General features: G+C 37.1%; 10 protein-coding genes and 1 pseudogene across 10 annotated transcripts; 5 read left to right on the forward strand and 6 right to left on the reverse strand.

Moving 5' to 3' along the window:
* Positions 1–38: 38 nt before the first annotated feature.
* On the reverse strand, positions 39–1,080 carry LOC144613066 (olfactory receptor 56A3-like). Its single transcript, XM_078433973.2, has one exon. It carries the CDS (start codon positions 996–998, stop codon positions 39–41), a length of 960 nt encoding a protein of 319 aa, XP_078290099.2. The 5' UTR covers positions 999–1,080.
* A 15,428-nt stretch (positions 1,081–16,508) lies between these two features.
* Positions 16,509–17,491, reverse strand: LOC132676728 (olfactory receptor 56A3-like). The gene is made up of 2 exons (XM_060628748.1): positions 16,923–17,491; positions 16,509–16,887 (listed from the first exon to the last, which is right to left on the reverse strand). Exons 1-2 carry the CDS (start codon positions 17,489–17,491, stop codon positions 16,509–16,511), a joined length of 948 nt encoding a protein of 315 aa, XP_060484731.1.
* A 12,909-nt stretch (positions 17,492–30,400) lies between these two features.
* On the reverse strand, positions 30,401–31,380 carry LOC144613065 (olfactory receptor 56A3-like). The gene has a single exon (XM_078433972.2). It carries the CDS (start codon positions 31,346–31,348, stop codon positions 30,401–30,403), a length of 948 nt encoding a protein of 315 aa, XP_078290098.2. The 5' UTR covers positions 31,349–31,380.
* Positions 31,381–42,228: 10,848 nt separating this feature from the next.
* Positions 42,229–61,296, reverse strand: LOC132674370 (olfactory receptor 56A3-like; annotated as a pseudogene).
* A 1,338-nt stretch (positions 61,297–62,634) lies between these two features.
* Positions 62,635–63,631, forward strand: LOC144613064 (olfactory receptor 56A3-like). Its single transcript, XM_078433971.1, has one exon. It carries the CDS (start codon positions 62,635–62,637, stop codon positions 63,580–63,582), a length of 948 nt encoding a protein of 315 aa, XP_078290097.1. The 3' UTR covers positions 63,583–63,631.
* Positions 63,632–88,569: 24,938 nt separating this feature from the next.
* On the reverse strand, positions 88,570–89,466 carry LOC144613063 (olfactory receptor 52E8-like). Its single transcript, XM_078433970.1, has one exon. It carries the CDS (start codon positions 89,464–89,466, stop codon positions 88,570–88,572), a length of 897 nt encoding a protein of 298 aa, XP_078290096.1.
* A 3,943-nt stretch (positions 89,467–93,409) lies between these two features.
* Positions 93,410–94,635, forward strand: LOC132675718 (olfactory receptor 52E4). Its single transcript, XM_060627988.2, has one exon. The coding sequence runs from the start codon at positions 93,419–93,421 to the stop codon at positions 94,370–94,372; it is 954 nt and encodes a 317-aa protein (XP_060483971.1). The 5' UTR covers positions 93,410–93,418; the 3' UTR covers positions 94,373–94,635.
* Positions 94,636–106,469: 11,834 nt separating this feature from the next.
* Positions 106,470–107,450, forward strand: LOC132676511 (olfactory receptor 52E8). The gene has a single exon (XM_060628578.3). It carries the CDS (start codon positions 106,470–106,472, stop codon positions 107,448–107,450), a length of 981 nt encoding a protein of 326 aa, XP_060484561.3.
* Positions 107,451–121,295: 13,845 nt separating this feature from the next.
* LOC132661365 (olfactory receptor 52E8) lies at positions 121,296–122,261 on the forward strand. The gene has a single exon (XM_060605830.2). The coding sequence runs from the start codon at positions 121,296–121,298 to the stop codon at positions 122,259–122,261; it is 966 nt and encodes a 321-aa protein (XP_060461813.2).
* An 8,749-nt stretch (positions 122,262–131,010) lies between these two features.
* On the forward strand, positions 131,011–131,913 carry LOC132662437 (olfactory receptor 52E8-like). The gene has a single exon (XM_060607907.3). It carries the CDS (start codon positions 131,011–131,013, stop codon positions 131,911–131,913), a length of 903 nt encoding a protein of 300 aa, XP_060463890.3.
* A 9,938-nt stretch (positions 131,914–141,851) lies between these two features.
* LOC132662436 (olfactory receptor 52E4-like) lies at positions 141,852–142,790 on the reverse strand. Its single transcript, XM_060607906.3, has one exon. The coding sequence runs from the start codon at positions 142,788–142,790 to the stop codon at positions 141,852–141,854; it is 939 nt and encodes a 312-aa protein (XP_060463889.3).
* Between the last annotated feature and the right edge of the window lie 1,389 nt (positions 142,791–144,179).

Here is a 144,179-nt window from a genome sequence, read left to right on the forward strand (position 1 = left end):
CTGATTGTGGTTTTGAGAAGAGCCAAGCAAGAGCATGATTACTTTCTGTTCTCTCTTGCCCTCTTCAGTAATTTCCTAATCCCCTCTTTAATCTCCTGAGTTCGTACCCCATAGACAATGGGGTTGAGAGCTGCAGGAATTACATGGTGTAACACATTAAGTAAGACAGGGATATCAGGGGAAATTTTTTTCTTGGCAATGTGGGTAAAAACAAAAACCAGCAGGATGGTGCTGAAGAAGAGGATGAGGATGAAGTGAGAGCCACAAGTGCTCAGTGCTTTGGCAGCTGCCCCTTTTGTCTTAAGTCTAAGAACGGCTCGTAGGATGAAGGTATAGGAGAAGATGATGAGGGTCAGGTCAGAGCCTAGAAGAGTCCAGGCCACAATTAACTGGAAAATTCTGTTAAGGGCAATATTATCACAGGAGAGCTTGGACACAGAGAGATTAGCACAGATACAATTATCAATTATATTTTTTCCGCAATAATGGAGCCGGGCAGAGAGGATGGGAATGAATATAGTAAGAAGTGCATTTCTGACCAAAGTAAAAATGGCAGCTTTGGCTACGAAATGGTCAGTGATGATGGATGGGTACCTCAGTGGGTGGCAGATGGCTACATAGCGGTCATAGGCCATGACCATGAATGTGCAGGACTCCATGCCAAGGAAGCAATTCATGATGTACATCTGGAGGAAGCAGGCATAGAAGCTGATGGACTTGAGGTCAAACCAGAAGATGGCCAGGACCTTGGGGATGACAGTGAGGCAGAGCACGATATCCAATAGTGACAGGAAACTGAGCAGGTAATACATGGGTTCATGCAGAGAGGCTTCCAGCCAGATGGTGATCAGGAGAACACTATTGGCTCCCATGGCCAGGAGAAAGAGGAGGCTGAGTGGCAGGGACAACCAGAGCTTCCAGCTGGGGGACCTGGCAAAACAATTCAGGAGGAAGTCTGAAACCTGAACGGAGATGGTGCCATTTTGATGTGCTGTCATATTTTGTCATATATTTCTATAGCTTTCTTTTAGTGACCTATAAAATTAGGATAAACATTAGCTACTGACTTAAGACACATGAATTTAGAACAATTTGCTTCATCTAGGTGAAACTTGTGATTCCTAGCAGGTCATACAGATCCATTTGATATCATCTGTACATCCTTTGTGGTATGTTATTCAGAAAATTCTAGTACTAAACAATAGATGACTGTGATAATATGGTTCATTTATACGTGTTTGATTTTTTCTTTAAAAATTTTTTTTTAATGTCTATTTATTTTGGAGACAGAAAGACAGAGCATGAGAAAAGGAGAGGCAGAGAGAGAGGGAGACACAGAATCCAAAGCAGGCTCCAGGCTCTGAGCCATCAGCACAGATCCCAATACAGGGCTCAAACCCAACCAACTGAGCCACCCAGGCACCCCTGATTTTCTTTTAAATAGAAAGTCATTTCTTTGCAGAAACATAAAGAAAGGGAAAATTGCTTAGGAACTCCTTTGTTTTAGCTGAGTGTCTAAATTTGTACTTGTAAGTTTCTTCCTTATTTTTTTTTTTGACCGCATAGACTATCATATGACATATAAATACACAATATGCCCTGATAAGTAGCAAAACCTGGGCCAAGTAAGGACTCAGATACATGACTGTCTCTCATGCACCCTCATGCACATGTAATCCTTGGGCAGGTTTCCAGAAATCTGGAATATTTCTTTCTCTTGCACTTACACTCTGACTCCTGCTTCCACTGCTCTGAGTATAATTTTCTTCTTAGTTTCTTTCCATGTTGTGTCTATTGTTTTCTATTATTATTATTATTATTATTATTATCATTAATTTTTATTGTAGGGACCACCGAACTCCAGTGACTCTCAGAGAACTTTAAACATCTCTCCTAAACATTGTTTAGGACATTATTGTGTGCATCCAGTGATGGATACCTCAGTGATCATCTGGGCACAATTCTCTGTTTTTGCAGCATAGCTTTAGATTCTTTAGATTGAGCTTAAACTGAAGAACCACTTTCTTACTCCCATTGACCCCAGTTGTGGTCTCTGTCTTCAACCTCTAATGTTATTCAGATTAAATTTAATTCCTCCCCCATGATTCAAACATTTGTGGGCAGATTGTTTGCCATAAAGCCACTACATTTTAGCGTGTACAGTTGAAAACTCCGAATCATCTAAGTAAGCGCCAGATGATACACTCTCCAGGCTTCCTACCCCCATCCCCATTCATCTCCTATGGACAAATTCCTGCCCCTCTGCATCTCTGGAAGCACCCAGAAAAATATGTAAAAAGGCAAGAAAACAGCAAAAGGGAAGGTTCCAGAGTACAGTTTTTCACACGTGCTTCCTGATCTGAGACAGCATGTGGTCTCTCCTATCCTGTTTTCGCACTACTTTTACAGTAGTGACTCAGGAATGGAACGGAGCACAGATCTGGACTAAAGAGAAATGTCTCTCCCCACCATGCCCAGTGTTCTGCCTACTCCTGGTATAGCTGCCCCTCAGGCACCCTCTATCCAGACTCACTTACAGAGGATGTGAGCAGGGGTCTGGCTCCACTGATATTGGAGTTCCGGCTAGTTCCTGAAATAGCTGGGTGTAGTTATAACTCCAGAGCATCAGGGACTTTGCCCTCAGGGAACTTCTCCATCCCCATTTCCCTGTGCTTAAAAGGCCCTCCTGGGAGACAAGCAGGCAGGTAGGAGAAGGAAATGTTTTTCTTTCTCTCTAAAAGGAAGGAGCTCTGGTAATCCAGCCCAACACTGACTGCGTCCTGTAGGCAGTTAGTCTCCTGGGGCTCGGGGTCTTATATCCATCCATCCATCCATCCATCCATCCATCCATCCTTCCATCCATCCACGTTCACACTCGTTTGCACAGGCACACTGTGTGTCCTCCATGGGTCTAATAATCTCACTCAGAAGTTCCAATGGGCTTCCTGCAGCCCATTGTCAGATAGGTGCCTCCCAAACCATGCTATTAAATGGACTGATGTAAATTTATAATGACTTTCATCATGGCGTTATAATGATAAGAATGCAAGAGTAACTTGGAAAAAATATTCCTGAGAAAATGCAATGTGTTTTTAAAAGAGAGAGTCCTATCATGATTTTTGCTGTAATGGAAGATTTTTCAAATGGGATGTGTATACAACTGTATACTAGGAAACAGGAGTCGTTTCTATTTCATTTTGAGCCTCATGTGAATTATTCCCATCCTCAAATTATGGGAGCAAGCATTATCAGTTTGTTTTTTTCTTTCTTACGTTTCAGTGTAAAAACTTGATTGTAGTTGACACACAATGTTGCGTTAGTTTCAGGTGTACAACATGGTGATTCGACAAGTGTATACAGTTAAGTTATACTGCACTCACCACAGGTATAGCTACCAGCCATCACCATATAACACAAGTACAGTAGCATTGACCGTGTTCCCTGGGCTGTGCTGTCAGCATCAGTTTCTTTAAAGGTCTTCTTTTACTCTATTTTTATTTCCCTGTCCCTGAATACCTCAACATCACTCCTATTTCTTTTCTCTTTAGAAAAGTGAAAGCTCCAGTGTGTTTAAAATATGTCTTTCTAATTAATCTTAGGAATACTTAAATATGCTTATATGTCCACCTATGGAAAGATGAATGGATTGAATTTTATAAATATAGTGGATCATAAATCTGATGTTATTCTTTGTTTTCACTCAACAGTAAATCATGAACAACTATCCCTGTTACTCTTGTAAGTCCACTTCATTCTTTTTGATTTCGGTTTAATTACAATTATGTACTTTTCTTTTTTTATGTAAATGATCTACACCCAAATGATCAATAATTAATTCTATTTTGTTTTTAGTTGTGAGCATTATTTATTTTTCTTTTAATTTTTTAAAAATTTACATCCAAATTAGCATATAGTGCAACAATGATTTCAGGAGTAGATTCCTTAGTGCCCATTACCCATTTAGCACATCCCGCCTCCCACACCTCCTCTAGTAACTCTGTTTGTTCTCCATTTTTATGAGTCTCTTATGCTTTGTCCCCCTCCCTGTTTTTATATTATTTTTGTTTCCCTTCCCTTATGTTCATCTGTTTTGTCTCTTAAAGTCCTCATATGAGTGAAGTCATATGATATTTGTCTTTCTCTGACTGACTAATTTCACTTAGCATAATACCCTCCAGTTCTGACCATGTAGTTGCAAATGGCAAGATTTCATTCTTTTTGATTGCCAAGGATTACTCCATTGTATATATATACCACATCTTCTTTATCCATTCATCCATCGGTGGACATTTGGGCTCTTTCCATACTTTGGCTATTGTTGATAGTGCTGCTATAAACATGGGGGTGCATGTGTCCCTTCGAAACAGCACACCTGTATCCCGTGGATAAATGCCTAGTAGTGCAATTGCTGGGTCGTAGGGTAGTTCTATTTTTAGTTTTTTGAGGAACCTCCATACTGTTTTCCAGAGTGGCTGCACCAACTTGCATTCCCACCAACAATGCAAAAGGGATCCTCTTTCTCTGCATCCTTGCCAACATCTGTTTTTGCCTGAGTTGTTAATGTTCGCCATTCTGACAGGTGTCAGGTGGTCTCTCATTGTGGTTTTGGTTTGCATTTCCCTGATGATGAGTGATGTGGAGCATTTTTTCATGTGTCCGTTGGCCATCTGGATGTCTTCCTTGGAGAGGTGTCTATTCATGTCTTTTGCCCATTTCTTCACAGGATGATTTGTTTTTTGGGTGTTGAGTTTGATAAGTTCTTTATAGATTTTGGATACTAACCCTTTATGTGATATGTCATTTGCAAATATCTTCTCCTATTCTGTCAGTTGCCTTTTAGTTTTGCTGATTGTTTCTTTCGCTGTGTAGAAGCCTTTTATTTTAATGAGGTCCCAGTAGTTCATTTTGGCTATGTTTCCCTTGCCTCCAGAGACGTGTTGAGTAAGAAGGTGCTGCGGCCAAGTCAAAACCCTCTTCAAGGGTTTTGATGGCTTCCTGTCTTACATTGAGGTCTTTCATCCATTGTGAGTTTATTTTTGTGTTTGGTGTAAGAAAGTGGTTCAGGTTCATTCTTCTGCATGTCGCTGTCCAGTTTTCTCAGTACCAGTTGCTGAAGAGACTGTCTTTATTCCATTGGATATTCTTTTCTGCTTTGTGAAAGATTAGTTGGCCATACGTTTGTGGGTCCATTTCTGGGTTCTCTATTCTGTTCCATTGATCTGAGTGTCTGTTCTTGTGCCAGTACCATACTCTCTGGATGATTACCTCTTTGTAGTAGTTTGAAGTCCTTGATTGTGATGCCTCCTGCTTTGGTTTTCTTTTTCAAGATTGCTTTGGCTATTCGGGGTCTTTTCTGGTTCCATACAAATTTTAGGATTATTTGTTCTGGCTCTGTGAAGAATGCTGGTGTTATTTTGATAGGGATTGCAGTGAATATGTAAATTGCTTTGGGTAGTATCGACATTTTCACAATATTTATTCTTCCTATCCAGGAGCATGAATCTTTTTCCATTTTTTGTGTCTTATCCAATCTCTTTCATAAGCTTTCTATAGTTTTCAGTGTATAGATTTTTCATGTCCTTGGTTAGATTTATTCCTAGGTATTTTATGGGTGTTGGTGCAATTGGAACTGGGATCAATTCCTTGATTTCTCTGTCGCTTCATTGTTGGTGTATAGGAATGCAACCGATTTCTCTGCATTGATTTTATATCCTGCAACTTTGCTGAATTCCTGAATCAGTTCTAGCAGTTTTTTTTTTTTTTTTTGGAATCGTTAGGGTTTTCCATATAGAGTATCATGTCATCTGCGGAGAGTGAAAGTTTGATTTCCTCATGGCCAATTTGGATGCCTTTTATTTCTTTGTGTCTTCTGATTGTTGAGGCTAAGACTTCCAATGCTATATTGAATAACATTGGCAAGAGTGGATATCTCTGTCTTGTTCCTGACCTTAGGGGGAAAGCTCTCAGTTTTTCCCCATTGAGGATGTTATTAGCATTGGGTCGGTCATATATGGCTTTTATGATCTTCACATATGATCCCTCTGTCCCTACTTTCTTGAGGGTTTTTATCAAGAAAGGATGCTGTATTTTGTCAAATGCTTTCTCTGCATCTATTGAGAAGATTATATGGTTCTTGTCCTTTCTTTTATTGATGTGATGAATCACGTTAATTGTTTTGCGGATATTGAACCAGTCCTGCATCCCAGGTATAAATCCTACTTGGTCATGGTAAATAATTTTTTAATGTTGTTGGAGCTGGTTGGTTAATATCTTGTTGAGGATTTTTGCCTCCATGTTCATCAAGGAAATTGGTCTATAGTTCTTATTAGTGGGGACTCTGGTTTTGGAATCAATTAATGCTGGTTTCATAGAATGGGTTTGGAAGTTTTCGTTCCATTTCTATTTTTTGGGAACAGCTTCAAGAGAATAGGTGTTAACTCTTCATTAAATGTTTCATAGAATTCCCATGGATAGCCATGTGGTCCTGGACTCTGGTTTTTTGGATTTGTGATTACTGCTTCGATTTCCTTACTGGTTATGGATCTGTTAAAATTTTCTATTTCTTTCTGTTTTAAGTTTGGTAGTGTATATGTTTCTAGGAATTTGTCCATTTCTTCCAGATTGCCATTTTATTGGCATATAATTTCTCATATTGGTGCTCATATAATTGCTGTTATTATTGTTTATATTTCTGGTGTATTGGTTGTCATCTTTCCTCTTTCATTCTTGATTTTATTTATTTGGGTCCTTTCCTTTTTCTTTTTGATCAAAGTGGCTAGTGGTTTATCAACTTTGTTAATTCATTCAAAGAACCAGCTTCTGGTTTCATTGATGTGTTCTACTATTTTGTTTTGTTTTGTTTTGGTTTGGTTTGGTTTCAATAGCATCAATTTCTGCTCTCTTTTTTATTATTTCCTGTCTTCTGCTGGTTTGGGGTTTTATTTGCTGTTCTTTTTCCAGCTCTTTAAGGTCAGGTTATGTTTTGTGTCTGAGATCTTTCTTCCTTCTTTAGGAAGGCCTGGATTGCTATATAGTTTCCTCTTATGACCGCCTGTGCTGTATCCCAGAGGTTTTGGGTTGTGGTGTTATTTCCATTGGCTTGCATACACTTTTAAATTTCCTCTTTAAATTCTTGGTAGCCCATTTGTTCTTTAGTAGGATGTTCTTCAGTCTCCAAGTATTTGTTACCTTTCCAAATTTTTTCTTGTGGTTGATTTCAAGTTTATAGCATTGTGGTCTGAAAATACGCACGGTATGATCTTGATCTTTTTGTACTTGCTGAGGCCTGATTTGTGTCCCAGTATATGGTGTATTTTGGAGAACGTTCCATGTGCACTGGAGAGTAATGTGTATTCCCCTGCTTTACGATGAAATGTTCTGAATATATCTGCTAAGTCCATCTGGTCCAGTGTGTCATTCACAGCCGTTATTTGCTTGTTGATTTTTTTGATTAGATGATGTGTCCATTGCTATGAGTGGGGTGTTGAAGTCTCTTACTATTGTGGTGTTACTATCGATGAGTTTCTTTATGTTTGTGATTAACTGATTAATATGTTTGGGTGCTCCACATTTGGCGCATAAATGTTTACAACTGTTAGGTCTTCTTGGTGGATAGCCCCTTGATTATGATATAATGCCCTTCTGCATCTCTTGATACAGTCTTTCTTTTAATGTCTAGATTGTCTGATATAAGTATGGCTACTCAGGCTTTCTTTTGTTGACGATTAGCATGATAGATGGTTCTCCCTCCCCTTACATTCAATCTGAAGATGTCTTTAGGTCTAAAGTGGGTCTCTTGTAAACAGCATATAGATGGATCTTATTTTCTTAACCATTCTGTTACCCTATGTCTTTTGATTGGAGCATTGAGTCCATTGACGTTTAGAGTGAATACGGAAAGTTACGAATTTATGGCCATTATGTTGCCTGTAGAGTTGGAGTTTCTGATGGTGTTCTCTGGTCCTTTCTAAGCTTTGATGCTTTTGGTATGCATATCTTGGTCTGTTGCAAGTTTCAAAATGGTGTGTCTTGGTGTTGACATGTTTTTGTTGACTTTTAGGGGAGTTCTCTGTGCCTCCTGGACTTGAATGCCTGTTTCTTTCTTCAGATTGGGGAAGTTCTCAGCTCTAATTTTTTTCAAATAAAACTTTGGTCTCTTTTTCATGCTCTTCTGTAACTCCTATCGCACAGGTACTGTTGTGCTTTAAGGAATCACTGAGTTTCCCAAGTCTATATTTGTGATCTAAAAGTTTTCTTTCCCTCTTCTTTTCAGCTTCAGTATTTTCCATAATTTTATCTTCTGTATCACCTATTTATTTCTCTGCTTCTTCAATCATCATTATGATTACATCCAGTCAGTTTTGCATCTCAGGTATAGAATTTTTTATTTTGGCCTGACTAGTTTTTAGGTCTTTTATCTCTGCAGCAGGGGCTTCTCTGGTGTCTTCTATGTATTTTTCAAGCCCAGCAAGGATTCTCACAACTGTTGTTCTAAATTCTTGTTCAGATTGCTTCTGAACTGTTTTACTTCTACCTGTTTTGAGCCAATCCCTATTTGTGATTTCTTCTTGATCTTTATTTTGGGGAGAATTCTTCCATCTTGTCATTTTGTCTAGGTTTCTCTTTTGCATGTCATGAAAGCTTGTTCATGTTTACGGCTCCTGAGAATAATGGTATATTAAGAGGCAGTCATAGAGTGTCCAGGGCCTAGCACTTCAGAAAGTATTTCTGGTGTTATCTGTGTATACTCTGCTATTGTGATTTGTTTGCTCTTTCCCCCGAATCAGAATCAGTCCTCTGCAGAGTTCCTCCTTGCTTACATTGGAGGGTTTTGGGAACTTTAACTAGGTGTGGCTTGATTTGTTTGTTAAAATAATCCTGATTTGAAAAAAAAAAAAAAGCCTGATCCAAAAAAATGGAAAAGGAACAAAACACCCGAACAAACAAAAATCTATAAGCCTGATTCCAAAGAAAAATAAAGAAAGAAAGAAAAAAATAAGACTAATCCAAAAATCTGATAAAAGGACACCAAAAACCCCCAAACAAATGAACGAAAAACTATAAGCCTGATTAAAGAGAAAGAGAGAGAGAGAGAGGAGAAAAGAATAAATTAAAAAAAAAAAAAAGCTTGCTCCTATTTCCTCCAGAGCTGAAGAACTGAAGCTGAGACTTTGGAGAACTCTATGATCAGTAGACTTCATGCATGCGGGGGTGCCTGTGTTGGTCCTGTGGGTGAGAGGCCCATTGCACTGGCTCATAGTCAGACCTGCCCTTGTAAAGATGTCCTGCAGGGCACATCGGGGCAGGGTTTGGTGTGACTTCAGCTTCCACTGGAGGTGCTGTGCTGCTCACTGAAGTCCAACCACACTGGTGGGGGTGGGGGGAGATGGTGTCACCCTGCTCTTTCTTCCCTGGGGTGGGGAGCTCATGCCTTCCACTGATCAGAGAGCCCTCACAGACAAGCAAACAATCTCCCCTCCTGTGTCTCAAACCTCCATTAGATCCTTGTCCTCAACCCATCTGTGCCTGGGCTGTTGACATGGCTGGCATGACAGCTCTCCTATGTTTTATCTCTGGTGCGTGTCCGGATTTTATAACTCCAAATCTTAAAGGACCTGGCAAGATACAGACCCACTGCCCTCTTCCCAAGGTGAACCTCACAGTGCTGCACCTGGTGCTGTTCTGTCCCAGAAAGGCAGTTGCACTGCTGCGCAGGTGCCTGAAGTTTATGGTGAAGCAGAGCATCTGCCTGTGCCTTTGTCACCTGCTGTTAAGACTGCTCATAGGCTCCAGCTGGGTCTTTTGTCCTTGTAGAGTCAATATACCCTCTTCCAAATGCAGTCCAGGAAGGGGGACGTGCGACCCAGAGGATCCCCATCCCATGGTGTCAGCTATCTGCTCGCAGGCCTCAGGCCTCCTCTTCTGAAGCACTGTGACCCACCTGAATTGACTCCAGGGAATGGTAAGGACCTCCAAAACCTAGGAATTTGATCTCTACTTTTCGCAAGAACTTTCTGGAGTTTTCCCAGTCCCCCAGACAGTGGTTTTGGGGGAGTGCTTTTCTTGCATTAACCTGATGAGATGCTGCCTCTCTCCCATCTCTCCTCATCTCGAAAAGAGCTCCCTACCCTCCATGGCACCATGGCTTTTCTCTCCCCCAATTCCTGTGTCCACACCTCATACCTGCCTGGTTCTCTCTCTCAAACTATGCAGACTGTTCTCCCAGTCCTCAAATTGACTTACTAGGTGTTCAAGATTTGAAGTTGATCTAGCTGTGTTCAAGGGATGAGCAAGCCCTGGGTCCCTCAACTACTCCAGCTTAACTCCTCCAATGTCTGGTACTTCTTCAACCACAGACATTTGCTATGTGGATGTGATTAGAACCCATTCATGGCTTCTTTTACTCTATATGGCAGAATAGCTGCAACAGAAACTACGTGGCGTTAAAAATCTGGGCTTTTGAAAGAAAATTTCTACTGTTCTCAGTGCTAGTGTTTAATATATGCATCTTTCTATTATCAGTCAGCCTTCAGATAATATTATTCTATTTCATATATAAGATATGAATTTATAAAGGTTTATTTCCATTTGACCCTTCCATATCATTCTTCTATTTTTACCACACATTTTATTTCTACATAGTTTATAAACTCTAATACATTGTCACTATGTTTTTCTCCCCTACTTCCTCTCTGTCTATGCTTTCAATGACCAAGTATATGAATACTAGACTGGTTAATATTATCTCATCTGTCATCAGGTCACTCTACTTTTTTTTTCAGCATTATTTCTCTATGTTTTTTAGTTTAAATAGTTTACATTTCTATACCTTTAAATTCTTTGTTTTTTTTCCCCCCTATACTGTCAAATCTGCTATCAAAGTCTGTGTACAGGCAGCACCAGTTTTAAGAATTGAAATATTAACTATATCATACATTTCAAGTACCCCCATATTCATATATACAAAATAGAGCTCACAAAATTCAAGCAAGATTTAAATTACACAAAAAGGAAAATATAAACAAGTACTTTTGTAACTACAAGACATTTGAAAACTTTCACTGACAAAGGACAATGTGTCCTGCATCCTGGAATTAGATAGCTACTTTATTCCTAGGTTTTAGTGTGTGCAGTCAGATCTAATATTCTATGACTTGTCTCAGCTTTCCCCCATGTGGCATCTAATCTAAGCATGCTGGGTTCATAGTATAATTATTTGAATAATATTTTGGAAGGTAGAGGTCTTAGCATTGAGTTATCATTTCTATTAGACTGTACTGTGCTACATTTTCTCTGGATCGTGCCTGGTTCTGATGAAGGGAATCCTGTTTTTCAGCCCCAATTTCCTCTGTATAGCTTTGGTTTTTTTTGTTTTCCAGTTTTTAAATTTTATTTATTTTTTTTGAAATTTATTGTCAAATTGGTTTCCATACAACACCCAGTGCTCATCCCAAAAGGTGCCCTCCTCAATACGCATCACCCTTCTTCCCCTCCCTCCCACCCGCCATCAACCCTCAGTTTGTTCTCAGTTTTTAAAAGTCTCTTATGCTTTGGCTCTCTCCCACTCTAACCTCTTTTTTTTTCCTTCACCTTCCCCATGGGTTTCTGTTAAGTTTCTCAGGATCCACATAAGAGTGAAAACATATGGTATCTGTCTTTCTCTGTATGGCTTATTTCACTTAGCATAACACTCTCCAGTTCCATCCACGTTGCTACAAAGGGCCACATTTCATTCTTTCTCATTGACACATAGTACTCCATTGTGTATATAAACCACAATTTCTTTGTCCATTCATCAGTTGATGGATATTTAGGCTCTTTCCATAATTTGGCTATTGTTGAGAGTGCTTGTATAGCTTCGGTTTATAGGATTGTGTTACTTCCTTGGCTCAAACTCAAGTTCCTAATGCAATATTCTGCCTAGTCCTTCAAATCCTATTCCGTATTTGGGTCCTGACTTTGCCAAGTGGCCACTGCCACTTAGACCTCTACCTTAGCTTCTCTTTGGCTATGTCTTTCCTACATATTGACATTTCCCTTTGCTTCTTGGACTTCTCCTTCCTCCAGGCACAGACCGTTTGCACTTATAAACATGGACCTTGACTGTCCTGCTCATTACTGCAACCCCAGCACCATAACAAAGATGTCTATATTAGGTATCAATGAATATTTTGCAGATAATATAATATTGACTGTTGGCCTGAAGGGCCATTACCTTTCTCTGTTGTGCTCTGCATTGTTCTTCTGGCACAATTTCTGGTGTCAGCTGTGTCTGCCCCCAAATATTTGTCTCACTTTCTCTGCACATTGAAGAAAGGGTCTAATTGTGGGTAATAAGTAAGTAAACTGAAAAGTCTCACAACAAAATCTGAGCTGTAACATTTTGTGGATATGGGTATTAGGTTTTAAGAGACTGTTTTTCCTACTCCTATGTTTTACTGAATAATTATACCATTTTCACTATTAAGCATTTCAAATAAAATATACTTTATTAAAATAATAGAGTTGAAAATAACTAATTTAAAATACTCATACATATGTACCTGTAAATAGTGTTATGAGTAGTTTAAGGAATGACAGAGTATGATTATTAACATCTAACTTTTGATAAACCTTTGACACTATCATCTGTTGCTTCCCCTAGCACTAATATTCCTGTCTTATCATCAGTAAAGTCTTTATTTACATTTTTTTCTTAGCTTCTGTAACTTCCAAGGTTTACATATGACTTTCTTTTTTTTCTTTCTTTCTTTCTCTTTCTTTCTTTCTTTCTTTCTTTCTTTCTTTCTTTCCTTCTTTCTTTCTGAGAAAGAGAGAGAGAGAGAGAGAAAGAGAGGGAATGGCAGAGGGAAAGGGAGAGAGAAAGTCGCAAGCAGGCTCTGCAGTGTCAGCACAGTGTTTGATGCAGGGCTTGATGCCAGGAACTGTGAGATCATGACCTGAGCCAAAATCAAGAGGAGGACGCTTAACCAACTGAACCACCCAGGTGGCCTTATATGGTTGTATTTCAAATCTGTTGCTCCAGGATTTGAGGACTGTGTATTGTAAAAAGTAATAGATGGGCTTTCTCTTACTTTACCCTTCTCACACTGGTCTTTAAGACATAAGCACTCATGTAATGCAAGATTTTAAGACAGGGAAATCATTATTCATCCTCTAAAACACTGGCTTCCTTTCCTCCATATGGAAAAACATAAAAAAAAATAAAGTCACAGCCAAGAAGAAACAATATCGTTTTAACTCTTTTCCGAGAAGGATACATTTTTCCTCAGTTCAACTGCTCTCCTACCCATTTTTCATTTGCCTTTTGAAGCTGGATGTCTAGTGCTGAACTGATCCATATATTACCTACTAGTCACATGTGGCTGTTGAGCACCTGAAACTCAGTTGTCCTGACTGAAATATGCCATAAATGTAAAATACATACTGGATTTCAAAGACCTGGAATACCTAAAAAGAATATAAAATATGTAATTATTAAATTCTTTTATATTTATTATGTGTTGAAGTTATAATGTTTTAGATATATTGGTTTCAACAAAATACGTAAGATCATTTTTACTTTTTACAGTTTGTTTATTTTCTTTTTATAGATTAATGTGGCTACTAAAATGTTTAAAATTAAGTATGTGGCCCACATTGTCCTGGAGAGCACTGTTTTAGTATCAATTATTTTAGTGGGATAAAGCCATCGTTAATCTGTTCAACTTATCAAATGGATCTGTCAGTACTTCTTTTTTTTTTTTTTTTTAATTTTTTTTCAACTTTTTTAATTTATTTTTGGGACAGAGAGAGACAGAGCATGAACGGGGGAGGGGCAGAGAGAGAGGGAGACACAGAATCGGAAACAGGCTCCAGTCTCCGAGCCATCAGCCCAGAGCCTGACGCGGGGCGGGGCTCGAACTCATGGACCGCGAGATCGTGACCGGACTGAAGTCGGACGCTTAACCGACTGCGCCACCCAGGCGCCCCTGTCAGTACTTCTTTGATGTGAGCCATAAATGTGTATAAGTTGCATATAAACACAACAATGCAAAACTTTCAAAAATATAGGTTTTAAATATAAAGATTTTTCTAGTCTACTTTGGAAGACATGGCTTATGCCAAATTTTCTCAGTCTTGGGTGGTATATGCTTTAAATCCCCTGATGTAGCCTTTTTCATGCATTCAATGTTCAAGTTTTCTAACAGCTAATTGGAGAGCTCTGGGTTTGTTATACAATGTGACCCTAGTAGAGATTAGTCCTGAAAGTTTTTAGTTCCTTGATGAGAAGATGTTAATATATGATAGTGTTTGAGCTAGTAGATTTTCATTAGCTCCTTAGAGATAGTAGGATAAATTTACTTTAGCACATTATATCTTCATATTCATAAGACCTTCCTGTTGCTATCCAGTTATTCACATTTTAAACCATGTCATTTTATTAACGTTTAAATGTGCAAGAGAATGGGATTTTGGGGAGTTCTTTTTCAAGTGACAAAGAAAGAGGTTATTTATGGTATGAACCTATCTGGATCTTGACTTTTTTTTTTTACTTTTGAGAAACATATTATTCCTAAATAGAATGTTGATTATGTACTTCTAAGTATTCTATGGTATTGTATTTATTTTTTTATTTGTTGAGAATGAGAGAGAGAGAGAGCGAGAGAGAGAGAGAGCATATGAGGAGAGGAGGGACAGAGAGAGAAAAGGAAAGGGAGAATCCCAAGCAGACTTCTCAATGCAGAGCCATATGGGAGGCTCAGTCCCTCAAACCGTGAGTTCATGACCTGAACTTAAATCAAGAGTCAGATGCTTAACCAACTGAGCCACCCAGGCTTCTCTTAACTATTATTTCTTAATTATGTGTGTACAGGTTTATTTTTCAAATAGTAGCTCATAGTGATATCCAGAAGCAGAGGAATGAAACACCAATTTATTATTCTTCACTGTGAGATGGAGAAGATGAAGAAACAGACAGAGTTGTGCTGAGTGAAAGCTTAAGTAGTCTAAGGATGAATCCAGGTGCTCAGTTAAGGCTGAAAGACCCAGGTTTGGGGAGAGTATTGATTTAGACTGTTAAGAGATTTTCCTTCCATGGTCTAAACAAGGAAACACACTGATAAGTTGTTATTGAGGCACAAAAGCTCATATTTAGAAAGGATATTCTGGGGTGCCTGGGTGGCTCAGTCGGTTAAGCATCCGACTTCAGCTCAGGTCATGATCTCACACTCCGTGAATTCAAGCCCTGCATCAGGCTCTGTGCTGACAGCTCGGTGCCTGGAGCCTGCTTCGGATTCTGTGTCTCCCTCTCTCTCTGCCCCTCCCCTGCTCATGCTCTGTCTCTCTCTGTCTCTAAAAAAAATTTAAAAAGCAAGGATATTCTAAAACAAATTGTTCACTATTCTCAGGGGTAGCCAATGAGTATATACCATGAAACACAACGAGAACACCTAATTTGTTCCCAAAGACCCCTTTTTTTTTTGGTAGTTGTGCAAGACTTACAATTCAAACCTTAAGTCTCTATCTAGTGCTTAGAAACTGTACAGTTAATATGAAAACAATGTTCAGATATTATATTTTTCATATTTAAATTATTATTACAGGACGATACATAAGAACACTTGCAAACTTTTTTTTCTTAGTTTTTATTTTATTTGAGAGAGAGAGCGTATGCAAGTGAGTGAGGGGCAGAGAGAGCGAGAGGGAAAGAGTGATAACCAGAGCTCACCTGAAGCGGGGCTCAAGCTCACCTGATGTGGAACTGGAACTCACGAACCATGAGATCACTACCTGAGACTGAATCAGATGCTGAACTGACTGAGCCACCCAAGCGCCCAATTCTTGCAATCTTTAACTCATCAGAGGAACTGTATTTTGATACCATAAATTTTGACATCCTGAATCCAAAAGATAAACGTCCAAAGCACAAACCCTTTGGGGGGGAAAATTTATGAGTATCTCAAATCTAATCAAATACATTGCTAATTGTTGCACAAGTGACAAATCCATCCAAAAACTCTGTCCTCTTACAAACCTCATTTTGAATCACCACCCAAATGGAGACCCAATTAGGATCAGCAGTAATGATCCATCATTCAGGACTGAAATTTCACGCCTATGTCTTTGTCTTTAATATGCTCCCTTCTGTGGAAATAAGAATAAGAATGAATTACATATTATACAACTGTAAGCCAAAATGTCCACAGTTGTATATTCAACTCCAGAGGCATGACATATTAACAGCTGTATACTCAGGAACATAAATTTCTCACTTCAGAACCTGTCCCCCCAGGATTCCCAGTATTTTGTCAAAATAGGATATTTTGGGGGAAAATCAAAAGGGGTCAATGATAGTTCTAAGGGAGAAGTGAGAAAAAAAAAGAAATTACAATGAAACTTAAGTTTTATTAAAGAAGACACGTTATCCAATTTACCCACTTTGAGATTGCAACTCGTGGATGTGAATTTCAACCCCCTCACCCATTATTGATTCAAAACTCAGGAATGCAGAGATCCTGTTGTCCTTATTAGCACCCTTTCTTTAATAATCTCTGGATTCCTTGCTTGATCTCCTGGGTTCGCACCCCATACACAATGGGGTTGAGGGCTGAGAAGATAACATGGTGGAGGATGTTGAGCAAGATTGGCACATCAGGGGAGACTTTCTTCTTCACCACAAGAGTGAGCACGAAGACCAGAAGGATGGTGCTGAAGAAGAGGATAAGGATGAAGTGGGAGCCACATGTGCTCAGGGCCTTGGCCACAGCACCCTCTGCCTTGAGTCTCAGCACAGCTCGCAGTACGAGGGTGTAGGAGAGAAAGATGAGGATGAGGTCAGATCCTAGCACAGTCCAGCTTATTGCAAACTGGTAAAGGCGATTGATGGTGACATCATCACAGGAGAGCCTGGAGACAGACATATTGGTGCAGATGCGGAGAGCCTGGAGACAGACATATTGGTGCAGATGCAGTTCTCAATGACCTTTCTCCCACAATAATGGAGTCGGGATGAGAGAATGGGGATAGGCATTGTAACAATACTACTCCTGGCCAAAATAAAGACAGCAGCCTTGACTACAAATTGGTCAGTGATGATGGATGGGTACCTCAGTGGGTGACAGATAGCCACATAACGGTCATAGGCCATGACCATGAATGTACAGGACTCCATGGCAAAGAAGCCATTCATGATGAACATCTGGAGGAAGCAGGCATAGAAACTGATGGACTTGAGGTCAAACCAGATGATAGCTAGGACCTTGGGAATGACAGTGAGACTGAGTATGATGTCCAGCAGGGAGAGGATGCTGAGTAGATAGTACATGGGCTCATGCAGAGAGGCTTCCACCCATATGGTGATCAGGAGAACACTATTGGCCACCATGGCCAGGAAGAGGAGGAGACTGAGTGGCAGGGACAACCAGAGCTGCCAGGTGTGGGACCTGACAAAACAATTCAGGAGGAAGTCTGAAACCTCAGAGGAGATGGTGCCATTTTGGTGTGATGTCATAGTTTGTCATATATTTCTACAGCTTTCTTGTAGTGGTCTGTAAAATTAGGATAAAAATTAGCTAGTGACACATGACACATGGATTTAGAACAATTTGCTTCACCTAGGTGATATGCTTGAGTCCTAGCAAGTCATCCAGAGTCATGTGAATTCATCTGTTTGTCCTTTGTGCCATGCTACTGGGATAATCCTAACAATTTAAGCAGTATAGAGGACTGAGGATATATGGTTTGTTTAGACATGTTTGATTTGTTCAAACATGTTATTTCTTTGCAGAAACTAAAGAGAAGGAGAGAATTGCCTAGAAAACTACTTTTGGACTGTTGTGTCCCAAATTGTTCTTATAAGTCTTCCTTTTGTGTTTTATTCTTTAATTATCGTATAGACTACCACATGATAACTGAAGTGTAATAATATATGCAGGCAAGTAGTACAGCCTGGCAAAATTGGGATTCAGATAAGTGTCCCTAGCTCTCCCTGCCACTCCTGTTCTGAGTTTTCAGCTGTAGTTTGCATTAATTACAGATTTAAACAATGATGCCCTGCAGATAAAGTACTTAATCTTCATAATCTGTAAACAGTCATTTAATGAGGTAGGTGAGGATCTTGCCAAATAGTCAGATTTTTCCTCCTCTATACACATTCACATTTGTAGGATTCTTAACTTTGGAAAGAAAGAAACTTAAAAGGAAAAGGAGAAATTTCACATAGCTATGTGAGACCCATACCTGCTATCAGAAAAGGTGAAAATCTGTTCTGGTTGCAATAGTGTGATGAAGTCTTAACTTTAAAGATTTGCATCCCATTTTAATTTTATTTTTCCATCTTCAGTATAATGATCAGGTACACATTTCTCTGTTTCCAAGCACAATTCAATGTTGCCATGTTCTCTTATCACTTAACATCCTCCCCTGGCATTCTGTTAGGTGCTAGGATCACAACATTGAAAAAGACACTGTCCTTACTCTCAGGAGGTAAAAGGAAACCATTCAGGGGGCAATGAGTAATAATAAGAACAAATGACAGGTCTTGACAAACTAGTAGGAGAGTGAAGGAGAGGCTGAGTAACTCTGATATGGGACAAGGTACAAGGGACATTGGCTGTTGAAACAATGTAAATATAGTGAGGTGCTTCTCTCCTTTACATTAAGGGTGAAGGATTCCAATATGGTTGTCCCCCTGAATGGTGAAAGAGATTTGAAAGATGGCTGTAGTCTGGTCAAAGGTAAGGATCAGGTCTTTGTGGGGTACTTCAAATCTCTCAGTCCATTGTAGCTAATCTGTCTACATGCACCAAGGACTCTGTTAAACCATTACTTTATGGGTTTAGAAACACTTTTTCATTAGAGGTTTTAAGTACTTCCCTGTTTATTACTCTTTAGGCTCACTATACAACATAAATTGCATATTAATTTGGGAACTTTTACCACTTCGTCTAACTGTACTGAAATATCCTAGGACTTCATCCCTTTCGAGTTATTTAGCATGTAATGAGATATGTTATAATATCACATTACCAAAAAGGGAATTTATATCTCACAACCTTAACCACCCACTACTGTATTACACTGATCTTCCTGCTTAATACAGTTGGGTTGGAGCATTTTCTAGGATTCCTCTGGATCTCATGAAAAATTGTATGATAACGTGTTTACCCCATCAATTCTATAAAAAAGAAAACAGCTTCATGCATGATACAATGAATGTTTTTGATAACTGAATCTGATGGAGGAGAAATAGTGTTGGAATGGGGACAGGGTGGCAATGAGGGAAGTTACAATAAAACTGTGAACTCAAAGATGAATGATATTTTCATACCTTTAGTAATTTTTTTCTTGGGGTGGTTCAAATAGGGGTTTTTTTTGTTCCAGTTAGGATTTTCTGTTCCCCAGTGGCAGTTCCAGTCTTGCTCACCTGGCTGCTGTTAGATTCTCTGCATCAGGAGACCCTGTTAGTGTCTGGGACTTACTCTCAGAGGGGGAATAAGGCATTCCCTTCCAGGGTTCCTCTATTCTCTTTGATCCTCTGCTTTCCTAAGCAAGGGTTTGTGCAGCTGGCACCTGCCAGGCATGGCTCTCACATGATAAGTAGAAGAGATTTAGATGGCTTTCCAATTCTTTTTCTCTTGCTAATAGAATAAGTTAGTAATGACTGGCAATTTGGAGATGAATTTTAAACATATTTCATGTGTGACTCATAACATTCTGAAGTACGTAGGTTAAGTTGACCATTTTAACAATTTATCTTTTGAAATGGGCAAATTGAAATTCATTGATATTGTGTATATTTTCACAGTTTAATTAGTAGGGTTTGGATGTGGAAGAAATGGAAGTTAGGTCTAAAGCCAGTGACTATATGAATACATCTGTTTCCTGTGTCACCAAAGTGATGTAGAAATACATATCTTATCTGGCATTTTGTTTTATATGTTTTTAGGTTTCTCTCTCTCATCTCCATGCACATGCCCATAAAATCCTCAGGCACTTTCCCAGAAATCTGGAATCTCTTTTTTCCTTGCACTTACTATTTTGATTCCTGGTTTCACTGCTCTGAGTGCAATTTTCTTCTTAGTTTTCTTTTATGTTGTGTCCGATAGTACTGTTTATTATTATTATTATTATTAGTAGTAGTAGTAGTAGTAGTAGTATTGTCAGGACCACATAACTCCAGAAACTCAGACAGAACTTGAACCATTTCTCCCAAATATTGTTTACGAAATTATTGAGTGCAACCAGTGACAGGTACCTCAGTTATCTTCTGGGCATAATTTTTTGTTTTTACAGCATAGCTTGTAGAAATTCTTTAGATTGAGCTTAATCTGAGGAACTACTTTATTACTCCCTCTGATCCCCAATTGTGGTCTCTGTCTTCAACCTCTAATGTTAGCTAGATTTAATTTAATTCCTCCACCATGATTCAAGCATTTGTAGGCAGATATTTTGCCCTAAAGTCCCTGTGTTTCAATATGTACAGTTGATAACTCCAAATCATCTAAACTAAGCTGCAGATAATGCCCTTTCCAGGCTCCCATTCCCATTCATCTCCTGTGGACAAAGTCCTGCGTATTTGCCTCTCTGGTACCACCCAGCAAAAGACCCAAAAAGGCAAGAGGCGGCAGAAGGGAAAGTCCCTTCGCACAGGTTCTCATTTGTGCTTCCTGATGTAAGACAGGGTTCAGTCTCTACTACCCTGTTTTCAGATTACTTCAGCAGTACTGACTCCAGAATGGAAAGGAGCACTGATCTGATGGAAGAGAAAGGTGTCTCCTCTTCCCATCCCCAGTGCTCTGGCTAATCTTGGTATAGCTGCTTCTCAGGCACCCTCTATACCCAGACTCACTTACAGAGGATGTGAAGCTGGGGTCCACTGATATCGGAGTTCTGGTTAGTTCCTGAAATATCTGGGTGTAGTTATAACTCCAGAGCCTAAGGGATTTTACCCTCTGGGAACTTCTCCAATCCTTTCTTCCTTGTTCTTAAAAGATCCTCTTAGGACAGACAAGCAGGCAGGTTGGAGAAAAAAATGATTTTCTTTCTCTATAAAAGCAAGGAGATTCTTTTTTCAAGTTACTGTAGCATTATTATCATTATGATGCCATCATACAAGTCATGATAAGTTAACATCAATCCATTTGATAGTATGGTTTGGGAGGTATCTATCTAACAATCATGTGGACGAAGCCAATAATAACTTCTGAGTGAGCTTATTGGACCCATGGAGGGCACAAGGGTTAGTATCCAAAATCTATAAAGAACTTATCAAGCCTAACACCCCTCAAAACAACAACCCAGTTAAGAAATGGAAGGAAGACATGAACAGACACTTTTCCAAAGAATACATCCAGACAGCTAACAGACACATAAAAACAGTCTCAATTTCACTCATCATCAGGGAAATACAAACCAAAGCCACAATGGGACACCATTTCACACCTATCAGAATGGCCAAAATTAACGACACAGGAAACAACAGGTGTTTGTAAGGTTGCAGAGAAAGGGGAACTCCCTTACCCTGTTAGTGGGAATGCAAACTGTTGCAGGTACTCTGCAGGACAGTATGTAGGGTCCACAAAAAACTAAGAAGAGCACTACCCTATGAGCCTACATTTGTACTGTTAGGTATTTCCCTAAAGGATACAAAAATGCTGATTCAAAGGGGTATATGCACTCCAATAATTATAGCAGCGTTGTCAACAGTAGCTAAACTATGGAGAGAGCTCAAATGTCCATTGACTGATGAATGGATAAACAAGATGTGGCGTATATATATATATATATATATATATATATATATATATATATGAATATTACCCAGCCATTAAAAAGAGTGAAATCTTGCCATTTGCAATGATGTGGATGGAGCTAGAATGTATCATGTTAAGAAAATAAGCCAACCAGATAAAGACAAATACCATATGACTTCACGCTTTTATGGAATTGAAGAAATAAAACAGTAGAGCACATGGAAAGTGGAGGAAAAAGAGAAGAGGGGAAACAAACCAAAAGAGATTCTTAGTGATAGAAAACAAACTAAGGGTTGCTGGTGGGTGGAAGAGGGGCTAGATAGGTGATGGGTATTAAAATGAGCACTTGTGATGAGCACAGGGTTTGGTATGTAAGTGATGAATCACTGAATTCTGCTCCTGAAACCAATATTGCATTGTATGTTAACTAAAATTTAAATTAATAAAAATAATATAAAAAATAATCCTGTGAAAATGCAATGTGTTTTTCAAAGTCAAAATCCTACAGTGACTTTTGCTGTATCGAAAGACTTTTCAAATAGGATGTATCTACAACTGTAATCTAGGAAACACAATTTATTTTTCATTTTCATTTTGAGACTCATGTGAATTATTCACATCCTCAAATTATGGGAGCAAACGTCATTAGTTTCTTTTTCTTTCTTATTTTTCATTTAAAAAAAATTGATTACAGCCGACACACAATGTTGCATTAATAGCTGTACAACATAGTGATTCAACGAGTGTATACAGTTATGCTGTTCTCACCACAGGTGCAGCTACCACCTACCACCTGTGTTCTACCACCGTAGAACACAATTACAGTACCCCTGACCAAGGGTGATGGTGTGCCATCAGCATCAGTCTTTTTAAAGGCTTTATTTTGCTTTATTTTTATTTCTCTGTCAACTGCATATCTCAACTTCACTCCTATTTCTCTTCTGTTTAGAAAAGTGAAAGCTCCAGTGTTCTTAAAATATGTCTTTCTAATTAATCTCATGTATGCTTATGCAACTACATGTTCATCTATTGGAGGATGATTTGGATATTGGATTTTATAAATGATATGGGATCATAAATCTGATCTTATTCTTTGTGTTCACTCAACACTAAATTTTAACAACTGTCCATGTTGTTCTGTGTAAGTCATTCTTTTTGATTGCTGTTCAATTCCCATGATATGTATTTTCCTTTTTTATGTAAGTAGCCAACAACACCAAAATGACTTACAATTAACTCTTAACAATACTGTTACTGTTAATATATTTGTATGCTTCTCTTAGAGTCCTTAGAATGTGTGTAGGAGTGGTTTGTGTTTCCACTTATAGCATACAAAAATATTTAATTTTACTAGGATTTACCAAATATCTCTCCAAAATATTTAAAAATCTCACTAGAAATTTCTGAAGTGTATTTTCACATTCCTTATACCATTTAATGTGACCTTTAAAAAATAACCTAGGTGAATATAAGTTACTACTTTATTATTTTTATATTTAAAAAATTTTAAGTTTATCTACCTATTTTGAGAGGAAGAGAGTGAGGGAAGGGCAGGGAGAGAGGGATAGAGAGAGAATCCTAAGCAGAAATCATGCTGCCAGTGCAGAGTCCAACACAGGGCTAGATCTCAGGATCCACAAGATCATGACCTAAGCCCAAATCAAGAGTTGGATGCTTAACCAACTGAGCCACCTAGGTACCCCTTAAAATTTTTAAAAATTTTACTTAGAGAGAGAGCTTCAGTCAGGGAGAGTGGCAGAGGGTGAGAGAGAGAATCTCAAGTAGGCTCCAAAATCAGTGCAGAGCCCGATGCAGGGTTCAGTCTAAGGGATCTTGGGGTCATAGCCTGAGGCAAAACCAAGAGTCAGATGCTTAACTGACTGAGCCACACAGATGCCCCAATTTTAGCCAGTCTGACAGCTGTGAGGTGGTGTCTCACTATGGTTTTGATTTGTGTTTCTCTGATGATTAGTGATGTTGAGCATCTTTTCATGTGTCTATTAGCCATCTGGATGTCTTTAGAAAAATGTCTCTTCATGTCTTCTGCTCATTTCTTCACTGGATTATTTATTTTTTGGGTGTTGAGTTTTTATAAAGTTTATTTATTTATTTTGAAAGAGAGAGAGAGAGAGAGAGAGAGAAAGCAGAGGAGGGGCATAGAAAGAGGGAGACAAAATCCCAAGCAGACTTCATGCCGACAGTGTGGATGTGGGGCTCAATGAACCATGAGATCATGACCTGAGCTGAAATCAAGAGTCAGACACTTAACCATTTGAGCCACCCTGGCGCCCCGAGTTTGAAACTTTATAGATTTTGGATATAAACCCTTTATCAGATATATCATTTACAAATAACTTCTCCCATCCATCTGTTGCCTTTTACTTTTGTTGATAGTTTCCTTTGCTATGCAGAAACTTTTTACTTTGATAAGTCCCCATAGTTTTATTTTTGCTTTAGTTTCCATTGCCTCAGAAGACCAATCTAGTAAGAAATTGCTCCAGTCGACATCAAAGAGGTTACTGCTTGTTTCCTCCTCCAGTATTTTTATGGTTTCCGGTCTCACATTTAGGTCTTTTATCCATTTTGAATTTATTTGTGTGCATGATGCAACAAAGTAGTCCAGTTTCATTCTTTTGCATATTGCCGTCCATTTTCCAGCACCATTTGTTGAAAAGACTGTCATTTTACCATTGGATATTCTTTCTTGCTTTGTTGACAATTAATTGCCCCTATAGTTGCGGGTCCATTTCTGGGTTTTCTGTTCTGTTCTAGTGATCTATGTGCCAGTTTTGTGCTTTGATCACCACAACTTTGTAATGTAATTTGAAATCTGGAATTGTGATGCCTTCAGGTTTGGTTTTCTTTTTAAGATTGCTTTAGCTATTCAGGGTACTTTGTGGTTCCATACACATTTTAGGATTATTTGCTGTAGCTCTATGAAAAATGCTGTTAGTGTTTTGATAGGAATTGCATTAAATTTGTATGTTGCTTTGGGTAATATAGACATTTCAAAAATATTTTTTCTTCCAATCCATGAGCATCGAATGCTCATTTCCACTTCCATTTCCTTGTGTCATTTTCAGTTTCTTTCATCAATATTTTATGATTTTCAGAGTACAGGTCTTTCACCTCTTTGCTTAGGTATATTCCTAGATATCTCATTATTTTTGGTGCAATTGTAAATGAGATTGATTCCTTAATTTCTCTTTCTGCTGCTTCTATATTAGTGTACAGAAATATAACACTGTACATTGAATTGTGTCCTACAATTTTACTCAATCTGATTTTCAGTTCTCGCAATATTTTGGTGGAGTCTTTTGGGTTTTCTATATAGAGAATTATGTCATCTGCAAATAGTGAAAGTTTTACTTCTTCTTGATGTGGAAATGTTGGGGTTCAAAGCCAGTGGCCAAGAAAGAATTCTTGAGATGTCTTTGGTGCAAAAAGGTGGTTTAATTAAAGCACAGGGATAGTACCCATGGGCAGAAAGAGCTGCACTGGGGTCGTGATGGGTGACTGATTGTATAACTTCAAATAGGGAGAGCACAGGTCTCTATTTTGGAAACAAGGTTTCCAGGACACTGAGGGGTCTAGGTATTGTTGGAAAAAGGTCATTTATTGCTGTTTAATAAACCCTCAGACAGAGACCCTTCAGATACGTATCAGTGGGCCTTTGCTTGGAGGATGTTTGCCAACATACATCTTGGGGTGTAGAGGTAAAGCAAGTTTCCAAAGGCATTTCTATATGTTTAAAGTAGACTCACAAGATCGTGGGGGTTGGGGTAATGTTAAGCTAAGATTGCCTTTTGCTCTTAGCAAAGTGTCAACACTAAGGCAGCTGAGTTTCTAGAGAAAGGTGACTCTGCATGTCTAAAGGACTTATCAGTGGCCTGTAAGTTGAAAGAAAAATTTAACTTTTTCTTTTGCCTTTGTTCTGACATCAGTCCTTTGTGATTTGGATGCCTTTTATTTCTTTTTGTTGTCAGATTTCTGAGACTAGGGCATCCAGTACTAAGTTAAATAACAGTGGTGAGTGGACACCTCTGTCTTGTTCCTGACCATAGGGCAAAAGCTCTCAGTTTTTCCCTGTCGAGGATGACGTTAGCTCTGGGTGTTTCACAGATAGCCTTCATTATGTTGAGGATATTTCCCTATAAATATAGTTTTCTGGGCATTTTTATCATGAACGGATGCTGTACTTTGTCAACATAAATGTAAAATACACACTGGATTTCAAAGACCTAGCATACATAAAACGAATGTAAAATATGTTAGTATTAAATTCTTTTGTATGTATTATGTGTTGAAATTATGTTTTAGATATTGGATTCAACAAAACACATAATTAAGTTCAATTTAACGTTTCTTTTTATAGTTTACGGTGGTGACTAAAACATTTAAAATTAAGGATGTGGTTCGCATTGGACAGCACTATTTTAGTATCAATTATTTTAGTGGGATAAAGCCGTCATTAATCTTTTGAACTTCTCAAATGGATCTGTCAATACTGCTTTGATGTGAGCCATAAATGTGTAAAAGTTGCATATAAACACAACAATGTAAAACTTTCAAAAATATAAGTTTTAAATGTAAAGATTTTACTGTCTAGTTTGGAAGACAACACATGTCAAATTTTCTCAGTCTTGGGTGGTATATGCTTTAAATCCCCTGATGTAGCCCTTTTCATGCATTCAATGTTCAAGTTTTCTAACAGCTAATTGGAGAGATCTTGGTTTGCTATGCAATATGACCCTGGTGGCGATTAGTCCTGAAAGTTTTTGGTCCCTTGATGAGCAGATGTTAATATATGATAGTATTTAAACTAGTAAACTTTTATTAGTTCCTAAGAGATAGTAGTTTAACTTCACATTAGCACATTATATCATATTTGTAAGACTTTTCTGTTTGTATCCAGTTACATGCACTTTATTATTATTTTTAATTTTAATTTTAAATTTATTTTCATCCAACTTAGTTAACATGTAGTGTAATAATGATTTCAGGAAAAGAATTTAGAGATTCATCACTTTACATATAACACCCAGTGCTCATCCCAGCAAGTGTCCTGCTTAATCCATCCCCCCATCCAAAACTCCACCAGCAACCCTCAATTTGTAATCTGTATTTAAGAGTTTCTTATAGTTTGTCTCCCTCTCTGTTTTTATATTATTTTTGCTTTCCTTCCCTTATGTTCATCTGTCTTACTTCTTAAATTCCACATATGAGTGAAATCATATGATATTTGTCTTTCTCTGACTGGCTTATTTTGCTTAGCATAACACACTTAAGGTCCATCCATGTTGTTTCAAATGGCAAGATATCATTCTTTTTGATCACTGAGTAATGTTTCATCATATATACACATATGTATACATACTACATCTTCTTTATCCATTCATCAGTCAATGGGACATTTGGGCTCTTTTCATACTTTGACTATTGTTGATTGTGTTACTATGAACATTGGGGTGCATGGGCCCCTTCAAAACAGCATAACTGAATCCTTTGGATAAATACCTAGTAGTGCAATTGCTAGGTCATAGGGTAGTTCTATTTTAATTTTTTTGAGGAATTTCCATATTGTTTTCCAGAGTGGCTGCACCAGGTTGCATTCCCACCAGCACTACAAAAGGGTTGCTCTTTCTCCATATCCTCAGCAACTTCTGATGTTGCCTGAATTGTTCATATTCTGACAGGTGTGAGGTGGTATCTTATTGTGGTGTTAATTTGTATTTCCCTGATGATGAGTGACGTTGAGCATTTTTTCATGTGTGTCTTAGCAATCTGGATGTCTTCTTTGGAGAAGTGTCTGTTCATGTCTTTTGCCCATTTATTCACTGGATTATTTGGTTTTTGGGTGTTGAGTTTGATAAATTACTTATAGATTTTGGATACAATCTCTTTATCTGTTTTGTCATTTGCAAATATATTCCCCCATTGTTTCAGTTGCCTTTTAGTTTTGCTGATTGTTTCCTTAGCTGTGCAGAAGGTTTTTATCTTGATGAAGTCCTAATAGTTCATTTTTGCTTTTGTTTCCCTTGCCTCTGGAGACATGTTGAGTAAGAAGTTGATGTGGCAGAGGTCAAAGAGGTTGTTACCTGTTTTCTCTTCTAGGATTTTGATGGCTTCCTGTGTTATATTTAGGTCTTTCATTCATTTTGAGTTCATTTTTGTGTATAGTGTAAAAATGTGGTCCAAGTTTATTCTTCTAAATGTCACTGTCCAGTTTTCCCAACACCATTTGCTGAAGAGACTGTATTTTTTCCATTGGATATTCTTTCCTGCTTTATCAAAGATTAGTTGGCTATACATTTGTGGGTTTGTTTCTGGGTTCTCTACTCTGTTCTATTGATTGATGTGTCTGTTCTTCTGCCAGTAACATACTGTCTTGATGATTACTGCTTTTTAATATGGCTTGAAGTCCAGAATTGCAATGTCCCAGCTTTGGTTTTCCTTTTCAGGATTGCTTTGGCTGTTTGGGGTCCTGTCTGGATCCATACAAATTTTAGGATTGTTTGTTCTAGCTCAGTGAAGAATGCTGGTGTTATTTTCATAGGAATTGCACTAAATATGTAGATTGCTTTGGGTCGTATCAACATTTTAACAATATTTTTTCTTCCAATACATAATCATGGAATGTTTTTCCACTTTTTAAGTCGTATTTAAAAAAAAAATTTAATGTTTATTTATTTTTTGAGACAGAGAGAGACAGAGCATGAACGGGGGAGGGCCAGAGAGAGAGGGAGACACAGAATCTGAAGCGGGCTCCAGGCTCTGAGCTGTCAGCACAGAGCCTGACGCAGGGTTGGAACTCACAGAGCGGGAGATCATGACCTGAGCCGAAGTCGGACGCTTAATCGACTGAGCCACCCAGGCACCCCCCCTTTTTTTTTTTTAATTTTTTTAATGTTTATTTATTTTTGAGACAGAGACAGAGCATGAATGGAGGAGGGCCAGAGAGAGAGGGAGACACAGAATCTGAAGCAGGCTACAGGCTCTGAGCTGTCAGCACAGAGCCCGTAAGTCGTATTTTAAACCAAATAATTTTTTAAGGTTGAAATGTGTGAGAGAATGAGATTGTGGAGAGCTCTTTTTCAAGTAACAAAGAAAAAGGTTATCTATGGCATGAACCTAATTGGATATTGACATTGTTTTGTCTTTGTTTTTTTTTTTTTTTACTTTTGATAGTTATATTTTTCCCAATAAAATGTTGATTATGTTCTTTAAACTATTGATTCTTAATTATGTCAGTACCTGTTTTTGGTGTTTGTTCTTTTTTCCAATAGTAGCTCATAATGGTATCTAGAAGAAGAGGAGTGAGATACCAATTCATTGTTCTTTATTGTGAGACAGAGAAGAACAAGAAATGGACAGTTTTGCAGAATGAAAACTTAAGTAGGCCCAGGATGAATCAATGAAGGCTAAGAGGCCTAGATTTTGGGGACAGTATTGGCATTAGACTGTTGAGAGATTTTCCTTCCATGATGAAACAAGGAAACACACTTATGAGTTGTTATTAAGGTGCAAAAGCTTATATTTAGAAAGAACCTTTTAAAATAAATTATTCACTATCCACAAGGGTAACAGATGAATAACATGAAACACAATGAGACCACCTAATTTGTTCCCAAGAACCCAACTTTTTGTGTAGTTGTGTAAGCCTTACCTTTCAGACCTTTAACTCTCTATCTAGTGCTTTCTTATGTTGTCAGGTAACTTACTACATATAGATATGCCTTATTCCATTCCTCATTCTCTCCCATTGAGAAAAATATGTTCTTGGAACTCATATTGTATTACCACTAACCATAGTTTTAGCTCCTGACAGCAACAATATTCTATTTTTGTGTATTCATATCTGAAGAATTACCAGGACACAAAGTATCTTTAGATACTATACAATTAACATGAAAATAATGTTCAGATATTATGTTTTTGATATTTAAATTATTATTACTGCATCATATATTATAATCCTTGCAATCTTTAACTCTTTAGCAGAGCTATCTGTGCATATCATAAAATATGATACTCTGGATCCAAAAGATAAATGTCCTCCCCTTTGGGGAGGAGAATTTAGGAATCTCTTAAATCTGATCAAACTCATTGCTAATTGTTTCACAGATGAGAAATTCAAGAAAAATCCCAGTTCTCTTGCAATGCACATTTCAAAAGACAACCCAATTACAGACCCAGTTACACATGAATAGCAATCTTCCATCATTCAGGACTGAAATTCAACTCCTATGTCTTTGTATCCAATATGCTTCCTTCTGTGGAAATAAGAATAAGAATGCATTACACATTACATAACTGTACCCCCAAATATCCACAGTTGTATATTCAAGAATGCAAAGGCATGAAATATTAACAGCTGTATATTCAGGAACTTAAATTTGTCACTTCAGAACCTACCCATGGAATCTCTGTATGTTGTTAGTATAGGATAATATGTGTGGAGAAAAAAAGTAAAGTGGTCAAGGATATTGTTAAAGTAAAAGTGAGACAAAAGGAAACTTACAATGAAACTTAAATTTTATTAAAGAAAACACAATATCCAATAACCAGTTTGAAATTGTAACTCATAGATAAAATTTCAGCTGACTTACCCATTATTTGATTCAAACTTAAACTATATTAGGAATGAAGAGATCCAGTTGTCCTTATTACCACCCTTTCTTTAATAATCTCTGGATTCCTTGCTTGATCTCCTGGGTCCGCACTCCATAAACTATGGGGTTGAGGGCTGCGGGGATGACATGGTGGAGGACGTTGAGCAAGACTGGAACATCAGAGGAGACCTTCTTCTTCACCACATGAGTGAGCACGAAGACCAGAAGGATGGTGCTGAAGAAGAGGATAAGGATGAAGTGGGAGCCACATGTGCTCAGGGCCTTGGCCACAGCACCCTCTGCCTTGAGTCTCAGCACAGCTCGCAGTATGAGGGTGTAGGAGAGGAAGATGAGGATGAGGTCAGATCCTAGCAGTGTCCAGCCTCCAGCAAACTGGTAGAGGCGATTGATGGTGACATCATTACAGGAGAGCCTGGAGACAGACATATTGGCACAGATGCAGTTTTCAATGACTTTTCTCCCACAATAATGGAGTCTGGATGAGAGAATGGGAATAGGCACTGTAGAAATAACATTCCTGGCCAAAATAAAAATGGCAGCCTTGGCTACAAATTGGTCAGTGATGATGGATGGGTACCTCAGTGGATGGCAGATGGCCACATAACGGTCATAGGCCATGACCATGAATGTGCAGGACTCCATGGCAAGGAAACAGTTCATAATGTACATCTGGAGGAAGCAGGAATAGAAGCTGATGGACTTGAGTTCAAACCAAAAGATGGCCAGGACCTTGGGAATGACAGTGAGGCAGAGCACAATGTCCAATAGGGAGAGGATGCTGAGTAGATAGTACATGGGCTCATGCAGAGAGGCTTCCAGCCATATAGTGATCAGGAGGACACCATTGGCCCCCATGGCCAGGAAGAAGAGAAGGCTTAGGGGGAGGGAAAAAGAAAGTTGCCAGGTGTGGGACCTGACAAAACAATTCAGGAGGAAATCTGAAACCTCAGAGGAGATGGTGTCATTTTGGTGTGCTGTCATATTTTTTCATATATTTCTACAGCTTTCTTGTAGTGGTCTGTAAAATTAGGATAAAAATTAGCTAGTGACACATGACACATGGATTTAGAACTATTTGCCTCACCTAGGTGACATGCTTGAGTCCTAGCAAGTCGTCCAGAGTCACGTGAATTCATCTGTTTGTCCTTTGTGCCATGCTACTGGGATAATCCTATCAATTTAAGCAGTATAGAGGACTGAGGATTTGTGCTTTGTTTAGATATGTTTGAATTATTCAAAATGTAAGTTTAAGGAAGTTTTATATCTTTGCAGCAACTAAAGAGAAGGAGAAATTACTTGGAAACTACTTTGTGAAAGGTGAGTCTCTAAATTTGTACTCTTAAATTTCTTCCCTTTTGTGTTTTATTCTTTAATTACCACCTAGACTACCACATGACAATTTAGCAATATGCACAAATGAGTAGCAGAGTCTGGCACAAAGTAAGGACTCAGGCGCATGGCCTTAGTTCTCTATGCCACCCCCCATTCTGAATTTTCAGCTATAGTTGGCTTTAATCACAGTTTGAAAAAATGATACCCTGGAATTAATGTTAGTTAATTTTCACCTTGTCTAAAATGTTATTTTAGTTCATTGGTTGTTGATCCCACCAAAGAATTGCCAATAGGTATTCATATATGTAGGATTCTTAGCTTCAGGGAACAAACAGTTTTAACAGTAGAATGTGCAATTCCACATAAGTGTGTGACAGTGGCCAAATAATTGCCGGTACATATTAATATATGTAGGATTCTTAACTTTGGTGAAGAAACAACCTTAAAAGTAGAATGTGCACATAGAAATGTGAGAATGATATGTGTCTTTAAACAAGATGAAAGTTGATTGTTCTGATTGCAATAATGTGAGGGTGATGAAGTCTACCTCAAGTCCTTTCGTTTCCTTTCTATATCCCTTTTGGTCTTCACTGTAACAATCCAGGTCCTCTTGTCTAGTGGTTATGCTGTGCCTTGGTGGAGTACTCACAAGGATTGACAGATGCTGCACATACAGGTGTTCATGAAGATAAACACCCATAGAAAAAAAAAACATCCAGTCTTGAGTTGGTTAACAAAGGACCTTCTCCGGTCTTGGCCACTGTGTTCATTGAACTTTGCTTTTTCTTAAATTTTTCTCATTGGATACATTCACTTGTAAGTTTGAGACATAACTAATTGCACCTGAACAGCCCAGACCTTGCCACAATGACCTACAGGATGCACAACCTCATGCCACCAAATTTGAAATACTCCCTCCAAACACCACTTTCGTCATTTAGGTTTGTCTTTGATCTTGCCCACCCTCTGATCTAAGTCTTTGCAAAACTCTTTGATTGCACCCTCTGATCTAACTCTTTGCAAAATTTTTACACTTATTCTTATAGGTCAGAGCCCCCAAATTCACCATGTTCAAGAATCTTTAAATTTTCAATCATTCAGAGTATTCTTGGCAGGAATTGGGAATCAATTACATGGAAGGAAGGAATATCTTGAAATGACCATTAGAGGGTATAGCCAAATGGAAAAAAATGTCAATTCAGGCATGAGTATCCATGGAGAGGTACAGAAGAAGAAGCATATTCTCTTTGTCTCCTGAAGAACTTTAGGATAATTATAGCCCTAGGATGAAATTTCTGAGGACAACATAGGAATGTTTTTTATCTGTTCTTTCCACTCACTGACTCTTCCTTTCTTCTCTTTTCTCTGGATGTTCCTCTGAGTTCAATCCATAATTTATCCAAAAAGCATTGAACTACCTACTCAGCCTTAGAAGTAAAGTATCTGAGACCATGCTGTTCTACTCTCCTCTTAAAATCTTGGATTGCAATCAGAGCTAGCCAGTGGAGCACTAGGGCTGAGGACCTAGAGCTAATGACTACAGGTTGTGGGTAGGGACAGGATGAAGAAGCCAGTGAGGTTGAAGAACAATGATAAAATCAGAGACCCTGCAGAGTTAACTTTTATCAGACTGCAGGATAGCACTATGGAAGCCCTGTTTAAAAAGGGGGAAGGGTTGTTAGGGACCACCTAACTCCAAAACTCAGAATTGTGAGACCTCTCTCCCAAGTATCATTTCAGACATCATTGATCTAAACCAACCAGTGTGACAGATACCTCTATGATCTGTGCATAACTTTCTGTTTGTGGCAGCAATAGCTTTTAGAAATTCTTTATATTGAGCTGACATAGGAGGAACAACCTTCTGACTCTCACTGACCCTCCAACTGTGATCTCTGTCCTAAACCTAAAATATAAAGTTTATTTGTTTATTTTGAGAGAGAAAGCACACAAGTCAGGGAGGGGCAGAGGGACAGGGAGAGAGAAAATCCCAAGCAGGCTCTGTACTGTCAGTGCAGTGCCTGGGTGCAGGGCTTGAACTCATGACCTGAGCTTGAACTCATGAACTGAACCATGAGATCATAGACTCAGACACTTAACTGACTGAGCCACCCAGGTGCCCCGAGATTAAATTTCATTCCTATGCCATGATTCAAACATTTGTGGGCAGAAGATTCTTTGCCCTAAACTAAATTTTCGTATTCACATATGAAACCCCCATGTTTGCAAATCTGAGTCCCAGATGATATAGTTACCTGACTCCCTCTGTTCATTAATCTACTAGAGACAAATTCCTGCCCCTCTGCATCTCTGGCAGCACCAAGCAAAAGATCCAAAAAGGCAAGAGAAGAGCAAAAGGGAAGGTCTCAGAGCATAGGTTCTCACAGGTGCCTCCTGACCTGAGACAGGATGCAGTCTCTACTACCCCATTTTCAGACTACTTCAGCAGTAGTGATTCAGGAATGGAATGCAGCACAGATCTGCATTGAAGAGAGAGATCCCCCCACCTTCACCCCATGTTCTCCTTAATCATGCTATAGCTACCTTTCAGGCATCCTCTACACAAACTTACATAGGATGGAGTAGTGGTCTGGCTCCACTGATACTGCTGTTCCAGTTAGTTCCTGAAGTATCTGGGTGGAGTTATAACTCCAGAACCTTGGGGACTTTGCCCTCTGGGAACTTTCCATCCCTAATTCCTTGTACCTAAAATGTTCTCCTGGGACAGACAAGCAGGCAGGTAGAAGAAAATGATTTTTTTCCTCTCTAAAAGCAAGGAGCTCTTGTAATTCAGCCGAACATTGACTGTGTGTTCTGTAGGCAGTTAGTCTCCTGGGTGTAGGGGTTTTACATCCATACATCCATTTTCACAGTTATTTGCAGATGCACACCTAGTGCCCTCCATGGGTCCAATAAGTTCGCTCAGAAGTTCTCATGGGCTTCCTGCACGTAATTGTTAGATAAGTACCCCCTCACCATGTTATTGAATGGATTGATGTTAACTTATCATGACTTTTATCACTGCATTATAATGGCAAAAATCCATGAGAAACTTAAAAAGAATATTCCTGAGAAAATGCATTATGTTTTTCAGAGAAAAAAATCCCATAGAAATTTTTGCTGTAGTGAAAGATTTTTCAGCTGGGATGTATATAGAGCTGTATATTAGGAAACATGATCTGTTCCTTCATTTCTTACTTTCATTTTGAACCTCATGTGAATTACTCATACCCCTCCAATATGGAGCAAACATGAACACTTTCTTTACTATTTATTTATTTATTTATTTATTTTCATGAATCTTTTTTATTTGAGTGTAGTTGACACAAAATGTTTCATAGGTTTCAGGCGTGTAACCTAGCGTTTCAACAAGTCTATCCATTATGCTATGGTCACCACAAGTGTAGCTACCATCTGTCACCATACAGAGCTATTAGAATGCCATTCATTATATACCTTATCCTGTGCTTCAGTCTCTTTAAAGGTCTTCTTTTACTCTGTTTTTACTTCTCTCTCTTCTGTATATCTCAACATTGCTCATATTTCTCTTTCCTTCAGGAGAATGAAAACTCTAGTGTCCTTAAAATATGTCCTTCTAATTAATCTTAAGTACACTCATTAGTTATCTGTTTGTTTATGGGAGAATACTTTGGAAATTGGCTTTCTAAAAATGTCATTGTGTTATAAATCTGATGTTATTCTTTGTTTACACCCAAAAGTAATTTCTAAAAATCTGTCCATGTTGCTTTAAGTCCACTTGATCTTTTTTGGTGGCTGTTCTATTCCCATTATATGCATTTTCCCTCTATGTAAGTAGTCAACACCCAAGTGACCTGTAATTGTTACTAAAAATATTGTTGCTGTCAATATCCTGTACACTTCTCTTTATAGACCTAAAGTAGATATATGTGGAGGATTTTTGATTCGGTCATAGCATATAAATTATTTAATTTCACTAGGAATTACCAAATTTCTCTCCAAAATATTTACAAAATCTTACTAGAAATTCCTAAAGTTCCTTTATTTTTCATAATCCTTATAGCATTTGATGCTATCTTGTTAAAAAAAAACCTATAAAGATGTAACATACTATTTTATTGTTTTTAATTTGGTTTTCTCCTGATAAGTAAGCATCGTTCATATAGTGTTTGGCCATTTGTGGTTTTCAGGCTGTAAATTATGTGGTCATATCCTTTGCCTGATTTTTCTATTAATATTTGTTTTTATTGCATATTTACAAAATCTCTGTGCATATTTTAAATATTAGAACCCTTTATTGGCTAGATATTACTAGTATCTCCTCTAGTTTGCTATAAAGCTCTCAATTTTATTATTGTCTGCTGCCCAGTATTCAATGGACATCTTTCAATTTCACCAAGTCAAACTCTATTTTTTCTATAAATAGATTTTCTCTGTGGATCCTATTTAGCGAACATTCCAGAAGATCGCAAAGATGCTTTTGTTTACTTTAATTGTTTTTAAAACATGCATTATGTTTCATACCAATGTATTTAAATCTGTTTGTGGTTTATAATGCCAAGAGTAAGGAGTGGTATTAAGTTAGTACAAACTGCTATATTCACAACTGTGCAGCTATCAAATACTGTGTTGCTATTGTAAATATCTTCTACTTTGAGTCCCCTAGCCCCTCAACACTACCCTGGGCACTCTCATGGTGTCTCCTGGACTTCCCCATGATCCACAAAGTGTGCGTTATTGACAGCAGAATAGGGTCCATCAGTGGCAGCGACAGGGCACGGTCTGAATAGCTTCTGTTTTGTTGATGGAGGTGCTGTACCAGTTACTAAGCATTTTTCCCCCCAGTTTAAACAAAATTATCTAAGCCGTTTTAATTATGCTTTAGTGTTTTAACCTATCCACCTATCTTGTTGACCTATGTGTTCTATGTAAACTGTCCTGGGTGTGTTTTTTGTATTGTTTTGTTTAGTTTACTTTTTAAAATGTAAATTCTAATTAGTAAACATGCAGTATAATATTACTTTCAGATGTACAATATAGTAATTCAACAGTTCCATACATCACCCATGCTCATCAGAACAAGTGCACTCTTTAATCCCCACAAACTATTTAACTCATGCCCCTAACCCCCTCCTCTCTGGTAACCATCAATTTGTTTTCTATAGTTGGGAGTCTGTTTCTTGGTTGCCTCTCTCTCTTTTATTTTTCCCTTTCCTATTTTTTTTTGTTTCTTAAATTCCACATGTGAGTGAAATATGGTATTTGTCTTTCTCTGACTGACTTGTTTCACTTATCATGATACTCTGCTCCATCATGTGATTGCAAATAGCAAGATTTCATTATTTTGTATGGCTAAGTAATATTCCATTGTGTATACATAGCACATTTTCTTTATCCATTTATTAGTAATTGGACATTTGGGATCTTTCCATAATTTGGCTATTGTAGATAATGCTGCTACAAATATTGGGGTAGAATATCCCTTTTAATTAGTATTTTTTGTATTCTTTGATACATACCTAGTAGTGTAATTGCTAACTTGTAGGGTAGTTCTATTTTTAACTTTTTGAAGAACTTCCATGCTCTTTTCCAGAGTGGCTGCACCAGTTTGCATTCCCACCAACAGTGCAAGAGGATTCTCCTTTCTCCACATCCTCATCAGCTCCTGTTGTTTTTTGTGCTGTTGATTTTAGCCATTCTGACTGCTGTGAAGTAATATCTCATTGTAGTTTTGATTTGTATTTCCCTGATGATGAGTGATATTGAGGACCTTTTCATGTGTCTGCTAGCCATCTGGGGTCTTCTTTGGAAAAATATCTATTCATGTATTCTGCCCATTTTTAAATTCATTTTTTATTTTGGAGGGTGTTGAGTTTTATAGGTTCTTCATATATTTTGATACTAACCCTTTATCATATATGTCATTTGTGAATATTTGTTCCCATTCCATAGGCTGCCTATTAGTTTTATTGATTATTTCCTTCACCATCCAGAAGCTTTTTATTTTGATGTAGCCCCAATAGTTTGTTTCTGCTTTAGTTTCCCTTCTCTCAGGAGACACATTTAGTAAGAAGTTGGTATGGCTAATGTCAAAGAGGATACTGCCTGTATTCTCCTCTAGGGCTTTTAAGGTTTCATGTCTCACATTTAAGTCTTTCATCCATTTTGAATTCATTTTTGTGTGAGGTATAAGAAAGTGGTCCAGGGACTCAATTGGTTAAGCATCCAACTTTGGCTCAGGTCATGATCTCACAGTTCATGAGTTCAAGCCCAGCACTGGGCTCTGTGCTGACAGCTTGGAGCCTGGAGTCTGCCTCAGATTCTGTGTCTTCCTCTCTCTCTCTCTCTGCCTCTCCCCACCTCTTGCTCAAAAGTAAACATTAAAAAAATAAAAATAAATAAAAGAAAGTGGTCCAGTTTCATCCTTTTGCATGTTGCTGTCCAGTTTTCCCAGCACCATTGGTTACAGAGACTGTCTTTTTCCCTTTAGAAATTCTTTCCTGCTTTGTTTGCATTTAATTGACTATATATTTGTGGGTTCTTTTCTGGGTTTTCTATTCTCTTCTAGTGACCTATCCATTTTTTTAATGTTTGTTATTTTTGAGAGAGAGAGAGAGAGAGAGAGAGAGCAAGCAGGGGAGGGGCAGAGGGAGAGGGAGGCACAGAATCTGAAGCAGGCTACAGGCTCTGAGCTGTCAGCACAGTGCTCCATGCGGGGCTCGAACTCACAGACTGTGAGATCATGACCTAAGCTGAAGTTAGACACTTAACTGAATGAGCCACCCAGGTGCCTTCTCTATGAGTCCGTTTTTGTGTCAGTACCATACTGTTTTGATCACTACTGCATTGTAACATAAACTGAAGTTAGAAATTGTGATTCCTCCAGCTTTGATTTTCTTTTTCAAGTCTGCTTTGGCTATTTGGGGTCTTTTGTAGTTTCATAGAAATTTTAGGATTGTTTATTCTAGCTCTATAAACAATGATATTTGCATGTTGATAAGGATTGTGTTAACTGTATAGGTTGTTTGAGAAGCATAGACATTTTAACAATATTTATTCTTCCAATCCATGAGCAAGGAATGTTTTTCCATTTCTTTGTGTCCTCTTATTTCTTTCATGAGTATTTTATAGTTTTCAGAATATAGTTCTTTCATCTCTTTGCGGAGGCTTATTCCTATCTTATTGTTTTTGGTGCAGTTGTAAATGGGATTGTTTTCTTAATTTCTCTTTCTTTTGCTTTATTATATTTCTGTATGTTGATTTTGCATTCTGTGACTTTAACGATTTCATTTATCAGTTCTAGCCATTTTTTTTTTTTTTTGGTGGAGTCTTTCAGGTTTTCTATGTGTAGTGCCGTGTCATCTGCAAATACTTTTATTTCTTCCTTGCTGATTTGGATGCCTTTTACTTATTTTTGTTGTCTGATTGCTCTAGCTATGACTTCCAGTACTTTGTTAAATAACGGTGGTGAGAGTGGATATACCTGTCTTATTCCTGACCATAGAGGAAAAGCTCTCAGGTTTTCCTCACTGAGGATGATATTAGTTGTGGATTTTTTATAGATGGCCTTTATTATGTTTCAGTATTTTCTCTCTAAAACTACTGTTGTGAGGTTTTTGTTTGTTTGTTTTACCATCAGTTAATGTTGTACTTTGTCAAATGGTTTTTCTGCTTCTGTTTAAATGATCATATGGGTCTTCTTTTTTTTCATTAATGTGCTCTATCACATTGATTGATTTGCCAATATTAAACCACCACACCAGGAATAAATCACTCTTGATAGTGGGGAATGATTTTTTAAAGATATTGTTAGATTTGATTTCCTAGTATTTTGTTGAGAAATTTTGCATACATGTTCATCAGGGATATTGGCCTATAGGTTTCTTTTTTAATGGAGGCTTTATCTGGTTTTGGTATCGGGGTAATGTTGGCTCATAGAATAAATTTGTGTGTGTTTTTTTTTTCCTTTCCATATTTTGGAATAGTTTCAGAAAAATAAATATTAACTCTTCTTTTTTATTTTATATATAGAGAAAGCCTAAGGGAGAGGGGCAGAGAGAGAGAGAGAGAGAGAGAGAGAGAGAGAGAGAGAGAGTGAATCATAAGCAGGCTATACATTCAGTGCAGAGCTCAATGTGGGGCTTGATCCCACCACCCTGGGATCATGACCTAAACTGAAAGCAAGAGTCGACACTCAACTGACTGAGCCCCCCAGGTGCCCCATATTAACTCTTCTTTAAATGTTTTATAAAATTCACCTGTGAAGCCATCTGGCCCCAGACTTTTGTTTGTTGGGATTGTTTTGATTATCGATTTAATTTCTTTGTTGGTTATCAGTCTGTTCAAGTTTTTTATTTTTTCTGTTAATTTTTGGAAGTTTATATGTTTGTAGGAATTTATCTATTTGTACCAGGTTGTCCGATTTCTTGGCATATAGTTTTTAATAATATTCTCTCATAATTTTTTGTATTTCTACGGTGTTGACTGTTATTTCTCCTCTCTCATTTGTGATTTTGTTTATTTGGATCTTTTCTCTTTTTGATATGTCCAGCTAGAGGCTTATCTATTTTATTAATTTTTTTCAATGAACCATCTCCTGGTTTTATTGATCTGTTCTAATTTTTTTTAGTTTTCTTCCAACTCTTGAGGAAGCCTGTATTGCTATCTATTTCCCTCTTAGGACCACTTTTGCTACATCCCAAAGGTATTGGACTGTTGTGTTTTTATTTTCATTTGTTTCAATGTATTTTTTATTTCTTCTTTGATTTTCTGGTTGACCCATTAATTGTTTAGTAGGATTTTGTGTTGCTTAACTTCTATGTATTTGTGGTCTTTCCAAATTTTTTCTTGTGGTTGACTTCTACTTTCATAGTGTTGTGTCCTAAAAGGTGCATGGTATGATTTCAGTCTTTTTTGTATTTGTTGGGGCCTGTTTTGTGATCTAATATGTTATCTGTTCTGGAAAATGTTCCATGTAGACTTTAAAAGGATGTGTATACTGCTGTTTTAGGATGGAATGTTCTGAATATACCTATTAGGTCCATCAGGTCCAGTGTGTCAATCAAAGCCATTGTTTCTTTGTTGATTTTCTACTTAGATGATATATCCATTGCTGGAGGTGGAGAGTTAAAGTACCCTATTTTTGTATTATTATCAACTAGTTCCTGTATATTATAATTAATTGTTTTATATATTTGGGTGTTCTCATTTTGGGTACATAAATATTTACAATTGTTTTGTCTCATTTTTGGATAACCAGCACACATTCAATCATTTATTCAACATGTATTCAGTCATTAATTTCATAAACATTCATTGGTCTATGCCATACACTGAGCACTGTTTGCACACTCAAAATACAACAGTGAACATAAAAGACAAAACTTCTTGCCCTTCTACTGCCTAAATTTTAGTGAATGTAGGCTGACTAAACAAATAAATGAGTAAATGTAAGTTCATTAAATAGTGATAAATTCTGTGCAAAACAGGAAAACAGAGAAGGTGTAAGGACATTGTTTGTGTTTGGGGGGAATATTGTTGGATACTATTTTAAATACTGTGGTCAGGGAGACCCAGTGGACCTGGGGGAGGAAGCTATGTGGACAGAGGAACAATAAGCAAAAAGTTCCAGAGACAGGACTATAGTTCATGTTTTTTCAACGTTTTTTTTTTTTTTGGGACAGAGAGAGACAGAGCATGAACGGGGGAGGGGCAGAGAGAGAGGGAGACACAGAATCGGAAACAGGCTCCAGGCTCCGAGCCATCAGCCCAGAGCCTGACGCGGGGCTCGAACTCACAGACCGCGAGATCGTGACCTGGCTGAAGTCGGACGCTTAACCGACTGCGCCACCCAGGCGCCCCAATGTTTTTAAGCAGCTCTTAGGGAGGCAGTTCTGACTGGGGGTCTGAAGGAGGAGGTCAGGTAGGTAAAGGAGTCCCACCTACAGGAACAAAATTTATCTCTCTTCTGGGCTTATTTATGTGTTTTAATCTAACTCTTAATTCTAACTTTTGAAATTTTCATTGGACCTTTTTGAGTAACGGGACCAAGATTTATGTGTGTTAGAATCCCATTTTCTAGTTCTGTGCTAGACATAAAATAGATTTCAATAAATATGCTTAAATGCCTGAGGGAAAGGTTAAAACCTAATGGTTATTTTCAGCATTTTTTAGCAGTTGCTTTTAGATTTTACTTGCTTTTCCAAAGTCAATGCACTATCTTTAAGTACTGATACTTCCCATCAACCACACATCCATTACACTGACTCTAAAAGGGATTTAATCAGGAGCAGACAGTGAGGTGTGATGCTTGATTCATCAAAATTCATAGCTTCTGGGCTGGGTGCCATGATGAGAGATTATATATACATCTGTATCCTTAGTCACTTCCGGAAAATGATGGAATGTAAGAAATGTGATGTACCTGTGGGTAAGAGAAAAACCATACAATTCATATCATCAGGCATGTCCAGAGAGAGGATTAGACCTGTAATTTTATCTCCAAGTCCCTGTATTCCAATAGCGATTTTGAGTATTTTGGTTAAGAAAAGTCAAGCTAGAACGCAATTACTTGCTGCTCTCACCCTCCTCAGCAATTTCCTAATCCCCTCTTTAATCTCCTGCATTCGTACCCCATAGATAATGGGGTTGAGAGCTGCAGGAATTACATGGTATAACACATTAAGTAAGACAGGGATATCAGGGGAAATTTTTTTCTTGGCTATGTGGGTGAAAACAAAAACCAGCAGGATGGTACTGAAGAAGAGGATGAGGATGAAGTGAGAGCCACAAGTGCTCAGAACTTTGGCAGCTGCCCCTTTTGCCTTGAGTCTAAGAATGGCTCATAGGATGAAAGTATAGGAGAAAATGATGAGGATGAGGTCAGAGCCCAGAAGAGTCCAAGCCACAACTAAATGGTAAATTCTGTTAAAGACAATGTTATCACAGGAGAGCTTGGACACAGAGAGATTGGCACACATACAGTTCTCAGTTATATTTTTTCCACAGTAATGATGCTGGGCAGAGAGGATGGGAATAGGTGCAGTAAGAAATGTGTTCCAGGCCAAGATGAAGAGAACAGCCTTTCCTACAAACTGGTCAGTGATGATGGATGGGTAGTAGAGAGGCTTACAGATGGACACATAGCAGTCATAGGCCATGGCCAGGGAGGTGCATGATTCCATGGGCAGGAAGGAATTCATGATGAACATCTGGAGGAAGCAGGTAGAGAAGCTGATGGACCTGTGGTCAAACCAGAAGATGGCCAAGACCTTGGGGATGACAGTCAAGCAGAGCATGATGTCCAGCAGGGAAAGGAGGCCGAGCAGGTAGTACATGGGCTTATGCCAAGAGACCTCCATCCTGATCCGGATGGTGATCAGGAGGGTCACGTTGGCCCCATGGCCAGGAGGAAGAGGAGGCTGAGGGGCAGAGACAACCAATGCTTCCAGATGGGGGACCTGACAAAGCAATTCAGGATGAAGTCTGAGACTTCAATAGAGAAGGAGCTGCTATTCTAAGGCAGCATTGGCAGTGACTTTAGTGAGGCAGATGTCTTTGAGTAGCTGCAGAAGAGAGGAGTAAATCTATTATACTCTAATGGCTATGTACTTAGCTTGTAAAATCCATAAGGGTAAGTACATAGTCCACTTCATCCACCCCACAGCCCTTGTGCCTAGCACATTTTTTGACATATAAGAGGTGGCTGATAGACATTTGTTGAATATATAATATAATGTTTCCACATCTTTGTTATTTCATCTGTGTTTTATCTTTCTCTTATGTGAATGTATATTTTCAGTTTGTTTGCTTGGTTAATATTTAATGAATCAGAAATTATTTAAACATCAAATGTTATTTAAATTAAATACATAAAATCAAAGGCTGATGAAACATTTCAGTTTAAATTTTAAAATGAACAGAAATGCATTCCAAAGGTTAGATGGGATTCATTTTCAAGATTTTAAGGAAGTAAAAGATGATAGTACCCAGTGACATGATGAACTGGGGTACTTAGAGCAAATCTCCTGATGAAAAGGTATACAAATTATTTCTATGGTTATATCTATATCTAATCTCTATCTTTATCAATACCCATACCCACATCCATACCTACACTTATACCTATACTTACACCTATTATTTATATTTTAATATCTTGAATACACCCTTGAACAAGTAAAAAAGAAAGAATTATCAGGCTAAGGATTGAATAAAATCCAGACATCAAAATCAAATATTGATGTTGGCTTTCAACCCGAGAGCACTTGCAGCACTCTATAAACTTAAGCACCTGTCTTCATTACCTAGGGGAGCTTGAAATCTAAACTCCAGGGACAGAAGATAAATCTAGGCTCAAGCAGGTGGAGAATGTAGCAGAGGATCTCCCATTTAGATAGGGCTTTACAACACTACATCCTGAATAAAAAGGTGGGCACTAGTAATAATCCCACTCCTTCATCTTCGTCCCTCACTTATACCTGGAACTTCAAATAACCTCAAAGCTTGTTATATAGTAGAAATCTTCCCTGTAAATCCTGAACTACTGGCTGGTTCTCTTTTGACTTGGCATCCTGTGTTCACACCAACTGTTTGTCTCAGAAAGGAATTTAAAGTTATCCTGGATTGGTGGTGGTTTCAGAAAATAACAGAAACAAGCCCAAATCCTTTCTTGAGAAAGAAACTTCATCTCAGGCCTCAAAGAATTTCAGCACAAAAACTTCTGAAGAAATTGAGTTGCTTGTGGTAAAAAGACAATTACTTAAAAAGAAAATGATGGGGCACCTGGGTAGCTCAGTTAGTTGAGCGTCTGAATTCGGCTCAGGTCATGGTCTCATGGTTCATGAGTTCAAGCCCCGCGTCAGGCTCTGTGTTGATAGCTCTGAGCCTGGAACCTGCTTTGGATTCTCTCTCTCTCTCTCTCTCTCTCTCTCTCTCCCTGGGCCCCTCCCCTGCTTATGCTTTCTCTCTCTCTCAAAAATAAAGAAACATCAAAAAAATTTTTTAATTTAAAAAATGAATATAAGCCCACAAAAATGATAGCCAAATCCAATCTACAAAAACTGAAGATATTACTTGTGTGGTAAAAGATATTGAACAAAATTATTTTGTTCATTACCTAGCCCAACTGGGTTTTAGGTAATGAAAGAAAAGCTTTAGGGGAGCCTGGGTGGCTCAGTCGGTTAAGCATCCAACTTCGGTTCATGTCATGATCTCACGGCTTGTGAGTTTGAGCCCCGAGTTGGGCTCTGTGCTAACAGCTCAGAGCCTGAAGCCTGCTTCGGATTCTGTGTCTCCCTCTCTCTCTCTCTCTACCCCTCCCCTGCTCATACTCTGTCTCTGTCTCAAAAATAAACAAACATTAAAAAAAAGAAAACAAAGAAAAGCTTTAAAATATACACAACAAAATAAACACACAGAAAAGGAGAATCAGTCCTCTCTCCAAAAATGAAAAAAATAAAATAATTAACATTGCAAGAGACAGATTTAAGAATAGATTAGCCACACTTGGAAAGATAGTTAGTGACCTACAAGATAGAACTTGAGAAATGTTTAGAATGAAGCTCCAATGCACAGAAAATGTTTGCACAGAAAATGCAAACATGTAAAGAGCAAAATACGGGATTCTGACTGCTCAGAGTCCCTCTATCTTTTCTGTTTTCCTGGGATTAATAAGATGATGTCCAGAATTAATATTTTGCTCAGGACACTGGAATCTCTAAAACGTAACAAAGCAGATTTGAAGAAGAACCAGATATACTTGAAAAACAGAATATCAACAATAAGAACTAAATTAAACAGTAGAGTAGGGCCAGCTAATGGTAGAGTCAGTAAAGTGTCAGAGGTGGTCAGAAGAATCTACTGAGAATGAAGATGGAAATAAAATAAAAACATATGGGAAAAAATGAAGAAAATGTAGGAGAAATAGATGGGGTGAGCATGTTTAATACATTTAATAAGAGCTCCCAGTTGAAGAAGAAAGAGAATGAGACAGAAACATCTGAACTTTTCAGGACAGACTACATCAGTAATCAGATTCAAGAATTCCAATAAGGGGCACCTGTGTGGCTCAGTCGGTTAAACATCGACTTTGGCTCAGGTCATGATCTCAGGTTCATGAGTTTGAGCCCTGCACCAAGCTGTCTGCTGTCATCGCAAAATATGCTTGGGATTCTCTCTGTTGCTCTCTCTCTGCCCCTCCCACACTTGTGCTTTCTCTCCCACACAAAATAAAAAGTAAACTTAAAAAAAAAGAATTTCAATAAATCCTGGGTGGGAGAAATCAAAAAAAGTGTACACCTGGATATATCTAAATATATACACTTAGTTGGGGCGCCTGGGTGGTTCAGTCGGTTAAGCATCCAACTTTGGCCCAGGTCATGATCTCATGGTCTGTGAGTTTGAGCCCTGCATCTGGCTCTGTGCAGACAGCTCAGAGCCTGGAGCCTGCTTCAGATTCTGTGTCTCCCTCTCTGCCCCTCCCCAGCTCATGCTCGCACTCTCTCTCTCTCTGTCAGAAATAAATGAACTTTAAAAAATAAAAATAAATATACACACTTAGATATCATGGTCTAACTTAGGTACCAAAGAGAAAGAAATGATCTTAAAGATCAATATGACTATTACAATGAGAACAATGGGTGTGTGTTTCAATATGCGTGTGTCAATAGGCCACAGGAGTAAAGTGTGGTAAATAATGAAGACACTAGTGAAGATGTCTTAATAATGCTTTAAATTGAAATTGATGGAGGTTTTGAAGATGTTAAACTGTTAAAGACTACTAAAATTACTATTGAATTATTTATATTAGCTGCTAAAATTGTATTTCTTTTTTCCAGCTTTTTATTGTGGTAGAATACACATGACACAAAATTTATTATCTTAACCATTTTAATATACAGTTCGTTGATATTAAGTGCATCCATTTTGCTGTGCAACCATCACCAGGGTCCGTCTCCAGAACTCTCTTCATCTTGCAAAGCTGAAACTCTGTGCCCATTAAACAATAACTTCCCATGACCTCCTCCCTTCTGCCCCTGGCAACCACCATTCTAGATGTTTTTTAAACTGCTAAGATGTTAAATAATTATCAGTTTTCAGTGATCACTATTTCATTGCATGCAGTTATCTGATGAGCATTTCAAAACCATCTTAAATAAACACAAAAGAGGGCTTCATACAAACCATGTCATCCGGAGTTTAGCAGTGGTTGCAGTAACACTAGCATCAGCTCTACAAAGAGTATACGTTTTCCTAAAAGACAGGAAGGACCTTGACTTTCTGTCCTTGATCAATGAAAGACTAGGTGAGGAACTTCTAAGGATCTGGTTGATTATTTGGAATCAAGACAGTGATCAGGAAGGTGACACTGGCCTCATAGCCAGGAGGAATAGGGCATGAAAGGTATCAGTGCTGCCAGCTGGGAACCTGACAAAACAGTTCTATAAGTACTTGGATATGTCAGCAGAGCAGATGTTGCTGGAGGATAATATGACATTTGATCCCATCTTTGAAGAGGACAACAAGTAGCCAAAAAAGAAGAAACTTGTTAATAAATCATTTAAGCTTGTGGAGAACCACGTAAGAAGCTTTGTGAAAAGCATCAAAGTAAATTAAAAAAGGATTGGAGGGGCGCCTGGGTGGCTCAGTCGGTTAAGCGTCCGACTTCGGCTCAGGTCACGATCTCACGACCCGTGAGTTCAGGCCCCGCGTGCGGCTCTGGGCTGATGATGGCTCAGAGCCTGGAGCCTGCTTCTGATTCTGTGTCTCCCTCTCTCTCTGACCCTCCCCCGTTCATACTCTGTCTCTCTCTGTCTCAAAAATAAATAAACGTTAAAAAAAAATTAAAAAAAAAAAGGATGGGAAATAACATAATAATCTGGTTAGTCAGATTGTCAATCACTGTATTTGACCTTGGGAGAAAATATCAAATATGATTCATCTCTGCCTTTGGGATAACTCATTGAATAAAGTAGGGCACAAAAATGTCAGACAGAAGAATAGCAGTATAGTGTGGCTCACCAAGATAAGATGTGTTCATGGTGTTATGGAAGTACAAGAGAGTGATCCTTTATTTATTTTTAAATTCCACTTCAATTAACATACAGTGTTACATTAGTTTCAGGTGTACAATATCGTGATTAAACAATTCTATATATTACTCAGTGATCATCATGATAAGTGTACTTTTAATCCCCTTTACCTATTTCACGCATTCCCCCACCCACCCATTTCATCTCTGGTAACCACCAGTTTGTTCTTCATATTGTTCTGAGGGTTTTGTTTATTTATTTTTGTCTCTCTTCATTATTGTTTCTTAAATTCTACATATAAGTGAAAATATATGGGATTTGTCTGTCTCTGACTGACTTACTTCACTTAGCAATATGAACTCTACATCCATCCATCTTGCTGTAAATGGCAAGATCTCGTTCTTTTTACGACTGAATAATATTCCATTCTATGTGTACAACACATCTTAATCCATTCTTCTAGCAATGAACACTTGAGCTACTTACATGATTTGGCTATTGTAAATAATGCTGCAATAAACAGAATGGTACACATATCTTTTCAGATTAGTGTTTTCATACTCTTTGGGCAACTACCCAGCAATAGAATTACTTTGTCATATGGTAATTCTATTTTTAATTTTTTGAGAAACTTCTATACTGTTTCCCACAGTGCCTGCACGAGTTTGCATTCCCACTAACATTACAAGTGATTTCTTTTTCTCCACATCCTCACCAACACTTATTGTTTCTTGCGTTTTGGATTTTAGCCATTGTGACAACTGTGAGGTGATATCTCATTGTGGTTTTGATTTGCATTTTCCTGATGATAAGTGAGCTCAAAATATAGAGCATCTTTTCAATTGCCTCTTGGCCATTTTTATGTCTTTTTTGGAGAAATGTCTGTTCATGTCTTCTGCCATTTTTAATTGGATTATTTGAGGGCTTTTTTTGTTCTTGTTTTTGTTTTTTGGTGTTCAGTTGTATAGGTTCTTTAGATATTTGGATATTAACCCCTTCTTAGAAATATCATTTGCTACTATTTTCTCCAATTCGGTAGGTTGTTTTTTTAGTTTTGCTCATTATTTCCTTTGCTGTGAAGAAGTTTTTTATTTTGATGTAGTCCCAAGAGTTTACTTTTGTTTTTGTTTACTTTGCCTTAGAAACATATCTAGAAAAATACTATACTTGTGAATACTACGGTTTTAAGTCTCACATTTAGATCTTGTATTCATTTTGGGTTTCTTACGTATGGTGTAAGAAAGTGGTACAGTTTCCCTTTTTTGGATGTAGCTGTCCAGTTTTCCCAACACCATTTGTTGAAGAGACTGTATTTTCCCCTTTGCATATACTTTCCTCTTTTTAAATAGATAATTGACCATGTAATTGTGTGTGGGTTTATTTCTGGTCTCTCTTCTGTCACATTGTTCAATATGTCTATTTTTGTGCCAGGGCCAAACTGTTTTGATTACTACAGCTTTGTAGTATATCTGTGAATGTGAGATTCTGATACCTCCAGTATTGTTCTTTTCAAGATTGCTTTGTGTATTTGGGGTCTTTTGTAGTTCTACTGAGATTTTAGGATTCTTTGTTCTAGTTCTGAGAAATATGCTGTTGGTATTTTGATAAGGATAGCATTAAATCTATAGATTGCTTTGGATAGAATGGACATTTTAACAATATTTGCTCTCTAATTCCATGAGCATGGAATACCATTCCATTTTTTTCCTCATCTTCAATTTCTTGCATCATGTTTTATCGTTTTCAGAGAATAGGTCTTTCACCTCCTTGGTTAAGTTTATTCCTACATGTCTTATTATTTTGGGTACAATTGTAAATGAGATTGTTTTCTTAATTTCTTTTTCTGCTACTTTATTATTCGAGTGTAGAAATGTGACAGATTTCCATATACTGATTATGTATCCTATGACTTTCCTGAATTCATTTATAACTTCTAGTACTATTTTAGTGGAGTCTTTCTGGTTATTAATATATAATATCATGTCATCTGCAGATAGTGAAAGTTTTACTTCTTCCTTCACAATTTGGATACCTTTAATTTCTTTTCCTTGTCTGAATGCTTGTAGCACTATGATGAATAAAATTGGCAAGAGGGGACATCCTTGTCTTGTTCCTGACCTTAGGGGAAAAGCTCTCCGTTTTTCTTCACAGAATATGATGTTCACTGTGGGTTTTTCATATAATGCCTTTATTATGATGAAGCATGCTCCTTCCAAACCTACTTGTGAGGGGGTTTACCATGAATGGATGTTGCAATTTGTTAAATGCTTTTTCTGTATTATTGAAATGATCATGTGGTTTTTATCCTTTCTTTTATTGATGTGATATATCATGTTGATTAATTTACAATTTTTGAACCAACCTTGCATCCTGGAAGTAAATCCTACTTGGCTATAGGGAATGATTTTTGTAATGTATTGTTGGATTTGATTTGCTAGTATTTTGTTCAGGATTCTTGCATCTATGTTCATTAGAGATACTGTCATTTAGTTCTCTTGTTTTGTAAGTGTCTTTGCCTGGTTTTGGTATCAGGATAATGCTGGCTTCATAGAATATACTTGGATGCTTTCCTTCTGCTTCTATTTTTCAGAAAAATGTGAGAATAAGAAGTATTAACTCTTTAAATGTTTAGTATAATTCACCTGTGAATCCATCTGGTCCTGTACTTTTATTTTTTGGTAGTCTTTTGACTACTGACTCAATTTCATTCCTGGTGATTGGTCTATTTAGATTCTATATTTCTTCTTTTTCTTATTTTCTATTTCTACTTGATTCAGTTTTGAAAGAGTGCATCTTTCTAGAAATTTATCCATTTCTTCTAGGTTGTCCAATTGTTGACATGTATTTTTTGTTGTAATATATATATTTTTGTATTTCTGTGGTATCAGTTGTCACTTCTCTTTCATTCTGATTTTACTTATTTGGGTCCTTCCTCTTTTTTTCTTGGTGAGTCTGCCTAAAGGTTTATCAATTTTGTTTCTCTTATCAAACAATGAACTCTTGGTTTCAGTGATCTCACCTATTAGTTTTTTAGTCTCTATTTCATTTATTTCTTTTTTTTTAAGTTTTGATTTAAATTCTAGTTAGTTAACATATAGCGATTGAGGAAATGAGATGGGCTCAATTCTTGCAAACGGTGGGATTAAAACATGGAGTTTTTAAAGGCCAGTGGGCTTAGCTGGGATGGATCGCAGAAGGCATTGCCTTGCTCCTGGAGTGAAGAAAAGCAAATAACCCAGGGGCAGACAGCGTGCAAATAATGATTTGAAGAACGCCTGGAGTACACACAGAGGGAGAGTATTCAGAGTATTTGCTGTTCTCAGGGCATCCCAGATATGGCACATTCACAGAGTCTCCTCTCCAGGATAAAGGAGCTGGCTGGCACTATTTTCCTCCCCTAACTCCCAACATAAACACAGAGCCACCTACAGGAAGTAGCAAGGCACCAACACTGGCTCCCTAACTTGCTTACACAAACCACATTACTGGAGTAAAATACTTATATCATACAAATAAGTTTTTTTAAACCAAAGACTGTAACAAGAGTTGAAGAAAGGCACCATATCATAATAGAAGGGTCTATCCAATAGGAAGGCCTAACAATTGTAAATAATTATGCCCAACTTGGAACACCCAGATATGTAAAACAATTAACATATATAAAGGAACTCATTGATAATAACATAATAATAGTAGGGGGATTTAACATTGACATCAGTGGACAGATCATCTAAGCAGAAAACAACAAGGAAACAATGGCTTTGAATGACACACTAGACCAGATGGAATTAACACATATTCTGAACATTTCATCCTAAAGCAGCAGAATATTCATTCTTTTTGAGTGCACACAGGACATTCTCTAGAATAGATCACATACCAGTTCACATATCAGGCCTCAACAAATACAAAAAAATTGAGATAATAATATGCATATTAAAGCATGTGGTCTGAAAGACCACAGCACTATGAAACTTGATGTCAATGACAAAAAAAAGTTTGGAAAGACCACAGAAGTATGGAGGTTAACCATGATATTAAACAATGCGTGGACAACCAGGACCTTAAAGGAGAAATAAAAAATACATAGAAACAAATAATAATGAAAACATGATGATCCAAAATCTTTGAGATGCACCAAAAGCAGTCATAAGTGGGAGGTGGGCAGCAATATAGCACTACTCAAGAAGCAAGAAAAGTCTCAAATACACAACCTAACCTTAGAGCTAGAGCTAGAAAAAGAACAGCAAATTAAGTCTAAAGCCAACAAAAGAAGGGAAATAATAAAGATTAGACCAGCCATAATGATATAGAAACAAACAAATAAAAAACAGTAGAACAGATCAATTAAACCAGGAGGTGGTTCTCTGAAAGAATTAGTAAAATTGATAACCCCCTAGGCAGACTTATCAAAAAGAAAAGAGAAATTACCCAAATAAATAAAATCACAAATGAGAGAGGAGAGATCACAACCAACACGACAGAAATACAATAAATTATAAGAGAATATTATTAAAAATTATATGCCAGCAAATTGGATAATCTGGAAGAAATCAAACAATTCTTAGAAACATATAAACGACCAAAACTGAAACAGGAAGAAACTGAAAACTTGAACAGACTAATAACCAGTGGAGAAATTGAATGAGTAATCAAAAATCTCCCCCAAAACAAAAGTCCAGGGCCAGATGGCTTCCCAAGGGAATTCTGCCAACAATTAAAGAAGAGTTAATACCTATTCTTCTGAAACTGCTACAAACAAACAAACAAAAAGAAATGGAAAGAAAACTTCCAAATTCATTCTATGAGGCCAGCATTACCTTTATTCCAGAACCAAAGACCCCATTATAAGGGAAAATTACAGGCCAATATCCCTGCTGAACATGGATTCAAAAATTCTCAACAAGGTACTAACAATTTAAATACAACATTACATTAAAAGAATTACTAATCATGAGCAAGTGAGATTTATTCTTGGACCACAGGGGTGGTTCAGTATTCATCAATCAATCAGTCTGATACACCACATTAATAAAATAAAGGATAAGAACCATATGGTCCTGTCAATAGATGCAGAAAAAAAATTTTGACAGAGTGCAACATCAATTCTTGATAAAAACCTTCAATAAAGTAGGGATAGAAGGAACATATATCATCATAAAGGCCATGTATGAAAGACCCACAGCTAATACCATACTTAATGGGGAAAAACAGCTTTCCACCTATAGTCAGGAACAAGACAGGGATGTCCACTCTTACCATTGTCATCTAACATAGTACTGGAAGTCCTACTTACAACAATCAGACAACAAAAATAAATAAAAGGCATCCAAATAAGCAAGGAATAAGTCAAAATTTCACTCTTTGCAGATGACATGATGCTCTATGTAGAAAACCCTGAAGACTCCACCAAAACATTGCTAGAATTGATACATGAATTCAGCAAAGTCCCAGGATACAAAATCAACGTACAGAAATCTGTTGCGTTTCTATACACCAATAATGAAGCAACACAAAGAGAAATCAAACCCCATTTACAATTGCACCAAAAGCCATAAGATATCTAGGAATAAACCCAGCCAAAGGGGTAAAAGTTCTGTACTCTGAAAACTATAGAACATTTAAGAAAGAAATTGAATAAGAATGCAAGCTGGTGCAGCCCTTCTGGAAAACAGTATGGAGGTTCCTCAAAAAACTAAAAATAGAACTACACTACGACCCAGCAATTGCACTACTAGGCATTTATCCAGGAGATACAGGTGTGCTGTTTTGAAGGGACACATGCACCCCCATGTTTATAGCAGCACTATCAACAATAGCCAAAGTATGGAAAGAGCCAAAATGTCCATTGATGGATGAATGGATAAAGAAGTTGTGGTATACACACACACACACACACATACACACACACACACACACACACACAATGGTGTATTCCCCGGCAATCAAAAAGAATGAAATCTTGCCATGTGCAACTACGTGGGTGGAACTGGAGGGTATTATGCTAATTGAAATTAGTCAGAGAAAGACAAAAATCATATGACTTCACTCATATGAGGACTTTAAGAGACAAAACAGATGAACATAAGGGAAGGGAAACAAAAATAATATAAAAACAGGGAGGGGGACAAAACAGAAGAGACTCATAAATATGGAGAACAAACTGAGGGTTGCTGGAGGGATTGTGGGGGGGGATGGGCTAAATGGGTAAGAAGCACTAAGGAATCTACTCCTGATATCATTATTGCACAATATGCTAACTAATTTTGATGTAAATTAAAAAATAAAATAAAATAAAACAAGTTAAAATTTAAAAAAGAAAGAAAGAAATTAAAGAGGACACAAAGATATGGGAAAATATTCCCTGCTCATGGATTGGAAGAACAAATATTATTGAAAATGTCTACACTACCTGAAGCAAACTACACATTTGATGTAATCCTTATCAAAATGCCACCAGCAATTTTTCACAGACGTAGAACAAACAATCCTAAAATTTGTATGGAACCAGAAAAGACTCTGAATAGCCAAAGCAATTTTGAAAAAGAAAAGCAAGGCTGGAGGCATCATAATTCCAAACTTTAAGCTATATTTCAAAGCTGTAGGCATCAAGACAGTATGGTGCTGGCAGAAAAGGACACACAGATCAATGGAACAGAATAGAAAGCCCAGAAATGGACCCACAACTATATGGTCAACTAATCTTTGATAAAGCAGGGAGTAATATACATTGGAAAAAAGACAGTCTTTTAAAAAAATTCATTGGGAAAATTGCACAGAAACATACAAAAGAAAGAAACTGGCCCACTTTCTTGTACCATAAACAAAAATAAATTCAAAATGGATGCAATACCTACATGTGAGAAAGGAAACCATCAAAATCCTAGAGGAGAACACAGACAGCAAACTCTTTGACATCAGCCATAGCAACTTCTTGCTAGATACATCTCTGGAGGCAAGAGAAACAAAAACAAGAATGAACTCTCAGAATTTCACCAAGATAAAAGTGTTTCTGTGCATAGTGAAGGAAACAATCAACAAAACTACAAGGCAGCGTATGGAATGGGAGAAGATATTTGCAAAAGACATATCTGATAAAGGGTTAGTATCCAAAATCTATAAAGAAATTATAAAACTCATCGCCTTCAAAATAATCCACTTAAGAAATGAGAAGACATGAAAAGACATTTTTTTTCAAAGAAGACATACAGATGGCCAACAGACACATAAAAAGATGCTCACCATCACGCATCATCAGGGAAATACAAATCAAAACTACAATGAGATACCACCTAGCACTTGTCAGAATGACTAAAATTAACAATTCAGAAAACAACAAATATTGATCTGGATATGGAGAAAGGGGAATGCTCTTACACTCTTGGTGGGAATGCAAACTGGTGAAGCCATTCTAGAAAATGGTATGGGGATTCCTCGAAAAGTTAAAAATAGAACTACCCTATAAGACAGCAATTACACTACTAGTTATTTACCCAAAGGATTCAAAACACTGATTTGAAGAGACACCAGCACCCTGATGTTTATAACAGCAATATCAACAGTAGCCAAATTATATAAGGAGACCAAATATCCATTGACTGATAATGGATAAAGAAGAAGTAGTATATGTACACAATAGAATATTATTCAGCCATCAAAAAGAATGAAATCTTTCCTTCTGTAACAAGGATGGAGCTAGAAAGTAATGCTAAGCAAAATAAGTCAGTTGGAGAAAAATGCCATATGATTTCACTCATATGTGGGATGTAATAAATGAAACAGATGAACATAGGGGCAAAGAAAAAGAGAGAGAGATAAATCATAATACAGGATCTTAACTATAGAAAACAAACTGAACATTGCTAGAGGGGAAGTGGGTGGGAAGATGGATTAAATGGGTGATGGGTATTGAGGGCACTTGTGATGAGCACTGGGTGTTCTATGTAAGTGATGAATCCCTAAGTCTACTCCTAAAGCTGATATTAATTTATATGTTAACTAACTAGAATTTAAATAAAAACTTGAAACAGTAAACAAATAAATGAATAAATTATTATGAAAAATAACCACTCAGTTAAAAAAAACAATTAAAACAAATGAAACAAACAAAAGCACCTTTGTGATCTTGTGAAATGTTCCCTAAATAGGATCCCCACAGAAAATCTGTTCATAGTAAAACAGAGTTTGAGTTGTTCAAATTGAAGATTTTCCATTGAATAATGGAAAGTTTACACTAAAATTCACAGATACATAATAGAGTAGAGGAGATACTAGCAATATCTAGTGAAAAGGGGGCTCTAAGATTTAAATTATGCATGGAGATTTTGCAAAAATATGCAAGAAAAACAAAATTAATAGAAAAAGCAGGCAAATGATGTCAAAATATAATTCACAGCATGAAAATCACAAACGGTTAAACAGTATACGAACAATGCTGAGTTATCAGGAGAAAATCATATTAAAATAATGAGATACAATTTTATATCCACCAAGCATTAAAAAACTACCATCAATTGGTGTAAGGAATGTGAAGAATTAAACTATAGAAGAATTAAACTATAGAAATTTCTAGTGAGATTTTATAAGTATTTTGGAGACAAATTTGGTAATTCCTAGTGGAATTAAATGTTTTTACTTTATAACTAAAAAAACCCACTCCTACACATATACCTATTTTAGGACTATAAAAGAAGTATACAAAGATATTGACGTTAGCAGTAATTATAGGTCATTCGGGTGTTGACTACTTATATAAAAAATGCACATAATGGGAATTGAAATGAATAAGCAATGAAAAAGAATGACTTATGCAGAACAACATGGACAGTTGTTTAAGATTTAGTATTGAGTGAAAACAAAGAATAACATCAGATTTATTATCCAATATTATTTATAAAATTCAATATCCAAATAATCCTCATGAACATGTAGCTACATAAGCATATCTAAAATTAATTGAAAAGACACATTTTAAGAACACTGGAGCTTTGGGGCGCCTGGGTGACTCAGTTGGTTGACCAGCAGACTTCTGCCTAGGTCATGATCTCACGGTTCATGAGTTCGAGCTCCACATTGGGCTCTGTGCTGACAGCTAGGAGCCTGGAGCCTGTTTCAGATTCTGTGTCTACTTCTCTCTCTGTCCCTCCCTTGCTTGTGCTCTGTCTCTGTCTCTGTCTCAAAAATAAGTAAACATTAAAAAAAACAGTAAGAACACTGGGGCTTTCACTTTTCTAAAGAGAAGAGGAATAGGAGCAAAGTTGAGATATGCAGGAGACAGAGAAATAAAAATAGAGCAAAAGAAGGCCTTTAAAGAAACTGATGCTGATGCCACAACACAGGGAACAGAGTCAGTGGTATTGTAATTGTGTTATGTGGTGCAGATGGTAGCTACCAATGGTGAACATAGCATAACTGTATACATTTGTTGAATCACTATGTTGTACAACTGACTAATGCAACATTCTGTGTCAACTACAATCAACTTTTAAAAATAATGAAAAAGAAAGAAAGAAAAAAAAGGAACTGATGATGCTTGCTCCCATAATTTGAGGCATATGAATATTTCACATGAGGCTCAAAATGAAAAATAAAATAAACAAATCATTCTTTCTAGTATATAGCTGTATATACATCACATTTGAAAAGTCTTTCAGTACAGCAAAAAACATGATAGGATTTTCTTTAAGAAAAGCACGTTGCATTTTCTCAGGGATATATTTTTCAAGTTACTCTACCATCATTATCATGATGCCATCATAAAAGTCATGACAAATTAATACCAATCCATTCAATAGCATGGTTTGGGAGGTACCTATCTAACAACGGTCTGTTGGAAGCCCATGAGAACTTATGAGTGAGCTTATTGGACCCATGGAGGGCATCGAGTATGCATGTGCAAATGACTGTGAACATGGATGGATGAATGTAAGACCCCTATACCCAGGAGATTAACTGTCCACAGAACACACAGTCAATGTTGGGCTGGATTACCAGAGCTCCTTGCTTTTAGAGAGAAAGAAAATCATTTTCTTCTCCTTCCTGCCTGTCTGTCCCAAGACGGCTTTTTAGGCACAATAAAGTAGGGATGGAGTAGTTCCCAGAGGGAAAAGTCCCTGAGGCCCTGGAGTTATAACTACACCCAGATAGTTCAGGAACTAACCAGAACTCCAATATCAGTGGAGCCAGACCCTTGCTCACATCCTCTGTAAGTGAGTCTGGATAGAGGGCCCCTGAGAGGCAGCTATTCCAAGATTAATCAGAACATGGGGGACACCTTTCTTTTCAGTACAGATTTGTGCTCCATTCCATTCCTGAGTCAGTACTGCTGAAGCAGTCTGCAAACCAGGTTGTAGAGATTTCATCCTGTCTCAGGTCAGGAAGCAAATGTAAGAACCTGTGTTCTGGGACCTTCCTTTTTGCCCTTCTGTTGCCTTTTCTGATCTTTTACTGAGTGGTGCCAGATTCAGAGATGCAGGAGTTTGTCCATAGGAGATGAATAGGGGTGGGGTGGAAAGCCTGAAGAGTGATCATCTGCAGCTTAATTTAGATGATTTGGAGTTTTCAGCTGAACATACTGAAGGGGTGTTAAGGCAAAGAATCAGCACACAAATGCTTGAATCATGGAGGAGAAATTAAATTTAATCTAAGTAACATTAGAGGTTAAAGACAGAGACCACAATTTGGGGTCAGTGGGAGTAAGAAAGTAGTTCCTCAGATTAAGCTTCATCTAAAGAATTTCTAAAAGCTATGCTGTAAAAACAGAAAACTATGCCCAGAAGATCATTGAGGTATCTATTACTGGTTGCACTCAGTAACGTCCTAAACAATATTTTGGAGAAATGTCTCAACTTCTGAGTTTCTGGAGTTAGGTGGTCCTTATAATTAGTAATTAATACATAATAATAATAATAATAATGGACACAAAGTAAAAGGAAACAAGAAGAAAATTGTAATCTGAGCAGTGAAAGCAGGAGTCAGAGTTGTAAGTGCAAAAACAAGGGACATTCCAGATTTCTGGAAAATGGCCCAAGGATTTTATGTGCATGGGGGTGGAGGTAAGAGAAACCTAGAAACATAAAACAAAATGCCAGATACGATATGCGTTTCTGTATCACTGTGGTGACACAGGACACAGGTATATTCATATAGTCAGTGGTTTGGACCTAACTTTTATTTCTTCCACATCCAGACACTGCTAATTAAGCTGGAAATACAGATAATATCACTGAGTCTCAGTTGTCCATTTCAAAAGATAAATTGTTAAAATGGTGTACTTAACCTACCTACTTCAGAATGTTATGAGTCACATATGAAATACGTTTAAAATTCATCCCAAAATTGCCAAAGTCACTACTAATGTATTCTGCTAGAAAGAGAACAAGAATTGGAAGCCATCTAAATCTCTTCTACATATCATGTGGGAGCCATGCCTGGCAGGTGCCAGCTGCACAAACCCTTGCTTAGGGAAGCAGAGGATCAGGAGTAAAGAGAAGAGCCCTGGAAGGGAATGCCATTCCTTCCCGCTCTGAGAGCAAGCCCCAGACACTAACAGGGTCTCCTGATGGGGAGAGTTTAACAGCAGCCTGCAGCTGAGGAATAGAAAATCATATCTGGAAACAAAAATACTATTTGAACCGCTCCAGGAAAACGAGTGTTTCTAAAGTGATGGGGTTTTGGAGTCGTGGGGGTCTGGAGCTGATGGCCAAGAAAGAATTCTTGAGATGTGTTTGGTGCAAAAAGGTGATTTTGTTTTATGATTTTTTTTTTTACCTCAACACCTAGAGTTTCTTGTCTCGCAGCTTCAAAGAATGAAGAGGTAGACACAAAATGAGCAGCAGGCAAAACTTTATTAGAGTAATATAAGAAAGTAGGAATAGAATGAAAGCTCTCTTTATAGAGAGGAGGTATTTGAAAGTGAATGCCTGTGACTGTAGGCAAGGGTCTTTGTTTTATAAGGTTTTGGTCACCACCTCCCTCCCACCTTTGTTTCTTCTCAGGTCCAACCCTTATTGGCTGGGTAACTCTAAATGTCAACTCATTCCTTTTTGATTGGCTCATTTCTTTTACATGAGGGGTGGTCTATGGCCATACCGTTCCTTGTGCGTCATATGTTTTATGGTCTACTACTCACTTTTCATCAGGTCTTTTGTCAAATTCCTGAGGGGAACCTGAGAGGGAATAGCGGCATCTGTTGCACTCTTAAGAGGAACCTTACACCCAAGAGGGTTTACTGTGGTCAGACACTCCCAGCATTATTCCAAAATATGTGTTTTTCCCCATCCAGGGGCCTCAGGTCCTCATCTTTCCCTGTCTGCCAATTTTATTCTATATTTCCCTATCATAATTTTATTAAATCACAGGGACAGGACCCATGGGCAGAAAGAGCTGCACTGGGGTTGTGAAGAGTGACCAGTTATATACCATGGAGTTGAGGGAGGTAAAGGCAAAAGGGAGGCCTACAAAAGGACTTTCATATGTTAAAGATACCTGAGGCCTTGCTATTGTAAAGCTAAGGTTGTTTTCTCTCTAGTCAAGCATTAACATTAAGTCAGTAGGGAGTTAATGGAGAAATGCTACACTGTGTATTTGCTTCAAGTATTTGTCAATGGGCTGCAGGTTATAAAGGAATTTAACTATAACTACCATTTCCTTCTTGCTTTTGTTCCCCACATCATTGTGGAAGGGAGGGTGATATTGGGGCTCTGGGAAACTAAATCTATAGGTTTCTGGAGATTAGGTTGTTGACAAGATTGCCTTTTTCTTATAATTTACTATGACTTATGTGAACTGATGGAGACTCATATTCTGCATGACTGTGGTCTCTATCAGTTAACCATTTGTTTTCCCCTTTCCTTTGTTCTTGGGCAGCCAGGAGTGCCTGAGCAATGTCACACATATCTCACTGCCCCCGCCCCCCCCACCATGGGGTGGGGGAGGGTGGTGTTAACTTTTGCTTTGCCCTCAGCTTTCCTAATACTTCCTCATCATAGAGGTATGAAAACATTGTTCTGATCTGAGTTCATGATTTAATAAAACTCTCTTCCTTGCTACTCTAACCCCTATGCCAAACTATTGCTCCTCCATCAGATTCTGTTGTCAAAACTATTCATTGTATCACTGGTGAAGTTTGTGTTTTCTTTTTATAGAATTGATGGGGCAAACACATTATCATTATAATTATTCATGAGATGCAGAGGAATCCTAGAAATTACTCCAACCCAACCCACTGTATTAAGCAAGAAGATCAGCGTAATACAGTAATGAGTGAATACAATTGTGAGGTATAATTTTCCTTGTTGGTAATGTGATATTATAACATATCTCATTGGATGCTGAATAATTCAATGGGATGAAGCCCTAGGAATTCTAGAAATTCCAAATCAATATGCAATTTATCTTCTATAGTGAACCTCAAGAGTAATAAGTAGGGAAGTATTTAAACTCCCAATGAAAAAGTGTTTCTAAACCCATAAAGTAATGGTTTAACAGAGGCCTTGGTGCATGTAGATAGATTTAGCTACAATGGACTGCATGATTTGAAGTACCCCACAAAGACCCGATCCTCACCTTTGACCAGCCTTCAGTCATCTTTCAAATCTCGTTCACAATTCAGGGGGACAAGCACCTTAGAACCCTTCACCTATAATGTAAAGGAGAGAACCACCTCACTTCATTTAAATTAATTTTCGCCAGCCTATGTCCCATGTCAGAGGTACTCAGTCTCCTCTACATTCTCCTAATTATTTGTGCAAGACCTGTCATTTGTTCTTATTTTTACCCATTGTTTCCTGAATGATCTTAGTTTGCTTCCTTGAGAAAGGGACAGTTTCTTTTTCAACATTGTGACCCTAGCACCTAACAGAATGCCAGGGGAGGACGTCAAATGTTAGAGAACATGGCAACATCGAACTGGGCTTGGAAACAGAGGAATGTGTACCTGGATCATTATACTAATAATGGAAAAATAAAATAGAAACGGGATGCAAAAACTTTAAAGATAAGACTTCATCACCCTCACACTATTGCAACCAGAACAATCAAATTTTCACCTTGTCTGATGGCAGATATCGGTCTCACAAAGCTATGTGGAATTGCTCCTTCTCCTCTTAAGATTGTTTCTTCCCAAAGTTAAGAATCGTACAAATATGAGGATATATAGAAAGGAGAAAAGCAATTTTTTGGCAGGATCCACACCTCCCTCATTAAATGACCGTTTAGAGATAATGAAGATTAACTTTATTTACAAGGCATCATCTTTTTTTAAGTTTTTATTTATTTATTTTGAGAGAGAAAGCATATAATCAGAAGAGAGGCAGAGAGAGGGAAGGAGACAATCCCAAGAAAGCTCCATGCTGTCAACACAGAACTGTGAGATCATGGCCTGAGCAGAAATTAATAGCTGGACGCTTAACTAACTGAGCCACCCAGGCACCCCAGGGCATCATCTTTTAAATCTGTAATTAAAACAACCTATAGCTGAAAACTCAGAATGGGGGTGACATGAGACCCAGGGACATTTATCTGTGTCCCTATTTGTGCCAGGTTCTGTTTCCTTATCTGTGTAAATGGTTACAGGTGAATTGACAAATTGGGGAAAAAACTTTCAAAAAATAGTTTTCTAAGTAATTTTCTCCTCTTTGGTTTCTGCAAACATATTACAATTCTATTAAAAATAAACCTTGAACAAATCAAACAAACCGTATTACCTCAGTCTTCTATACTGTTTAGTGATAGGAGTGGCTCTGGAGCATGGCACAAAGGATAAACAGATGAATTTACATGGCTCTGGATGACCAGCTAGGACTCACGAGTTTCACCTAACTAAAGCAAATTGTTCTAAATTTATGTGCCTTAAGTCAGTATCTAATTTTTATCCTAATTTTACAGATCACTGAAAGAAAGCTGCAGAAATATATATGACGAAATATGACAATATACCAAAATGGCACCATCTCCTCTGAGGTTTCAGACTTCCTCCTGAATTGTTTTGTCAGGTCCCCCAGCTGGAAGTTCTGGTTGTCCCTGCCCCTCAGCCTTCTCTTCCTTCTGGCCATGGGGGCCAATAGTGTTCTCCTGATCACCATCTGGCTAGAGGTCTCTCTGCATGAGCCCATGTACTACCTGCTCAGTATCCTTTCCCTGCTGGACATTGTTGTCTGCCTCACTGTCATCCCCAAGGTCCTGGCCATCTTCTGGTTTGACCTCAAGTCCATCAGTTTCTATGCCTGCTTCCTCCAGATGTACATCATGAATTGGTTCTTTGCTATGGAATCCTGCACATTCATGGTCATGGCCTATGACCGCTATGTGGCCATCTGCCACCCACTGAGGTACCCATCCATCATCACTGACCAATTTGTAGCCAAGGCTGCCATTTTTATTTTGGCCAGGAATAGTATTATTACAATGCCTATCCCCATTCTATCATCCCAACTCCATTATTGTGGGACAAATGTCATTGACAACTGCATCTGTGCCAATATGTTTGTCTCCAGGCTCTCTTGTAATGATGTCACCATTAGTCGTATCTATCAGTTTGTTGTAGGCTGGACACTGCTAGGATCTGACCTCATCCTCATCTTCCTCTCCTATACCCTCATATTGCGAGCTGTGCTGAGACTCAAGGCAGAAGGTGCTGTGGCCAAGGCCCTGAGCACATGTGGCTCCCACTTCATCCTTATCTTCTTCTTCAGCACCATCCTTCTGGTCTTTGTGCTCACTCATGTGGTGAAGAAGAAGGTCTCGCCTGATGTTCCAGTCTTGCTCAACGTCCTCCACCATATCATCTTCTCAGCCCTCAACCCCGTTGTGTATGGAGTGCGAACCCAGGAGATCAAGCAAGGCATCCAGAGATTACTGAAGAAAGTGTGCTAATAAGGACAAGATCTCTGCATTCCTAATATAGGATGAGTTTTGAATCAATAATGGGTGAGTGGGCTGGAATTCATAGCTATTGGATATTGTGTCTTCTTTAATAAAACTTAAGTTTCATTGTATGTTTCCCTTTCTCTCACTTTTACTTTAACAATATCCTTGATCCCTTTGCCTTTCCACCATGCACATTATCCTATTTTGACAAAATACTGGGATTTCTTGGACAGGTAGCTTAGTGAGAATTTTATTCTTGAATATACAGCTATTAATGTGCCATGTCTTTGTGTTCTTGACTATACAACTCTGGATATTTTGAGGTAGTTGTGTAATATGCAATGTATTTTTATTCTTATTTTTATCGAAGGGAGCATTTTGGAGACAAAGACATAGGGGTGAAATTTCAGTCCTGAATGATGGAAAGTTGCTTGTGGTCTATAATTTGGTCTGAAATTGGGCGGTCTTTTGAAATGTGCATTGCCAAATTGGTGCAGCCACTCTGGAAAGCAGTGTGGAGGTTCCTCAGAAAATTAAAAATAGACCTACCCTATGACCCAGCAATAGCACTGCTAGGAAGTTACCCAAGGGATACAGGAGTACTGATGCATAGGGGCACTTGTACCCCAATGTTTATAGCAGCACTCTCAACAATAGCCAAATTATGGAAAGAGCCTAAATGTCCATCAACTGATGAATGGATAAAGAAATTGTGGTTTATATACACAATGGAGTACTACATGGCAATGAGAAAGAACGAAATATGGCCCTTTGTAGCAACGTGGGTGGAACTGGAGAGTGTGATGCTAAGTGAAATAAGCCATACAGAGAAAGACAGATACCATATGTTTTCACTCTCAGGTGGATCCTGAGAAACTTAACAGAAACCCATGGAGGAGGGGAAGGGAAAAATAAAAAGAGGTTAGAGTGAGAGAGAGTCAAAGCATAAGAGACTGTTAAAAACTGAGAACAAACTGAGGGTTGATGGGGGGTGGGAGGGAGGGGAGGGTGGGTGATGGGTATTGAGGAGGGCACCTTTTGGAATGAGCACTGGGTGTTGTATGGAAACCAATTTGACAATAAATTTCATATATTGAAAAAAAAAAAAGAAATGTGCATTGCAAGAGGATTGGGATTTTGCATGGGTTTCTCATTGTGCAGTGATTAGCAATGAATCTGATTAGATTTAAGGGGCTTCTAAATTCTCCCCCCCGTTGTGTTTGTGCTTTGGACATTTATCTTTTGGATCTAGGGTATCATACTTTATGGTGTGCAAACATAGCTCTGTTAATGACTGAAGAATTTTAAGGATTATAATACATGATCCCATAATAATAATTTAAAATGTTTAAAACATATTATCTGAACATTGTATCATATTAATTGGAGAGTTTCTAGGCACACTTTGTGTTCTGGGAATTTTGTTAGATATTAAAACACAAAAATAGAATATTGTTTTTTAATATCTCTCATGAATTCCCAATGGGACTGAGCCCCAGTTGTGCACAGCAATAACTTACTCATCAGTGCATCCTGTATTTCCCCTGAACCAAAAAAGAACAACTCCCCTTATTATGATCAATTTAGTGAGTCAGAACCCAAACTGCATCCTGTGCTGTAATAGTACAGAGACTTGAAAAGGTATAGAGTGGTGGTCCACAAACACATATCCATTTAAATTCACTAGGATAGTCCCTGCATAAACCAGAGTTCACAGCGGATAAGGGTGGACAAAAGTAAATTTTACCAAGTTATAGTTTCAGTACAATTGTGTCAAATATGGCATCTGCACTAAAGCTGACAAAGTCTCTAGCAGTTTACTATGCAGATATTATTCTGGCTGATGTGTTCTTCTCAGTTAATTCCCATGCAGAAAATATGCCAAGAGCAGTTTCTATTGAACTGGTGTAGGCAGCAGTATACAGTCAAGGACTTTCTCTAGGCTACATTAACCGTTTTGCTTTTTGTCACAATATAGACCACAAGAACCTAGAACATTGTTTTAAATGATTTTTTAAAAAATATTTTTAAATGAATTTATTTTGTTTTTATTTGTATTCATTTATTTTTAAATTCCAGTTTAATTAACATGCAGAGTTATATTAGTCAGGTGTACAATATAGTGATTCAACAATTCTATACATTACTCAGTGATCATTACACTATGTGTACTTTTAATTCCTTTCACTTATTTCACCCATTTCACACTCACCTCCCCTCTGGTAACCACCAGTCTGTCTTCAATATTTAAGAGTCTAATTTTGTCCGTTCCTTTTTTCTTTATTTGTTTTGTTTCTTAAACTCCACATTTGAGTAAAATCATTTGGTATTTGGCTTTCTCTGACTGACTTACTTCACTTAGCGTTATACTTTGTAGATCCATCCATGTTTTTGTAAAAGGCAAGATCTCATTCTTCTTTATGATTGAAAATATTCCATCCTATATGTATACCACATCTTCCTTGGTCATTCTTCTATCAATGGACACGGGGTGGTTCCATAATTTGGTTATGGTAAATAATGCTGCATAAACATACTGGCGATCATATATTTTCAGATTAGTGTTTTCATATTCTTTGGGTAAATACCCAGTGGTGGAATTACTTGGTCATATGGTAATTCTATTTTCAATTTTTTGAGAAAACTCCATACTTTTTTCACAGTGCCTGCACAGTTTGCATTCCTACCAACAATACAAGATAATTCATTTTTCTCCATATCCTCACCAAAACTTCTTTCTTGTGTTCTGGATTTTAGCCATTGTGACAGGTGTTAGTTGATATCTCATTGTGGTTTTGTTTTGCATTTTCCTGATGATCAGTGATGTTGTCCAACTTTTCAATTGCTTCTTGGCCATTTTTATATCTTTTTTGGTGAAATGTCTGTTAAAGCCTTCTTCTCATCTTTTAATTGGATTAATTTTTTTTGTGGTGTTGAATTGTATAATTTCTTTATATATTTTGGATATTAGCCCCTTCTCAGGTGTTTCATTTCCAAATATCTTCCCCCGTTCAGTAGGTTGTCTGTTAGTTATGTTCATTATTTCCTTTGCTATGCAAAAGCTTTTTATTTTGATGTAGTCTCCAGAGTTTATTTTTGCTTTTGTTTCTTGTGCTTTAGAAGACATATATAGAAAAATTTTACTGCTGCTGATGTCGACAAATTATTGCTTGTGCTCTCTTCTAGGATTTTTATGATTTCAGGTCTCACATTTAGGTTTTTAATCTATTTTGAGTTTATTTATGTCTGTGGTGTAAGAAAGTGATCCAGTCTCACTCTTTTGGATGTAGTTGTCCAGTTTTCCCAACACTGTTTGTTGAAGTGACTGTCTTTTTCCCCTTACATATACTTGCCTCCTTTATCATAGATTAATTGACCGTGTAGTTGTGGTTTTATTTTTGGGATCTTTATTTTCTTTTATGGATCTATGTCTATTTTTGTGCCAGTGCCATGCTGTTTTGTTTATTACAGTTTTGTAGTATATCTGTATACCTAGGATTCTGATACTTCCAGTTTTGTTCTCATTTTTAAGATTGCTTTGTGTATTCGGGGTCTTTTGTGGTTCCATACAAATTTTAGGTTTATTTGTTCTAGTTCTGAAAAAAAATGTTATTGGTATTTTGACAGGAATTGCTTTAAATCTGTAGATTACTTTGGGTGGAATGAACATTTTAATAATATTTGTTTTCCCAATCCATGAGCATGGAATATGTTTCCATTTGTTTGTGTCATCTTTAGCTTCTTTCATAAATGTTTTATCATTTTCAAAGTACAGGTCTTTTACCTCCTTGTTTATTATTAGCTATATTATTATTTTGGGTGCAATTATAAATTAGATTGTTTTCTTAATTTCTCTTTCTGCTACTTCATTATTAGTATATAGAAATGCAATGATTTCCATACATAAATTGATTTTTATCCTTTGACTTTACTGAATTCATTTATCAGTTTTAGTAGTTTTTTGGTAGAGTCCTTTGGGTTTTCTTTTTATTTTTTTAATTTAAATTCAAGTTAGTTAACATACAGTGTAGTCTTGGCTTCAGGAGTAGAACCTAGTGATTCATCTCTTACAAATGACACCCAGTGCTCATCCCAAAAAGTGCCCTCCTTAATTCCCTTCACTTATTTAGACCATCCCCTACACACCACCCCTCCAGCAACCCTCAGTTTGTTCCCAGTATTTAAGAATCTCTAGGGGCGCCTGGGTGGCTCAGTTGGTTGAGCGTCCAACTCTTGATTTTGGGTCAAGTATGATCTCCCGATTTGTGGGATTAAGCCCCGAGTCAGGTTCTGTGCTGACAGCACAGAGCCTGCTTGAGATTCTCTCTCTCACTCTCTGCTCCTCTCCAGCTTGCTCTCTGTCTCTCAAAATAAATAAACTTAAAACAAACAAAAAAAGAGTCTCTTATGGTTTACTTTCCTCTCTATTTTTATCTTATTTTCCTTCCCTTCCTCTCTGTTATATGTTTTGTTTCTCAAAGTCCACATATGAGTGAATCATATATCTGTCTTTCTCTGACTGACTTATGTAGCTCAGCATAATACCCTCTAGTTCCATCCATTGCCATTGTTGCAAATGGCAAGATATCGTTCTTTTTCATCACTGAGTAGTATTCCAGTGTGTGTGTGTGTGTGTGTGTGTGTGTGTGTGTGTGTGTAGTTACATCTTCCTTATCCATTCACCATTCAATGGACACTTGGGCTATAGTTGATATTGCTGCTATAAACATTGGGGTGCATGTGCCCCTTCGAATCAGTATTTTTGTATCTTTTGGATAAATACCTAGTAGTGCAATTGCTGGGTCTTAGGATAGTACTATTTTAATTTTTAATGAGCCTCTATGCTGATTTCCAGAGTGGCTACCCTAGTTTGCATTCCCACCAACAGTGCAAAAGGGTTCTCTTTTCTTCACACTCCCACTAAACTTGTTGTTTCTTGTTTTGTTCATTTCAGCCATTCTGACAGGTGTGAGGTAACTTATTGTGGTTTTGATTTGTAGTTCCTTGATGATGAGTGATGTTGAGTATTTTTTCATGGGTCTGTTAGCCATCTGGATATCTTCTTTGGAAAAATGTCTGTTCATGTCTTCTGCCCATTTTGTCATTGGATTATTTCTTTCTTGGGTGTTGAGTTTGGTAAATTCTTTACAGATTTTGGATACTAACTCTTTATCAGATATGCCATTTGCAAATGTCTTCTCCCATTCCGTCAATTGTCATTTACTTTTGTTGATTGTTTCCTTCACTGTGCAGAAGCTTTTTATCTTGATGAGGTCCCAATAGTTCATTTTGGTTTTGTTTCCCTTGCCTCTGGAGACATGTCAATAAGAAGTTGCTACAGCCGAAGTCAAAGAGGTTGCTGCCTGTTTTCTCCTGTGGGGTTTTGGTGGTTTCTTGTCTCACCTTTAGGTGAATTAATTTTTGTGTATGATGTAAGAAAATAGTCCAGTTTCATTGTTCTGCATGTCAGTGTCCAGTTTTCCCAGCACCATTTGTTGAAGATACTGTCTCTTTTCCATTGGATACTCTTTCCTGCTTTGTCAAAGATTAGCTTGCCCTATATTTGTGGGTCCATTTCTGGGTCTCTACTCTATTCCATTAATCTCTGTGTCTGTTTTTTTCTTTTTTTCGAATACCATACTGTCTTGATTGCTACAGCTGTGTTATACAGCTTAAAGTACAGAATTGTGATGCCTCCAGCTTTGGTTTTCTTTTTCAACATTACTTTGGCTATTTGAAGTCTTTTGTGGTTCCATACAAATTTTAGGATTGTTTGTTGTAGTTCTGTTAGGAATGCTGGTGTTATTTTGATATTATCATGCCATATGCAAACAGTGAATGTTTTACTTCTTCCTTCCCAATTTGGATGCCTTTTATTTTTTTTTCTGGTCTGACTGCTGTGGCTAGGACTTGCATAATCATGTTGAGCAAAAAGTGGCAAGAGTGAACACCCTTGTCTTGTTCCTGATCTTAGGAGAAAAGTTCTTAATTTTTCACCATTTTTTTATGATGTTAACTGTGGATTTTTCATTTATGGACTTTATCATCTAGAAGTATGTTCCCTCTACACCTACTGTGTTGGGTTTTTTTCACGAATGGATGTCATACTTTGTCAAATGCTTTTTCTACATCTGTTGAAATAATCATATCTTCTTCATCCTTTCTCTTATTGATGTGATTCATCACATTGATTGCCTTACAAATACCGTACCACTCTTGCATCCCAGTAATAAATGTCAGTTGATTATGGTGAATTATTTTTTAAATTTATTGTTGGATTCTGTTTACTAGTAGTTTGTTGAGGATATTTGTGTCTATGTTCACAGATATTGGCCTGTAGTTGTTGTTGTTGTTGTTGTTGTTCTTCTTCTTCTTCTTTTTGTAGTGTCTTTTTCTGGTTTTGGTATCAGAGTAATGCTGGCCTCGTAGAATACACTTGGAAGCTTTTCTTCCTTTTCTTTTTTTTTTGGAAAAATTTGAGGAGAATAGGCAGTAACTCTTTAAATGTTTGGGAGAATTCACCTCTGAAGGCATTTGATCCTGGACTTTTGTTTGTTGGGAATTTTTTATTACTGATTTAATTTCATTGCTGAGAATCGTTCTATTCAAATTTTTTGTTTCTTCCTAATTCAGCTTCTGGATATTTTCTAGGAATTCATCTATTTCTTTCATGTTGTACAATTTGTTGTCATATAGTTGTTCATAATATTCTCTTATAATCCTTTATATTTCTGTGATGTTGGTTATATCTCCTCTTTCATTTCTGATTTTGTGTTCTCTCTCCCTCCTTCCATTCCTCCCTACTCCTATCTCTCTTGTGTCTGATGAATCTAACTAAAGTTTTATCAATTTTGTTGATCTTTTCATAGAACCAGCTCCTGGTTTCATTGATTTATTATATTGTTTTATTTTTGGTTTCTCTTTTGTTTGTTTCTCTTCTAATCTTTATTATTTCCTTCCCTCTACTGGTTGTGGATTTTGTTTGTTCTTTTTCAAGCAATTTTAAGTGTAAGGTTAGGTTGTTCATTTGACATTTTTCTTGCTTCCTAAGATAGGCCTGTATTGCTATAAACTTCCCTCTTAGAACAACTTTTGCTGCATCACAAAGGATTGCATCCTTTATGCAATTAGGATTACTTCCTTTATGGAAGTATGGATTACCTCCTTTATGTTTGTTAATATCTGCTTTTTGTATTTGATTGCCCCCATCTTGGGGCCATAAATATATGTAATTGTAATTGTTGTAATTGTTGGATTGTTCCCTTTATGATTATATAGTGTTCTTCTTTGTCTTTTGTTACAATCATTGTTTTAAAGTGTATTTTGTCTGGTATAAGTATTGCTCCCTGGCTTTCTTTCCACTTCCATTTGCATGATAAATGTTTTCCATCCCTTTACTTTCAATCTGCATGTGTCTTTAGGTCTAAAATGGATCTTGTACGCAGAATATAGATGGATCTTGCTTCTGTTCATTTATCCCTTCCATCGCTCTATAGAACCTGGAGCATTTTGATACTCCAATCTCACTGATCCACTATATGGACAGCATCATATTAATCAGTTTGGTTACACAGAAAATGTCAAGAAAACTAGATTATCTGATAAGACACATGCACATGACAGGGTAGAAGAGAAATGCCAAAAAGATTCAGGAGGTTGCCTTAGTCAGGATGTTTTTACATTTCCATTGGTTAGGAGCATGCTCAGACATCACCATCATCTATAGGAACAAACTATTGTATCTTTCACCTCTTATCACTAAGAAAGAAGCCTTTTTGGATATTGGAGACAACATGTAATACCATTGAGAATTCTGATATGATCCATGATCTGTTCAACAGGTGACATTGAAGGTTAACAATTTTTTTTTGAAGGCTCACAATTTTTACTGCGGCCTAGAGCAAGACAGAACTCTGCAGCACATTTAGGCTGAAGTTCAAGCAGCCCCACTTCTCAGACCATAGGATTTTGGAGATACAGTTGTGTTTGCGAGACACAATGGTATTAATGGTAGATAAAGAATCTATGTGGACTCTGACAAGTCATAATATAAGGGTCCCAGAATAAACCCATAAAGTTTGCAGCAAAGACTTCTTCAGAGAGCTAGTCACAATTCAAAACACATCTCCAACTGTCTGAGGCAAGAAATAATCAACTTGTACAGGCAGAGCAGCAATCCATTCTATTAAGAGAATAGTATTTTTGGAGTTGCCTAGAGCAACTACAGAGGGCACAAATTACGTTAGCTTTTGTCTCAGGGCTTATTTGGCTTATCTAATTTACATGAATGTCCTTCCCTCTCCTAACACCTGTGGCTTCAAGAAAGCTCCCTTTGATTAGATAAAAGGGGAGAAAGAAGCTTGGGTGTATGAATGAATGAGTTAGCTCATGATGTGCAAGGTAGAAATGGACTGTTACCTCATTGCAGCCTCAATCATGGGTTAACTGCAAAGATGGAGACAGTGCTCTGAGCAGTACGTCTGGTCATCGACTTGGTATAAAGAGAGGATTAGTCATATTTGAAAATCAGAGGCAAAAAGTATATGAATACCCTAATGGGATTTGGCACAAAGCATTCAGATCTTCACAGTTCACATTAATGCCACCTCAGAGCATGTGTCAGAGAAGAGGGGGCAATGACAACCAGGCAGCTAGAAGTCATGACTTCTAGAAACTTTGATTGTATGTGAGAGATATCTAGAATGACTGGTAAAGGAGGGAGATGAAGTACATGATTTATAGTTTCTGGACCAACTGCAGTAGCAGGAATATCTTAAATCCCTCTTTAGAAATTGTAACAGACATTATCTAGAAGAACCAGTGGCAGGACAGAGCTAACTTGCATAGGGAATGGGAATATCGACAAGCACAGGGGTAAACTAATGCAGATATGGTCGGTGCCCTGCACTTTCATTACACACCAACACTGTTCTGCAGACACCTGGGACTCTGCCTGGGAGTGCCCTCTGGCTGTGGAAGCATGCTAGATTCCTGGTTTGGGCAGGACCAAAAGTATTGGGGGATTAAAAATTTGAGAAACAGTTTTCAAATAATGATGGATAAAAGTTATGGCAATATCTTTCCAGTTCTTTGAATTATCACTTGTATCTGTCTGCTACCACAGTCTTGTCCTGATTTATCCTGGTGGACATAGCTTTAATAATGATACTAGAAGCAAGTTATGTTACATAAGATCCCTGCATGTATGCTGTAAAGATATTTGAGATATTAGTGAGGTCTCATTGGATCAATTGTTACCTCTATAGGTATTGAGGTATGTAGATCACTAGGGAGCACCTAAGAAACATCAGAGGTTAGACTTAAGATAATAATATTAAATTTAGGTGTTACTGAAATTTTTTGGAGGTAAGATGGCAGAGGAGTAGGGCAACCATAAGTTTGCCTCCTCCCTCAAATACAGCTAGATAATTATCAAATCATTCTGAACATCCAAGAAATTGATCAGAAGTCTTAGAGAACAAGGCTGTACATCTACAAATCAGAAAAATGACCCACAGAAGGTAGGCACTGTGTAGAATTTGTGAGAGAAAAGAGCTGGGAGTACTCCCCAGGCAAAGGAACCCTGACTGAGGTGGGAGTAGCACATGAGGAGGAGAGAGAGAGAAAGCACTGGAGAAAAAAAGTGAAAACACACTCAGGGGACTGCACAAGAAAACTACTCCCCAAAACCTTTGACAGGGAAAAAGGAGAGGGTTAGTGTACTGCCAGTTTTCTATAAACAGCGGAACACAGATTCTGAAGTTTTGGAGGCCTGCAAAATTATCAGGTTTGCACCTGGGAAACTGAGCAGTGGGAGAGTAGACCTGAGCCCTGCAGTAGGCAGCCTGAGGATCCCTAGGGTCAAACAGAGAGAAGCAGTTCCCCTGCTTGGAGTGCTTTCAGGATAAGTGATGCAGCCTCTCCATGGACACAGGACCCTGTGGGCACCATCGAGCTGTGCCACTCACCATTTTAGGAATAAAGATGCTGGTTGAAGGCAGCAATCCCTTGCCCCAGTCGTGTGTTGCAATTTACCATAAACTGACCGTCTGTGTGGTCATGTGGCTGTCTTCTGTGACAAGCTGTCGCTGGATACAATACAGAGAGACCCTCTCCTAGATGACGAGTGCAGTTCTGTGCTGTGCGGGCCTCTGAAGTGTGGCGTTTTGAAACACAGTCATACCTGAGATAAAACACAGAAGTACTGTGCCATTTGGTAGGCAGACAGCTCAGACACAGATGAGGTGAGGTGGGGATCTGACAGAAACCAGGGACATGGGCTCATCACTGAGCATCTGTGATAGCTTACTGAAGAGGGGCGGCATGCATCCCCTTAAGCCATTTTCTCCCTGCACCCTCCAGCTTGATCCACCTCAGTGAGCTAAACAGCACCACCAATGGAGAATGGAGCTGCTACACCAGGTCCCACACCCCTGCACCCTGCAGGCACATCTCCACTAGGGCAATTGCATCTAAGAATCAGAACATGCATCTCCCCCAGAAGACCAGCACAAACCCTTTGCCTACACCAAGTCTACTGATCATAGAGTGTTGTAGAGCCTCAGCTCTAGAAGAAAAAGGATCTTGTGTCATTTGGCATTTGTTTTTATTTTTGTCTTTGTTTTGTTTGATACAAAAAGCTGTCACTGGATACAATTTTAAAATTTTATTTTTTATTTTTAAAAATTTTTAAATTACTTTTTATTTTTATATATTTTTTAAATTTTAATTTTTTCTTCTTTTTCTTTTCTTTCTTTCTACCTTTTTTTCTATCAAGCTTCTTGTAACAAGCAAAATAAAACAGAGCTAAGATCTAGCTATGTATTTTATTTTATTTTTTAAATTTTTCTTCAATTAAAAATTTTTTATTTTGTTTTATTTTGCTTTTTTCCCTTTCTCTCCAAAATGACAAGAAGGAGGAATTCGCCCCAAAAGAAAGAACTGGAAGAAATGATGACCAGAGATTTAATCAATGTAGATATAAGTAAGATATATAAGTCTAAATTAGAATTTTAAACAATATTAATGATATTAGGTAGGCTTGAAAAAAGCATAGAATACACTAGAGAATCCCTTACTGCAGAGATAAAAGTATTAATATCTAGTCAGGCCAAAATTAAGCATGCTGTAACTGAGATGCAATCCCAAATGCAGGCCATAAAAATGAAGATGGATGAAGCAGAGAAGTGAATTAGTGATACAGAACATAAAATTATGGAAAATAATGTAGCTGGAAAAAAGAGGGAAAATAAAGGTCATGGAATGAGAAGGCAGACTTAGGGAACTCAGTGACTTATTAAAATGTACTAATAGTCACATCATAGGAGTCCCAGAAGATGAAAAGAGAGAAAGAGGGACAGAAGGTTTATTAAAACACATTATAGCTAAAAACTTTCCTAATCTGAGGAAGGACACAGACATCAAAATCCAGGAAGCACAGAGAACTCCCATTAAATTCAACGAAAGCCAACCATCACCAAGGCATATCATAGTCAAATTCATAAAATACACAGACAAGAAAAGAATCCTGAAAGCAGCAAGGGAAAAGAAGTCCTTAACCTACAAGGGAAGACAGATCATAGCAGCAGATCTATCCACAGAAACATGGCAGGCCAGAAAGGAGTGGCAGGGAACATTCCATGTGTTGAATCAGAAAAATATGTGGCCAAGAATAATAATAATAAAAAATAATAATAATAATCCTTATTTTATTATTTATTTATTTCTTAAGAATTCTTTATCCAGCAAGATTGTCATTAAAAATAGAAGGAGATAAAGAGTTTCCCAGACAAACAGAAACTAAAAGAGTTCATGACCACTAAACTAGCCCTGGAAGAATTTTAAGGGGGTATTGCTGAGTGGAGAACACAAATAAACAAACAAACAAACAAACAAACAAAAAATATCAAAGCAACAACAACTAGAAAGGACCAGAGACCATCACCAGAAACACCAACTCTACAGGCAACACAATGGCACTAAATTCATATCTTCCAATAATCACTGATTGTAAATGGACTAAATGCTCCAATAAAAAGACATAGGGTAACAGAATGGTTAAAAAAAAAGATCTGTCTATATGCTGCCTACAAGAGCCTCATTTTAAACGTAAAGACAACCACAGAGTAAAAGTAAGGGGATAGAGAACTGTCATGCTAATGGACATCAAAAGAAAGCTGGAGTAGCCATGCTTGTATCAGACAACATAGATTTTAAAACAAAGACTGTAACAAAAGTGAAGAAGGGCATTGTATCAGAATTAAGGGATCTATCTATCCATCAAGAAGATCTAACAAGTGTGAATATTTATGCCCCAAATTTGGTAGAAATCAATAATATAAATCAATTAATAAGAAACATAAAAAACTCATTGATAAAATATAATAATAGTAGAGGATTTAACACCCCACTTATAGCAAGGGACAAATCATCTAAGCAGAAAATCAACAACCAAATAATGGCTTTGAATGACACGCTGTACCAGATGGACTTAACTGATATATTCAGAACATTCCATCTTAAGGCAGCAGAATATGCATTCTTCTCAAGTACATATGGAACATTCTCCAGAAGAGATCACATACTGGGTCACAGATCAGCCTTGAACAATTATAAAATGATTGAGATCATACCATACATATTTTCCAATCATGATGCTATGAGAATTGGTCAATCACAAGAAAGAATTTGGAAAGCCCTCAAATATATGGAAGTTAAAAAACATCCTAATAAAGAATTAATGGGTTAACCAGAAAATTAAAGAAGAAATTAAAAAAATACATGGAAGCAAATGAAAATAAAAAAAACCAGCAAGTCCAAAACCTCTGGGATGCAGCAAAGGCAGTCCTAAGAGGGAAGTATATTGTAATTCATGCCTATATCAAGAAGCAAGAAAAACAAAACTGGAGGCATCATGATTCCATATTTCAAGCTGTATTACAAAGCTGTAGTTATCAAAATAACATGGTACTGGCACAAAAAACAGACACATAGATCAATAGAACAGAATAGAAAACCCAGAAAAGGACCTACAATTATATGGTCAACTCCTCTTCAACAAAGTAGGAAAGGATATCCAATGGAAAAAAGACAATCTCTTCAACAAATGGTGTTGGGAAAACTGGATGGTGACATGTAGAAGAATGAAACTCTACCCTTTTCTGACACCATACACAAAAATAAATTCAAAATGGATCAAAGACCTAAATGTGAGATAGGAAACCATCAGAATCCTACAGGATAAAACAGTCAGCAACCTCTTGGACCTCAGCTGGAGCAACTTCTTACTAGACACATCACTGAGGCCAAGGGAAACAAAAGCAAACATGAACTATTGGGACTTCATCAAGATAAAATGTTTCTGTACAGTTAAGGAAACAATCAACAAAACTAAAAGCAGCATCCGGAATGGGAGAAGATATTCTCAAACAACATATCTGATAAAAGGTTAGTATTAAAAATCTATATGGAATTTATCTAACTCAACACCCAAAAAACAAAAATCTAGTTAAGAAATGGGCAGAAGACATGAACAGACACTTTTTGAAAGAAGACATCCAGATGGCTAACAGGCACATGAAAAGATGCTCAACTTTGCTAATCATCAGAGAAATACATACCAAAACCACAATGAGATAACCACCTCACACCTGTCAGAATGACTAAAATGAACAACTCAGGCAACAAGAGATGTTGGCAAGGATGCAAAGAAATGGAAACCCTCTTGCATTGTTGGTGGGAATGCAAACTGGTGCAGCCACTCTGAAAAACATCATGGAAGTTCTTAAAAAAAATTAAAAATAAAATTACCCTATGTCCCAGCAATTGCACTACTAGGTATTTATCCAAAGGATACAAAAATGCTGATTCAAAGAGGCACTTGCACCCCAAATTTTATAGCAGAATTGTCAACAATAGCCAAATTAAGAAAGAGCCCAATGTCCATTGACTGATGAATGGATAAAGAAGAGGTGGTGTGTGTGTGTGTGTGTGTGTGTGTGTGTGTGTGTCTATATATATATATATATATATATATATATATATATATATAATATTCCATACATATATATACACACACAATGGAATATTACTTGGTGATCAAAAAGAGTGAAATCTTGCTACTTGAAACATTGTGGACAGAACTAGAATAGATTATGCTTAGTGAAATAAGTCAATTAGAGAACGATGATGCTAACCTGATCTAAATAAATGATAATGGAGATGGAGAGGTGAAGGAGTATATAGCAAATTGACAGAGAACAGTATTTGATGTGATTTGGGGGATGAAAGAAAGCAATAAGTCACGTTTCACTTCCAGAATTCTGTATTAGGCAAATGAGCAAATATTGCTGCTATTCAGTGAGATAGAGAACATAATGGGAGTGATTCTTTTTTGCTTTAGTTTATGAGAGTAGGTGTTGACATCAGTCCTGAAATAAATAGATATGAAGTTCGTATTGAATCAAGTAGCAATGCTCAATAGGCAGAATATCAGTTAAGTTCCCACTATTGTTGAAACTCAGTTTTAGGGCTTCAGTGAGTTTATAAAGTACCAAAAATCTATGCATGTGCCTGTAGAAACCATAGGATTCATGTAGTGATTAAGACTATCATGTTTTTTCCCCATGTTCATAATATTTAATCTCTGGAGAGTCATACTGGGGAGAATATGACAATAGTAAATGAATGTCTGTATCTTCAAAGCCCCCTCAGGTAACTAAAGAAGAAAGAGGTAGAGACAAGAGCCATTCTCAAAGATGACAAATCAAACGTCTTCAGGAAAAATAATCTCATAAATACGTTATATGGGGATTCATGTATTTTCTCTATTTGTGCACCTGCCTGTATATCTGTGTTAAAATATATTGTATAATATTGACTAAATCAAACAAAATAATACAGCAGGTTAAATATTGTCTGTGGGACTAAGGCATGGGCATATTTTAGTGTGGGCATTATTCTGTGTAGCATATCTGCTATATTCCTTTCCTTTCTAAGCTACTATTATAAGCTGAGATCTGAATAAGAATTCAACACTGGGGTTTTAAAAGAGCCTGTTTTATTGTGCCTACTCAGTAAAAGGAGAGTGTGGCAATGTCAACTATCCACATCATTCATGTCATCCAAATCCCCCCTTTGACCTCAATGTCTGAGTGTTCTTCCTTGGATGGATGTCATTACAGGACAATTATGGTTGTGTCTCCTCTTAGAGTATGTCTTAGCTGATATTCTTCACCCCCAGCAGTTCAATTATTTGTTTAATGAAAGTCAGAGAAGTCAGACTCAGTCCCAAAGTGTCATCTAAATAAGCAGAACACAAGATAACAGCAGCGTCAAACTTCTTATAGTACTTTTCCTACTTTCCCTCCACCATAGGTGCGAATTTGTTTCTCAGTAGATTTCCTTAGGTTGCTACATCAGAAGAAGGAGTTTACTTCTCATTGACATACATACTCCTAAAATCAGTTTATTTCAAAGGTGGTCTAATTGGGGTGCCTGGGTGGCTCAGTCTGTTAGGTGTTGACTATTGATTTTGGCTCAAGTCATGATCTCGTGGTTCATGAGTTTGAGCCCCACATCTGGCTCCATTGCGGAGCCTGCTTGGGATTCTCTCTCCCTCTGTCTCTGCTCCTCTCCCATTCATTCATTCATCCTCTCTCTCTTTCTTAAAATAAATAAATAAACTTAAAAAAACGTGATCTAATTTTTATGGGCTTAAATGCTTTGTTTTGTATGTTGAAATAAAATCTAATCACACCTGAGATTCATTTATTTATTTTTTTAACGTTTATTTATTTTTGAGACAGAGAGAGACAGAGCATGAACAGGGGAGGGTCAGAGAGAGGGAGACACAGAATCTGAAACAGGCTCCAGGCTCTGAGCTGTCAGCACAGAGCCCGACGCGGGGCTTGAACTCACGGACCGCGAGATCATGACCTGAGCCGAAGTCCGCCGCCCAACCGACTGAGCCACCCAGGCGCCCCTAATCACACCTGAGATTTAAAACATTTAGATGATTATTCATGATTACCCAAGGCAAATTGGTTTATTTCACTTCCTTTTCTCAGTGTTTATTTGCCATCTATAAACACTGGTAGTTGCTCTTATTTTATTACTTTTAGTATGAAATAAACCCAAAGTTAAATTTAAGAAATCTCTTCCAGAGGTGTTTTTCTTATCAAAGCATAAGATTTGAAAGGGGGAATAATGTTGTCATACGAGAGTTAAATAATACAATAAATGCTATGATCAGAACAGAGATATCTAAAGACAGCTAAATGGGGTGTAACAATATTCAGGAAAGCAAGGCTTGAGTGTTTCTTAATTGCGCCTAGCTACAAAAATAACAAAAGAATGTCCCACAGTTGGGCAATCATATAAATTTATGATTTATATGTAATCATATAAACACAGGAAAGAGAACAATAGATCATATATTAGCCCATACCTAGATATTGAGAGTATACTTACTGTGGTTAAATAAGCACTCCCTTTAGTGCAGGTGTGCTTATATGGATTCGTCTTGTTTAGTTGTTTTCTGAGATGAAATTGTTAAAAATCTTATTTTCATACAAATGATTAGGGAGCATCAGAATTGCCACTGATGAAAATATTCATCTAGCAAAAATGGTGACTGTACACAAAGAGCCAGATTTCAGTAAGCCTAGAATTTTGAAATGAGAGACAAGTTGGTCCTTTTCAATTGGCTTGAAGCATGCTAATGCTTCACAGACAATGATCTCAGCTATTATGACCAATATCCAGTGCTCAACACAGCATTGGGCACAGAATGGCAGAACTACTCCTTCTAAGCTTTGCAGTGTTGATGACTTTGTACAAATTAAGTTTATAAAAAGCTCTAAAGATTGAATAAATACCTAACCAATTTTGCCTTTTTGGGAAGGCTGTCAGTACACCCTGCTGTTTCTAAGCATGCCCCTCATGTTATAGCTTTGGACCATGCACTTGGTGATGAATGGAGTTTTTGCATGCATTTTCTTGTAAACTACATAGAAATTAGTCTTACTGATGTCACTCTGTCACTCATTTCTATTTGGATTACTCACTTTCTACCTAAGTGACGTTTAGCAAAGCCTCAGAAATGAAAATCTACAGTGCAGCAGGAAAGCTTTTAAATAGTAGCAATTGTTAATGAATGATACCAAAATTGAGGGTTAGGGGTGGTGGGGGATAAACATGTTTGGAAAGTGTAGAGTGAACAAAATTGAAAATATTGTTTTGGGTGTACCTGGGTGGCTCAGTTGGTTGAGCATCTGACTTCTGCTCAGGTCATGATCTCATGTCTCATGGGTTTGAGCCCCACATTGTGCTGTGCTGACAGCTTGGAACCTGGACCCTGGAGCCTGCCTCAAATTCTTTGCCTCCCTCTCTCTTTGCCCCTCCCCCACTTGCACTGTGTCTCCCTCTCTCTGTCTCCAAAATAAATAAACATTGAAAACATTTTTTTTCAAACATCAAATAAGCAATTAAATTATAATTCAATATTAAAATAATTTAAAAGAATTTACTGCATATCCTTAAGTTGTGATGATAAGAAATCCATGAAATTAGGGAGCTAAAATTTTAATTCTTAGGAGAACACAAAGTTATTATAGTAGAAAGACTGGATGCCTTGGGTACTCTACGTGCTTTTGAGACATAAATGTTTCAAGTATTTATTTACTTAATACTTATTTACTTTGTAGCTGTTGTTATTAGAGGTAGGAATAGCTATGGTATATATGCTGATGATAAACAGTTCTATTTTTGTAATGCTTATATTCTAAGTTAGCAAGGAAAACAATAAGCATGTAAAAATAATTAAATGACTCTAGATAATAATAATTATGGAAATAAAATTAAGTAGAATTAAAAATCAACAATAAGAATAGAAACACATCAATTTAAAAAGGAAAAAATCTAATAGGGAAAACGTTTAATATAAGACAACAAATGTTCAATAGCAAATAAAACATCATTAGTTACCAGGGAAATGAAAATTAATATCCAAAGTGATTCCATTTGACACTCCTGGAATGGCTAAAGTAAAAACGATTCACATTATCTTTGGTTGAAGAGGATGTGAAATAACAGAAACTCTCATTCATTGCTAATAAGTATGTGAAATGTACAACGACTTTAGAAAACACTTGGCCTGTTTCTTATGAAGTTAAAAATACATTTTCACTATTATTCAGCACCTTAATTCTTAGATATTTACCAAAGGAAATAAATATCCAGTAGGCTTGTCAAAAAGACAATTAAATATATATGCCTGAAGCTCCGAAAAAGGACATAGCTGATTATATACATTTGGGAGTAATTAGTGTGTTTGATACATGTCGTCTGCGTTGTATATATGGATGGAAGAATGAAGAGGAAAAACTATAAAAACAAGAATTAGCAATAGATATCCTAATTTATTGTTTTTCTGGAGGTGGTGTACCAATATTTTATGGTTCACCAAGTGATGATGAAAACATAGGATTATGGTTGGCAATTCCACTCTGGAGTGTGTGTGAGAGGGAGGGTGGGGTGAGAATAAAGAAAATAAGAGTTACCTTATCCTTAGTCGTTGGGTGTAGGGTAAAACAGATGGACACATCCTAGGTTTTCATAACAGTTGGGATGCTCTATGCCATTCTCTCCTATTTTATTTTATTTTTTTAAATTTTTTAATGTTTATTTATTTTTGAGAGACAGAGACATGGCACGAGTGGGGGAAGGGCAGAGAGAGAGGGAGACACAGAATCTGAAGCAGGCTCTGAGCTCTGGGCTCTGAGCCATCAGCACAGGCCTGACATGGCACCCAAACTCAGAGCTGTGAGATCATGATCTGAGCCAAAGTCAGGCGCTCAGCCGACTGAGCCACCCAGGCGCCTCTCTCTCCTATTTTAAACATCCATTGAGAATAATTTCCTTTATCCCTTTTCCTTCTTTCAAGGACTTTGTGATAAATGCTTCTAAGTCATCTTACTCTTTCCACGATCTCTTCTTCTGTCCTTTATTTCTCTGCTCTTAGTTTCTACCATTATAGAAACTCCATTATACCATGGGGAGCCAACTCACCAGAGTTTTAGTAGCTCTGCCATCTCCAAAATGGTCACTGTTTGGATGCTACAACCTCTAGGGTTTGTGGAGTAATATTTATAGTGAGTAAGAATTTTAGTGATACTTTTATACTTCCCAGTTGCATTTGTTCCCTGGGGCTCCCAAGAGCTTGAAGGATGAGAAAAAGGAGTCCCTGCATTGCCGAGCTAAAGCTGACTCTTTCCTTGGGGTTAGTTTGGTTCAGTAGTCCAGTCATGGTTTCGCATTGTTTGTGGGCTTTATACTGCCCAAGATGACACTGGGTGAGGTCACTTCATGAGAGCTACACATAGTGGTCAAAATGCAATAAGGAGTTCTGACTTATTTTATAAATCATTTCACCATTTTTACAAGTCTCTGCAGTAGACTCTGGGATATCAGAAATAGAAGCCATTTACCATTTAACAGGAAATAAAATTCAGAAAAATCAAGAGACAGAATTAGGTCATAGCAATCAGTGCCAGAAAAGAAACTAAAGTCAAAGACTACTGAATTCCTCACCCAGCACTCTTTCTAATGAATACTTCAGAGTATTCCCCTTTATTCACAGGTTATTTGTGCAGATTTGATCTCCGCATTTGTGCCACAAACTATGATAATAACAATGAGGCAGAGGTTGCTAGTTAGGCAGTTTACTATCATGTGATGTCTTAAATATCTATGATGAGTTCTAGCCCAATGATCATATTAATAGTATGCAGAAGGCCAGTGGTAAATTTCAGGTCCAACTCTAAAGGCCAGAGAATCAAAACCTCTGATGGTATAAGTCCCAGTCTAAGAGTAGGAGAAGACTGATGTCCAGCTCAGGCAGACAGGCAGGGAGGGGGAGGGAGGGAGGGGGAGAGAGAGAGAGAGGTCTCCCTTTACCTTTTTGTTCTATTCAAGTTCTCAATGGATTGAATGAGGTCCACCCACATTGGGGAAAACAATCTGCTTTACTCAATCTTCCAAATCAAATGCTAACTGCTTTCATTTTATTTTTATGTTTATCTATTTATTTATTTTGAAAGAGCCAGAGCCAGAGACAGAGAGATGCAGGAGAGGGGCAGATAGAGAGAGGAAGAGAGAATTCCACGGAGGCTCTAGATCCCACAAACTGTGAGACCATGACCCAAGCTAAAATTAAGAGTAGGACACTCAACCAACTGAGTCACCCAGGCACCCCAAATGCTAACATCTTTCAGAAACACACTCAGATACACAAAGAAATAATGTTTAACCAAACACCTGATAGCCCAATCAAATTGACATATAAAATTAACCATCACCCTGGGTGGAATGCAAAAACTAGGGAAATGGCCTTCAGAATCAAAATCAGTAGCATCCAGATATCTATTGCTCCAACACCATATATTGAAAAGGAAATTCCTTGCAATATCATATTTGTCATAAATCAGATCACAATATAATCATGTGTTTTTTCTTGTACTACCCATTCTGATCAATTGGTTTATTTACAAATATCACACTATCTTAATTAGGCAGTTGCATAAAAATTCTTGAAGTGTGTAGTCATATAAGTCTTATTTGTGAGATTCTTTGTGTTACCTTGTGCATTTGAAAATCAGCTTGCCAGTTTATGCAAAAATATCTGTTGAAATTTTTATTGGAATTTCATTAAATCTATATATCAATTTGGAGAAAATTAACACCATTGCATCACTGAAACTTCTAATCCACATACATAATATATCTCGATTTATTTAAGTTTTCTTTATTTTTTCTCACCAACGTATTCTAGTTTCAATGCAAACAACTTGGGACATCTTTATTCCTAGGTATTTGATTTTTTGATGCAGTTGTAAATGGTATTGACTTACGAATTTCATTTTCCATTTTTTTCTAGAGTTTGGAAATGCAATTGATTTTTGTGTATTGAAGGTCTATGTAGCGATCTTACTAAATTTACTTATAAATTCAAATATTCTATTTATTGATACTTGTCAATTTTTCTATCCACAGAATGAAAGTTATTTGCAAATAATGACTTATTTACTTCTTTACAATCTTTATACATTTTTTCCAAGCATTTACTAATTCACCACTGCATATGATTGATATTCACTGTAGATTTGAGGAAGATAACCTTTAACAGATAAAGCAATTCCCTTATATTCTTACATTTATGAGATTATTTTTACTACCAGCTCATGGTGAATTTTTTTTGCATAATTTTCCTAGATCTGTTGAGAAATTTTTATTTTCCCTCCATTATTAAGGTTAATGAGGTGAATTAGATATAGATCAATTTTCAATGTTTAAAGCAACTTCTGATTCCCATAATAGACCTCACTTATTCATAATATATTTTTGGTTTTCTTGGGCTCAATTTCAAATATTTTGTTTAGAATTTGTATATCTAAGTTAATGAGAGATGTTGGCTTGTAATTTTCTTGTATGTAATTCCTGTCAGTGTTTATGCCAGGTTTATGATAACTTCAAAAAAATATACTGGAAAGTGTTCCTTCTTTTTCTGTTTTCTGAAAGCATTTATGTTATTTCTTCTTTCACTCTTTAGAAGACTTTACCACGAAGGTAACTAGGCCCAGGCTTTTCTCTTTTAATTATGATTTCATCATCTTTAACAGATATAGAATAATGCAGATTTTGGGGGGAAAGTTGTATTTATCAAGGAATTTTTATACTGTGTCCTTGTCAAATTAATTATCATAGTGGTTCATAGTGTAGTCTTATTATATTTTAAAATATCTGTAACTTTCAATGTTGTTTTTAAATACTAGATAATTTAAATTTGTGTTTTTTATTTTTCTAAAAGTTTATCTCATCATTTTTCTAAATATAACTTCAGCCTTGTTGATATTTTCTGTTATATATATTCTTTGTTTTATCGTTTTTTGCTTATATTTGTACTATTTCTTGTCTTCTATCTTTTTAGGGCTTAATTTTTCTGATTTGCTGTTTTTTTAGTTTTTTTAATTGTAAGCTTAGCTCTATAGGTCAGAACTTGAGGCATGGCTTAGTTTGGTTTTCTGCTTCAGAAGTCTCCACAGAAGGCAATCAATTGTTGGCCAGGGCTCCAGTCTCATCTGAGGCTGTATCTATCTCTCTACATATCTATATCAGAGAAAGACAAATACTGTATGATCTCATTGATATGTGGAATAGAAAAAAAAAAACACAACAACTCATAAATACAGAAAACAGATTGATTGTTGCCAGAGGTGGAGGGTGGAGGGCTCGTGGAAATGGGTAAAGGTGGTGAAATTTTAAGTTAAAAATTTTTAAATAAAACAAATATATAAAATTAGTAAAATGATTTTTAAATGTGGTAATATACTAAATAAGGACACATCTCTTCTCAACAGCTATACTGCTGCTTCTTTATAAATGTATGATCATTCTATGACTCAAATGTATTATAGATTGCTTTCTATCTGCCACAAAATGCTGGGCATCAAATTAATATTTACAATATGCCTACTAAGTGTCAGATACCAAGCTTGGGCTGGGGATATGAGAAAATGGGATGTAACTCAGGAGTTTTATGTAACTCACTAGGTTATGCTATTACACAGCCAAAGTTGGGATCAGTAGTGTGGAAAGAGGTCAGGTTTCAGGAACCCAAGTGACATAGATTTATCTTGGCTCAATTGCTGTAATCTTTGGAATCATTTGACTCTGTGAGCTTTAGTTTCTTCATCTAGGACCAACAGGAAAACTCCTCAGGGCAAATGTATAGGTAAAATAAGAATGTATATAAAGTGTCTGGCACATTAGGTAGACACATGGAAATGACAGATTGGAAATTATGAAAGCAAAAGACAGAGCTCAGCTAACTCAATATCTTGATATTTTGATGAGACCAATGCTATGAAATGTGATATAATAGACCCCAAAAAAGGCTCTTTCAAAACCTAACATTTCAAAAGTGCATGCAGAAATGCACCTCCCAAATACAGACAAGAACCAGATGTCTAGTGCCGCCCCCCCAAAAAAAAAGACATCCTAAAAAAAAAAGGTTCTTGTCACAAGAGTTGTAACTATCTGAGTTGATGGATATAAACTAAGCATATTGTGGTAATCAGTTTGCAATACATCTATATAAAATCATCATGATGTATACCTTAAACTAATACAATGTTATATGTCAATTATATCTCAACAAAACTGGAAAAATAAAAGACAAAATGATACATAAAGAAAATACTGTAGAAATATTAAATTTCAATATAAATTATTTACCAAAGATACATTTCAACACAAAAGATAGTAGGATAGTCCAATTGAGAATGTTATTCAAATGATGTTTGGAAAAATTATGGACTTCAAAGTCTCAAAAGAGAAGTCTCAGGTTGCTACTATAAAATATTCCTTGGAAACATTGGACTAATGCATGACATCATTAAAGAGGGGATCCCAAAATAGTTCAATGCACTTATCTGTGAAAGTCAAACCCTAAGGCTTCTATGCCTAGAAAACTGTTGACAGTTATGCCAGCCACAGCTCAGAATAGAGGCCTAATAGGCAGAACAGAGTTGGGAAGGGATTGTGCCAGAAATGTGATGGAAAATTCTAGGTTCCTTATAGGAGGTATATGGGATAATGTGAGGATTACAGTGTCACGAAGATGAAGATAATGAAGAAAAGAACACATAACACTTCAAACAGTACAACTCCTCCCCCTCCACTGCAAAAGCCCTAAAAATTCTCAATATCCATCGTAAGCAAAGAAACAAACAAACAAAAAACTTAAAAAAGAATCTTAGTGGGAAGGAAGGAAAGAAGGAAGAGAAAGAAAGAAAAGAGAGAGAGAGAGAGAGAGAGAGAATGAAAAAGGAAAGCCACCCAGAGAGGCTGCACAGATGGGAAATCTTAACAGGTTCTGGGAGGATCTGAGAAGCCAGAAGATGGCATATCTTCCATAGGTGCCAAATAATAGTGTCAAGAATGTCCAGAGTAATGGGGTGCCTGGGTGGTTCAGTCGGTTGAGTGTCCAACTTCGGCTCAGGTCATGATCTCATGGTTTGTGAGTTTGAGCCCTGCATCAGGCTCTGTGCTGACAGCTCAGAGTCTGGAACCTGCTTCAGATTCTGTGTCTCCCTCTCTCTCTGCCTCTCCCCCACTTGCACTCTGTTTCTCTCTGAAAAAATAAACATTAAAAAACAATCTTTAAAAAAAAGAATGAGGGTGTATTATATTGAAGGTTAGGCTTATAAGGAACTTCATAGGATCAGGAACTTGAGAGAACAGAAAAGGAAAAAATAAAACACCAAAAAATCTAGTCTAATTCCCATATTTTGCTTGCATAAGCTTTAGTTAAAACTGTACTATTTATTTTTAAGCAGTACTTTATTAATTATAGAAACTTGTTGCAGTTTACTTAATACCTGTAATTGGTTATGTGATCTCTAATTGAACACCTCTGTCAAAGAAATCTTATTATTGCCTGAAAGAGATCTAGAACACCAAACAGTTTTAACACAAAGTTATTTCAGTGAATCAAAGTTTTCCTCCTTTAAATTTATTCTTGTGTGTAATATTCTCTGCCAGAGGTCAACAGAGAGTATCATTGCAAGTACACATTCAGACACACAGAAGTGTACATACCTCCAACAATTACAGGCAGTATTTTTTCTGATATATATCTCACATATATCTATATCTATGTCTATATCTCTATCATCTCTATCTCTATCATCTCTATCTCTATCTCTATCTCTATCTCTATATCTATCTATATATCTATATCATCTTATATCTATATATATCATCTATAGTTATAGCTATAGATATCTATATAGAGAGAAAATTAATTTTGGTGAAAGAAATTTATTAATTTTATCATAAATTTTAGTCCTTTCAGACCCTATAATTTCATGACTTGAATGAATTACCTCTCATCAATCTTGTTTTAACAAAGAGACTCTCTACCCGTTCCTGGATCTACTTGGTCCTGATGCCATAAATGACTGGGTTGAGGGCAGGGGGTATGACTACATAGAGGTTAGCCAGGAGGATATGGATATACTCGGGGATGTCATGACCAAAGCGGTGAGTGAGAAAAGAGAAGAGAGCTGGACCAAAGAAGACCAAGATAACACAAATAGGGGAGCTACAGGTATTCAGAGCTTTCAGGCGGGCATCTTGGGAAGGGAGGTGGAAGACAGCATATAAGATCCTAACATACGAGACAATGATAAGAAGCACATCCAGAAACAAGATAGAAATATTTCCAAGACCATAGTAGACATTGGCATTAATGCTGGCACAAGCTAGACGTGCCACTCCCATGTGCTCACAATAGGTATGAGGGATGATTCTGTGTCCACAGTAAGGCAGCCTCAGGAGGAGAAAAATGATGGGAACAATCATGCATAAGCTTCTTAGTACCACTATCACAGCAATCACACCAGTCACTCTGTCGGTAAGAATCATGCTGTACCTGAGGGGGTTGCAAATAGCCACATAATGATCAAAACCCATGGCAAGAAGTACAATGCTCTCCATGACTGTAAAAAAGTGGATAAAAAACACTTGAGCAACACAGCACCCAAAGCACAGCTCCTGAAGGCTGAACCAGAAGATCCCCAGCATCTTGGAGATGGTAGTAGTAGAGAGACTTAGGCCAATCACTGACAGCATGGCCAGAAAGTAGAACATAGGTTGGTGAAGGCTATGATCAACCCAGATAACAAACAGAATGATAACATTTCCAACAAGAGCAATCAGATACACAGCACAGAAGGGAAATACAAACCAGATTTGTGCAACTTCCAACCCTGGAATCCCCAGCAATAGGAATGAAGAAGGATGGGGTTCAGTGACATTGGGAGAAGACATTCTCCAGCAGGCTGACGATGGTGTGATTTTTAAAAGTTGTTGGTGGTTCCCACTGGACAATTCATCCACAGTTAACTGAGATCTACAAAAATTAAAGATAAAAACATTCCTTAACAAAGGATTCATAATGGGAACAAATTTTTCTAAAGGCCTTTGATTCTTTACCCCTTTTCAGCTCTCCATAAATAATCCCAGTATCACTCCTGACCTGCAGCATAAGTGGTAAAGAATGTAGAAGCTAACATTGTGTCTTTCCTAAAATGATGGGTTCAGAGGAATTAAATGTATTAATTTTCCTTTTCCTGAAGAAATAAATACTATTAGGAGATAATAAAATTGATCATAATAATAGCCGGCACAATAATCATGGTTATCATTAATTGAGTACCTACAATTTTTCAGACATTGTTGTAGTCATTATTTGCATACACTATCTCATTTAGTTCTCCCCCCACAATTCTGTGACACAAGTTCTCGTTTATGGAAGAGAGAGGTTTTGATAAGCTCATTAACTTCCCATTGCTAATAAGCAGCAGAATCAAGATGTGAAATTAAGAGAAACTAAGCTTTGTGACACTGATATGGACCTGTGTTTGCAAACTTGTTAGTGAAAGTAGTGAAAGGAGAGAGAGAGAAAGATAAGGGGTGGAGAAATAAAGGACATAGAATAACCAGACTACCTCAAAGAAGAATAAATCTGAAAGATTTTCATTACCAAATGTTGAGATTTTCTGTAAAACTATGATGATTATGGCAGTGTTGCTATTTAAAAAAAAAAAAAGAAAGAAAAAGAGACAATGGAACAGAACTGAGAATCTAGAAGGAGATCCACATAATTCTTAGGGTATGCCCAAGTAGCAATTTTGAGATATGTTGGCAAGGGGCAATGATAATCTGTGAAGTTTCTTCCCCATATAAAGATCTTTCTGAAGAACCTGTTGACTTCTGTAACTGGTGAGAGGGAAATGTGACATCAGATCTGATCTGCTTCCTGGAGCTGGCCAAACCACAAATTTGAGGGCACAGTTCTTGACACTGTTCTCACTTCTGACATCAACTGCAAGTTCAGGAAGTTTCCCATACTACCTCCAGGTTCACTAATCTACTAGAACGACTCACAGAACTCACTGAAAGCTATTATACTCATGGTTACAGTTTACTATAGGGAAAGATTAAAATCATAAATCAGACAAAGGAAGAGATGCTGATGGTAGAATGTGAGGTTTGCAAATGTGAAGTATCCACTGTCCTCCCTCATGGAGTCACAATGAGTTACCCTCCTGGAATTAATGTGTGACAATATGCATAGTTATATTGCCAACCACGGAGGCTCACCTGAGCTTTGGTGTCCAAATTTATGTATATGTGATTGATTGATTGCACACATGGTTGAACTCAATCTCTAGATTGGTTGGTGCCACATGACCCAAAGTTCTCACCCTAAGTTATATTGTTGGTATTTATAGTGTGGTCAGCCCTTACACTGAGATAGAGTTTGACCACCCCTCATCCTAAACTCCTATCAGATATGACAGATAACTTCCTAGAAGCCAAAAACAAAGGCCAGACCTCTTTTGGGTAAGGCAAAATTCCTCACTATACATCTATTCATCTAGTTCCAAAGACATTTTTTGTTATTGTAACAAGCTATGCGTTTCACCTCTTGGCTTATCTTGGCTCATGGCATCAATCATGAATTTGGGTCTCCCAATAATCAAGTTTGAATTCAGTTTAATCCTTTCGAAATATAAAGCATGGAGAGAGACCAACAACTGATTACCATATTGTGTCCTTTTTTATATCAAGGGTATAGAATGTGTAGAATCAGTTCAATTATAAAGGAGTTCAAACTCATTACTCTCTCCTTTTTTGCCTACTATGACTATTTTTTTAAACTTTGTGTCTCACTCACTATCAAAGCAGTATGGGAAAAGAAGCAGAAGTAGACACCGTGTAATATCACTTGCATTGTGGCATGGGATAGAGTCCTGATTCTATTCTTGCTGGCCTTCTGACCTTATGTCAGTCACACATATTCTGTATTTCAGTTTCATCCGGAAATAAACATAGTACTATCTATCTCAGATTATTATTAGGTTGAGTAGATGAGGTTATATATGCCTGAAATATTACAGGTGTAGATATTTCCTCTCCAATCTTAGTCTTCCTCCTACCTTTCTCCAGACCAGTGTTCTGTACCATTCCCAGTCCCAATACTCTAGGTCTTAACTCAATTTCTGTGAAGCCAAATTCCAATCTTAAGCACACATTGCAGATGCATTGATCACAAACACTTACCACATTCCCTATGTTCCATCTTAGGAAGTCATTTGGCAACTGTGAATTTAATTACTGAAATTATGTATTTATACACCCTCAATATGCCCTAAGAGATGTTTATAAATTGTCCTTGTGTGTGTGTGTTGAGGGGATTTATAATGGAGTCTCCAGGTGCCAGAGAGTCTCAGACATTGAAATTAAAATGAATAGGAATTCCCTTTTGTCATTAAACTTGCTGAAGAGAAGCTCTAGGGAAATCCCCATGAACCTTGCTGTCTGCTATTTGGTCGATTGTCAGTTCTTGTTATTTCACATAAAATATACAACAGGTAGTATTTTACTTTATTTTTCTCCTTCTTTTTCCTTATTCTCTGTTTTCAGTCTTTGAAATACTTGGACTAAGTCTTTGGGCTTTTTGGGGTATCTATATAACCAGAAATTTTTTTTAATTATAAAATATAAATGAAAGTGTCACTTTAACCATTTTAAACTTTACAATTCAGTGGCACTTAGTACATTCACAACATTGTACAACTGTTAACACTATCTAGTTCTATAAAATTTCACCAATTCAAAAGGAAATCCTATGCCCATTAATCAATCACTTCCCATTCTTCCAGCTCTAGGCAGTAGATTATTAGATCTGATCTCAAATTTTTCTCAACAGTTACAAAAGTCAACAGCTATTGAAAAAGAAACTTCATATGGGAAAGAAACTTCACTGATTAACATTCACTTTTGCCAATTTATCTTAAATTTCTACGTGGGGAAAGAAACTTTAAAAGGTGGTCTATATATGCAATGGAATATTATACATTCTTTAAAAAGAAGGATATCCTGTATTGCAACAACATGGATGAATCTGTGGACAAAATACCAAAGTGAAATAAGCCAGTCACATAAAGACAAATATTACACAATCTCAGTTATTATGGAATCTTGAAAAAAAAAAAGCCAAACTCACAGTAACATAAAGTAGAAGGGTGGTTACTAGGGCCTGGGGCATCAGTAAAAAGGGGAGATTAAAAAGAAATCAGAATGGAGCCTGGGTGGCTCAGTGGGTTAAGTGTCTGACTTCAACTCAGGTCATGATCTCAGGGTTTCTGAGTTTGAGTCCCTCATTGGGCTCTCTGCTGTCAGCGCAGAGCCCACTTGGGATCCTCTGTCTTCCTCTCTCTGCCTCTCCCTGGCTCACATTCTTTCTCTCGCTCTCTCTCTTTCTCAAAATATGTAAATAAACATTTTTTAAAAAGGGGGTGCTTGGGTGGCTCAGTCGGTTTAGTCTCTGACTCTTGCTTTCAGCTCAGGTCATGATCTCATGGTTTGTGAGTTCAAGCCCTGTGTCAAGCTCTGTGCTGACAGTGCAGAGCTTGCATGGGATTCTCTCTATCACTCTCTCTCTGCCCCCCCCCCCCCCAGTCACTCACACTATCTCTCTCTGTCAAAATAAATAAATATTAAAAAATAAAAGTTCTTAAAAAAAAAGAGAGTTACCCAATTACCCTTTGCAAAGAGCAGAATCTCTAATGTTTGTAACCAACTACTCATACCAAGACCTGTAGCACACCACCCATAGCACTCTAACACACACAGAGTTCTTACATCTTTCCAGGACCTTGATAAAGAAAAGGTCATAACGAGAGTGAGATACCTACGCCTCAACAGGAATTCAATGACACTTGCTGGGAGAATGACTTCCATCAATGACACCCACTTCCATCCCCCCTTGTTTCACCTGCTAGGAATCCCAGGACTGGAAACTGTACATATCTGGATTGCTTTCCCATTCTGCATTGTGTACCTGATTGCCCTTGTGGGGAACATCACCATTCTCTTTGTGATCAAGACTGAACACAGTCTCCACCAGCCCATGTTCTACTTCCTGGCCATGTTGTCTATGATCGATCTGGGTCTGTCCACGTCCACCATCCCCAAAATGCTGGGCATCTTCTGGTTCAACCAACAAGAGATCAGCTTTGGGGGCTGCCTTGCCCAGATGTTCTTTATCCACATGTTCACAGGAATGGAGACCGTTCTCCTGGTGGCCATGGCTTATGACCGCTTTGTTGCCATCTGCAACCCTCTCCAGTACACCATGATCCTCACCAATAAAACCATCAGCATCCTAGCTTCTCTTGTTGTTGGAAGAAATTTAATTCTTGTGACTCCATTCGTGTTTCTCATTCTGAGGTTGCCCTTCTGTGGGCATCACATCATCCCTCATACGTACTGTGAGCACATGGGTCTTGCCCGGTTGGCCTGTGCACCCATCAAGGTCAACATTATCTATGGGCTCATGGTGATTTCTAATATCATTGTGGATGTGATCCTGATTGCCTCCTCCTATGTGCTTATCCTTCGAGCTGTTTTCCGCCTTCCTTCTCACGATGCCCGGCTAAAGGCTCTCAATACCTGTGGTTCTCATGTCTGTGTCATGCTGTGCTTTTACACACCAGCTTTTTTTTCTTTTATGACACACCGTTTTGGCAGAAACATTCCCCGCTATATCCACATTCTTCTGGCTAATCTTTATGTGGCTGTCCCACCGGCCCTTAATCCGGTCATCTATGGAGTCAGGACCAAACACATCCGAGAGAGAGTTGTGAAGATATTTGTACAGAAATAATAGTTCTGTGTCAACATTTGGAAAATATATCCACATACCACCTACATTTTAATAATCTGAGCTCTGCTTCAAATTTCCTATTAGAGTAGATAGCAGTAGCCAGATTTTTATTTTTTCTTGGAATTCATTTAGAGTTGACAGGTAACTTTGCTGTCTGCTCTACCCACCCGCCCCATGTAACTGGACGAAGGGAAAGCACTGATGGAAAAGGAAGATGTCCTGGAGGCAGCAGTGGTTTGGGAGTAGAATGGCTGGTGGGAAAAGATGAGAACACTCCCCATTTTTCCATGTGTCTTCTCTTTAGGTACGTTCAGACCCTGAAGGAACACTGATCCAACAATCTCACTTTGTAGATGAGGAAAATAAGGTATAAGCCATGGCTTGGTGACAGTGTCTAAATTAGTGCATCTGTTCCACAGATTTATATTCTGTATATTAATCCTCAAGTTTTGCCTTCCTTCTCTAGAGTCATTACTCATTTTCATTTTAATGGTTCCCCTGTCTTTTTCTTACTGTCATTTTTGTTCCCTTTCTTCTTTTTAACCCGATTCCTTCAATTTTTCTCTTTCTCTTTCTGTCTTTCTCTACCTCTCTGTTTCTCTCTTTCTCCTTCTTACTATTTACCCAATAAATTCAGTCTCTGAGAATTGGCTAATGTAAGAGATTACAGTTTAGGATTAGGTATACATGACATTATTTCCTCACTTACAGCAAAGTCATTTTAGATGTGAATAATTATATGTGTTCTGTTTCTAGTTCCAATTGAATTGTACCTAAAATTTCCCTTGTTTGCTATATATACTGTTTCCCTTCAAAATTTAGAAAATTTTGAAAAGGAAATTAGAATAATCTATGGTTTAAACACAAAGCCAATCTTGATATCAAGTCCAGAATAATCTGAATATAATTTATTAATCCTGTAGATTTCCAATATGTAGTCCCATTTTCAAACTCCAGATATATCTAGAGAATATATTGTACTTTCCTTTATCAGGGTTTTATAGCTTTTAATATATAAATCTTTCACTTTCTTGGTTAAATTTATTCCTAAATATGTACGTTCTTATTTTTCAAAGCTATTGTAAATGGAATTTTTCTCAACTCTCTTTTTGATTATTCACTGGTGGAATTTAAATATATCTAATTTCTGTATGTTGACATTGTATTGTGTGACTTTGTGAATTCATTTATTAGTTCTAATGGATGTTTTGTATATTCTTTATAATTTTCTTTATATAAGATTATATCATTTACAAACATATATAGTTTACTCCTTTTCTTTTTTTTTTTTAATATATGAAATTTATTGTCAAATTGGTTTCCATACAACACCCAGTGCTCATCCCAAAAGGTGCCCTCCTCAATACCCATCACCCACCCTCCCCTCCCTCCCACCCCCCATCAACCCTCAGTTTGTTCTCAGTTTTTTAACAGTCTCTTATGCTTTGGTTCTCTCCCACTCTAACCTCTTTTTTTTTTTTTCCCTTCCACTCCCCCATGGGTTTCTGTTAAGTTTCTCAGGATCCACGTAAGAGTGAAACCATATGGTATCTGTCTTTCTCTGTATGGCTTATTTCACTTAGCATCACACTCTCCAGTTCCATCCACGTTGCTACAAAAGGCCATATTTCATTCTTTCTCATTGCCACGTAGTATTCCATTGTGTATATAAACCACAATTTCTTCATCCATTCATCAGTTGATGGACATTTAGGCTCTTTCCATAATTTGGCTATTGTTGAGAGTACTGCTATAAACATTGGGGTACAAGTGCCCCTACGCATCAGTACTCCTGTATCCCTTGGGTAAATTCCTAGCAGTGCTATTGCTGGGTCATAGGGTAGGTCTATTTTTAATTTTCTGAGGAACCTCCACACTGTTTTCCAGAGCGGCTGCACCAATTTGCATTCCCACCAACAGTGCAAGAGGGTTCCCGTTTCTCCACATCCTCTCCAGCATCTATAGACTCCTGATTTGTTCATTTTGGCCACTCTGACTGGTGTGAGGTGATAGCTGAGTGTGGTTTTGATTTGTATTTCCCTGATAAGGAGCGACGTTGAACATCTTTTCATGTGCCTGTTGGCCATCCGGATGTCTTCTTTAGAGAAGTGTCTATTCATGTTTTCTGCCCATTTCTTCACTGGGTTATTTGTTTTTCGGGTGTGGAGTTTGGTAAGCTCTTTATAGATTTTGGATACTAGCCCTTTGTCCGATATGTCATTTGCAAATATCTTTTCCCATTCCATTGGTTGCCTTTTAGTTTTGTTGGTTGTTTCCTTGCTGTGCAGAAGCTTTTTATCTTCATAAGGTCCCAGTAATTCACTTTTGCTTTTAATTCCCTTGCCTTTGGGGATGTGCCGAGTAAGAGATTGCTACGGCTGAGGTCAGAGAGGTCTTTTCCTGCTTTCTCCTCTAAGGTTTTGATGGTTTCCTGTCTCACATTCAGGTCCTTTATCCATTTTGAGTTTATTTTTGTGAATAGTGTGAGAAAGTGGTCTAGTTTCAACTTTCTGCATGTTGCTGTCCAGTTCTCCCAGCACCATCTGTTACAGAGACTGTCTTTTTTCCATTGGATATTCTTTCCCACTTTGTCAAAGATGAGTTGGCCATACGTTTGTGGGTCTAGTTCTGGGGTTTCTATTCTATTCCATTGGTCTATGTGTCTGTTTTTGTGCCAATACCATGCTGTCTTGATGATGACAGCTTTGTAGTAGAGGCTAAAGTCTGGGATTGTGATGCCTCCTGCTTTGGTCTTCTTCTTCAAAATTACTTTGGCTATTCGGGGCCTTTTGTGGTTCCATATGAATTTTAGGATGGCTTGTTCTAATTTTGAGAAGAATGCTGGTGCAATTTTGATTGGGATTGCATTGAATGTGTAGATAGCTTTGGGTAGTATTGACATTTTGACAATATTTATTCTTCCAATCCATGAGCAGGGAATGTCTTTCCATTTCTTTATATCTTCTTCAATTTCCTTCATAAGCTTTCTATAGTTTTCAGCATACAGATCTTTTACATCTTTGGTTAGATTTATTCCTAGGTATTTTATGCTTCTTGGTGCAATTGTGAATGGGATCAGTTTCTTTATTTGTCTTTCTGTTGCTTCATTGTTAGTGTATAAGAATGCAACTGATTTCTGTACATTGATTTTGTATCCTGCAACTTTGCTGAATTCATGTATCAGTTCTAGCAGACTTTTGGTGGAGTCTATCGGATTTTCCATGTATAATACCATGTCATCTGCAAAAAGCGAAGGCTTGACTTCATCTTTGCCAATTTTGATGCCTTTGATTTCCTTTTGTTGTCTGAATGCTGATGCTAGAACTTCCAGCACTATATTAAACAACAGCAGTGAGAGTGGGCATCCCTGTCGTGTTCCTGATCTCAGGGAAAAAGCTCTCAGTTTTTCCCCGTTGAGGATGATGTTAGCTGTGGGCTTTTCATAAATGGCCTTTATGATCTTTAAGTATGTTCCTTCTGTCCCGACTTTCTCAAGGGTTTTTATTAAGAAAGGGTGCTGGATTTTGTCAAAGGCCTTTTCTGCATCGATTGACAGGATCATATGGTTCTTCTCTTTTTTTTTATTAATGTGATGTATCACGTTGATCGATTTGCAAATGTTGAACCAGCCCTGCATCCCAGGAATGAATCCCACTTGATCATGGTGAATAGTTCTTTTTATATGCCGTTGAATTCGATTTGCAAGTATCTTATTGAGAATTTTTGCATCCATATTCATCAGGGATATTGGCCTGTAGTTCTCTTTTTTTACTGGGTCTCTGTCTGGTTTAGGAATCAAAGTAATACTGGCTTCATAGAATGAGTCTGGAAGTTTTCCTTCCCTTTCTATTTCTTGGAATAGCTTGAGAAGGATAGGTGTTATCTCTGCTTTAAACGTCTGGTAGAACTCCCCTGGGAAGCCATCTGGTCCTGGACTCTTATTTGTTGGGAGATTTTTGATAACCGATTCAATTTCTTCGCTGGTTATGGGTCTGTTCAAGCTTTCTATTTCCTCCTGATTGAGTTTTGGAAGAGTGTGGGTGTTTAGAAATTTGTCCATTTCTTCCAGGTTGTCCAATTTGTTGGCATATAATTTTTCATAGTATTCCCTGATAATTGTTTGTGTCTCTGAGGGATTGGTTGTAATAATTCCATTTTCATTCATGATTTTATCTATTTGGGTCATCTCCCTTTTCTTTTTGAGAAGCCTGGCTAGACGTTTGTCAATTTTGTTTATTTTTCTTCAAAAAACCAACTCTTGTTTTCGTTGATCTGCTCTACAGTTTTTTTAGATTCTATATTGTTTATTTCTGCTCTGATCTTTATTATTTCTCTTCTTCTGCTGGGTTTTGGCTGCCTTTGCTGTTCTGCTTCTATTTCCTTTAGGTGTGCTGTTAGATTTTGTATTTGGGATTTTTCTTGTTTCTTGAGATAGGCTTGGATTGCAATGTATTTTCCTCTCAGGACTGCCTTCGCTGCGTCCCAAAGCGTTTGGATTGTCGTATTTTCATTTTCGTTTGTTTCCATATATTTTTTAATTTCTTCTCTAATTGCCTGGTTGACCCACTCATTCGTTATTAGGGTGTTGTTTAACCTCCATGCTTTTGGAGGTTTTCCAGACTTTTTCCTGTGGTTGATTTCAAGCTTCATAGCATTGTGGTCTGAAAGTATGCATGGTATAATTTCAATTCTTGTAAACTTATGAAGGGCTGTTTTGTGACCCAGTATATGATCTATCTTGGAGAATGTTCCATGTGCACTCGAGAAGAAAGTATATTCTGTTGCTTTGGGATGCAGAGTTCTAAATATATCTGTCAAGTCCACCTGATCCAATGTATCATTCAGGGCCCTTGTTTCTTTATTGACCGTGTGTCTAGATGATCTATCCATTTCTGTCAGTGGAGTGTTAAAGTCCCCTGCAATGACCACATTCTTATCAATAAGGTTGCTTATGTTTGTGAGTAATTGGTTTATATATCTGGGGGCTCCGGTATTCGGTGCATAGACATTTATAATTGTTAGCTCTTCCTGATGGATAGACCCTGTAATTATTATATAATGCCCTTCTTCATCTCTTGTTACAGCCTTTAATTTAAAGTCTAGTTTGTCTGATATAAGTATGGCTACGCCAGCTTTCTTTTGGCTTCCAGTAGCATGATAAATAGTTCTCCATCCCCTCACTCTCAATCTAAAGGTGTCCTCAGATCTAAAATGTGTCTCTTGTAGACAGCAAATAGATGGGTCTTGTTTTTTTATCCATTCTGATACCCTAATGTCTTTTGGTTGGCGCATTTAATCCATTTAAATTCAGTGTTATTATAGAAAGATACGGGTTTAGAGTCATTGTGATGTCTGTATGTTTTATGCTTGTAGCGATGTCTCTGGTACTTTGTCTCACAGGATCCCCCTTAGGATCTCTTGTAGGGCTGGTTTAGTGGTGACAAATTCCTTCAGTTTTTGTTTGTTTGGGAAGACCTTTATCTCTCCTTCTATTCTAAATGACAGACTTGCTGGATAAAGGATTCTCGGCTGCATATTTTTTCTGTTCAGCACACTGAAGATCTCGTGCCAATCCTTTCTGGCTGCCAAGTTTCAAAAGAGAGATCAGTCACGAGTCTTATAGGTCTCCATTTATATGTGAGGGCACGTTTATCCCTTGCTGCTTTCAGAATTTTCTCTTTATCCTTGTATTTTGCCAGTTTCACTATGATATGTCGTGCAGAAGATCGATTCAAGTTACGTCTGAAGAGAGTTCTCTGTGCCTCTTGGATTTCAATGCCTTTTTCCTTCCCCAGTTCAGGGATGTTCTCAGCTATAATTTCTTCAAGTACCCCTTCAGCACCTTTCCCTCTCTCTTCCTCCTCGGGGATACCAATTATGCGTATATTATTTCTTTTTAGTGTATCACTTAGTTCTCTAATTTTCCCCTCATACTCCTGGATTTTTTTATCTCTCTTTCTCTCAGCTTCCTCTTTTTCCATAACTTGATCTTCTAGTTCACCTATTCTCTCCTCTGCCTCTTCAATCCGAGCCGTCGTCGTTTCCATTTTGTTTTGCATTTCGTTTAAAGCGCTTTTCAGCTCCTCGTGACTGTTCCTTAGTCCCTTGATCTCTGTAGCAAGAGATTCTCTGCTGTCCTGTATACTGTTTTCAAGCCCAGCGATTAATTTTATGACTATTATTCCAAATTCACTTTCTGTTATATTATTTAAATCCTTTTTGATCAGTTCATTAGCTGTTGTTATTTCCTGGAGATTCTTCTGAGGGGAATTCTTCCGTTTGGTCATTTTGGATAGTCCCTGGAGTGGTGAGGACCTGCAGGGCACTTCCCCTGTGCTGTGGTGTATAACTGGAGTTGGTGGGTGGGGCCGCAGTCCGACCTGATGTCTGCCTCCAGCCCACCGCTGGGGCCACAGTCAGACTGGTGTGTGCCTTCTCTTCCCCTCTCCTAGGGGTGGGATTCACTGTGGGGTGGCGTGGCCCATCTGGGCTACTTGCACACTGCCAGGCTTGTGGTGCTGGGGATCTGGCGTATTAGCTGTGGTGGGTAGGTAAGGTGCATGTGGGCAGGGGGGCAGGCTTGGCTCGCTTCTCCTTAGGTGATCCACTTCAGGAGGGGCCCTGTGGCAGCGGGAGGGAGTGAGATCTACTGCTGGAGGTTTGGCTCCGCAGAAGCACAGAGTTGGGTGTTTGCACAGAGCGAGCAAGTTCCCTGGCAGGAACTGGTTCCCTTTGGGATTTTGGCTGGGGGATGGGCAAGGGAGATGGTGCTGGTGAGCGCCTTTGTTCCCCGCCAAACTGAGCTCTGTCGTCCGGGGGCTCAGCAGCTCTCCCTCCCTTTGTCCTCCAGCCTTCCCGCTTTCCGAGCAGAGCTGTTAACTTATGACCTCCCAGACGCTAAGTCGCGCTTGCTGTCGGAACACAGTCCGTCCGGTCACTCCGCTTTTGCCAGCCAGACTCGGGGGCTCTGCTTGGCCAGCGAGCCGCCCCTCTGCCCCAGCTCCCTTCCGCCAGTCCATGGAGCGCGCACCGCCTCGCTGCCCTTCCTACCCTCCTCCGTGGGCCTCTCGTCTGTGCTTGGCTACGGAGACTCCGTTCTGCTGATCCTCTGGCGGTTTTCTGGGTTATTTAGGCAGGTGTAGGTGGAATCTAAGTGATCAGCAGGACGCGTGGTGAGCCCAGCGTCCTCCTACGCCACCATCTTCCCTCTCTCACTCCTTTTCTTTTTTTAAAGTTTATTTATTTGAAAGAGAGAGAGAGAGAGAGATTCCCTCCTTCCTTTCCTATTTGAATGAGTTTGTCTTGCCAAATTGCTCTAGTTAGAACTTCCAGTAAATTTTTAGACAGCAATGTTGAAAGCAGGCATTCTTTTCGTGTGTATGATCTTAGAGAGATTATTTTCAATCTTTCACCATTGACTATGATATGAACTGCAGTTTTTGTTTGTTTGTTTCTTATTCCCATGAATGCCCTTTATAATGTCAAGGAAGTTTTCTTATACTCTAAGTTTGTAAAATGTTTTTGTTATAAAAGCTTTTTTAGGTTTTGTCAAATGTTCTTTCTGCATTAATTAAGAGGGTTATGTGGTTTTTCCCCTTGATTTCATTAATGTTATGTGATATTTTGATTGTTTCTCTTATCTTGAACCACCTTGTATTTCTGGGATAAACTACACTTGGTCATGCTATATAATTTTTTTTTACTATGCTGTTGGATTTGATTTGTTCATAGATTGTTGAAGACTTTTTTTATCTGTACTCAGTGAGATATTTTTCTGTAGTTTTTTAAATTAAAAATATGTGCATTCTGCAATGTAGCAACCCCACCCCATGTGTGTGTGTGTGTGTGTGTGTGTGTGTTTGTGTGTGTGTGTGTGTGTTTGTGACAGAAAGACAGAGAGAGATAAATGACTTCTGGAGTACACCAGATATTTTCTAATAGAATGAACTGCATTCTGTATTTTTTTTAAGCTTTTTTTTTAAAGAAAGAGACAGTGCGAGCAGCGGAGGGGCAGAGAGAGAGGGGGAGAGAGAATCCCAAGTAGGCTCTGTGCTCCCAGGGCAGAGCCAGATGCAGGGCTTGAACTCACAAAACTGTGAGATCATGACCTGAGCAGAGATCAAGAGCCAGATGCCCAACCGACTGAGCCACCCCAACACCCCACATTCTGCATTTTGATATTATTTCCTCAATATTCACCAAAGATGACAGATTAGGGTTTTCTCAGGACTTTCCTGGGGATGTGTGTAGTCATGTACATGTATGTGTCTTTATAGTTAAGAAATATTTCAGACCTTTGAAAAACTCTGTATGGTCAATTCATTTTCCAATTTTTTCTTTTAACTTTCTTGGTCAGCCTTTTATTAGCTCTAATAATATTATTGCTTCAGGAAGCTGCAATCTTAGACAATTTCTATTACTTGTTTTTGACTAATAGGGAAGAGGCTGTTCACAGTAAGTGAGTTTTGAGTCAGGACAAATGAAGATGCATCCTGTGAGGGGTTATTTTCTGGTACCTGCCAGACGGGTCAAATAATTAGAATCCTCTGGGAATGGATCTACAAGACACTCTATGTCCCCATCCCAGGAGGTGTGGGGTTGTAAGAAAAATATAAATACTTTCCATTCATAGGTATTTCCATAATAAGTGACATGTCCCAAGAAGATGCCAAGGAATATTTCGTAGAGATTTAGAGACCAATGTAAGTCATATCATGATTAAATTGTGAAAAATACCAAAAGGGATGGGGAAAGAGTTGATGGCAGGCAAGGTAGTATGGAGAGATGGAGGACAGATGAACATGAAAACAAGATCAAGAGAGAATGCATGCTCATACTCTTAACCTCTTGAGGGTACACTTTTACTGCATGCACTTGTACTTATGACCATGCAAAATCTCACACACAAAACTAAAGAGTGAGATGTGGAAGGAGATGCACAAATGTATCTGGTGTCAGTTTACCGATTGTTTTTGACTCTTCTGACTATTTATACAGGTGCATGAATGTGAGTATCAGGAGGGCAAGGACTTGCTTTCTCTATTTCTAGAACTGTGTCAGGTATTGTAAACGTGACTAATAAATTCTTTTTAATTAATCAATTTGGGAGTAAATGAATCATGAAGCATGGCCATGAAATGTAGATTTTTTTTTTTAAATAAGACCTATGGTGATGAAGCGTCTGAAGAAGGGAATAAGGTTACATAAAAGTGAAAAAGTCATGATACTGCAAGATTAGGCAAGCATGAGGAGGTGTCCATCATTTCTTCTCCTTCTGCTGGCAGTTCCAGAAATGGGAATGTGGATATTGGGGTGTGGTGGAGGTTAGTGGAGTAAAGTAGACTAAGAGGATGACACATGGAGGAAATGATTGTTGGTTAGACAGATGTAATCCCATGTATCACCTTAGAAGTAACAGGTCAAATGAAGGGCTACGACCCAGTCTTATTTCTAAACCCAACAGATTGGAAGATATGTGAATAGATGATGAAATAATTACAGAATGATTAAGTAATTGGTTGCTTTGATCAGTGTTTACAGACTGAAAATGAGTTTTTCTCAGAAGCACAAATTTGCAAGCCTTCCTAGAAAATCTACAGAACTAAGTGGGACACGTTGATTTTCTAGGGATGTAGCCCTATTTTATTTTTTAAGTTTCTGCTATATGGAGCCCCAAGAGTGACCAAGACATGAAACTATTAACAGTCTGTTTGTCAATCTACTGAATTTCTAGATAAAGTCATCAAGACGGTAACAGATTCCTTTTTCATGCCCTGACTGGCCACCATACTTTTATTCTCAGTTTGTTCTTTTTCTTCATTCTATATAGATTAAATTTTTTTTCCTTCTTTGGATGAAGAATTGTTCTGTGAATCTTAGCATCAGTTGAACCTCCTTCATGGCATTTTTCTTGATCTACCTCCATACCTACAACATTCTCTATATATTTCTAACATAGCACTTGCAATACAATTTTTTAATTTCATTTTTGGAATTTTATCTCCCTTTCCATTTAATGGCCTCCTTGAGAGTATGTGACAAGTTTTCTTTGAACTTGTATTCAAATTTCCTAATCAATGCTGGTGCACAGAGGACCTCATAAATATTTGATGGAATAAATTGTGAAGAGAACCTCTCCACTTACCTTGCATATTCTTCACTAATGAAAGGCAAAAACTATCTCTGATAGTTTCACATTGCAAAATTGAGAACTTCAATTGTCTCCTCTCCGGCCCTAGCAGACCAGGTTTAGCTACACATGCGCACACACACAGACATATATTTCCTGAGACAATTTCTCCAATTACAAAATTATCTCTCATTTTTTTTGCTATCCTTCATAGGTTTCAAATGGGCACAGATAGCAAGTCATTTGTCTTGTTATGGATTTTAAGTAGGAGGTACTGACCTTTATATGTACTTATCTTTAATGGATGCCTGTCAGCTCTTATTCCAACAACCAAGTATTCCAAAAGTTGAATCTAAGTTTCTGCATGTGACAATCACTGTCACATTTTCTTTATGACTAGCTTTTCTCAAATAAACTGTGCAGTAACGGACTTCTCCCTTATTTGTTTTAAATTTTTAATTTCTATAAATAAGTTCAGAATTCCCACATATTCTGGATAAATGCTGTAAAACAAAATCACTTGATACTTTTTCTTCCGATATTACTTTAAAGGAGACACCCATAAAAACCTGAGAGCTAGGATAGAATCTTGGTAGGAACTGAATTCTAGGATGTCTAAGATGCTCCTGCCCTGTCTCCATGGATACAAGACAGAGATATATTTGAAAGCTGTCTAGCCCCAAATATCTAGTCTCCCCTCCCCCAGCTGGCCTATACCTGGTCAGTTTATTTACTGTATATGTTTACTTATGTACTCTCCAGATGATAAATTTACCTAGATTAAAATAATCTCTCAATTCATCTTTCATCATAACTGCAAAATACTCTTTGTCAAATATCTCCCCTTCTTAGTCATTATCTATTTTTCAAATCTTATAGGTAAATTTTTTAAAAACTAAATTATGATAGAACTGAGTATTTATTTTATAAAATAAGACATTGAAAGTGTTTTCTGTCCCGTCTCTTTTTAATTAATTCATCTGTTTACAAATGTTTAAATTGAGAACTTTCATATGGCAGTTTGTTCATGCATATGAATAAACAAAGATAAATAATTTCTTCTGCTCTAAGAGTCACATATCTAGTATTTGCAAGAACCTATAAAAAATGTATAAACACACATTTGCACACATGCACACATACACACAGGATTTTTTAAATTTTATTATTTTTTTTAATTTGCATCCAAATTAGTTAGCATATAGTGCAACAATGATTTCAGGAGTAGATTCCTTAGTGCCCATTACACATTTAGCCCACCCCCCCCCCCCCCCACAACCCCTCCACACATACACACAGGATTATGCACATTACACTTTACGAATTTTAGATTCCCTAACAGGGGAATAATTGAGATTACAAATACCAAAGAAAGCACTATGCACAGTAAGTAAAAATATGTAGGACACGATCAGATACATAGACTGTGGAATTTTATCTTTCTCCTTTATTTCTGGCTACACTCCAGAGTTTGAATTTCAGCTGTGCAGGAGATACTCTTCTGCCCTCTTGTCTTTATGTCTCTGGCAGCAGATTAAGGCTGGTTTTGTTCCTGGTGCCAGATGATGTTCAGGAGAGGATAGCACACAGTAAGGAGTGTGTTCAATCTTCTTTCCTTTTTAAAAAAAATGAAATATAATTGACATAAAACATTGTGTGAGTTCACAGTGTACAGTGTGTTGATTTGATGCATTTATGTATTATAATATGGTAACCGCCATAGCTTTAGCTATCACTCCTACCACATCACATAATTATCAATTTATTGTTGGGGATGAGATCATTTTAGATACAGTCTTTTGGCAATTTTGAAGTATATAATATGGTATTGTTAGCTAAAATAATTATTTAACTTCTTTCTGAAAAAGAGTAAGGGAAGATGAAAGTGCTTTTTGCATTTTACTAGGAATCTAGACAAAGGGAGAAGAGGAGAAGAATTCACTAATGAGAAGTCAATAATTGTCTCTGATGTGCACAAAGAATTGTGCAAACACTGCAGCAGAAAGAATGGCTATGCCTAATGACACCCAGTTCCATCCTTCTTCGTTCCTCCTCCTGGGTATCCCAGGGCTAGAAGATGTGCACGTCTGGATTGGATTTCCCTTTTTCTTTGTGTATCTTGTTGCACTCTTGGGGAACGCTGCTGTCCTGTTTGTGATCCAGACTGAGCATAGTCTCCATGAGCCCATGTACTACTTCCTGGCCATGTTGGACTCCATCGACCTGGGCTTGTCCACAGCCACCGTCCCCAAAATGCTGGGCATCTTCTGGTTCAGCCTCAGGGATATATCTTTTGAAAGCTGCCTTTCCCAGATGTTCTTCATCCACTTCTTCACTGCCATGGAGAGCTTTGTGTTGGTGGCCATGGCCTTTGACCGCTATGTTGCCATTTGTAAACCCCTTCGGTACACCATGATCCTCACCAGCAAAATCATCAGCCTCATTGCAGGCATGGCTATTCTGAGGAGCCTGTGCATGGTGGCCCCTCTGGTATTTCTCCTCCTGAGGCTGCCCTTCTGTGGGCACTATATCATCCCTCATACTTACTGTGAACACATGGGCATTGCTCGCCTGGCCTGTGCCAGCATCAAAGTGAATATTATGTTCGGTCTTGGCAACATTTCTCTCCTATTATTGGATGTGCTCCTTATAATTCTCTCCTATGTCAGGATCCTCTATGCTGTCTTCTGCTTACCCTCCAGGGAGGCCCGACTCAAACCTCTCAACACCTGTGGCTCCCACACTGGAGTTATCTTAGCTTTTTTCACACCAGCATTTTTCTCTTTCTTGACACACCGATTTGGCTACAATATCCCTCAATATATCCACATTTTCTTGGCCAACCTATATGTGGTTGTTCCGCCAGCTCTCAATCCTGTAATCTATGGGGTCAGGACCAAACAGATTAGGGAGCGAGTCCTGAGGGTTTTCCTCAAGACAGATAGCTAACTAGTCAGAGGTCTTGGAAGGTCTGTTTTAGAGTTCACATTTCCTGCATTGTGAAAATTAGAGTTAGTTACCTTATGTCTAACCCAGTAGGAAGGAGGAAAAATTGAGGGGAATATTGAGACCAATAACATTAATTGTGTTTGAGTGGCAGGTTTTATATTTGAAGTTAATAATATGTGCATTGATGATACCAGATTGCTATAATTGGATATCCACATGCAAATAGATTAATTTAGACCCTTACTTTACATCATAGAAAAAATTAACCTACAATGGAACAGAGACCTAAAGACAAGAGCTAAAGTATAACAACCAACATAAAATTATTTGTAATATTGTTCACATAAAATTTCATAGATATGACAACAGCAGCAATAAATATTTTTATATGATTGATTGGTCTTCATTAAAGTATATATATTTTTTCTTCAAAGCATACTAGTAATAAAATGAAAAAGAAAGCCATAATCTGAGAGAAAATATTTATACATCATGTGTAAGAAAAAGGAGTTGTCTAAAAATATAGAGAGAACTCTTGTAATTTAATTATAATTATATAATGACTCGGGGCGCCTGGGTGGCTCAGTCGGTTAAGCGTCCAACTTCCGCTCAGGTCATGGTCTGCGGTTTGTGAGTTTGAGCCCCTTGTCGGGCTCTGTGCTGACAACTCAGAGCCTGGAGCCTGCTTCCGATTCTGTGTCTCCCTCTCTCTCTGCCCCTCCCCCGCTCATGCTCTGTCTCTGTCTATCAAAAATAAATATAATGTAAAAAAAAATTTAAATAATTATATAATTACTCAGTTTACTCAATTAAAATAGAAAAAATATTAAATGGAAAAATTAAAATAGAAAAAATATTAAAAATATTAAAATAGAAAAACTATTAAAAATATAGTGTTAAATGTCAGCCCTTCTCTCTGTACAATACAAGCTCCCTTAAAGCTGTAATTCCTGAGAGTACTCTTCAGTATATCTTGTATATGAAATTCTGCATCTCAGAAGTTATTTCTATGGAACCAAATTGACGATGGTATGCTTTATTTATGATGTGTTTTCAACATTTTGGGGCATGGTTTATGTTTTCACTTTGAGATTCTTTTTATCTCTTTCTGGACTTTTTTTTTTTAAAACACTGAAGTTTTTATGAGTTAAGCATATAGCTACTCCCACATGCTACTACACATAAGTTTATAAACCCTTATATTTTTTTGTTATTTTTTAAAGTTTTTACTTAAATTCCAGTTAGCTAACATACAGTATAATATTAGTTTCAGGTGTACAATATAGTGATTTAACAATTCCATCAGACACCTGGTGCTCATCACTACAAGTGCACTCCTCAATCCTCATAACCTATTTAACCCATTTCCCACCCATCTCCCTTCTGGTAACCATCAGTTTGTTCTCTATAGTCAAGAGCCTGTTTCTGTGATACATGTACCTCGATGTTTATAGCAACATTATCTACAATAGCTAAATTATGGAAACATCCCTGGTGTCCATAAACTGATGAATGGATGAAGAAAATGTGGTATGTATATGTATATGTATATGTATATGAATATGTATATGTATATATAATGGAATATTACTCAGCCATAAAAATGAATGAAATCTTGAGCCATTTGCAATGACATGGATGGAGCTAGAGAGTATAATTCTAAGTGAAATAAGTCAGAGAAGGACAAATACCATATGATTTCACTCATATGTGGAATTTAAGAAACAAAACAAATGAGAACAGGGGAGAAAGAGAGAGACAAATCACCCATACTTTTCAAAGGTGATGTGTCTTATTTAGCTTGAAGCTTTTAATTATTTTTGTCTTTGGTTTTCGACAATGTTACTTGATATACTGTTATTTTTTTTTTAAATATGTCATTATTGAGATTTGTGGCTGTTTTTAAAAAATTGTTTTATTTGAATATAGTTAACACAATGTTACATTAGTTTCAGGTGTGCAACTAGTGATTCAACAACTCTATGCATTGTGCTATGTCCACCACAAATGTAGCTACCACCTGTCACCATACAATGCTATTACAATAACATTGATTATATTCCCTATGCTGTACCTTTTATTTCCAGTGATTTATTCATTCCATACTTGGAATCTGTATCTCCCACTCCCCTTCACCCATTGTACATATCCACATAGTATCCTCCCCTCTGTTCTCTGTTTTCATAGTATGATTCTGCTTTTTGTTCTTTTTGTTCTTTTATTTGTTTTTTTCCATTCCACAGATAAGTAAAATTATATGGTATTTGTATTTATCTGTCTGACTTATTTCATTTAGCATAATGCCCTCTGGGTCCATCCATGTTGTCATAAATGGCAAGATCTCATCTTTTTATGGCTGAGTAATATTCTGTCGTGTGTGTGTGTGTGTGTGTGTGTACTACATCTTCTTTATCCATTCATGTATCAATGGTCACTTAGGTTGTTTCCATATCTTGGCTATTACAAATAATGCTCAATAAACATAGGGATGCATGTATCTTTTCAAATTAATGTTCTCATTTTCTTTGGGTAAATACCCAGTGGTGGAATTATTGCATCATATGGTATTTCTATTTTTCATTTTTTTAAGGAACCTCCATACTGTTTTCCACAGTGGCTGCACCAATTTACATTCCCACCAACATGAGGGAATTCCCACCATGCATGAGGGTTTCTTTTTCCTTACATCCTCTCCAACACTTGTTATTTCTTGTCTTTTGGAGGCTAGCCATTCTGGTAGATGTAAAGTGATATATCATTGTGGTTTTGATTTGTATTTCTCTGATCTTCATTTCACTTGTCTGTTGGCTATCTGTGTGTATTACTTGGAGAAATGTCTGCTTGCTTCTTCTGCCCATTTTTAATTGGATTTTGGGGTTTTTTTTGGTGATGAGTTGTGTAAGTTCTTTATATTTTTGCATACTAACTCTTCATCATATGTCATTTGAAATAACTTCTTCTATGTAGTACGTTGCCTTTTTGTTTTGTTGATGGTTTCTTTTGCTCTCTTCAGTAAGTGGTGCTGGGAAAACTGAAGAGCTAATACAAAAGAATGAAACTGGACCACTTTCAGCCACCATACACAAACATAAAATCAAAATGGATAAACACCTAAATATGCGACTTGAAACCATAAAACTCTTAGAACATAAGCAGTAATTTCTTTGACATTAGTTATAGCAACTTTTTCAAGATATGTCTCCTAAGGGAAAGGAAACAAAAGAAAAATAAACTATTGGACAGCATCAAAACAAAATCTTTTGCACATCAAAGGAAACCATGTATGGAATTATGTCTTTCTGTAGTTTTATAATGTATATGTTATCATATGTTAGCAGAAATCCTTCAAATTATTTCTTCTATGTCATTTTCTGTCTCCTTGCCTCATGTGATTCCAGATAAATGTAAGTGGTTTGGTTATCTATTACTGTTTAATCAACTTTATGTTTAGCAGCATGAAGGCATGAAACAAATAAATTAATCTCATAAATTTTATTGACTGGGAATTTAGAAAAGTTAAGTAAGGACTGTTCTCTGCTTCATAATGTTTAGGACGTTAGCTGTAATCATTCAAATTGTTGAGGGTGACCCATATGACTGGTGGCTGGGACTAGTGGGATTTGGACTAATTTCTACTCTCATGTCTGTTTTCTAGGCCAGGATAATTGAAGGGCTCAATCCAGAACTCGTATCCAGAGAAACTGCCTGTGGTTTCTCCAGTATGGTGTAATCAGGATCAACCTTCTTACAAAGGCCCCAACAAGTAGTCTTCCCAGCAATACAAAATGGAAGTTGCATGATCTATTAAAACCGATTCTGAGAAATTATATAGCACTGCCTTCACCATACTGTATTTATTTAAACAACTATTTGCCTCCTCTAATTCATAGAGAGAGGAGTCAAACACAGTTTTTGATGAGTGAAGTGTCAGTATTTTTTAAAGAACACAGGCCACCCTTTCATAATAAAACACTCAGCAAATTGGAATTAAAGAGAACTTCTCACCATTAAGGCCATTTTTGAAAAATCCACAGCTGGTCTACGGCCATACCACCCTGAATGCGCCCGATCTCATCTGAAAAATCCACAGCTAACATTATATTTAATGATAAAAGATGGAACAGTTTTCTCTAAGATCAGGAACAGAACAAGAATGCCTGTTCTCATTCTTGGTATTCAACATAGTACTGAAATTTCTAGCCATAGCAATTAGCAATACATATAAAAAACCTATTAGAGTGAATGACCATATTAACATATTCATAGTCATATAATAATAAAAATTCAGCATAGTTGGAGGGAAAAGAAGGAAACACACAAAACCAATATATTTCTATACACTATTAATAAAAAAATACAAAAAGTAAATTAAAACAATTCCCTTTATAGAAACATTAAAAGAATAACATACTTAAAAACACATTTAAACAAAGTTTGCACAGTGCAAATTGCAAAACATTGACGAAAGAAATGAAAGAACTAATTAAATGGAAATGCATCCTTTGGCCATAGGTTGAAGACGATATTGTTAAGATGGTAATAGTCTCCACAGAACTCTATAGATTCAATGCAAAAGCTATTAAAATTTCAACAACCTTCTTTACAGAACTAGAAACTCAGATCTTAAAATTCATATTGAATTAAAAGGGGTGCCAAATAGCCAAAATAATCTTAAAAAAAACCCTGCCTAGTTTGAAACACTCATACAGCCTACAAAGCTATGGTAATTAATACAATGTGGTGCTGGCATAAGGATAGACATATAGATGAATGGAATAGAGCTGAGATTCAAAAAACAAACTCAAGTATATACAGTCAAATATCTGTGGTCATGACAATTCAAAAGAGGAGCAAATAGTTTCTTTAAAAATGGTAACAGATCAACCAGATATCCACATGCAAAAGAATGAAGTTGGACCTTTACCTGACATCACATAAACACACATAAAATGAAAATGAATCAAAGAACTAAATACAAGAACCGTAAATATGAAAATGTTAGAAGAATACAAAGGAGTAAATCTCTGAGACCTTGAATTTGGCAATAGTTACTTAGATATAATACCAAAATACAAGAAATAAGAGAAAAATTGAAATTTGGACTTCATCAAAATTTAAAAAATGCATCAAATGACACTATCAAGAGAGTGAAAAGAGAACCTGTAAAATGGTAAAATAATGTTTGCAAGCCATATAACTGAAAGGGGTCTAGTACCTAGAATATATAAACAACTCTTGCAACTCAACGACAAAAAACACAAGCAACACAATCAGAAAATGGGCAAAGAAGCTGAATAGACATTTCTTTACATAAAATATGTAAATGGCCAACATACCCTTGAAAAGGTGCTCGATAACATTAGTCATTAGTGAAATGCAGATAAAAGGCATGAGATATCACAAGACACACAATGAAAGCTATAATAATAATTTTTTTAAAGACAAAACAAGTATTGATGAAGATGGGGAGAAGTGATATCTCTCATATATTTTTCTCTGGAATGTAAAATAGTGCAGGTGTTGTGGAGAACAACTTGGTTGTTTCTCTAAAATTCAAACCTAGACTGACCTATGACCCAACAATTCTATTCTTAGATATATACTTAGAAGAACTGAAAACAGGTGTCTGAACAAAAACTTCTATACTAATGTTTTTAATGGTACTACTTGCTAAAAGGTGGAAGCAACTCAAGTGTTCATCAACTAAAGAATGGGTAAACAACATGGAGTAGAACCATACAATTGATAATATTCAGCCATAAAAAAATAATGAAGTACTGTCACATGCTACCACATGCATGAGCCTTAAAACATTATGGAAAGTAAAAGAAGCCAGATGCAAAGGCCACAGATTGTATGATACCCAGAATAGGAAAAGCCACAGTGACAGAAAGAAAATTGGTTTTCAGGATCTGGAGAAAAAGGAGGAAATGTACACTGGCTGTTTCATGAGTACACTTTCCTTTTGAAGTGATTGAAATGCTCTGGAACTGGGTTGTGGTGATGGTAACAAAACATTGTATATGTTCTAAATGTCACTAATGATAGAGTTTATATGTATTTTCTCACAATTAAAAAACATTAGAAATAAAATCATAGTCTACCAGAAGGCCATAATTATTTATGTTCCTCCTTCATGTAAGCAAACAAACAAACATCAAGAAGTTCCTATCCCATTATACTATCATACTTAGTCTCAAGGCACATGATCTCACTTTCCAAATCAGTTTCAGGTGCAGATGAGACTCTGTGGTTCGCTGAGTATTATTTACCTTTATATAGAGACCTGTGAATTCATACAGAAAGTATCCTGCCCTACACATATCCAACATACAATAGGCAGAGCACAAGCACATGAGACATTCTGATTTAATAAAGGGAAAATGAGAGAGACACAGTAATCACTAGCCCATGGCCCTGGAGAACATGTTTGCTGATTATCGCTCTGGAAGTGATTCCTTATTGCTCTTGGTTTTGCCCTCTGGGCTCTTGATTCCACCGTCTGAGTCATCCTTCTTTTTAAATAAAACCGCTCATGCTGAAACCTTGGTAATTGTTCTCCACTTCCTTCTTGTCTTTCAAAATTCGGTGGTCCAAAGTCTTCTTTTCCTTTTTACTGTTTTTGTCTTTTTCATCCCAAGCTCATATAAGTTCTTTAAAATTTTGCGGGTTTCTTGTGTGTCAATTTAAAAATCTGGTCCATTAAACAAAAGCCACAATTAGAATTCCCTTCAAGATACATCTGGACCTTCTGTGAGGCTTCTTTAGGGGTACTGCCATTAAGATTTTTAGTAGCTTTACAATTGATAAAGAGAGTCTCTGAGGCATCCTGTAAAACCTTTTAATCTGTCAGAAATTCTGTATGAGAAACTAATTTAAGCCACTGAGATCTTAAAGGTTTTACAGTCACACTCGTATGATCTTTGCCTTGGAGCTGTTTCTTATTTTGAGAATGTTTTGCAGTGAGGAGAGGGTGAGAATGGAAATAGACTTGGTTTTAAAAGCCACTAAGTCCTGGCTCCTTCATATTTTAACTTGTCTCTCTCTGTCTAAATTTTATTATACATAGCTAAAAGAAACCGCCTGGCACTTTTGGCATTCTGCCTGGAAATCTCTTTGGCCAAATCTATCAGTTTGTTATAAACCTTTTTTTATTTTCCATGTTACTGAATGTAACAGTTTGGTCAAATTTAGATTTCCACATAGAAAATATCCTTTTTACCTAAGCTTTCAATTCTGTCTTCCTCACTTTTCTTCTGCCCTCACCTACAGTCTTCTTAGACCTATCAATCTCCTGTCTATCACAGTTGTCAAACTAATGACACATATTTTGGGTTTTAATAAAATGGAACCTGATTACTGTGTGGCTCAGTTGGTTAAGCATCCAACTCTTGGTTTTGGCTCAGGTCATTATCTCACAGTTTGCGGGTTTGAGCCCTGCGTCAGGCTCTGCGCTGACAGTGTGAAGCCTGCTTGGGATTCTCTCTCCCCTCTCTCTCTCTGTCCCTATCCTCCTCTGTCTCTCTCTCTCTCTCTCAAACTAAATAAATAAAAATTTTAAAAGAAGATGGAACCTGATTAAAGGTGGCAGATTTTCTCTTGGTTTTCTATTCTTATGTATAAATCACTCTAAAACTTCATAGTATAAAGTCAACAGATCATATATTTTATTATGTTCACAGATTTTATAGGTCAACAATTCAGAAAAAGCATACTAGGGGAGGCTCTTATTTTCTCTGCAAAATGTAAAGTCTTAGCTGGGGTAACTGAAATGGATAAGATTGCTTTAAAGAACTGCAACAGACGGAGTAGGTGACCCTAAGCTAGTTTCTTCACGTTGATATCTGGGACCCAGGCTAGGAAAGTGGATGGACGGGCTCAGTTAACCATACAAGAGTGTATGGATCTAAGCTCTGTAAGTTTCCTTGTGTCTGAGTGTCTTTCCTCTGCCTTGGTCATCAGCCTCTTTCCCTGCTCCTATAATCATTAAACAACCAGTGGGGTAATGATGAGTAAGAAGTTGGGCTCACCTTATTGAACTTCCTTCTTTGCAGGATCTTGGCTTCTCATATCTTTGTTGCTTTATCCGTCTTTCTCCAAAATAGTTCATGAGGAGTAGGGCAAAGGAATTACAGACACATCAGACTTAAGTTGTAACACAGATAATGTAGAACCAAAAAAGCCAGGGCAGACTAATGGAATGTGTCATTGAAGAAGATAGCTGATAATAATCTTAACAGCTCAGGTGTTAATCAGGAGCTTAGACTTTTAATTTGGAAAGCAGAAAAGATACAGAGTTTCATTGGAAAGAAAAAGTAGATGACTTTTGCCTCATAGTTCTAGTGAAGGCAGGGAGGTCTTTTAAGAGAACTCTCCAGTGAATATCACAGTCTATGCCAAGAACCCAGGGAGACTACAGTCCCATCCTATTGGAAGCAGGGTAGCTGCATCAATATAAATGCCCATTCTTTGCCTAGGAAAGTGTGGACCCAGCGAGATGTCCGATGATGTTTCCAAAGTCCACCCTCTCAAATACACTTGGAAAGCAAGGTAAGGCTGTGTAGTCTTTGGTTAGGGCTGTGAGAAATAGCATGGGAAATGGGGAATGAGTTCATGCTAACCTAGAATAGGGAGAAGGAAGGAAAGTAAGTACATAATGAAGATAAATACAGGAAAAGGGAAGGAAAACTTCCAGACTCATTCTATGAAGCCAGTATTACTTTGATTCCTAAACCAGACAGAGACCCAGTAAAAAAAGAGAACTACAGGCCAATATCCCTGATGAATATGGATGCAAAAATTCTTAATAAGATACTAGCAAATCGAATTCAACAGCATATAAAAAGAATTATTCACCATGATCAAGTGGGATTCATTCCTGGGATGCAGGGCTGGTTCAACATTCGCAAATCGATCAACGTGATACATCACATTAACAAAAAAAAAGAGAAGAACCATATGATCCTGTCAGTCGATGCAGAAAAGGCCTTTGACAAAATCCAGCACCCTTTCTTAATAAAAACCCTTGAGAAAGTCGGGATAGAAGGAACATACTTAAAGATCATAAAGGCCATTTATGAAAAGCCCACAGCTAACATCATCCTCAACGGGGAAAAACTGAGAGCTTTTTCCCTGAGATCAGGAACACGACAGGGATGCCCACTGTCACCGCTGTTGTTTAATATAGTGCTGGAAGTTCTAGCATCAGCAATCAGACAACAAAAGGAAATCAAAGGCATCAAAATTGGCAAAGATGAAATCAAGCTTTCGCTTTTTGCAGATGACATGATATTATACATGGAAAATCCGATACACTCCACCAAAAGTCTGCTAGAACTGATACATGAATTCAGCAAAGTTGCAGGATACAAAATCAATGTGCAGAAATCAGTTGCATTCTTATACACTAACAATGAAGCAACAGAAAGACAAATGAAGAAACTGATCCCATTCACAATTGCACCAAGAAGCATAAAATACCTAGGAATAAATCTAACCAAAGATGTAAAAGATCTGTATGCTGAAAACTATAGAAAGCTTATGCAGGTAATTGAAGAAGATATAAAGAAATGGAAAGACATTCCCTGCTCATGGATTGGAAGAATAAATATTGTCAAAATGTCAATACTACCCAAAGCTATCTACACATTCAATGCAATCCCAATCAAAATTGCACCAGCATTCTTCTTGAAACTAGAACAAGCAATCCTAAAATTCATATGGAACCACAAAAGGCCCCGAATAGCCAAAGTAATTTTGAAGAAGAAGACCAAAGCAGGAGGCATCACAATCCCAGACTTTAGCCTCTACTACAAAGCTGTCATCATCAAGACAGCATGGTATTGGCATAAAAACAGACACATAGACCAATGGAATAGAATAGAAACCCCAGAACTAGACCCACAAACGTATGGCCAACTCATCTTTGACAAAGCAGGAAAGAACATCCAATGGAAAAAAGACAGTCTCTTTAACAAATGGTGCTGGGAGAACTGGACAGCAACATGCAGAAGGTTGAAACTAGACCACTTTCTCACACCATTCACAAAAATAAACTCAAAATGGATAAAGGACCTGAATGTGAGACAGGAAACCATCAAAACCTTAGAGGAGAAAGCAGGAAAAGACCTCTCTGACCTCAGCCGTAGCAATCTCTTACTCGGCACATCCCCAAAGGCAAGGGAATTAAAAGCAAAAGTGAATTACTGGGACCTTATGAAGATAAAAAGCTTCTGCACAGCAAAGGAAACAACCAACAAAACTAAAAGGCAACCAACGGAATGGGAAAAGATATTTGCAAATGACACATCGGACAAAGGGCTAGTATCCAAAATCTATAAAGAGCTCATCAAACTCCACACCCGAAAAACAAATAACCCAGTGAAGAAATGGGCAGAAAACATGAATAGACACTTCTCTAAAGAAGACATCCGGATGGCCAACAGGCACATGAAAAGATGTTCAACGTCGCTCCTTATCAGGGAAATACAAATCAAAACCACACTCAGATACCACCTCACGCCAGTCAGAGTGGCCAAAATGAAGAAATCAGGAGACTATAGATGCTGGAGAGGATGTGGAGAAACAGGAACCCTCTTGCACTGTTGGTGGGAATGCAAATTGGTGCAGCCGCTCTGGAAAGCAGTGTGGAGGTTCCTCAGAAAATTAAAAATAGACCTACCCTATGACCCAGCAATAGCACTGCTAGGAATTTATCCAAGGGATACAGGAGTACTGATGCATAGGGGCACCTGTACCCCAATGTTTATAGCGGCACTCTCAACAATAGCCAAATTATGGAAAGAGCCTAAATGTCCATCAACTGATGAATGGATAAAGAAATTGTGGTTTATATACACAATGGAATACTACGTGGCAATGAGAAAAAATGAAATATGGCCTTTTGTAGCAACATGGATGGAACTGGAGAGTGTGATGCTAAGTGAAATAAGCCATACAGAGAAAGACAGATACCATATGGTTTCACTCTTATGTGGATCCTGAGAAACATAACAGAAACCCATGGGGGAGGGGAAGGAAAAAAAAAAAAAAAAAAAAAGAGGTTAGAGTGGGAGAGAGCCAAAGCATAAGAGACTGTTAAAAACTGAGAACAAACTGAGGGTTGATGGGGGGTGGGAGGGAGGGCAGGGTGGGAGGGAGGGCAGGGTGGGTGATGGGTATTGAGGAGGGCACCTTTTGGGATGAGCACTGGGTGTTGTATGGAAACCAATTTGACAGTAAATTTCATATATTAAAAAATAAAAAATAAATAAATAAATAAATAAATTTAGTTATTTACAATAAAAAAAAAAAGAAGATAAATACAGGAAATACATAAATACAGGGAAGGGATAAGGAGAATACACAGATAAGCTTTGGCCATTACAAATTGTATACCCATAAACTATCATGGCTACAGACATTCCTATATGTTCATATATCTCTTTAAATTTATGCAGTTATGTGCACTGTGGGATATTTAGCAGCACCCCTGGCACCTACGCATTAGACAGTGGTAACACTTCACCCAAATTTTGACAGTCAAAATGTTTCCAGACATTGCCAATATACCCTAGGGAGAAAATGACCACCGGTTACAAAACACTGGAATAAAGAATCTTTCTTCCATTCTTTATCAGTTATAGGACATGAAATAGTGTTTATGTGTATGGTAGGTAGAGGTTGTGGAATATGGCAAAGTAATGAGTAACATGATACAGAACTGAGGAAATGACTGTCTGATATAATTCATTTCAGGACATTAGAAATCTTGATACTCAAGGTGAGAAGCTGGGGCCCAGTCTCATCACTGAACCTGGCAAAGGTTTGAGGATATGTGAACATATATTGATAGAACAGATCAGCATATACTTATGGAATGAATTAAGTAACTGGTTGGTTAACTGGTTCGGAAATGCAGCTGTTTAAGCACTTGGAACCAATTCTTAGGAGGTTAATGCTCCTGGAAAATCAGGGGTGAGAATAAGATGGGCTTCCTTCTTTGGATGTAAAACCATAATAATTCTACAACCTCATGCTGTAGTTCACTTGAGTAACCCAGACAGTTTTCATTTAAAGATAGAACCATTAATCTGGAATCTGGAAGAGATTGCAAAAAGGGCCACAGAGCCCAAGACTTAGATGGCAAACCAGCGTACTCACCCTACAAGGTAGGGTGAGTAAAAATTTTGATTCCTGTTCTAAAAATCATACATGTGTTTCTCTCTACCTAGAATAAACTTCCTATGCTTGTCTGTGAAACACAAAGTTGTCCTTGATCCATTTTACTTCTTTCATGGAATTTCTTTTGTCTTATTCATATCCACAGCATTTGCTGTATTTTTCTACCACAATGCAACATTTTATTCAGATTTCATCTTTCCACTTGTATTTCCCTCACTACACCGTGACGGCATCAATCAGATCTTATTCAATTTTTCTATCTAAATTTCTATCTCAATTTATCCCATCTTTCTGCCACTTCAAACAGGCCTCACATAGACCACTTTCTTCACTACAGGCTGTGATGCTTTTTCTGTGCATCTATCTCTGATTAGTCCCACTCAAGTATGAACTCTGCCAGTTTCCAACCATCTATCCCAACCATCTATCATTTACACACTGTTTTCAAAATCATTTTATCTCAAGAAGTTAGTCGATAAAGAACTTATCTTTTCCTGATTTTCCTAAAATATTAGTTCAGGATAAGTAGCTCCAACATTCTGCTGCTCAAGCTAGTTCTATATAACAAATCCCTTAATAAATTACTTGCTATTTAGTCCTTAAAAGGAGATATCCAGGAAGACCTCAAGGAATAGAGGACCGCTTTGTTGGACTCTAATTTCAAGGATGTCCAAAGTAATACTCCCTTTTCCTTGTATAAATAGGAATAGATAGGATTTGAATAGGATAGTGCTCAAAACACTAGAAACTCTTTAGGTACCCCTGATTAGACTTCCCAAAACAGCTTCTGAAATTAATTTGGAAATTTATGGATTCAGTGTATAATGAGATAATTTCAATTTAAAATATTTTATAAATCCAAGTTTCACTATCACATTAAAAGTTCCTATGCAAATGTCTCTATTTTATTGTTTTTATACATGATCCAAAATATTCTGAATGAAGATGATTTTTGGAAGAGTTAGTTAAGATGGAAATTATGTTACTAATAATCTGGGGCATGCTGATTGTTGTTATGACTTTCCTGTGACTTATTCATTTAATAAATGTTATTATCTTTTTCTGAAAATTTGTATGTGTGAAGTAGTTTTAGGTGCACGAGTAAAAAAGAAGTAAATTTTTGGCTTCTGTTTCAGAATCAAATAGAGTTATATGCACAGTCAAATAAATATACACATATAGACATGCAAATTTACATATATATATATGCATATACATATACATAATACACACACACACACACACACACACACACACACACATAACTGGTCCTCAAATTCCCTAAAAGATAATGGGTTGAATTACATACGAAAAAGCATTTTTCATATAAATTAATGCAGTGTGTTTAACACCATGAGATACAAAGAACAAAAACCTGTATTATTCCTACTCCTCACTTTGATCTACCTGATAGATGGATATTCTTCTCCTCTTTCTTATTAAACCTTTGATGAATGGGAATGATATGGGGAATAGAGAGATTGGCTCTATTCCTGGAGCTATCTGATCTTCAGGTAAGGGTGGCAGAAAAATTTTGATAACATTGGGAGAAATGGGAGAAAATGAATATTACAAATTTATTTTGCATTTAACCAGGAGTCAGGAAAGAGATGGAAGTGGAGGAAGAATCACTAATGACAAGTTGACATCTCACTCTGTTATATGCACTCACCAACAGTGGCAGAGAGAATGTCCATTCTTAATGACACCCAGTTCCATCCTTCTTCGTTCCTCCTCCTGGGTATCCCAGGGCTAGAAGATGTGCACGTCTGGATTGGATTTCCCTTTTTCTTTGTGTATCTTGTTGCACTCTTGGGGAACGCTGCTGTCCTGTTTGTGATCCAGACTGAGCATAGTCTCCATGAGCCCATGTACTACTTCCTGGCCATGTTGGACTCCATCGACCTGGGCTTGTCCACAGCCACCATCCCCAAAATGCTGGGCATCTTCTGGTTCAGCCTCAGGGATATATCTTTTGAAAGCTGCCTTTCCCAGATGTTCTTCATCCACTTCTTCACTGCCATGGAGAGCATTGTGTTGGTGGCCATGGCCTTTGACCGCTATGTTGCCATTTGTAAACCCCTTCGGTACACCATGATCCTCACCAGCAAAATCATCAGCCTCATTGCAGGCATGGCTATTCTGAGGAGCCTGTGCATGGTGGCCCCTCTGGTATTTCTCCTCCTGAGGCTGCCCTTTTGTGGGCACTATATCATCCCTCATACCTACTGTGAACACATGGGCATTGCTCGCCTGGCCTGTTCCAGCATCAAAGTCAACATAATATTTGGTCTTGGGGATATGTCTATTTTATTATTGGATGTGCTCCTTATAATTCTCTCCTATGTCAGGATCCTCTATGCTGTCTTCTGCCTGCCTTCCTGGGAGGCCCGGTTCAAAGCTCTCAACACCTGTGGCTCCCACACTGGAGTTATCTTAGCCTTTTTCACGCCAGCATTTTTCTCTTTCTTGACACACCGTTTTGGCCACAACATCCCCCAATATATCCACATCCTTTTAGCCAACCTATATGTGGTTGTTCCGCCAGCTCTCAATCCTGTAATCTATGGGGTCAGGACCAAGAAGATTAAGGAGCAGGTTTTGAGGATCTTTTTAAAAGACAGTTAACCATTGGTAGTCTTAGAATTACAGTTCATATTTGCTCCCTTTGCTCATTAAAAGGGGGTTATTGTCTAAAAAGAAGAGATGTAGCAAAGGTGAATATGAACAGTAATAACATTTCTTTCTCTATAATCCTTTGAGTTTAAAGATAATAAATTTATTGGTGATAATCTTACAATTTGTAATTATTACATCTCTTACAAAGTGCTTATATTTATACTATTTGATAATCAAGGTAGTTCTATAAAGTAGTTGCCATATTCACAAATTTTCAAATGAAAGTTTGATGCTTAGGATCACTAAAAGATTCATCTGAAAATTCAACTATTTGTGAGAAGTAGATTATTAAGTCAGGTAGTTTTAGAATCACCAGAAGAAATATGAAGGCAACAGAGTGGAATTTGTTCAGGGATTTTAGACAATTTTGGTGACATAATTCTTGAAATAATAACAATGACATTATTTAACTCATTAGGATATACTGTTCTAAATAATCTACTTACATTAACACACCTATTTCTTGTGTGAATTCTATGATGTGGCTACTGTTAATATTTGCATTTTCATATAAGTAAACTATGGATTAAAAAACTCTCCATAAAAAAATATGATGGAGATTTTGGCTCCAGATATCTAGAGAAATAGTAGCCATGCATTTAGAAATGAAATAAAGAGAGCAGGGATAATGGTGCATAACAATGAAAGATATATTTATTAAATGAATATTCATTAACTTCTACATGTGCTCAATTATATGTCACTGTTTGGTGATAGACAAATGGAAAGACAGAATCCTATGTCCTGGGAAAACAATGATGGGAGTTAGGCTATTAAGGCAAAAAAACATTATGCTATAAGATTACATATTAACTTATATTTGGAAGGCTATTTTTTAGAAACTTTGTAATAGTATTCAATAAATATCCCAAATGCTGGGCCAATATATTAAAGTTAGCCACACAAAACTAGAAATGTATTTGACCTTTTTTGAATTTCTAAAATAATGACATGGAAAATTATTGACCTAGTCAAAAAAAAACCTAGTTTTTTTGTTTGTTTGTTTTGTTTTGATTTTTAAGAAGAGGTTATTTGAAACTACATTCAAGAGAGTCTGCCAGAGTTGTGTTCTCTTTTACTTCATTTAAGACCTCTGATTCTTCATCAGTTTATGAGCATGGAAATTCTACTGCATGACCAGAAAGTGTCATAGAGAAATAAAAAAAATTTAGATACGGCCTTCTAAATCTTGTAGTTAATTCTATGGGGCGCCTGGGTGGCTCAGTCGGTTGAGCGTCTGACTTCAGCCCAGGTCATGATCTCACGGTCCGTGAGTTCCAGCCCTGCGTGGGGCTCTGTGCTGACAGCTCAGAGCCTGGAGAGTGTTTCAGATTCTGTGTCTCCCTGTCTCTATGATCCTCCCCCGTTCATGCTCTGTCTCTTTCTGTCTCAAAAATAAATAAACGTTAAAAAATATTTTAAATCTTGTAGTTAATTCTAGCAAAAATACTGTAAATAGGACAGCATAGATATTCAAATATAATATTGGTTAGCAATATTCATATACTACAGTTAAATGTTTTGTATTTAGAAAATCTAAGAGGCTAAGAGAGCACACCAGGGCAATTGAATAAGGAGACATCAGACAAACTAATTGTCAAGGTGATCAGTATATTCAAAGCCTCTGACTCTAAATAAGGTAACAAAGCTTTAGTCATCCAAATTCATTATAGAGGAGCTTATCTGTTGGTACTTTAACAAACAAAAATAATATCACATTCAGACATAAGTAAATGTAAAAATTAGTAACATTATTTACAGCAACTTGGACCTTTGGATGAAATAATCCCAGTAAGAAAAAAAAAATGTTCCTGAAGATTTTTGAGGAAGAATATATCACTTGCAAATATGGGTTTTAGTAACACAATATAAAAATTAGAAATATCTGCTTGGCCCATCTAAGTTAGACATTAATGGTGTTTGGTGATATTTCCAGCTTTCCCATGAACTGTGAGATCCTGACCTGAGCCAGAGTCAAGAGTCAGATGATGAACTGACTGAGCCATCCAGCCGCCCCTATTAAGGTTTTATTTTAATTTCAGTATAGCTACAGTGTTATATTAGTTTCAGGTGTACAATGTAGTGATACAACACTTCCATACATCACCCTGTGCTCATCACAAGTGTACTCTTTAATCTCCATCACATATTTTACAACTCATATCCAGCATAAAATGTCTAAATCAAGGGGGTATTTGGTACCTCATTATTTTAAGGGATAAAGAGTATGAAACTAGGGGAGCCTGGGTGGTTCAGTCCATTAAGTGTCCAACTTCAGCTCAGGTCATGATCTCACAGTTCATGAGTTTGAGCCCTGCTTCGGGCTCTGCACTGATGGTGCAGAGTCTGCTTGGGATTTTCTCTCTCTCTGCCCATCTCCTGCTTGTGTGCTGTGCACACATACTCTCTCTCTCTCTCTAAAAATAAATAGACATTAAAACGAATAAAACCTTAAAAAATAAAAAAAAAATTGCTCTTTAAAAGAGACTCTTTAGGGAAGGAGAAAATAAATTACAGAGTAGTAGAAAATATGTACAAAACATATATGTCATGAAAGGCTTGTATCTAGAATATATAAAGAACTCTTAAAACTCAATAATAATAAAAAAGCCCAGTTTAAAAACGACAAATAATCTGAAGAGGCATTTCACCAAAGAAAATTATATGTATGGCAAATAAACCCATTAAAAGATGCTCAGCATCACTGGACTGCAGGGAAATGCACGATAAAACACTATGAGGCAGCATTAGAACCCATTTTGGCGGTTTAAAAAATGTTCAGAATGCCAATTACTGGTGAGCACGTGGACCATCCAACACTCTTATACATAGGGAGTATCAATGCTCTCTAGCCAACAGCCACCAGGAGTATATTTATACTTTTTATTTATTTATTTATTTATTTATTTATTTATTTATTTCATTTATACTTTTTAAAAAAGGAAGGTTTATTAGCTGTTACAACAAGAGATACCACATGCAGTGGTGCAATGTTAGGGGTCTCAGTAAGAGTGTTTAAGGAAAGATTTGATATTGGATTTGGACTTGATTAGGGGATATTTTTCTGAAGTAGATGCTTTCAGAGAAAGAACTAATTCTATTACTGGATATCAATAACTTTTATATAGAAAGTGGGAGAAGTTTTTGTCTCCACTCAGACATGCTTATAGAAGGGTTTATGTTTCACTCCATCAACACAAACACAAAGGGACCTTGCCTGATGTTTATACTTAGTGAAACTGTTTATATTAAGTGGACATCATTACAGTCAAGATGTTATTATCAGGTCAGCTATCAGTTGACAGATATTAGAGCTGCTATTTTCTTTCTCGGAAGAAAGCCAATATCTCATGATTCTATACCTATCCAGGCTAAACACAGTACATAATCTTTCTATGATGTCCTCAAATAATTTATGTTTCTATTTTACTTTGCAGTTTTTATTATGCCACCTTCTAAGCCTCTTCTAAAGGAAATTGAGTTAGAAAGTCTAGAAAACTCATAAGTTCCCTGCTTAAAGTTGGCTCCATATATGTTAAAAAATTAGTTATTTGTGGGGCGCATGGGTGATTCAGTCAGTTAAACGTTTGATTCTTTATTTCAGGTCGGGTCATGATCTCATGATTCATGGGTTCAAGCCCCACATTGGGCTCTGTGCTGACAGTGCAGAGCCTGCTTAGGATTGTCTCTCTCTCCTGCTCTCTCTGCCCCTCCCTCACTCATGCTCTGTCTCTCTCTATCTCATAATAAATAAATAAACTAAAAAAAAACTTAGTTATTTGCATATTTATACATGGTTAGTATTAACTATGCAACCAGAATATAAGTTTCTTGGGGGAAAGATCTACATATACAAAACATTACTGACTACATACTTAATTTTAAATGAGTGCTTGCTGAATGGCTAACCTGACTTCTAGATCAAGTAAATGATATTTGCTGGAAAAGAGTGACACAATCATTAGGGGGTAGAACAGCTGTGGTTAATGAGAGAGAGAAATTACAGACTGACTCTTGGGGGATTGATGGCGAAAGATTAGAAAGAGTGGGTTGGTAGTAAATGAGAAATGTTTTCAAGCTGGGAAGTTAAAGGGAGAAACTTCAATGTCCCAAGGGATTCCTGTGCCCTGTGCTTTTTTTCTGCTCATAAACCTGTGATGAGAACTTGTGAATTCATTATCTTTCATATTCTCATCCCATGTGGGCCCAGAAGAGCAGCACTCCCCATCAGGAAGAGGATTTTTCAATCTCAGTATAAACTTTTCTCCTTGAACTACAGTTGTGATGCTGAGACACACTTGGAACAATTATTGGTCATGATTGTAGCTTCTTCCAATACTGGCTGTCCCTGAGGCTGGTGAGTTGGGTACAGGTTTGACTGCTATATGTACTTAAACATTTGGTTGGGAAGGTTTGAACTCAGGTCTATTAATTTAATCCCCTCACTAAATTGGCAATTCATATTTATATATGATACAAATCTTAATTTGGAGGACATATTTTACATATTTCACCTAAAATTTCTAATTGGTAGAATTTCAGGTACTTTTGCATATTTTAGTATTTTATCATTTTTTCATAACAAGCATACCCACTTTAATAATAAGGAAAATAGAAAATTAAGCAGTCAAATAACTTATTTTGTTGAGGTATTATTGCATTTCTCTTCTATTTTCTCTTTCTCACTCTCTGTTCTGTCTTGCTTCATTTCCCTCTCCCTCTCCCCCTTGCTCTGTTCTCTTTCCTCCTCTCTTTGTCTCTTTTCCTCTTCCTCCCATTTCTAACTCTCTTTTAGCCCAATTCTACTTAATTTTTTCATGTGATTGCTTATTTCATAATTTCTTTTGTATTTAATATCAAAAAAATTTGACACTCTCAATATTTTCCCAAATCAGATCAATACATTTTCTATTTTTATTTCATTGTCACTAATGGTGAAGAATACCAATTGTTTAATACCTTCAGCTTCTGAAGAGCATGTATCTTCTTAAAAGTATGTAATGAATTTTTTTCATTCTGATTTATGCATTCTATACAGTACATGTTTACAGACATATTCACTCTTGCTTTAGTCTTCCCTTTTATCAAGCAGTTTTAGCATTACATATATAAGCTGTAGGTAAAAAATGCAGAACAATCGAAAGAAACAATAGGTTTATTTAAAGACATCACTTTCCTCTTGGCAGAACTCACTCAGTCATCATTAGTGACTTTTCCAGTCTATCTTTTACTATTTTCCTAATACTAGGGCCTCGTTTGATAAAAGTAAGATGATACTCTTTCCCTCCACCACATCATGAACATGTCTGCATTTATTTAGCTCTCCACCTGTATATTTGGTATGGCTTGGGAGCGTGGATCTCATGTGGGTTGATATGAATCTGGCATTTGGCAGTGACTCCTGAACTAGTCCTGCTCAGTGGTGTGCAAAGGAACAATTCCGATCTCAGAGGAGGCTCCCCCTTTACCCAGCGCTGCAGAATACCTGATAGAACATGTTGCTGATTTCAATACAGTTCTTGAACTTTTGTTGTTCATTCTATGCACGGATAAAAATCTAGATAGAAAGCATAAGCATCTCCTGGAGGTGACATGCAGAATGAGGTTCTTTTTCAGCAATTACTCTTCTACCTCCTGTCCTAATCTATTTGTCTTATATGAGCCTTCCTGAGTTCCCTTGCAAGTCTAAGGCATTGATTACAGATTTTACAAGTCTCTGACCTCATCCTTTTGGACTTGGAACATTCTAGTTGTTTAGGCACTCTAGTATAAATGGCGCTTTTATGTGAAAACAATTTGACATTGTAAAAGACCAAATAACTCAGATTTTGGAAAATGTACCACTATGAAACTATTTTATTGATACTTTGTTAATGCCATAGAGGAGTACAATAGTCAAAAGTTTCCATGGGAAGAATAAGATACAAATAAAATTCTATTGCCTATTTCTGATTGTCATCCCCTGCTTATACCAAGCTTTCCCTGTAGCCTCTGCTTTGTATTCTTCCTTTGTTATGCCAGAGACCCATTAATTGACCCCTAGTCAGGAAAGCCTCTGATCAAAGAGTTATCTTTCTTATATATATTCAGAGTATCCTCTTATGAGGATCATGGTTTTGCTTCTCATTTCTCTATCCTTAACTGCTGGATACACTATTTGATTTCTGTTCCCATTCTTCTAACCTGAGGACTTTTGACCAAGAGTTAAAATTAACAATTACCCACCTACCCAGTCTTTCATTCACAAATGCTTTGAGTGGCAGCTATCTGCCAGATGTTGTGCTAGAAAAATAATGATGAACAAAACTTCCTGGCCTCCTCTGCAACTCTTCATGAAGCTTACAATTAAATGGGGACTCAGGCATTGCTTAGGTAGTCACAGAGAGCTGTGTAGTAGACTAAGGTCTTAGGAGAGAGTATTATAAGCCAGTCCACTGAATTCAGTGAAGGCCTTTTTGAAAGTGGGTAACTAAGGTAAGATGTAGAGAACTGACAAGAGGATGATGCAGGTTCCTCCTCCCTTTTCCTCACAGCTGTCTTGAGGATCTCTCCTACAGCATATTTCCACCTTTACAGATTTCATCTTCCTCTCTTTTCTCTCACAGAATCATTTCTCTTTTATTCTCAAAAATCTACTCTGATTGTCTATAATCCCAAGTACATAGTATATTGTGCATCATCCTAACTTCCTTGGCTTGTAAGAAGAGGTCCTTTCTCATATAAACACTATTTCATCCTCTTCAAAGGGCTATTCTTTATGGATTATAATTAAGAGACACTCATCTTTGGTTCCCAGTTCTTTAGAGTTGTAATTTATAGCAATTATATTAGTAAAATATGCAAGAGATGTAGAGAATGAAGAAGAGGAAATTGGGAACAAACCTAGGGGTGCTGATTATGAGGGCAAAGTAGCTCAAGAAACTGAATAAAGGGCTAAACCCTTGAGACTATACGAAAATTCCATAAATACATGCGTTTGGGCAGAAACCTATGAATACCAGATCTAAGAGCTGGTGACTGCAACCAAGCAGTCATTTTGAGGATGGAGACATGCTTCTGTGATCCAGACATAAAAGACATTCATTGATTCAGGAGCTAGAATCTGTCCTGTTTTTTCTGTGTGGCTGATGTGAGTAACAAGTGGTGTAATTTGTCTGAAATTTCTTTGTGAAACTGAAATAAATAATATTAAGTGCTTATATAATACTATTATTTCTGAAATTGTTCTCTCCCTTCTAATAGCAATAATAATAATGATAATAATAATAATAATAATAATGAATTCCCATTTAGGGACAAAGTTGGAAATATTATGGATTCTTTACAAATAAAGTGAATCCAACTTGTCTCCTATGAGGAATAAGGGAAATAAATGGGGAGCCTGAATGGTTCAGTCAATGCTTTAAGCTTCAGCCAATCTTTCTATAAACAGTGGTTTTATATATAAGATTAATCAATTTACACTGAATTTTGTGAACTTGATGGCTTCCTAAAGCAAGGTCTTTATTTCAAAAACTAAAGAAAATGTCCTCATCCATTGATAACAAAAGTAACACAAATTTAGAAAAAAAATATGCTTATATTTTGATGAAAGTTATTTATAAACAAGTTGAGGAAGAAACATAGGCCACATTAAGTAGCAGAAATAAAAGTTCATTGGCTGTAGGGGCGCCTGGGTGGCTCAGTCAGTTAAGCGTATGACTTCGGTTCAGGTCATGATCTCACAGTTCATGGGTACAAGCCCGCATCAGGCTCTGTGCTGACAGTTCAGAGCCTGGAGCCTGCTTCGATTCTGAGTCTCCCTCTCTCTCTACCCCCGCTCGTGCTCTGTCTCCCTCTCACTCAAAAATAAACAAACATTAAAAGGTATTTTTAAAAAGTTCAATGGTTGTAAGTGGAAATGCACAGAGGAGTATATTGTTCTAGTTAAACAACTGATCTATAACTTTCTTCTTCCTGTTATTATTTTACTTAACTATAGTTGATATACAATGTTACATTAGTTTCATGTGTACAACATAGTGATTTGACAAGTTTATACATTATGCTATGTTCACTAAAGCTATAGCTACCATCTGCCACCACAGTTATATACCCACAATTATATTCCCTATGCTATACCTTTTATCCCCTGGAAGACTGTATCTCCCCCTTCCCTTCACCTATCTTGTCCATCCTCCCATAACCCTGTCCTCTGGCAACCATCAGTTTGTTCTCTGTACTTATGGGTCTGTTTCTGGTTTTTGTTTGTTTTTAAACAAATGATCTTAAAGGTTGCTTCTGAAATCTACAGTATTGTCAGTGCTCACGGACTGTGATCATTTATCTGTGGGATATCAGTGTATACAGATCTTCTCCCAATGTATAATTAAATATTTTTAGTAGTTAGAGGCTAATATAGACTCATATCAACTAGCTTAGTCAATGTTTTCACTAAAATTAATTTAGATAATCACATCCAATATCTAAATATCCATTCATTTCTTAAGGAATATTCTCCTTCATTTGTAATATGTACATATCAATGAAAGTAAAAGAGAGGAAAAGATAGGGAAAACATGATGTTTCTTCTGTATTCCTAGAGAAAATATAGTATTGACGTCTCTTTTGTTCTTATTCAATATTAGCAGTTTTGATGAGGAGTTGAGGAGCCTTATATAAGATGAAGAGAGTGTGACTATCAGAAGCCTTTGCCAGTATGTCTCTAGCCAATACCTCATGTTTTCACCCCTCATCTTTCCTGCTGTTGGGAATCCCAGGACTGGAAAATATGCAGCTCTGGATTGGTGTCCCATTTGGTACAGTCTATCTGATTGCCCTCCTGGGGAATGGCATCATCCTCTTTGTGATCCAGACTGAGCACAGCCTTCACCATCCCATGTTGTACTTATTGGCCATGTTGGCTCTCACTGACCTGGGCCTCTCCACCGCAACTATTCCCAAAATGCTGAGCATATTCTGGTTTGGTCTCAATGAGATTGACTTTGGGGGATGCTTAGCTCAAATGTTCTTCATACACCTGTTTACAGGTTTCGAAACATTCATGCTTGTTGCCATGGCTTTTGATCGCTACGTTGCCATTTGCCACCCTCTTCGATACAACACAATCCTTACCAACAGAACTATTTGTATTATTGCTGGAGTAGGAATGTTGAAAAATTTTGTTTTGGTGTTTCCACTTGTGTTTCTCCTTCTAAGGCTTTCATTCTGTGGACATAATATTATACCCCATACCTACTGTGAGCACATGGGCATTGCCCATCTGGCCTGTGTCAGCATAAAAGTCAATATATTATTTGGATTAATTCTTATCTCTATGATACTTCTGGATGTTATTTTGATTGCTATCTCCTATGTGAAGATTCTACGTGCTGTCTTCAGACTCCCATCCTGGGAGGCCAGGCTCAAAGCTCTTAATACCTGTGGTTCCCATGTATGTGTCATCTTAGCTTTTTTCACTCCAGCATTTTTCTCTTTTATGACTCATCGATTTGGCCACAATATTCCACGTTATATCCACATCCTCCTGGCAAATTTATATGTGATAATACCACCTGCTCTTAACCCCATTATTTATGGGGTGAGAACTAAGCAGATCTGAGAACGGGTGGTGATGATCTTCCTTTTTAAGGAAGTTTGGCTCTAAACTCTTGTCTTGGAAAGAGTCTTCAAAATGTTTTCCTTAAAAGAGGGAAGCTCTTTTAAGTTGTTAAGCTTCTATAGAGCAAATGCTTTACAGAATAAGATGTTAAACATAATGTTTCCTCATTTATGTGCAGTATCAAATTAAAGATGAGTTTACATAGCAGATAGTTGTTCCTAGACTAACTATAAACATTATTGTTAAATAAATAGGGGTCACTTATTTCTGTAACTCATTAACATCAGGATTTGGGGATAAAGTCTTAGCACAACTCAAGTACTATTTTTTTTTCACGTAATATTGTTTAGTCTCTTTACAGAATTCACTGGTTATGGTGGAGGAATGTTGAGCTGCTAAGCACAGTCATGGTTGTAATGGGACTGACTAAACATGCTATAGGGTATGGGCTCCTGGAGCAACAATCAAAGAAATTAAATACTGATTTTATTTCTCCCATGATACAGTTGGCTTCCTTAATCATGTAACCGCAGGGAAGAAAATAATCAACAAAACACCATAGACATCATTGTAATACTCCATTTTTATAAGTTTTGAAATAGCAACTGCAGCAACTACATAGAGTCAAATATTTGAAAGGACTCATGGGACTTCACAGGGTATACTCATTTTAGGCTTTAACTAAGGTCAAGGTAAAATATAGCAGGAAAAAGAAACAGAACAAGTAAATGTAGAAAGATAAAAAATAATGAGGCACAACTCCTAGGACCTTTCCTAGGTTGTACAGAATGAACTTCATCTTTGTTGTGAATGATTAAAAATATGGAAAAACACTTTTGCTTCACCTAAGTCAATTCACAAGTTTAATGAGAATTTTTTAAATCTTACTAGTTGCATATATGTTGGCCTTACCCAATCAGTTAAAGCCTTGCCTAGAACAAAGACTGACCTTCATAGAACAACAGAGATTCTGCCAGTTGCTAAGTATATCTATTCACATTATGCATTCTGGAACTAGAGAAAGAACCACAATAATGGTTTTGGAGACCCACTGATCACCTGACCTACAAAGTCCTTACTATGACTGTAAGGACTCCATAAAAATAAGAAATATGTATATTTGTTTTCAAAAGGAGTATACTTATTGTGATGAGCACTGGGTGTTGTATGGAAGAGTTGAATCACTATATTATATACCTGACACTAATATTACACTGTATGTTAACTAACTGGAATTTAAATAAAAACTTAAAAAAAAGACAAAATACACTACTGAGAAAATGCAAAATGCAAGTCCAGATGGAGAGAAAATACTTGCAACACATAGATAATGGTTTGTATGTAGACTATATGAAGAACTTTTACAGTCAATAATAAAAAGGTAAAAACCCAACTAAAAAAAAAGGAAGGTTAAATTATAATGGATATTTCACACACAAAAAAATATGTGAATGGTCGGTAAGCACGTGAAATATGCTAACCTTACTGGTCATTAGGGAAATACAAATTGAAACCACATGGGATACCATTATAATAAAACTGCTGAAATTCAAAAGACTGTCCATACCCAATGTGCTATCACTGGAACTCTCATACACTTCTATCTAGGTGGGTACAAAATGGAAGAAAGACTTTGGAAACAGTTTTATAGTTTTAAAAATAACATTTAACATACACTTATCCTATGAACCAACAAGTATACTCCTAGGTATTTATCCCTTACTTGTTCATACAAAGACTTGTACATGGATATTCATAGCAGCTTTATTTTAATAGCTCTGAACTGAAAACAACCTGATGAATCTACATGATCTTAATTTTTTAACACAATCACATAAAGGAAATAAAAACTTTTGATTTATACCTCATACATTATACTACTTGTGTACCTGAGACAACTAGTCAAACATTTCAGTTAAGCAAGAAATAAACTAAAAATAGGAACACAAAATGGTGCAAAATTAGTGAGCACTAACTAAAACAAATTGTTACTAATTCCATTTAAGTAAATATAGCCATTATAAATATTTCTAGACTATTGGATATAATTCATAAAATATTCTAATAATGAATGTTGAATATTATAAGCTAAAAATATTTAAATATAAATGTATTCACTGAACATGCATAGAGGGTTTACATTTACTGTGTGAATATGTACTCTGGTAGGTATTTGGAGAGCTCTGCTACAATGCCCTAGTCTAGGTCATTAATATAATCTTTATATGCTTACTAGTTGTGCCTGAGAACTGGACTTTTACGTGCTTATTTGGTTGGTGGTTACCTTTGTGTAGTACTATCTAAAAAATTTTTTTTTAAAAACCTGAAGAAGTAAAAATAGAACTTTTCCTACTCAATTAGAAGAAAGAGAAGCCAATATTAATGTTTTTAAGTGTGTATTATATCTTGTAAATTTTTAAAATGATAATACGAGTACCATATTTTCAATAGAATTTATTTTTAGAGAAGTTTTAGATTCATGGATAAATTGAGTAGAAGGTATGAATATTTTTCTTATACCCTCTGCCTACACACATGCTTAGCCTCCCGCATTGTCAACATCACTCATTTGTTATCATTGATGAACCTGCACTGACTCATCATTATCACCTAGAGTCCATAGTTTACATTAGGGTTCACTCACAGTGCTGTACTCTTTATGGGTTTGGACATATGTATAATGGCATGCACCTATCATTGCAAAATCATACAGAATAGTTTCATGTCCTAAAAATCTTCTGTGTTCATGTGCTATTCCCCTCTTCCCCACCCCCAGCTCATGACAATCACTGATCTTTTTGCTGTCGCCATAGTTTTGCCTTTTCTAGGATGTTATACATTTGGAATCATAGTATGTAGGCTTTTCAGATTGGCTTCTCTCACTTAGTAATATGCATTTAATTTTCTTCCATGTCTTTTAATGGCCTAACAACTCATTTCTTTTATCACTGAATAATATTCCATTGTCTAGATGTGCCACAGTTTATTTATCCATTCATCCATTGAAGGATATCCTGGTTGCTTCCAAGTTTTGGCAATTATGAGTAAAGCTGCTATAAACATCCGTATGCAAGTTTTTATGTGGACATAAGTTTTTAACTTTTTGGATAAATATTAAGAAGTGAAATTTCTGGATCACATGGTGAATCTGTTTAGTTTTGTAAGAAACTTCCAAATTCTCCCAAACTGAGTGTATCATTTTATATTCCTACCAACAGTGTATGAGAGTTCTTGTTGCTCCACATCCTTGCCAGTATTTGGTTTTGTTCATATTCTGGATTTTGACATTCTGACAGGTATTTCATTGTCCTTTTAATTTGTATTTCCCTGATGACATGTGAGGTGGAATATACTACATAGGCTTATTTGCCATCCTCATGTCTTTTTTGGTCAAGTGCCTGTTCAGGTCTTTTTCCCAGTTTTTGATTGGGTTGTTTATTTTCTTATTGTTGAGTGTTAAGAGTTTTTGTATATTTCAGATAACAGTCCTTTATCAGATGTATCTTTTGCAAATATTTGTCCCAGTCTGTTGCTTGCCTTCTCATTCTCTTCACATTGTCTTTTGTAAAACAAAAGTTTTTAATTTTAACAAACTCCAGCCTTATTGATTCTCCATTTGATGTTGATTCTAAAAAGTCATCACCAAACCCATGGTCAGCTAGCTTTCTCCTATATTATCATCTAGGAGTTTTATAGTTTTGTGTTTTACATTTAAGTCTGTGATCCATTTTGAGTTAATTTTCGTGGGATGTGTAAGGTCTGTGTGTATATGATGAGGAGGAGTTTGCATATGGAAGAATTATTTTTACAAATACTCACCAAATTGTGTAAATACTCACCTCAAAGACTTTTGTTTCTCTTGTTCCTCCTCCCAGAGACCATCTTTCATGCTAGTTTTATTTTATTTATAGCTATTTAAGCATGTTTCTTTGTCCTCCCACAACTATTTATAATTACATGTTATTGACATATGACATACTGTTAAAATTTTCTCAGTATTCAGTATTCTAAGTTATGTCTAGCCTTTGCTAATAAAAATTATAGAATAAAAAATAATTCAGGGTCAAAGAGGTTAATTTTATATCATTAAGTGGATATTTAAGAGTCACTGGTACAAGAATTTCAGGACCTAGCACAGAATCCGCTCTATAAAATGCACTCCACAAGGGTACAGCAATTAAATGCTCAGTTCCTGGACACTTCTTGACATATTTAACACTGGCATTTAAATGGATGGATAGGTGGATGAAGTGTTGAATGGTAGTATAAAAAATATGTGGTACAGATTATTATAAAGGAAAATTTGGCTGCATTATGAAATCTAAAGTAAGTTCCAAGGGAAGCTTGAGAAATCTCAAATATATTATGGGTAGGAGAGCAGGGATCATTTGACTGATTCCCTGCAGTCTGGTAACTTAGGGATGGGGTTGTCCTCCTGCACAGTTCCATAAAAATTGGATACAGCTAAATGCAAACAGATGAAGGCAACTGGTTTTGGTAAAATGATGAAGTGGTGAATCAAGCCTCTAACATGCTATATCAGATAAATTTCAAGCAGTGTTTGGACCTTAGAGCAGGAGCAGATGAAGTTCCTTCAAATGCTGAAACTGTGGAACAGAATTGGGGACCAACTCTCTGCCTTGCAGGACTACTAAAAGAATTAGAATTAGACCCCAGTTGGGGCAGTAAGGAATTTAAACTTCTGTCTGTTCTTCCTCTTTTCCTAGTCTCTTTTTTTTTCATTCCCCTCCAGTCACCTTCAGTAAATATGATAACCCATGTCAATAAAAATCTGGAATGATTGCCAACTTTTTCCCACTGATCACTTTGTGTTGCTGCTTTGATGGACCTACTTATCTTTGATGTGGCCTAGGATCTGGAATCTTCATTTACTTTTATCCTAACTCCTGGATATGATGTATAGATCCTACCAGATACTAATATTTGTTATTATGGAATTACGGTAATTTGGACAGTAAATTATTGGCACATGGATAGAAAAGTAGATGAGTGAGCCAAGAAAAAGACCTATCTATATGCTAATATCTGATTTACAACAAAAGTGTCATGAAGTACAATATGGAAAAGAAGGACATTTCAATAAATTGTTCTGGGTCAACTGGGATATTCATATAGAAAATTTAATCCTTATTTCACGTCAAACACAAAAATCAATTCTAGATAGATCATAGACATAAATGTAAAAATAAAGAAGTTGTGGTATATCTATACAATGGAATATTAGCCATAAAAAAGAATGAAATCTTGCCATCTGCAACAACATGGATAGAACTAGAAAGTACAATACTAAGCAAAATAAATTAGTCATCAAAAGACAAATATAATATGATGTCACCCATATGTGAAATTTAAGAAACATACAAATGAGCAAAGGTCGAAAGAGGGGGAGAGAGGAAAACCAAGAAATAGGCTCTCGATTACAGAGAACAAATTGTTACCAGAAGAGAGGTGAGCAGGGAGATGGGTTAAATAGGTGTTGGGGATTAAGGAGTACACTTGTCATGATAAGCATCAGGTATTGTATGGAAGTGTCGAATCACTATATTGTACACCTGAAAATAATGTTACACTGTATATTAACTAGAATTTTTAAAAAATTTTAAAAATGATATTGACACTAACTTGAAAGAATATCATCATGTTATTGAGTTCAACAAAGATTTCTTCAACAGGACACAAAGAACAAAAACTTTAACTGAAAATATTAATGAATTCAACTTCATTGAACATGAAAACTTGTATTCCTCAAAATTTCCATAGGAAGAGTAGAAATTCAATTCACATAGTGGAAGCAGATATTTTCAGGGGATATATCTAAGAAAGGATTCACACACAGACTTTTACAGCTTCCTAAGAAAAATATAACACATTTCTAAAGAAATGGACACAGACTTTAAATAAAATGATGTTCCACTAAAGAGGACATCCAAGTAGCCAATAGCTATAGTTTTTACAACATTATTAGTGGTAAGGAAATGTATATTAAAACCACATCCAATAGCATTACATGATGCTAACAAATAATGGAAGCAAATAAACATACATACCTACCCCCGCATAAACACATATACAAAACCAAGAGTGCTGATAAGGATGTGCAGCAATTGGCTTATATGTAACAGGTGAAAGTGTAAAATCATATATATATATATATATATATATATATATATATATATATATGAAAAACTGTTGGAGCTTTCTAATAAAGATAAAAACATACCCTCCCAATCACTTAGCAATCATACACAGGAATTATTACTGATTGCAAATGTCTGTCAAACAACATGTAGAGAAATATTAATAAGAACCATATTCAAAATAGTAAAAAATGAGATAAAACTCAAACGTCCATCCAGAATTATTAAGTAAATTTGGTACATTTATAAAATGGAATACTATACAACAATAAAAAGTAACAAGCTACAGTTAAATGCAATCACATGAATTAATCTCATAGACATAATTTTTAGTGAAATAAGCCATCACAAAAGACCTATATGATTTAATTACTATTAAAATCATAAACTATACAATCTATAGTCATAGATACAAAAAATGATGAACTCTGGAAGTAATCGACTGATAAAGGGCATGAAGTATTCTGGGTTGTTAGTAGTGCTACATATTTTCTTCTAAGCAGTGGTGACATATGTTCTGGGCTACCTACAAGGTGTGTAGGCACTCAGAAAACATTTTTGTAGGGACTCTGACCACATACAAAATTTGAATCACTCTAAATCAGCATGCCAGTACCATTCTGGTAGATCAGCCTTTAGCAATCCCGTGAAATAAATATTGCACCACCCAGTGGAGCGATCTGCTCTCCAGGATACCACCCTAGAGTTGAGACTATTCAAAAAGCCTTGGGAAGCTCTATAGGCATTTCCCCTGGAACTCTCTGGACATCTGTTCAAATGAATGAATGCAGAGTTCAATGAATGCAGATTATTGGGTTAGGGGTGTCCCAAAAAGGAGTGTGCTAAAGTGGAGAAACAGGGAAGGAGCCTGAGAGGGATACTTTGAGCTTGGGAAAGAGTAACTAGTCCCAGCCACTGGAAAGGGACTTAGACACTTTAAAGAATGGTATTCCAAAGTTCAGGACCCTATATATTTTATATGTTCATAAAAAGTCCATCAAGTTGTATGTGTAAGATTCTTTAATTTTACTATGTGTATGTTGTATTTGAAAATTTTTTGTTAATATCTTCTAATATTTTTATTGCGATATAACTGACACAAAGAGGTTGTTGCCTGCTTTCTCCTCTAGGGTTTTGATGGTTTCCTGTATCAAATTTAGGTCTCTCATCCAGTTTAAGTTTATCTTTGTGAATGGTGTAAGAAAGTGGTCTAGTTTCATTCTTCTGCATGTTGCTGTCCAGTTCTCCCAGCACCATTTGTTAAAGAGACTATCTTTTTTCCATTGGATATTCTTTCCTGCTTTGTCAAAGATTAGTTAGCCAAACATTTGTGGGTCTAATTCTGGAGTCTCTATTCTATTCCATTGGTCTATGTGTCTGTTTTTGTGCCAATACCATACTGTTTTGATGATTATAGCTTTGTAGTCGAGGCTAAAGTCTAGGGTTGTGATGCCTCCCACTTTGGTTTTCTTCTTCAATATTACTTTGGCTATTCGGGGTCTTTAGTGGTTCCATACAAATTTTATGATTGTTTGTTCTAGCTTTGAGAAGAATGCCAGTGCAATTTTAACTGAGATTGCATTGAATGTGTAAATTGCTTTGGGGGGTAGTATTGACATTTTAACAATATTTATTCTTCCAATCCATGAACATGGAATGTTTTTCCATTTATTTGTGTCTTCTTCAATTTCCCTCATAAGCTTTCTATAGTTTTCAGCATACAGGTCTTTTACGTCTTTGGTTAGATTTATTCCTAGGTATTTTGTGGTTCTTGGTGCAATTATAAATTGGACCAGTTTCTTGATTTCTCTTTCTGTTGCTTCATTATTGGTGTATAAAAATGCAACTGATTTCTGTACATTGATTTTGTACCCTGCAACTTTGCTGAATTCATTTAACAGTTCTAGGAGTCTTTTGGTGGACTCTTTTGGGTTTTCCAGGTAGAGTATCATGTCGTCTGCAAAAAGTGAAAGTTTGGGTTCTTTTTTGCCAATTTTTATGGCTTTTATTTTATTTTGTTGTCTGATTGCTGAGGCTAGGACTTCTACCACTATGTTAAACAACAGTGGTGAGAGTGGACATCCCTGTCGTGTTCCTAACCTCAGGAGGAGAGCTCTCAGTTTTTCCCCAATGAGGATGATATTCTGTGGGCTTTTCATATAGCTTTTATGATGTTTAAGTATATTCCTTCTATACTGACTTTCTTGAGGGTTTTTATTAAGAAAGGATGTTGTATTTTGTCAAATGCTTTTTCTGCATTGATTGACAGGATCATATGGTTCTTATCTTTTCTTTTATTAATGTGATGTATCACATTGATTGACTGATTTGTGAATGTTGAACCAGCCCTGCAGCCCAGGAATGAATCCCACTTGATCATGATGAATAATTTTTATTTTTAATTTCTTAAGGAACTACCGTAGTGTTTTCCATGATGGCTGCACCAATTTACATGCCTACCAACAGAGCAAAAAGGTTCCCTTTCCTCCACATCTTCACTAACATTTGTTATTTCTTGTCTTTTGAGAATAGTCATTCTAACAGGTATGAAGTGATATCTCACTGTAGTTTTGATGTGCATTTATGTGATTATTAGTAATGCTAAGCACCTTTCATGCACCTGTTGGCCATCTCTCTGTCTTCTTTGGAAGATGAATTTTTTAAAGAAAAAAATTGTTAAGCACCTAAGATGTGAGAAGCAAGATACCATGAAGTAAACATTGGCCAAATACATATCATTGATCAAAAACTATAAAATGAGCATAGGATACTGAGGCTTATCTGATAAGCCATGTGGAATAAGTGAAAATTAAAAAGTGCCAAAGTGCTTAATAATGAATGAATGAATATCTAAAGTTCATGAATCTAAGAGTAATTACTATCTATGGCATTAGATTCGACCTTTGAGAATATAATTGAGATGTATAGGAATTCACCCATTTAGAGGTATTATTCCTGAGCATCTTAAATTCCTTACCATACTGATACTTCTGTGAAGTCCCCCTTCACTGATAGAGATTGATAGAAATATAAATACATTTATATAAATGTATTTATATTTCTATAAGTTTTGCAGTATTGCATATACATGCATCTACAGACAGACTAGTTCACTTTGAACAGTAAGACACTTATGGGAGATCTGCATAGATATGATGAGTCTGGGAAGATTCCACACAGAGTCAATCATGGGGAAAATTTCTCCTAATTCTTTTTCCTATGAGACCTTGAAACACCATTTATATTTTTATTTTTATACTTCTATGACTTATAAGTTTCTGGCATATAATAAAGTATCAATAAAACTATGGATAAAAACAAATAAGCAATTAAGAAAGTAAGGAAAGAATCTGTCACAAGTACTTAATGCCTATAGTCCTTGATGTAGATATATATAGATAGATATAGATATAGATATAGATATAGATATAGATATAGATATAGACATTTGGTAATGTGGCCAACAGAGTTAACTGTTTGCAAATAAAAAGAAGCATTTTATTCCACATAGTCGTGTCCATAAGACCTGCTCTGTAGAGGTTATACAGGAAAGTAATAAAATTTTGTAACTAAGTTGTCCAAAGCTTTAGGTATTCCATAAATTTTCACAGTGATTGTTTGGACATTAATCCCATTATATGCTCTAGATGGGATATTTAGGGATATTATTAATGAAATAATACTAAGTTTAGAGTCTTTTTTTTTCTGTTGCAAGATTCTGTAGTTGAGAAACACAATCTCTTTTACCTAGATTAAAATGAATATCTGAGACAGTTTATGTCAGCCTCTTTTCAAAAAGATGCTTGAAACCCTTTCTCGAATTTGCTTGGTCCTCACTCCGTAGATGACAGGATTGAGGGCAGGTGGAACAACCACATATATATTGGCAAGGAGAATATGGATGTATACGGGAACGTTCCTGCCAAACCGGTGAGTCATGAAGGAGAAAAAAGCTGGAGTAAAGAAGGCTAGGATAACACAGATATGGGAACCACATGTATTAAGTGCTTTGAGTCTGGCATCCTGGGAAGGAAGGCAGAAGACAGCTCGGAGTATTCTCACATAGGAGATGACGATCAGAACCACGTCAACAAACACCAGTGATATAAGAATTAATCCAAATATCATGTTGACCTTTATATTGGCACAGGCTAGGCGAGCAATTCCCATGTGCTCACAGTATGTGTGGGGGATTACATGGTGTCCACAAAAGGGAAGTCTCAAGATGAGACACACCAGAGGGATAACCAAAATGAAATTGACACCAAACACAACAACAAGGATGAGACCAATCGTTCTGTTAGTGAGAATCAGGCTGTATCGCAGAGGGTTGCAGACAGCAACATGGCGATCAAAGGCCATGGCCACCAATACGACAGTCTCCATGGCAGTGAATATATGAATAAAGAACATCTGGGTGACACAGCCCTCAAAGCTAATCTCCTTTAAATTAAACCAGAATATGCCTAACATTTTGGGGATAGTGGATGTGGACAGGCCCAGATCAATGGAGGCTAACATAGCCAAGAAGTAAAACATAGGCTGATGAAGGCTGCGTTCAGTCTTGATCACAAACAGGATAGTGATGTTCCCCACAAGGGCAATCAAATACACAGAACAAAAAGGAAACCCAATCCAGATGTGCATCTGTTCAAGACCTGGAACTCCCAGCAGGAGGAAATAGGAGGGGTGGAGCTTGGTATCATTTGAGGGGGACATCTTCTCTCTGTTCTTTTGGAATCACAGAGAAAACAAATTATCAAACATTTAAAAAGTCATACTATATCCCATAAAAGAATACAATAAATTTGGAGTGGTGATCAGCGGGAAATTGTGAAAGAGATTTCATGCTAGCCTTGAAAGTATAGATTCATTCAGACATTAAAAAATACTAACAATTCTGCTAAGTGTAGCAAACAAATCGAAGAAAATCTGATTTTATAATATTATTATTCTGGGAATGAGACAGACAGTATCCAAATAAGCAAAAAATAAGTGTGTGTGGGTATACATAATATGTATAGGTGTCATATATGTATATATTCACATATATATCAGGTAGATATTAAGAGATATAAGTGACTTAAAGAAAAACAAAACATGATGGTTGGATAATAATGAATCTGGTGTCACTTTAAATTTATCATGAAGGAAGTTCACTTTAAGCAGATAAATGAATGCAATATGGGGATAATTTAGTGTAAAGTTAATAATGATCATTAAATAGTTTTTGTTTTTTGAGTATAGTTGACAAACAATGTTACATTAGTTTTAAGTGCACAACTTCTATATTCACAAGTGTAGCTACCATCTGCCCCCATTTCACCCCTACTACAATATCATTAGCCAAATTCCTTTTGTTGTGTCTTTTATTCCTGCGTCTTATTTATTCCGTAATTGGAAGCCTGTATCTCCCACTCCCCTTCACCCATTTTGTCCATCCTCCTCCCACACTCCTCCCTTAAATATGTTTAAGACATGGAATGACACTTGGATTTGAATTCTGGAAAGGATACTCTTTTGGGCCTGTGGTACATGAACCAGAAGGAATAATAATTGCTTTTCTTTGATAAGGCTGTATATGTAATAAGGCCTCTAGGAAAGCTGGTGACTCTCTCTAGGGGATCAGGTAGCAAGTTTGTGAAGAGTAAAGAAGGAAATTGAATTCTTCCTTCTTACTTTCTTCTTTTTCTCTGGTATTTAGTTGGTGTGGTAAGCTGGAGTGAGGTACTGCTGCTTGCAAGGTTTCCCCAAGCCCCTCAGCTCAGTGAAACTCAGGTAAGATAAATCAAGGAAGTATTTATTTCCAAGAGCTTTCTCAAGTTTTCTATTGCAATTTCTATAGAAACTTACTCTAAAAATTCTGGATAGCAGAAACAAAAACAAAAACAAAATACACTTAAAAAATACCCTGGTTGATCTATACTTAAAAAAAAAAACTGAAATTAAGAAGAACCACGTAAGAGACTTTACTCCTACCAAAAATATTTAAACAATACTTACCTTATGCTCTTCTGTTCCTCAGCCCTAACCCTATTTCAGGGGTTTCTTGTTTGCAACTAGTTCTCAGACTTCTATCCCTTATTTACAGTGTCTGGATCCCAGAAC

The sequence above is a fragment of the Panthera onca genome, chromosome D1, assembly GCF_046562875.1.
Source record: "Panthera onca isolate mPanOnc1 chromosome D1, mPanOnc1 haplotype 2, whole genome shotgun sequence".
In the NCBI taxonomy this organism is placed as follows: Eukaryota; Metazoa; Chordata; class Mammalia; order Carnivora; family Felidae; genus Panthera; species Panthera onca.

Excerpts from the sequence above, each read along its gene's own strand:
- LOC144613066 (XM_078433973.2), bottom strand. The coding sequence starts at position 998 with ATGACAGCACATCAAAATGGCACCATCTCCGTTCAGGTTTCAGACTTC.
- LOC132676728 (XM_060628748.1), bottom strand. The coding sequence starts at position 17,491 with ATGACATCACACCAAAATGGCACCATCTCCTCTGAGGTTTCAGACTTC. Across the intron at positions 16,888-16,922 it reads ACCAATATGTCTGTCTCCAG|GCTCTCCTGTGATGATGTCA; the intron begins GCTCTCCGCATC and ends GTCTGTCTCCAG.
- LOC144613065 (XM_078433972.2), bottom strand. The coding sequence starts at position 31,348 with ATGACAGCACACCAAAATGACACCATCTCCTCTGAGGTTTCAGATTTC.
- LOC144613064 (XM_078433971.1), top strand. The coding sequence starts at position 62,635 with ATGACAATATACCAAAATGGCACCATCTCCTCTGAGGTTTCAGACTTC.
- LOC144613063 (XM_078433970.1), bottom strand. The coding sequence starts at position 89,466 with ATGTCTTCTCCCAATGTCACTGAACCCCATCCTTCTTCATTCCTATTG.
- LOC132675718 (XM_060627988.2), top strand. The coding sequence starts at position 93,419 with ATGACACTTGCTGGGAGAATGACTTCCATCAATGACACCCACTTCCAT.
- LOC132676511 (XM_060628578.3), top strand. The coding sequence starts at position 106,470 with ATGTGCACAAAGAATTGTGCAAACACTGCAGCAGAAAGAATGGCTATG.
- LOC132661365 (XM_060605830.2), top strand. The coding sequence starts at position 121,296 with ATGCACTCACCAACAGTGGCAGAGAGAATGTCCATTCTTAATGACACC.
- LOC132662437 (XM_060607907.3), top strand. The coding sequence starts at position 131,011 with ATGTCTCTAGCCAATACCTCATGTTTTCACCCCTCATCTTTCCTGCTG.
- LOC132662436 (XM_060607906.3), bottom strand. The coding sequence starts at position 142,790 with ATGTCCCCCTCAAATGATACCAAGCTCCACCCCTCCTATTTCCTCCTG.